Source organism: Bombina bombina, chromosome 2, assembly GCF_027579735.1.
Source record: "Bombina bombina isolate aBomBom1 chromosome 2, aBomBom1.pri, whole genome shotgun sequence".
Taxonomy (NCBI): domain Eukaryota; kingdom Metazoa; phylum Chordata; class Amphibia; order Anura; family Bombinatoridae; genus Bombina; species Bombina bombina.
In genome coordinates, this window is record NC_069500.1 from 876,533,033 (window position 1) to 876,677,211 (window position 144,179).

Consider the following 144,179-nt stretch of genomic DNA (forward strand, 5'->3'; position numbering starts at 1 on the left):
CTGGACTCCTGACAGACCCTTGCATCTTTCATCCAGTGCTGCACTGATGATTCTGGATTCTGAGTCAAGGGGAAAGCAAAATAATTGTTAAAGGATCTGTGGGAAAAGGTAGTTGAACTGTATAAAACAGGAAAGGGATATAAAAAGATATCCAAGGTATTGAGAATGCAAATCAGCAGTGTTCAAACTCTAATAAAGAAGTGGAAAATGAGGGGTTCTGTTTAAACCAAACCACAGTCAGGTAGACCAACTAAAATTTCAGCCACAACTGCCAGGAAAATTGTTTGGGATGCAAAGACAAACCCACAAATAACTTCAGGTGAAATACAGAACATGTGGTGTGGCTGTTTCAAGAAGCTCAATAAGGAGGCACTTGAAGAAAGATGGGCTGCATGGTCGAGTCACCAGAAGAAAGCCATTATTACACAAATGCCACAAAGTATCCCGCTTACAATACATCAAACAGCACAGAGACAAGCCTCAAACCTTCTGGCACAAATTCATTTGGAGAGATGAGACCAAAATGTAGCTCTTTGGCCACAACCATAAACACAACATTTGGAGAGGAGTCAACAAGGCCAATGATAAAAGGTACACCATTCCTACTGTGAAACACAGAGGTGGATCGCTGATGTTTTGGGGATGTGTGAGCTACAAACGCACAGGAAATTTGGTCAGAATTGATGGCAAGATGAATGCAGTATGTTATCAAACAGAATGCCTCATTTTCCACTTCTTGATTAGAATTTTAACACTGCTGTTTGCATTCTCAATTACAAGCAAATAGATCACAGGTTAGGATGGTTACCTTTAATAGCCATTCAAACCCCTTTGTGTCAACTTGTGTGCATGTTATCAGTCTAAAATCACCAGGGTATGAAAACTTTTGATCAGGGTCATTTGGGTAGTTTCTGTTTTCATTATGATTTAAAAAGAGTAAACACAGTTGATTGATAATAAATGGCTTCAGCCAAACAATAACCATGATTGAAAGAAACATTTTTGTATTATCATTTATATTCTCTGAAAAATGGCCAAGAAATCATAAATTCTGCCAGGGTATGTAAACTTATGAGCACAACTGTATACAGGTATTAAAAATGAATAAATACATTAATAAACAAATAAATAATAATCTGAGGTGAATTTCCTAAAATATGTGAGATGCTTTACAAATATAAAGGCTGATGTTTGCTGTTGTTGGCCATAATACTTGTGACTTTAAGAGGGTAAGTATAAATTACTCTCTTTATATATCCTTGTCATTATGATATGTGGCATTGCTAGTAGAAATACAGCCTTGTAATATATTGATAAATGAAAAAAAATTCACGTTGACAGTTTATTAAAAATAGCATGACTCCTGAGATATAGAGCATGGCATACTGACAGCTGCCTGATTGCTATATATGTTAACACCAATAATGTCTGCTCATAGGCATTCCAAGAATTATATCCACACATTCAGTTATACTATAGTATTTTAAATAGTTCTAAGATAGCTAGGCTTTTTAATAACCAAGTTGCTTTTACAGAATAGCCAACTTGGAAAGTACTCTCCAAGTTGGCTATTATAACCAAGTTTGCTTAACGGACCACTAAACACAAATTGTAAACTACATAATTTTGAACCTTCATATCTGAGAATAATTTTGCAGCTTAATTTTTTCAAAATAATTTATTGTTTTATATTTATTCATTTCACTGTGTAGTGTGTGTATGTGGTGTGCGTGCATATAATTGTGTGTGTGGTGTGCGTGCATATGAGTGTGTGTGTAGTGTGCGTGCATATGAGTGTGTGGTGTGCATATGAGTGTGTGTATGTGGTGTATGTGTAGTGTGTTTTGTGTGCATGCATATGAGTGTGTATGTGGTGTGCAGGGCCGTCTTTAATACTGACTGGGCCCTGGGCAAACATTTCCTTGCCCCCCCCCCCCCCGCCGATGCAATTTCGCTCTCCACCCCAACACCCCAAAAAACAACTAAATCGATTTTTTTTTAATGATTAGCCCAGCAGGGGATCATCCACTGTTGGGCTAATCATTTAAAAAAAAATATGAAATAAATTGCAATATGTGAAACTGGACCTAAGCAGTACTAATAACTAAATAAATATATAAATTCCTTCACTGTGGATTAATTTAAAAAATTTACTAATTAATTAATTAAATGTTGGTTTTTAATTTATTTATATTTCTTTCAAAGTACATAAATATTTAATGCAATGCACGGCATTGCATAGTAAAAATCAGTGTCGGACCTAATGTCTACAGGGCCCCGGTGCAAGAATTTATTTTGGGCCCCCCTAAAAGCTTCTCACCAGTTTTAGGATATTCACTACATATTTATTGTTTAGACAGCCGCTGTACAGCAAAATTACCACTTTCATGAATACCAAGGGAATGCCTAACATACCAAACTCCCCTAACCCATATACACACACACTCTCCAGAGCATACACATATACATGTACACACAAACACACACTACAGAGCACACACATATACATGTACACACACACTCTCCAGAGCATACACATATACATGTACACACAAACACACACTACAGAGCACACACATATACATGTACACACACACTCTCCAGAGCATACACATATACATGTATACACAAACACACACTACAGAGCACACACATATACATGTACACACGCACTCTCCAGAGCATACACATATACATGTACACACAAACACACACTACAGAGCACACACATATACATGTACACACACACTCTCCAGAGCATACACATATACATGTACACACAAACACACACTACAGAGCACACACATATACATGTACACACACACTCTCCAGAGCATATACATGTACACACACACACACTCTCCAGAGCATACACATATACATGTACACACAAACACACACTACAGAGCACACACATATACATGTACACACACACTCTCCAGAGCATATACATGTACACACACACACTCTCCAGAGCATACACATATACACACACACACTCTCCAGAGCACACACATATACATGTACACACACACTCTCCAGAGCATATACATGTACACACACACACTCTCCAGAGCATACACATATACATGTACACACACACTCTCCAGAGCATATACATGTACACACACACACTCTCCAGAGCATACACATATACACACACACACTCTCCAGAGCACACACATATACATGTACACACACACTCTCCAGAGCATATACATGTACACACACACACTCTCCAGAGCATACACATATACATGTACACACAAACACACACTACAGAGCACACACATATACATGTACACACACACTCTCCAGAGCATATACATGTACACACACACACTCTCCAGAGCATACACATATACACACACACACTCTCCAGAGCACACACATATACTTGTACACACACACTCTCCAGAGCATATACATGTACACACACACACTCTCCAGAGCATACACATATACATGTACACACAAACACACACTACAGAGCACACACATATACATGTACACACACACTCTCCAGAGCATATACATGTACACACACACACTCTCCAGAGCATACACATATACACACACACACTCTCCAGAGCACACACATATACATGTACACACACACTCTCCAGAGCATATACATGTACACACACACACTCTCCAGAGCATACACATATACATGTACACACAAACACACACTACAGAGCACACACATATACATGTACACACACACTCTCCAGAGCATATACATGTACACACACACACTCTCCAGAGCATACACATATACACACACACACTCTCCAGAGCATACACATATACACACACACACTCTCCAGAGCATACACATATACATGTACACACAAACACACACTACAGAGCACACACAAATTTATGTACACATTCTATATAATCCAATATTAAAAATACAATGTATGTGTGCCTCAAGACGGAAGAGAGCAGTGTCTGCAGCTGCACAGATGTTCAAATCCTCACGTGCCTGCTACTCCAGCTTTCTGCTGCATGCGCCTTCAGTCAGCCCTACCCTGAATAATCCCCACCACCAGAGCAGTGACCTGGTAACAGTGGTAACCCCAGTAGGACATTTTCTTATACAGTATGATTGGTTGGATGCCGAGTTAGGGCTTAGCATTCAGTGCTGCACAGTGCACAGCTAAAACAGCACATGGCACTAGCTTGGCATGTCACATGATCCCAGCACGGTCTGGCACAGTTTCTCACAAATAAATATAAGCAGAGAACTTTTGACTGTGACAGTATTAGAACTGACATCAGCAGACTGGCATGTACCAAAAAAAAAAAAAAATTTTTTTTTTTACTCTTGGGCCCCACAACAAAGACTGGGCCCAGGGCAGCTGCCCCTTTTGCCCTGTGTTAAAGACGGTCCTGGTGGTGTGCGTGCATATGAGTGTGTGTATGTGGTGTATGTGTGGTGTGCATGCATATGAATGTGTGTATGTGTGGTGTGCATGCATATGAATGTGTGTATGTGTGGTGTGCATGCATATGAATGTGTGTATGTGGTGTATGTGTGGTGTGCATGCATATGAATGTGTGTATGTGTGGTGTGCATGCATATGAATGTGTGTATGTGGTGTATGTGTGGTGTGCATGCATATGAATGTGTGTATGTGTGGTGTGCATGCATATGAATGTGTGTATGTGTGGTGTGCATGCATATGAATGTGTGTATGTGGTGTATGTGTGGTGTGCATGCATATGAATGTGTGTATGTGTGGTGTGCATGCATATGAATGTGTGTATGTGTGGTGTGCATGCATATGAATGTGTGTATGTGGTGTATGTGTGGTGTGCATGCATATGAATGTGTGTATGTGTGGTGTGCATGCATATGAATGTGTGTATGTGTGGTGTGCATGCATATGAATGTGTGTATGTGGTGTATGTGGGGTGTACAATGTGCATGCATATGAATGTGTGTATGTGTGGTGTGGGTATATGTAGTTTGTGTGCATTGTTGTGTATCTGTGGTGTGTGTACATATAATTGTGTAAGTATATATGTAGTGTGCCCTCATATGAGTGTGTTTGTGTGTATAGAAGGGCCACTTTGCCTTAAAATGCCCGGGCCTATTTTTGGTACCAGTCTGGCCCTGCTTCCCTGTCTCCCGGATTAAAAGAATCCATGCTAACCAATCACAACCAGTATTCAGATATAACACAATCTCTGTTTGCACATGTGCAGTTGAGAGAGACTGAAAAAGTCTGCCCTTATCTCTACCCTTAAGGTAGTTTAGCACAGATTCAACTTAGTTACTTTTGCAAAGAATGCTTCTCCTATCATGATTGTTAATGCAAAACTGTTAATCCACCTTTTACAAACATCTGACTACTGAGAATCTATGTGGGTTGGGTGAAGTAAACAAAAGCTTACATAAATTGCCTAAAAGTACTAACCGAAAACTCCCTGGGAGAAAGTGAATCAAGCACAATTTTTAGATGTATTTTACAGCAAAAGGCAGCAAAATAAATAATTAATGTATATTACAATAAAGTTTCGCTTTCAATAATGAAACATTTTACACATTGTTGAAATGTCAAGTTTAATGGTCCTTTAACTTGGTTGATAGTCAGTACATATTTCCACCTCTATGAATAAACTCTTATATGTGTCTTTAGATTCCTTATGACTTGGAATTCACCATAGAATATGTTTCTTAATGTAGATTTTAATATGTTTTGAATATACCCAACATAAAATAAAAATAACAAGTGTTTTTTATTTTAAAATGCAAAAGCAGATCTCACACTTTTTCATAAAATATGTAATCAATTAAATAACTTATAAGAATAACTCTACTGTACTAAACATTTCTCACTATCAGCATTTTTAAGGACTTACCATGCTCATCTTCTGTTTACTTTGTTTTTTGTAGGCTGTATCATTTGACAGCCATCAGCAAATTACCAACTCATATATGTATACACTGTGAACTATTACACATGCTCAGTAGGATCTGGTGCCTCAGACAGTTTGCATATAAAAAGAATGAGAACAAATTGACAATGGAAGTCAATTGGAAAGTTGTGTAAAATTGAAAGTTTTATCTGAAACAAAAGTTTAATTTTAACTTCAGTGTCCCTTTAAAGGGACACTCAGGTTTTATTAAATTTTCATGATTCAGATACAGCATGTAATTTTAAACAACTTTCCAATTTATTTCCATTAAAAAAATGTGCACAGTCTTTTATATTTATACTTTTTTTGAGTCACCAGCTCCTACTGAGCATGTGCAAGAACTCAGACTATACGTATATGCATTTGTGATTGGCTGATTGCTATCACATGGTACAGGGGGAGTGGAAATATACATAACTTTAAAATGTGTTAGAAAAGATTCTACTACTCATTTGAAATTCAGAGTAAATGCTATTGTATTGTCCTGTTATCTTGCATTTGTTGATTATGCAAATCTGCTGTGTTTACTGGTCCTTTAAGTTTAGATTCTGATATAGATGCCTGCATGACTTTGTCATTGCATATAACCTATTTCTTTATCAATAAATATTGCATTTTTTAACTTTTCACAAGATTTTCTAATTTGAGGCAGGTTTTGTCTGTTTTAACTGCCCACTGGCTTTGCAAACCTTCAATTATTTAATACAGAAGCTGACCTGTTTTTCTTTCTGTGGGAACCTACAAAGCGATGACCAAAATCATATCTCGCACGGGCCCATGCATTTCACCTTTATACATGTAATATCTCTTAACCATTGGTCAACTAGTGTAAGGCAAGATAGTCTAGAGCGTACATAAGGGTTAAGGATCCTGGAGACGCTGTGTGTGTATGTTAGCAACATTGTTGCATTTAAGGGGGGAGGAGTGCACTTACCCTTATAAAGCTGGGGCAGAAAATCCAATTCTTCTTTGCTCCTGTGAACGACTGAAGCTTCCTCTCCCTCCCTTCCCTTATTCTGATGTACAGGGGCTGCAATCGTTATCCCTCATTGTGGATCTCCTTTAGTGTGTTCGGGGCATGAGGACGATTAATCCATGCACCTCTGTAAGGCCTGGAACAGTAATTTTGGACTCCCCAGGACACAACATGCTGTGTATCTAGTTATTCCTTGGTTCTACTGGTGTGGAGTGGCTATCTAGATATGCAAACTAGCCTAGGCGTTTGGTCCGGGCCCTGGTGGCTGGCTGTGTGGTTGAGTGACAGTTATTGCAGTAAGGGTGATGTTCCCAGGCTTGTAGCTGGGGGGTGCTGTTACTAGGTTGCAGTGGACCGATTACCTCCCTATTGGCATACTCTTGGGTAGATTTAACAAGCAGCAGATGCTGCTAGCTACCATCGTACTTTCCGTCTTGCCCGAAATGTAAGTTAAGAAGCAGTGGTCTTAAGACCGCTACTCCTTAACTCGTCCACCACCTCTGAGGCGGCAGACAGCAATCAGCCCGATCGGATATGATCGGGTTGACTTGATTGACACCCCCTGCTAGCGGCCGATTTGGCTGCGAATCTGCAGGGGCAGCATTACACAAGCATTTCATGAGAAATGCTTGTGCAATGATAAATGCAGACAGTGTATGCTGTCAGCAGTTATCGATGTGCGGTGGACATGATCTCTACAGGGGATCATGTCCACTTGCACTATGATAAATCAGCCCCTAAGTGTTGAGCTGAGCTCCGTTTGCCAGCTGCTTGGGCCTATGACCATCTACTTTGCAGGGGTTCTTTTTTCCGATTGCCGCCACCTGATTATAATTTTGTTATTTGTTACAGCCAGTTTCCTTGTTTGACAATAAATGCTCCCCTCGGTTCATTCACCCAGCTATGACTCTGTGTATTATTTATTGTTATGCTAGTTATGATTAGTTAGGATGAGTTCAAACAGCATCTCAGAATCTCAGGATAATAGGTCATTTAAACCCGTATGGTTTGCTGTGTAGCCACCAATAAGCAAGTGCTATCCAGGGTACTGACCAAAAATGGGCCAGCTCCTAAGCTTTACATTCCAGCTTTCAAATAAAGATAGCAAGAGAACAAAGAAAACTTAATCATAGGAGTAAATTAGAAAGTTGCCTAAAATTGCATGCTCTATCTGGATCATGAAAGAAAAAAAAAATGGGTTTAGTATCCCTTTAATAATTGCTTATTAATATCGCCACCTCTCCAACTTATTTTACATTTTATGAAACATTTCAAATTCCCTCCAATACATTTTATGAAATGTTTGGGTATAGGTTAATCCCTAATTCTTTCTATGGAAAGGATATGTTCATGTATTTGGTCTCTTAGAGGTCTTTCTGATTCACCCATAGCTACACAGCTACATTCTATGAGATATACTATGTGTCTATCCATGCATCTTATAGTATCATACATCCTATAGTATCCATGCATCTTATAGTATCATGCATCCTATAGTATCCATGCATCTTATAGCATCATGCATCCTATAGTATCCATGCATCTTATAGTATCATGCATCCTATAGTATCCATGCATCTTATTGTATCATGCATCCTATAGTATCCATGCATCTTATTGTATCATGCATCCTATAGTATCCATGCATCTTATAGTATCATGCATCCTATAGTATCCATGCATCTTATAGTATCATGCATCCTATAGTATCTATGCATCTTATAGTATCATGCATCCTATAGTATCCATGCATCTTATAGTATCATGCATCCTATAGTATTCATGCATTTTATAGTATCATGCATCTTATAGTATCTTTAATTTTATAGCTTTTACCAGTCATACTTTATATGAACTCTTTTCTTTTTTTTTAACGTTTAGAAGCTTTGCATGTGAGGCACGGGTAGAAGCAGTTTATCTTATTACCTAATTGGTCTATTTTTTATACACTATATGGGGAAAATCAGGGAGTAATCCCCAAATTGTTTCATCGCTTTTTAATATCGGCCAATGTTTTTTCATTATTTTGTCAATTAGATATTTATTTTCACTATCGAGTTACAAATGGTACATATAATTTGTTGTTTAATTCTACACTTTTCTTTCTCTTATGTAATATTTCAGATCTTTCTTTTTCTCTATTTTTCTCCATCATATCCTCTTTCTATAAATTTGTCTTTTAGAATTTGGGATTTTTTAGTCATAATCATTTATATTTCTGCAATTTCTCATGATCCTTAAAAATTTACTCTGTGGTATATTTTCTTTCCATCTGTCATAGTGACAGCTTGACTGGTCGATATAATTATTGGTGTCTACTGCCTTAACAAAAGTTTTGTTTTTATTTTATTCTCTTCAATTGAGATTTCTAGGTTTAGAAAATTAATATTGGATTTTTTTATTTCGCTAGTAAACTTCAAGTTCTTATAGTTGTAATTAAATGTGCTTAATTACAAACATATATAATTGCTAAATTATCAAAATATCAACCATATATCTTCTGCTGGTGATCAGGTTTCCCCCATAGTTAATAGTATGCAAAAAATATTGTTCCCATAAACCCATGAGCAAGTTTGCATAGCTTGGGGCAAACCTGGTTCCCATAGCTGTCCCACACAACTGATTGTAGAACTGATTTTGGAAAGAAAGGTATTTATGGGTTAAAATTAAATCAATGTTACTCAATATACATTCTATCTGTTCTTGTTGCATTTCTTCATCTTCCTCTAGGAAATACTTTACCGCCCCTAAGCCATCCTTATGTTTAATACATTAAAATAAATATAAATTATATACAATTTATAATTTATGTATATATATATATATATATATATATATATATATATATATATGTAAAATAGTATAAAAGTTCTAATTTAAATTCCCCTGCATAACATATAAACATAGGTTTGTGAGAAATAATACCTTTTAAAAATAAAATGAATTGATGTGAACAAGAAAGTATTGTGATAGAATATATCAGGTTAGAAAAACGGTTTTCATGTAAACAACACATATGACTTTATTTTTATACTGCTATAAATTGAATTCATTTTGAACCATACACATTTTTTATGTCATATAATATTTTACATAAAAGTTTTTTTTAACTTAAATTGTAAAGTCTTCAAGGACACTGAATATTAACACTAATATTAACATTACAAGTATATGTTGGTGAAATAACTGCATTTAAAATGGTACCTAAGACTCTATAAATCTTAGTGTCTGTTTGCTATACTCTTTAGCGAAAGGCTAATATTGCATTTAATAATCCCTTATGAATTATTATACCCACTATATAATATTAACACACAATCACTAGGTAAATTAAACTACCTGCAAGAATATCACTCGCAGAGTCTAATTTCAGCAGTACAAAACTTTTATCACAATGAGGCTACATAAACAGTTACAATATGCAGATTAAATATAAATTACACATATGCAAATCACTTATAAATACTCAGCAGTGAACTATATATCAATAATACACTAATACATTTGCCAATTCTATATGAAAGTATGGTGTGCTGTAAGTATGTGTCAGCAAGAGGTCCTTACTTGATGTTAACTGGTCATCCCCAAGATACAGTGGGGAAAAAAAGTATTTAGTCAGCCACCAATTGTGCAAGTTTTCCCACTTAAGAAGATGAGAGAGGCCTGTAATTTTCATCATAGGTATACCTCAACTATGAGAGACAAAATGTGGAAACAAATCCAGACAATCACATTGTCTGATTTGGAAAGAATTTATTTTCAAATTATGGTGGAAAATAAGTATTTGGTCAATATCAAAAGTTCATCTCAATAATTTGTTATATATCCTTTGTTGGCAATGACAGAGGTCAAACGTTTTCTCCAACATTGGTGTGTCCGGTCCACGGCGTCATCCATAACTTGTGGGAATATTCTCTTCCCCAACAGGAAATGGCAAAGAGCACAGCAAAAGCTGTCCATATAGTACTTCCCAGGCTCCGCCCCCCAGTCATTCTCTTTGCCGCTCTGAACAAGTAGCATCTCCACGGAGATGGTGAAGAGTATGTGGTGTTTAGTTGTAGTTTTTTATTCTTCTATCAAGAGTTTGTTATTTTAAAATAGTGCTGGTATGTACTATTTACTCTGAAACAGAAAGAGATGAAGAGTTCTGTTTAAAAGAGGAGTATGATTTTAGCAGCAGTAACTAAAATCAATTGCTGTTCCCACACAGGACTGTTGAGCTGAGAGAACTTCAGTTGGGGGGAACAGTTTGCAGACTTTTCTGCTCAAGGTATGACTAGCCATTTTTCTAACAAGACTGTGTAATGCTGGAAGGCTGTCATTTTTCCCTCATGGGGATCGGTAAGCCATTTTCTTAGACTCAAACAGAATAAAGGGCTTATTATGGGCTATAAACTGGTAGACACTTTTAGGGGCTAAATCGATTGCTTTATTTAAGTATTATATGCAGTTTGAAGTGAATTTCACACTTTTTTAATATTGGGGAACTTTTTTAGCTCCAGGCACTTGTTAAGACACCTTCCCAGTCAGGAAGGGCCTTTCTCTGTAGTTGGCAGAGCCTCATTTTCGCGCCATTATTGCGCAGTTACTTTTGAGTACAGTACATGCAGCTGCATGTGTGAGGGTCTGGTATCCACTGAAAACGTTCCTAGAAGGCTTCAATTGGTATCGTATACCCCCCTGGGATTGGTGAAGTCGCAACAAAGGCTGGGACTGTAGGGGGGTTAAAATTGCAAACGGCTCCGGTTTCCACATTTTAAGGGTTAACAGCTTGAAAATTGGGGTGCAATACTTTGAATGCATTAAGACACTGTGGTGAAAATGTGGTAAAGATTGGATAATTCCTTCATAGTTTTTCACATATTCAGTAATAAAGTGTGCCCTGTTTAACATTTAAAGAGACAGTAACGGTTTTGTTTTAAAACGTTTTTTTGTGCTTTATTAACCAGTTTAAGCCTGTTTAACATGTCTGTACCTTCAGATAGATCATGTTCTGTATGTATGGAAGCCAATGTGGTTCCCCCTTCAAATATGTGTGATAATTGTGCCATAGCGTCCAAACAAAGTAAGGACAGTACTGTCACAAATAGTAAGGTTGCCCAGGATGATTCCTCAGATGAAGGAAGTAGACATAGTTCTACATCATCTCCTTCTGTGTCTATACCAGTTATGCCCGCGCAGGCGACCCCTAGTACTTCTAGCGCGCCAATTGCTTGTTACTATGCAACAATTAACGGCAGTAATGGATAACTCCATAGCTAATATTTTATCCAAAATGCCAGCATTTCAGAGAAAGCGCGATTGCTCTGTTTTAAACACTGTAGAGCAGGAGGGCGCTGATGATAATTTTTCTGTCATACCCTCACACCAATCTGAAGTGGCAGTGAGGGAGGGTTTGTCAGATGGGGAAATTTCTGATACAGGAAGAATTTCTCAGCAGGCAGAACCTGATGTTGTGACATTTAAATTTGAATTAGAGCATCTCCGCGCATTACTTAAGGAGGTGCTATCTACTCTGGATGATTGTGACAATCTGGTCATCCCAGAAAAATTGTGCAAGATGGACAAGTTCCTTGAGGTCCCGGTGCACCCTGATGCTTTTCCGATACCTAAACGGGTGGCGGACATAGTGAATAAGGAGTGGGAGAAGCCAGGCATACCTTTTGTCCCTCCCCCTATATTTAAGAAATTGTTCCCTATGGTCGACCCCAGGAAGGACTTATGACAAACAGTCCCTAAGGTCGAGGGGGCGGTTTCTACACTAGCCAAGCGCACGACCATTCCTATTGAGGACAATTGTGCTTTCAAAGATCCTATGGATAAAAAATTGGAGAGTTTGCTTAAAAAGATTTTTGTACAGCAAGGTTACCTCTTTTAACCTATTTCGTGCATTATTCCTGTCACTACAGCGGCGTGGTTCTGGTTCGAAGAACTGGAAAAGTCGCTCAGTAGGGAGACTCCGTATGAGGAAGTCATGGACAGAATTCACGCACTTAAGTTAGCTAATTCCTTTATTTTAGACGCCAATTTGCAGTTAGTGAGGTTAGCGGCGAAAAATTCAGGGTTTGAAATTGTGGCGCGCAGATCGCTCTGGCTAAAGTCTTGGTCGGCGGATGTATCTTCCAAGACAAAAATGCTTAATATCCCTCTCAAAGGTAAGACCCTTTTTGGGCCAGAATTGAAACAGATTATTTCTGACATCACTGGGGGAAAGGGCCATGCCCTCCCACAAGATAGACCTTTCAAGGCTAAGAATAAGTCCAATTTTCGTTCCTTTCGCAATTTCAGGAACGGACCGGCTTCCAACTCTGCAGCCTCTAGACAAGAGGGTAACGCTTCCCAGACTAAACCAGCTTGGAAACCAATGCAAGGCTGGAACAAGGGTAAACAGGCCAAGAAGCCTGCTGCTGCTACCAAAACAGCATGAAGGGGTAGCCCCCAATCCGGGATCGGATCTAGTAGGGGGCAGACTCTCTCTCTTTGCTCAGGCTTGGGCAAGAGATGTTCAGGATCCCTGGGCACTAGAAATAGTTTCTCAGGGTTATCTTCTAGAATTCAAGGAACTACCCCCAAGGGGAAGGTTCCACATGTTTCACTTATCTTCAAACCAAATAAAGAGACAGGCATTCTTACATTGTGTAGAAGACCTGTTAAAGATGGGAGTGATACACCCAGTTCCAACTGTGGAACAAGGTCAGGAGTTTTACTCAAATCTGTTTGTAGTTCCCAAAAAAGAGGGAACTTTCAGACCAATTCTGGATTTAAAAATTCTAAATAAATTTCTCAGAGTTCCATCGTTCAAAATGGAAACCATTCGAACAATTTTACCTACAATCCAGGAGGGTCAATTTATGACTACCGTGGATTTAAAGGATGCGTATCTACATATTCCTATCCACAAAGATCATCATCAGTTCCTAAGGTTCGCCTTTCTGGACAAGCATTACCAGTTCGCGGCTCTCCCATTTGGGCTAGCCACTGCTCCAAGGATTTTCACAAAGGTGCTCGGGTCCCTTCTAGCGGTTCTAAGACCAAGGGGTATTGCAGTGGCACCTTATCTGGATGACATTCTAATCCAAGCGTCGTCTCTTTCCAAAGCAAAGGCTCATACAGACATTGTTCTAGCCTTTCTCAGATCTCACCTGTGGAAGGTGAACGTAGAAAAGAGTTCCCTGTCTCCGTCGACAAGAGTTCCCTTTTTGGGAACAATAATAGATTCTTTAGAAATGAAGATCTTCCTGACAGAAGTCAGAAAGTCAAAGCTTCTAAACGCTTGTCAAGTTCTTCACTCTATTCTGCAGCCTTCCATAGCTCAGTGCATGGAAGTAGTAGGGTTGATGGTTGCATCAATGGACATAGTTCCTTTTGCTTGAATTCATCTAAGACCATTACAACTGTGCATGCTCAAGCAGTGGAATGGGGACTATACAGACTTGTCTCCAATGATTCAAGTAGACCAGATGACCAGAGACTCACTCCGTTGGTGGTTGACCCAGGATCACCTGTCCCGGGGAATGAGTTTCCGCAGACCAGAGTGGGTCATTGTCACGACCGACGCCAGTCTATTAGGCTGGGGCGCGGTCTGGGATTCCCTGAAAGCTCAGGGTCTATGGTCTCGGGAAGAGTCTCTTCTCCCGATAAACATCCTGGAACTGAGAGCGATATTCAATGCTCTCCGGGCTTGGCCTCAACTAGCGAAGGCTGGATTCATAAGATTCCATTCAGACAACATGACGACTGTAGCTTACATCAACCATCAGGGGGGAACAAGGAGTTCCTTGGCGATGAGAGAGGTGTCCAAAATCATCAAATGGGCGGAGGATCACTCCTGCCACCTATCTGCAATCCACATCCCAGGAGTAGACAACTGGGAGGCGGATTATCTGAGTCGTCAGACTTTCCATCCGGGGGAGTGGGAACTTCACCCGGAGGTGTTTGCCCAGTTGACTCAACTATGGGGCATTCCAGACATGGATCTGATGGCGTCTCGTTAGAACTTCAAGGTTCCTTGCTACGGGTCCAGATCCAGGGATCCCAAGGCGACTCTAGTGGATGCATTAGTGGCGCCTTGGTCGTTCAACCTAGCTTATGCGTTTCCACCGTTCCCTCTCCTTCCCAGGCTTGTAGCCAGGATCAAACAGGAGAAGGCCTCGGTGATTCTGATAGCTCCTGCGTGGCCGCGCAGGACTTGGTATGCAGACCTGGTGAATATGTCATCGGCTCCACCATGGAAGCTACCTTTGAGACAGGATCTTCTAGTACAAGGTCCATTCGAACATCCAAATCTAGTTTCTCTGCAGCTGAATGCTTGGAAATTGAATGCTTGATTTTATCCAAGCGTGGGTTTTCAGATTCAGTGATAGATACTCTGGTCCAAGCCAGAAAACCTGTGACTAGAAAGATTTACCATAAAATATGGAAAAGATATATCTGTTGGTGTGAATCCAAGGGATTCTCCTGGAGTAAGATTAAAATTCCTAGGATCCTCTCCTTTCTCCAAGAAGGTTTGGATAAGGGATTGTCAGCGAGTTCTCTAAAAGGACAGATTTCTGCTTTATCTGTCTTGTTACACAAATGACTGGCAGCTGTGCCAGATGTACAAGCTTTTGTACAGGCCTTGGTTAGAATCAAGCCTGTTTACAGACCCTTGACTCCTCCCTGGAGTCTAAATTTAGTTCTTTCAGTTCTTCAAGGGGTTCCGTTTGAACCCTTACATTCCTTAGATATCAAGTTACTATCTTGGAAAGTTTTGTTTTTGGTTGCTATTTCTTCTGCTAGAAGAGTTTCTGAATTATCTGCTTTGCAGTGTGACCCACCCTATCTGGTGTTCCATTCAGATAAGGTTGTTTTGCGAACCAAGCCTGGTTTTCTTCCAAAAGTTGTTTCCAACAAGAACATTAACCAGGAAATAGTTGTTCCTTCTTTGTATCCGAATCCAGTTTCAAAGAAGGAACGTTTGTTACACAATTTAGATGTAGTCCGTGCTTTAAAGTTCTGTTTAGAAGCAACAAAGGATTTCAGACAAACTTCTTCTTTGTTTGTCGTTTATTCTGGTAAGAGGAGAGGTCAAAAAGCTACTGCTACCTCTCTTTCTTTCTGGCTGAAAAGCATCATCCAATTGGCTTACGAGACTGCCGGACGGCAGCCTCCTGAACGAATCACAGCTCACTCTACTAGGGCTGTGGCTTCCACATGGGCCTTCAAGAATGAGGCTTCTGTTGATCAGATATGTAAGGCAGCGACTTGGTCTTCTCTGCACACTTTTGCCAAATTCTACTAATTTGATACTTTTGCTTCTTCGGAGGCTATTTTTGGGAGAAAGGTTTTGCAAGCCGTGGTGCCTTCTGTTTAGGTAACCTGATTTGCTCCCTCCCTTCATCCGTGTCCTAAAGCTTTGGTATTGGTTCCCACAAGTTATGGATGACGCCGTGGACTGGACACACCAATGTTGGAGAAAACAGAATTTATGCTTACCTGATAAATTACTTTCTCCAACGGTGAGTCCGGTCCAAGGCCCACCCTGGTTTTTTAATCAGGTTTGAAAATTTTCTTTCTCTATACACTACAGTAACCACGGCACCCTATAGTTTCTCCTTTTTTTCTCCTAACCGTCAGTCGAATGACTGGGGGGGGCGGAGCCTGGGAGGGACTATATGGACAGCTTTTGCTGTGCTCTTTGCCATTTCCTGTTGGGGAAGAGAATATTCCCACAAGTTATGGATGAAGCCGTGGACCGGACACACTGTTGGAGAAAGTAATTTATCAGGTAAGCATAAATTCTGTTTTCTGTAAGTCTTCACAAGGTTGTCACACACTGTTGCTGGTATGTTGGCCCATTCCTGCATGCAGATCTCCTCTAGAGCAGTGATGTTTTGGGGCTGTCGCTGGGTAACACAGACTTTCAACTCCCTCCAAAGGTTTTCTATGGGGTTGAGATCTGGAGACTGGCTAGGCCACTCCAGGACCTTGAAATGCTTCTTACGAAGCTACTCCTTGTTGCCCGGGCAGTGTGTTTGGGATCATTGTCATGCTGAAAGACCCAGCCACGTTTCATCTTCAATGCCCTTGCTGATGGAAGGAGGTTTGCACTCAAAATCTCACGATAGATGACCCCATTCATTCTTTCATATACACGGATCAGTCGTCCTGTTCCCTTTGGAGAGAAACAGCTCCAAAGCATGATGTTGCCACCCCCATGCTTCACAGTAGTTATGGTGTTCTCTGTCTTCCAAACACGACAAGTTGTGTTTCTACCAAACAGTTCTATTTTGGTTTCATCTGACTATATGACATTCTCCCAATCCGCTTCTGGATCATCCAAATACTCTCTAGCATACTTCAGACGGGCCCGGACATGTACTGGCTTAAGCAGGGGGACACGTCTGGCACTGCAGGATCTGAGTCCCTGGCAGCGTAGTATGTTACTAATGGTAGCCTTTGTTACGTTGGTCCCAGCTCTCTGCAGGTCATTCACTAGGTCCCCCTGTGTGGTTCTGGGATGTTTGCTCACTGTTCTGGTGATCATTTTGACCCCACGGGGTGAGATCTTGCGTGGAGCCCCAGATCGAGGGAGATTATCAGTAGTCTTGTATGTCTTCCATTTTCTAATTATTGCTCCCACAGTTGATTTCTTCACACCAAGTTGCTTGCCTATTGCAGATTCAGTCTTCCCAGCCTGGTGCAGGTCTACAATTTTGTTTCTGGTGTCCTTCGACAGCTCTTTTGTCTTCACCATAGTGGAGTTTGGAGTGTGACTGTTTGAGGTTGTGGACAGGTGTCTTTTATACGGCTAAAAAGTTCAAACAGGTGCCATTAATACAGGTAATGAGTGGAGGACAGAGGAGCCTCTTAAAGAAGAAGATACAGGTCTGTTAGAGCCAGAAATCTTGCTTGTTTGTAGGTGACCAAATACTTATTTTCCACCATAATTTGCAAATAAATTCTTTCCAAATCAGACCATGTGATTGTCTGGATCTGTTTCCACATTTTGTCTCTCATAGTTGAGGTATACCTATGATGAAAATTACAGGCTTCTCTCATCTTCTTAAGTGGGAGAACTTGCACAATTGGTGGCTGACTAAATACTTTTTTCCCCACTGTAAGAAAGAGAGAGAGCCCCAGTATTCCTGGTTCTTTTATTGTTAGTCTTTTTCATCCCTCCCACAATGATGATGTCACTCATAAGCAAGCCCCCTTTAATGTCCAGGCATTTCTTTAACCCTTTGGCTGCTAAGCTAATTCCCACCTAGGTGCTAAGCTGGATTTGAGCATTTTACTTTTGTTACATTTTTAAAAAAAAATTATTATTCACTTTTATACTTTTTTTTCAAACTCCCAAGACTTATACCGTTGGAAAGTTTAGTCTTGGGGGTCTATAGCTGCTTAGATGCCTGAGATACATTTTTCTAAGCAGCATGCCCCCATTTCCCTATACTGTCCATTGTTAATTTTAAATAAAGTTGCTCAGTGACGTCATCACGTCATTGCGCGTGACGTCACCGTGCAAATCGTGAAGCCTCTCACTATTCTGGCCAGATCGCCGGGGTAGGAGTAGGTGGGAGCCCCCAGATGCCTTCAAGGTGGGTGAGTGCTAGCAACGACACTTAGCACTCAAAAGAGAGCCATCCTTAGCACTCAAAGGGTTAAGAAACAGCATATAAAGACTGAAGATTATGCATTGTAGATTAGGACTTGACAAAAGCCTGCGAGATGAAATGCATTGCTCTAATTTTGGCTACTCTAGGCTTCTGTAGTTTGACTGGCACAGAGTGCCACAACTAAACTTAAAGGGACAGTTAAGTCCAAAATAAACTTTCATGACTCAAATAGGGCATGTAATTTTAAACAATTTTCCAATTTACTTTTATCACCAATTTTGCTTTGTTCTTTTGGTATTCTTAGTTGAAAGCTAAACTTAGGAGGATCATATGCTAATTTCTTAAACCTTGAAGGCTGCCTCTTCTGTGAATGTATTTTGACAGTTTTTCACCACTAGAGGTTGTTAGTTCATGTGTTTCATATAAATAACATTGAGCTCATGCATATGAAGTTACCTAAGAGTAAGCACTGATTGGCTAAACTGCAAGTCTGTCAAAAGAACTGAAATAAGGGGGCAGTTTGCAGAGGCTTAGATACAAGGTAATCACAGAGGTAAAAAGTGTATTAATATAACTGTTCGTTATGCAAAACTGGGGAATGAGTAATAAAGGGATTATCTATCTTTTTAAACAACAGCAATTCTGGTGTTGACTGTCCCTTTAAACCCAGAAGGAGCGGATAGCCAACATGTTCCGGAGTATCCTTTACATCACGGCAGTGAAATGAGTATGGGGGCAAAAATACGGTGTAATTAAAAAGTGGCACCTTATTTTTAACAAACCATTGACAAGACCACTTTTTCCTTTTAGTCTGCCAGTAAAGGACCAAGCCCACATTTGGAAAACAGGCAGTTTCACATTGGAAAATGAATTCCTACATGGATTTTTCAATATAATTGCGATAATATTTTATGGATGCTTTTTATGGATGATTCATATGCGAGTTTTCATAAAAATAAACATTTATGATTAATACCTTTTCAATTACACTTAAACTAAACTGTTGGAAGACAGCATTGTAGTTGTATTTGGCATTTTGTCTACAAAATAAGCCATTTTGTCTAAGTATACAGATTTTTTTGAGTATTAAAGGGTACTTCTAAGTAATGTATTCCATTATTGCTAGCAGCTCTCACCAACTGGCCAACCCCCATGCTCTCCAGCATATCCAGCAGCTCTCACCAACTGGCCAACCCCCATGCTCTCCAGCATATCCAGCAGCTCTCACCAATTGTCCAGATTGTACATTGTTATTGTTATCTGTATTGATTTTTCAATGGTCATTAGATTGTGGATCTGTTTATTTCTTATTTTACTTTAAAATGATGTTGATGATGTATTTTGTATCCCCAATACAAACAGGATTACTTTAGAAACCATCCTGGAGTAATTTTATGAGCATTAAACTTTTTTAGAAGTAATTTGCCCATCATCACAAAGTTTTAAAGTTATCAACTAAAGTAAAGTAAAGTAATTTTTTGGTGGTGAATGATTAGCAGATTACTTTAATGTTTACTTCACAAGCATGAACAGTCAGTGAATGACTCTAGAGTCATCTCATTTAAATATTTCGGCCTGTGGGCAAACTTTAGGATGGCTTCTGATGACTAATCTGGAGTCATGGATTACTTCATTTTGACCAGGATCATTACAAAATGCTGTCACAATTTTTAGGATGGATGGCATGCATTATTATTTGTTCATTATTGTTATGTTTTAATTTTGCTTTTGGTGGTCTTAATAATTTGATTTGAATTTGATTTGAATTTGATGTGTCCATTTTATTTTAAATATTTTGTGGTCAAAAGGTTTGGAATTACTGAAGTCATTGCTGTCAGTGCATTGTATGGGTGATTTTCCTGATATCTGGTTGTATCTGATCTGAACTTTTTCCATTACGGAAATGGTGTTATTGTTTGGATTGTAAGCACTCAGAATATGAAAAACACAGATCTGGAGCAAAAGAAACATTGATAAACCATATCAGAAGGATTAGAATTGCCCCCTATGTGTTTAACGCATACCTACATGGATATGCTTTTCAACAAAGGATACCAAGAGAAATTTTGATCACAAAAGTACATTGAAAAGTCAATTAAACTTACTCAATCTGAACTATGAAAGTTTATTTTTTTACTTTAATTTCCCTTTAATGACTGTTGAGCACTACCCTTGCTTGCAGGGATCCCCTTAGCATTTGAGGGGCCCGGGGCAAGACAAATTTGCGTAGCCCCACAGTCCAGCGCTCTTATTCCCCTCCCCCTGTATGCACTGCCCCTTGAATGATCCACCCCTGTCTCAACATTCAGTGTTACCCTTTTAAAGAAAAACAGTATATATTACACCTCCTCATAACATAAACACTTCTTCATAAACTAAATACAGGATATACATTGCACCTTCTCATACCCTCACCCATGAAAGTGTGGGCGCTCTCAAATGCATGGGGCTCTAGGCATGTGCCCCTCTTGCGCAGCCCAAATGGCAGGTGTGATTGCTTGTACCCTTCTGGCACAATGTTTGTTGTGTTGCACTCCACCCTGCTCAATTGCTTTATTATGTAGGATTCAACAAATTAGAGTGATTGTGAATAACTTCTCTGGAGAGTGCTGCCACTTTTTGGTGCCCTTTCAAAAGTTCTGGTGTCAAAGGGACAGCATGGTACAAAAACAGGACAATCATGTTAAAAACTGTGCGTCTGGTCACCATAATTTACAGTCAGCTAGATTACGAGTTTTGCGGTACAGCTATACCACTGAAAATTGGCCATTGTGCATGGAATGGTTGTGAACGCATATTACGAGTCGGGCAGTATAGCTATACCGCAAGCATTTTAACCTGTAGCGCAAAGTCCATTCCGCACTCAAAAAATGACGTTTGAGTGCAGGATTTTCATAGCGCCTGTATTACAGGTTGTGCGCTCCGGCTAAAAAGCTTGCGTTACATCCTATACCGACACTATCCATACCTCCACCTGAGAGCAGTAGCTATGGATTTTGTGTAACAAAAATGTTTCACAAAAAAAAAATAACTAAAATGTTACAAAGTACAGTTACACCCATAAACTACCTATTAACCCGTAAAGCACCGCCCACCTGCATCGCAAACACTATATTAAATTTATTAACCACTAATCTGCCACCCACCCACATCGTGGCTTTTAAATACATCTATTAACCCCTAATCTGCCGCTACCCGACATCGCCAACACTAATAAAAGTTATTAACCTCTATTCCGCCGCCCCCGATATCGCCAACACCTAAATAATCCTATTGACCCCTAAACCGCTGCCCCCCACATCGCTAACACTATAATAAAGTATTAACCCCTAAACCTCCTGCCTCCCACTTCGTAACTACTAAACTAAACCTATTAACCCCTAAACAGCCTGCTCCCCACTTCGCAAAACACTAAATTAAACTATTAACCTAACACCCCCCTAATTTAAGATTAAAATTACAATAAAACTATCTTTAAAAAAATAAACTTTTTTTTTTTTTTTAAAGTTTAAACTATATAAATTAATCTAACATAACTATTCTAATAAAATAAAAAAAATACCAATTAAAAACCTAAATTAAAAATTTAAAAAAGCCTAACACTACAAAAAAAAATCTAACATTACAAAAAATAAAAAACTCTAAGATTACAGAAAATAATAAACAAAATTATCAAAAATAAAAACAATTACACCTAATCTAATAGCCCTATAAAAATAAAAAAGCCCCCCCAAAATAAAAACATCCCCTAACCTACAATGAACTACCAATTGCCCTTAAATGACCTTTTGTAAGGCACCTTTTTTTACCTTAAAAAATTACTAAGCCCCCCAAAAAGTAAACCCCCCTACCCAACCAACCCCCCAAAATAAGAAAACCTAACTCTAAAAAATCCTATGATGAGAGCTTCTTAAATCCTATTGACTGTTCAAATCAGTCAATATTATTATCAGGTATTTGTAGAGCGCCAACAGATTCCGCAGCACTGTAATATATAGGATGAGAGCTACTGAAATCCTATTGGCTGATTTGAACAACCAATAGGATTTCAGAAGCCCTCATCCTATTAGCTGATTTGAACAGCCAATAGAATTTAAGAAGCACTAATCTTATTGGCTGATTTGTTTTTGAGGAATCAAATCAGCCAATAGGAATGCAAGGTTTGTTTGAAACGGGTATCTTGCATTGAAAGTCAGTGTACGGCAGTGATTGTATGAAGTGGACGCTCTGCTCAGGATGTCATCGCCCTCCAGGATAGCTCAGCGCTGCCGGGATGAAGATAGAAGACGTCCCCGAGTTGGATGAAGGTGTTGCCGCCTGGATGAAGACTTCTCGCCGCCTGGATGAAGATGGATGTCCGGACTTCAGCAACTGTGAGTAGATTTTATGGGGTTAGTGTTAGTTTTTTTAAAAAAAAAATGTGGGTGTTTTTTTTTTTTTTAGATTAGGGATGGGCACTTAAAATGCCCTTAAAGTAAAAGAGCTGAATGCCCTTTTAAGGGCAATGCCCATACAAATGTCTCTTATGGGGCAATGGGTAGCTTAGGATTTTTTAGAGTTAGGTTTTTTTATTTTGGGGGATTTGGTGGGGGGTACTTTTAGGGGGGGGGGACTCAGTTATTTTTTAAGGTAAAAGAGCTGTTTAACTTAGGGCAATGCCCTACAAAAGACCCTTTTATTTATTTATTTATTTATTTATAAAATATTTTACCAGGAAGGATACATTGATATTTCTCTCATTTTCAAGTATGTCCTGGGTCCACAAGACATTGCATTGATACAATAGGGTACAATAAAATACAAGAACAATAATAATACACAATATATGCAAACATTTTTTTAACATAGAACAGGTAGGAAATATTTAATCAACCATGACAGGTGAATTCTGTTTTGAGACATGTAGAGAGGGATCTCTTAAAGGATAATAGGCTTGGGGAAGGTTTGAAAGTGTGCGGGAGGTCATTCCATAACTGTGGTGCTCTGTAGGAAAAGGAGGATCGAGCTGATTTGGGTATAACAGGAACTAAAAGGATGCTTGAAAGATACTAGATCCTAGTATCATTTCTTATATTTTGGAAGCTATAAGATTCCTATTGGATCATAACAATTTTTTATCCAACAAAGAGGAACTGTGATGGGGGCGAAATTTGCCCCATCGTATATACAAATCTTTACCTAGCAGACTATGAAAATGTAGCATTGCTTGGTTAGAGCAATTTATTTAGAAAAAAGATAACATTTTATACACGCTGCATAGATGATATGCTCCTGATCTGAGATGGCTTTGCTGAATCTTTGGAGAACTTTCTAGAACAGTTCTATAACAGGGCTATTGGTAGTTTATTTTAGGTAAGGGGGAGCTTTTATTTTGGGGGGGATTTTTATTTTTATAGGGCTCTTAGATTATGTGTAATTGTTTTTATTTTTGATCATTTAATTTATTATTTTCTGTAATCTTTAAGTTTTTTATTTTTCGTAATTTAGTGTTTATTACTTTTGTAATGTTAGATTTTTTAATTTTTTTTCGTAGTGTTAGTTTTTTTACAATTTAATTTCATTTGAATTGGTATTTTTTTTAAATTTTATTAGAATAGTTATGTTAGGTTAATTTATAGTTGAAACTTATTTTTTTTTTAAATTTTACAGGTAACAGTTTGTTTTTTTAAAGATAGTTATATTGTAATTTTAATTTAAAGTTAGGGGGTGTTAGGTTTAGGGGTTAATAGTTTAATTTAGTGTTTTGTAATTTGGGGGGGCAGGCTTTATGGGTTAATAGGTTTAGTTTAGATGTTATGATGTGGGGGGCTGGAGGTTTAGGGGTTAATACTTTATTATAGTGTTGGCGATGTGGGGGGCTCGCGGTTTAGGGTTTATTTAGGTGTCGGCGATATCGGAATAGGGGTTAATAACTTTTATTAGTGTCGGCGATGTTGGGGAGCGGTGGATTAGGGGTTAATAACTTTTATTAGTGTCGGCGATGTTGGGGGCGGCGGATTAGGGGTGTTTAGACTAGGGGTTTATGTTAGGGTGTTAGGTTTTAACGTAATTTTCGTTTCCCCATAGACATCAATGGGGTTGCGTTACGGCGATCTCCATTCCGCGATCGCAGGTGTTAGTTTTTTCCAACACTTTCTCCCCATTCATGTCTATGGGGGAAAACATGCACAAGCACATCAAGTCAGTCCTTGGCTTTTGTGTGGTATGGAGCTTAACACACTATAACGCACAGCACAAGGAGGCTTTTCAGTAACTCGTAATGGCAGCGTTATGGAGAGTGCAATAACGCACATTTTTGGCGTTATTTTCTCACCCTGTTTAGCGCAAAACTCGTAATCAAGGTGAGTGTTTGCAAAGATTTAGTGGCAATGGGCTACTGTAAAATTTTAGTGTGAGAAGAATTCTCACTCTAATGCGTAATATTCTATGCAAAGGCTTTAATATTTATAAAATATAATATTGCATTATGGTTAAAAAAAAGAAGCTTTTTTCCCCCATTAATGTTATTCCCTGTAAACTCTTTTAACATTAATTAGAGTGTAGGGGGGTTATTTGCTTCCCAGCAGCTAGAGATTAAACCTCTAGTAGCTACAGGATTATGTTTAATTAATTTCAAAGCTATTTTGTTTACTTTGTTTTTGTTCAGAACGGCTTTAAAAAAAATATTATTGCAGAAATTGGGGAAATGATGTATAATGGAATTATTTTAACAAGGAATTTTATAATTAAGATTACTTTGCTTTAGTATTTTAACAAAATGAATAGCTATAATACTGTTGTCCATCATGCACAAAATAGACGATTAACATTTTTGGCCTTTTGCACATCTGCATTTGACACCAGTGCTCAGATAACGTCAAGGTTAGAAAGGTCAACCTAAAGGTCACTCAGTTTCTGCTTTCTTTATTTGATAAGCCACTGACTTTTCATTGACAGTAGGTTATTTGAAAAAGAGTAAATGTTGGAGTCCTTACCCAATATATTTATATGACCCTTTCAAGTTGCGCAGTGAGAACAATTACCCTATTGATTTTTAATATCCTTTTTGCAACAACATCTGAAAACACAACCAATTATTTTGTTCTGGAATTCAAACTTACTGAGTAACATTTAGATTAAATAAACAACCATAAATAAAATTGTTTGCACTTTTATTTACTTATAAATATCCAGAGTAAATAGTGGAAAATTATTTTATTATTTAATACTTTATTATTTGTGTGTATCAGATCACAGAGGAGCTATGAAAGATGAGAAAATTATATATTTTTGTGACTATACAGTTGAAATTTGTCAGGGCTTTCCATTAAAAATTAGATTTTTCAGATGACGATATCTGTGGCCTGGAATGACATATCTGGCTGAAATTGTGCAGTTATATCCATAGGAATCACAACAAATTTAGAAGTAATTCGATTGTTTTCTTGTTTTTTTTTTAAATATATTTGAGATTGAAAAACAGGGGTTTGAGTTAAAAATCCCATAGATTTAACAATGGGTGAATATAGGCAAACCAGTTGCACAGATCTGTTTGAAACAATATTTTGATACATGTTTTTTAGAGCTAACTACCTTAGGTGAAAATGTATATGATTATTAATTCTTGTGATATTTGTAAAAAAAAATCCTGTAAGATTTGTAAAACACCATAACCTGTTTGGGGTGCAGTGGGTTCTTTTTCTTTGTAGCTCACAAACTGCGCTGCATTAAAAACCAGAGAGGAAGCTGAAAGCTTTTTTGCTGACTTGCAGATTTCACAGGGATGCAGCAGCACGGTCCACCTACCTGGCTGTGAAAGTCCTAAACTATACTATACAGCACTGTCATTGAATTGTGGGGGGTATCACTGCAGTTTTAAGAAAACTTCAGTTTTGATCTATCTGACCTTTCAAGAACATTTTACTTTGTAAGCTGATGCTCCTGTGGTCTTTCCACGAACACACTGACCCCCCCCCCCACACACACACACGCACTTAGCAAATAATGGACTCTCCCAGTCATGTTATAACTCAGTTTGCTAGCTGACATATGACTGCATGGCTGTCTTCAGTCTGCACTGAAAAATAAATTCAGAGTGGAGGGAACAGACAGGAGTTCCTACCTGTCGTAATAAAAAAGGATGATCTTTGTGGACTAATTCTGAAGCAATCTATGACTCCAGACTAGTCATCATAAGCCATTCTGAAGTATGCCCACAGGCCAAAATATTTAAATGATATGACTCTAGAGTCATTCATTGGCTTGCCTGTACTTGTGAAGTAATCACTAAGGTAATCTGCTAATCATTCTGAAGTCATCAACCAGATTTTTTTTACCTTAGATTATGACTTTACAAGCCTGATGATGTGCAAAAGTAGTTTAATGATCATTAAAGGACTCCATGGTGGTCTCTAAAGTAATCCTGTTTGCCTTGGGTGTGTACAGTAGCTGCCATCTAGGTAAATAGCAGCAGAGGAACATGTCACAGAACCATGTAAGAATCACAGATGGATGGATCTGCAAGTTAAAGAGGTGTTGTTTTTCTGTCTTGACCTCAGCTGTAGTTTGTGGATAACTAGATGTATTCAACTCTTCCTTGCAGCCTTTTTTTTATTGCTTTCATATCTGCACAAGCAGCCATGTAATCTGGAGAAGTGCACAGACCTGAAGGCAGATAAAGAATACTGACAGGAGAGGGGTTAACCTCTTTGTTGACACTGCTAGACCAGGCATAGGAGACAAAGAGAGATGTTAACCCCTTGACAGATAAGGAATCAAGACACTGTGTTCTTGCAGACAAGGAGTCAATGTGTAACAAAGATTACTGAACAATACGTACAAATACTCGCATGAAAATATCAGTTCTATGATTCTAAAAATATCCTAGGATATGCCTTGTCAAATCCACTTCTCAAAAAACACAGAAACACAAATACTTTATAATATATGCTGTTTATGCAAAACAATTCATATATTCAAGTTTTTCTTCTGTAATTCATATATTATAAGCTTGTTAAATTGTGTGAGATATGACAACTATTGTAAATATGCTCCTTTCAATAACATTACTAGAATGTTCTAATTGTAGTCAACAGAGCCTATCAAGTGTAATGCCTGTGTGTGTGTATAGTGTATGTGTGTGTTTGTATAGTGATTGTATGTAGTGTGTTTGCATAATGTATATAGTGAACATGTAGTCTTTGTGTTAATGTTTTAGTGTATTGGTGTGTGTTTTGTGTAGTGTGTGTTTGTATGAGTATGTGTGTTTTTGTAGTGTGTTTGTTTTTGTATGCATATGTATATATATATATATATATATATATATATATATATTCATATATAAAAACAGCAGAGAGGGTGTGTGTGTGTCTGGGAGAGTGTGTGTGTGTTGAAGGACAGAGAGAGAGAGATTGTGTGTGTGTGGGTTGAGGGAAAAGAGAAAAGGAAGGTGAGTGTGTGTATTGAGGGAACAAAGAAAGAGTGGTGTTTGTGTGGGGGTTTGAGTGGACAGAGAGATGTGTGTTGAGGAGCAGAAACAAAGGAGTGCGTGCAGGTTGAACAATGGGATGGAGGAGACATAGTAGGGATATTATGAAGAGGTGAGGTTTGGGGTAACAATAAAGGGTTTGTGGGAAGAGAACATGGATCTAGCATGTGGTGAGAGAGTGTGAGGAAGAAGAGGAGTTAGGGTTTGTGTGTGTGTACTCATGTGGAAATGTAAGCCTGTGTGTACCAATATGTGTGTATACATGCCCATGTACGTGTGTGTGGGTGTCTGTCATTGCCTGTTTATGTGTCTATCCATACCTTAGCTTGCTGCCATCTGAAGATTTTTTGTATTCATGTTTTTACACATAGGGCTAGATTACGAAAGGAAGCTCTAATTATCGCTCTTGCATGCACGCTAACTGCGACCAACTTTGGATTTTTGAGTGTGTCGGATACCACACGTATTACAACTTGAAAGTAAAAAAAAAGTCTCCCATAGACTTCAATGGAGCGTGAATAGTAGGAAAAAAAAATAACAAGTTGTGCAAATCCCTATCATGTTTAAGTGCTAACCTGACATGAAATATTAATATGTCACATTTCAATTTTCTTCAAATAGCAGAATATGTTCTATTTATTCATATACATATTTCTATACACACACACCCACCCACATACACACATATATATATATATATATATATATATGGTAGTTTTTGGTAAAATATATATCTATACCTATATATATATAGGTATAAATGTATACAGATATATATATATATATATATATATATATATATATATATATATATAAAATATATACTTACATATTCCTCTATGTGAAGAACATTGAAATGTGAAATATTTACATTATATGCATAGTTAAAAACTTTATTAAATAGGTATATTGCATAAATATGATTTTTCATGTTTTCAGGCACATTATTGAAATATTACATATAAAATAGATATATACTATGGATTATTTAGAATATTTTACAGTAAGTTTAATACTTTTTTATATACTTTATATGTAATATTTAATTTTTCAATTTAAGATCTTAACACGATGAGCAAAATGCATATTTTATATTCCTATGTTTCCACATTTTATTGCATTTTTATTGTATTTGTATCCACATTTTATTGCATTTTTATTGTATTTGTATGCCTAATTCCATTGTTGAATTAGTAAATTTGTAATTAAACTTAATTTTAATTTATCACCTTCTCCTTAACACCTTGCCCACTTTAAGGCTCTTTGAACACAACACACTCATTACTACCCCTCTCCAGGCTAGCTAGTCAGCCTTCGTTCAAAGCTATAGGTGTGCCCAGTCTTTGGCCCAATATGCACAACAACACGTACACATATTCCTATGTTCCTCACATGGAAAATAATATATTTTTATTATTAAACATATATTTCTATATATATCTTATACTGTTCATATAAAATACATATTGATACCTATACATCTATAGGAATAGATATACAGGTATAGATATATACACATATATATATATAGAAATATATATTTAAAAATAAAAGAGACATTATCTTGTGAGTGAAGAACATTGGAATGTTAAATATGCACAGTAAATATACAGTTAAACACATAAATACATATGTACACGCATATATATATATATATATATATATATATATATATATATATATACACATTTTGTACACAGTTGTATGCAAAAGTTTAGCCCCCCCTGACAATTTCCATGATTTTCATTTATAAATAATTGGGTGTTTGGATCAGCAATTTCATTTTGATCTATCAAATAACTGAAGGACACAGTAATATTTCAGTAGTGAAATGAGGTTTATTGGATTAACAGAAAATATGCAATAAATTTGGGCACCCTTGTCATTTTGTTGATTTGAATACCTGTAACTACCTAGCACTGATTAATTGGAACACACAATTGTTTTGGTGAGCCCATTAAGCCTTGAACTTCATAGACAGGTGCATCCAATCATGAGAAAATGTATTTAAGGTGGTCAATTGCAAGTTGTTGTTCTCTTTGACTCTCCTCTGAAGAGTGGCAACATGGGGGCCTCAAAACAACTCTCAAATGACCTGAAAACAAAGATTGTTCAACATTATGGTTTAGGGGAAGGCTACAAAAAGCTATTGCAGAGATTTAAGCTTTCAGTGTCCACTGTGAGGAACATAGTGAGGAAATGGAAGATCACAGGCACAGTTCTTGTTAAGGCCAGAAGTAGCAGGCCAAGTAAAATATCAGAAAGGCAAAGGATGGTGAGAATGGTCAAAATCAGCCCACAGATCACCTCCAAAGACCTACAACATTATTTTGCTGCAGATGGTGTCACTGTGCATCGTTCAACAATTAAGCGCACTTTGCACAAGGAGAAGCTGTATGGGAGAGTGATACGGAAGAAGTCTTTTCTGCACACACACCACAAACAGAGTCACTTGAGGTATGCAAATGCATATTTGGACAAGCCAGCTTCATTTTGGAAGAAGGTGCTGTGGACTGATGAAACAAAGATTGAGTTATTTGGTCATAACAAGGGGCGTTATGCATGGCGGCAAAAGAACACAGCGTTCCAAGACAAATGCTTGCTACCCACAGTAACATTTGGTGGATGTTCCATCATGTTGTGGGGCCATGTGGCCAGTGCCGGTACTGGGAATCTTGTTAAAGTTGAGGGTCGCATGGATTCCACTCAATATTAGCAGATACTTGAGAATAATGTTGAGGAATCAGTCACAGTTGAAGTTACGCCGGGGCTGGATATTTCAACAAGACAACAACCTAAAACACTGGAATGGAAATCCCAGTCCTCAGACCTGAATCTAATTAAAAATCTGTGGGGTGATTTGAAGCGGGCTGTCCATGTTCAGCAACCATCAAACCTAACTGAACTGGAGATGTTTTGCAAGGATGAATGGCCCAAAATACCTTCATCCAGAATCCAGTCACTCATTACAGGCTATAGGAAGCGTCTAGAGGCTGTTATCTCTGCTAAAGGAAGCTCTACTAAATATTGCTGTGATATTTCTTTTGGGGTGCCTACATTTATGCACCTGTCTAAATTCGTTTTGATGCATATTGCACATCTTCTGTTAATCCAATAAATCTAATTTCACTACTGAAATATTACTGTGCCCTTCAGTTATTTGATTCAAACACCCAATTATTTATAAATGAAAATCATGGAAATTGTCAGGGGTGCCTAAACTTTTGCATACAACTGTACATATACATATTTTTTTTATTAACACCTAAGACCTCATATGTTTGAGTCCTTATACCTTTTTTATGCAATTTATTTTAATACTTTTTATCAGAGAGTGTTATTATGAGTGTAACTGTACTTTTAAATGTATTTTTGATTTTTTTGTGACAATTTTTATTTGAGCGTAACAGTTAACCAGAGGACTGATGTCATGCTTGAGTGAACACATTTACTTTCAACTTGCAATATGTGCTACTTCCGACGCATGCAAACACAATCGATAAACCTGATATTGTTTGCATGCAATTGTTAGCGCTCCACTCATAATCTAGCCCATAGTGTTTTATTCTTAATTTAATTGCGTATTAAAAATGTATAACTACATTATAAAATTTACTATATGGAAGCTAGCAATTGAAGTTCAAAAAGTGGGTTAGTAAGCTTTTCTTTTCTAAGTTTAGTAGAAGTTTGAGACACTTTTCAACCCCTTTACACATAAGTAAATATGTGGCTAACTGTGGAGGCCAGTAATGTAGTCCCTACCACAGTTATTGTTTCTTTCTCATTCCCCAGGCCCCTCCTTCTGCACATCCCACTTTGCTGCTCGGACTAGAGTGTCCCATCTCCTGTCTTTAAATTGGGAAGTGGATGCTAGGTATGACACACTATAAGTCAGCCCCAGAGGTAGGTTGTCATCTTCCTCATAGAAGTAACTGGAATGTACATCTTTTTCTGTCTCATCTGCTCTATATTTGCTGGGGGATGCATTTAGATAGCTGTAGGTATTGCTAAATAGGTCAGGAGAACCTTACCTTGAAAGCCTTGCTAATGTGGACATCGTATGACTGAAATTAACAAAGTACTAAGGAGCACCAATCAGAACACTTCGACCTCAGTAGGTAAAACTTAGTGTTTCTTGCCAGCACAAGGATAAAAACTCAGTCATATAGACCATAACATTTTAGTTACAGAGTACCATAATGGGAAGGAAGGAACAGATCTGGCATATGCGTTTCGGCATAGGCCGTAGTCATAGCATAGGGATCTATGTTCCTTACCTATATTTAAAAGACAAAAAGACTTTCTATTGGTCACACCTGGTGAAACACCTTCTCTCCTACTGGACATAGAGATTTACATTTCTTCTATCACTCACTACACTTAATGGCCAATCAGTATTCCTAGCATTTATCTAATACACAAAGTTGATTATTCAATTATTTTACATAAATATTAGTAAACTTTGCTGAAGATTTGCTCAACTATGGAATCTGCTGAGATTATAATTTGTGTGCTGTTTGCGCTGCCAATCGCCGGAAACTTCCGGTCTCCAATTATTAATATAAAGAATAATGGGAAATCAAAATTTCATGATTGAGTGGGTACATTTTTCAAAACATTAGACAGAATTATTCTCGTATAGCTTCCAATTGGAGACTGAGAGTTTAAATCTGGATTTGAGACTCAGTGGGACTCAGGCGTGAGTTTCCATGTAGGAAAGTTGAAATAATTACTTGTAACAAAAATATTGTTTCTCTATATAGAGTTCTTCAAAAAAATATACAATGTATTATGATAAGCAGGGAAATATTAATCAATGGTAATGGATGGATGTATTATGACTAAAATACAATTCAAAGATACAACAAAGGTTTTTTTTGGTTAAGTACACCACAAAAAAAGGACTGTTTTATCTTAGCACATATATTGTGGGAGTGCTACCGAAGTGACCAAAACAATTACAAGACAACAGAAAGTATCGGTGCACATCCAACCACTTAAGTCCATTTTTTCATGGCATATTTGTATATGCTTCTGTCAGTCAAATATACTTACATATCTTCTAATAAGATTGGGATCAACAGCTCACAATAATATTGGCTTATATTTGAGCGGCAAAAACAAATATACTTCTATCTACTAAATATACTTACATAGTTCAAATAAGATTGGGATTAACATCTCGCAATAATATTGACTTATATTTTTATTTTTATGCTGCAAAAAATTTTGCTTGTTAAAAATGCCTTTAAATTTAAATAAAAACTTCTGTCTGCTAAATATACTTACATAGTTCAAATAAGATTGGTATAAACAGCTCACAATAATATTGACTTATATTTATGCTGCAAAAAATTGCCTGTTTAAATTTAAATAAAATAGTGATCTTAGTCACACAATATGATCATATTCTGCTAAGCCAGTCACCACTTACAAGGTGTCCCCATTTTAGACTGGTGCTAACTAACCAGTTTCCACATATAGACCATAACATTTTAGTTACAGAGTACCATAGTGGGAAGGAAGGAACAGATCTGGCATATGCGTTTCGGCATAGGCCGTAGTCATAGCATAGGGATCTATGTTCCTTACCTATATTTAAAAGACAAAAAGACTTTCTATTGGTCACACCTGGTGAAACACCTTCTCTCCTATTGGACATAGAGATTTACATTTCTTCTATCACTCACTACACTTAATGGCCAATCAGTATTCCTAGCATTTATCTAATGCACACAGTTGATTATTCAATTATTTTACATAAATATTAGTAAAATTTGCTGAAGATTTGCTCAACTATGGAATCTGCTGAGATTAAAATTTGTCTGCTGTTTGCGCTGCCAATTGCCGGAAACTTCCGGTCTCCAATTATTAATATAAAGAATAATGGGAAATCAAAATTTCATGATTGAGTGGGTACATTTTACAAAACATTAGACAGAATTATTCTCGTATAGCTTCCAATTGGAGACTCAGAGTTTAAATCTGGATTTGAGACTCAGTGGGACTCAGGCGTGAGTTTCCATGTAGGAAAGTTGAAATAATTACTTGTAACAAAAATATTGTTTCTCTATATAGAGTTCTTCAAAAAAATATACAATGTAATATGATAAGCAGGGAAATATTAATCAATGGTAATGGATGGATGTATTATGACTAAAATACAATTAACCCTAAAAGTATTCTTCTTATGTTGATATTGTAAACCACAATAAATAAGGTCTATTTAATGGGAAGGAAATTTAGCTGTTAATGCCAGTAATTGATTAGGTCATTCTTCGAATTAAGCCCCCAAGGTGTTCTTGTTTTGAGTCTATGTATCCAATAGACTTCACATAGGGCCAAATTCTTATCCATGTTTAGTTCCCTACCCTTGTTACATACATCCTCTATAATGGTTCAGATCAGTGTATTAGGGCTTTTATTATGTATTATTTTAAAATGTTGAATTAATGGAGTATTTAGTTTGCTGTGCATAATATTTGTGACATGTTCCCTGATTCTTTGATGGACCTCTCTGGTAGTTAAACCCACGTATTGGAGGTTACATTGGGTGCAGGTTAGAAGGTATATTGCATATGTCACTCTACAGTTGTGACAGGCCTTGTGTTCAAATATTTCCCTGTTACTGTGCTATTGAAGGAATTTCCTATTTGAAGATGTTCGCAAGCTTTGCATGTTTGGTTACTGCAGTGGAAAGTGCCTATATGTCGTAACCAAGAGATGTTTGTTCATTCTAGAGTTTTCAATCTGGTTGGTGCTACTCTATTCCCAATGGATACCCCTTTCTTAAAAGAAAATCTACATCCTTTTTTATGTTGAAATTTTTTTTATTGAACATCTTTTGCTATACAACAATGTTTATACAACATCTTAAGCAGACACTACATCCTTTTTTAACTGTTTCAACCAGCCTATCGTCTGCTTGTAATAATGTTAGATTTTTTCTGATAATTCCACATATTTGGTGGTATTGGTTGTTGTATGTAGTGACAAAAGTGATCCTATCATCTGTTTTAGTCTGATAGTGTGTTTTTTCTTTGAGTAAATCTGACCTGTTGATGTTTTGGACTTCATTGAGTGATGTACTGAGTGTTCTGTTAGGATATCCCCTTTCTTTTAATTTATTTGTTAATGTTTTTGCATGGTTATTGAAAGTGCTGTCTGTTGAGCAATTTCGCTTTAATCTGATGTATTGTCCTTTTACCACTGAACTGAAAACCCTTTTTGGGTGGCTACTAGCCTAATGAAGGAGGGAGTTTCCAGTGATAGGTTTAATATATACTTCCAATTGTATCCCTTCTTCTATTGTGCCTTTCATGCTCACATCAAGATAGTGTGTAATCCGTTCATTACATTCAAAAGTGAATCTAATGCATACATTATTCAAATTTAATGTGTTTACAAATTTGGTAGCACTAGTTTTGTTGCCTTTCCATATTATTAGAAGGTCATTGATGAACCTTCTATAATACATAATACTCTCTCTGAAAGGTGATCCACATCCATAGATGTGGGACAGCTCCCCCCAACCCTTGAACAGTTTGGCATAGGAGGGGGCAAACTTAGCCCCCATAGCTGTCCCACACCTCTGGATGTAGAACTCCCCCTCAAAGGAGAAATAATTGTGGATGAGTAAAAATCAGGTCACTTCCAAAATGTACAATCTGAAAGGGTCATCAAAATCAGTTTTTCTCCTCAAAAAGAAAACTATTGCCTCCAATCCCTTATTGTAAGGGATGGAGGAATATAGTGCTTGCACATCAATAGTTAATATGTAAATATAGAAATGGGCCCAGCACTCACCATCCAATTAAGGGTGCACGCTACAGGGGTTTCTGCACTAACCCCCAAAAGTAGACAATTTTGAAGAAAAGAGCAGCAGCACCACACTTTATAAACTTTTAACTGCTTTTAATGATGAAACATACAGGAAAGCAACGACGTTTCGGTCATCAACTGACCTTAATCATGTTGTATACAGAAGTAGCTAAACACACTGCTTAAATAGCTATATGGGGAGGGGTCACAGATACCTGTGTGGGTGTACACCCATATAGTTAACACTTTCATGTATCAAACATAATATTGTTCTCAAACTCCCTCTAGTGGATAGAGATACTTCATTATAAACTTCTATAGTGACCTATAAGACAAAACATAAATATGTATATATTATAAAAACATCAATTTACAATAATTAAACATTGCAAAAAGAAAATATTGCAGCATCAATAAATGTACATAATTACCACATTTATACCAATATATCCAGATAGCATATCAATACAGTATATTCACAATGTTACTTGCCAGTCTATTTCCTTATTCATTCCTAGAGGGGCAAGAGCTTGTAATGTATAAATCCAGAATGTCTCTCTGCTTTTAAGTACGGATTGTCTATCCCCACCTCTCCTAGGTCTCTTGATCTGTTCTATGACCTGGAACCTTAGTTGGGAGATGGTATGCCCTGCCTGCAAGAAATGGTTAGAGACTGGAGCGTCCCTATTCCCACATCTTATATTGGATTTGTGTTCTACAATTCTGTCCCTTACCCTACGTGTGGACTCACCTATATAAATCTTTGAGCATGGACAGTTAATTAAATAAATCACATACTCTGAGTTACATGTAAAGTAACCAGGGATTTTAAATTTCTTGCCGGTCAGGGGATGCAAGAAACAGTTACCTCTAATTACATTATTGCAATTGCAACACCCTAAGCATGGGAAGCAGCCTAATTTTGGTGTAGATATATATGTTTGTGTCTGTTTCTTACCTGGGCCTAAATCTGCTCTTACTAATTTGTCCCTTAGGTTTTGACCCCTTCTATAGGCTGGCATAGGTGGTAATTCAAAATCTTTAATTTGAGGGTCCAGGTCATAGAACAGATCAAGAGACCTAGGAGAGGTGGGGATAGACAATCGGTACTTAAAAGCAGAGAGACATTCTGGATTTATACATTACAAGCTCTTGCCCCTCTAGGAATGAATAAGGAAATAGACTGGCAAGTAACATTGTGAATATACTGTATTGATATGCTATCTGGATATATTGGTATAAATGTGGTAATTATGTACATTTATTGATGCTGCAATATTTTCTTTTTGCAATGTTTAATTATTGTAAATTGATGTTTTTATAATATATACATATTTATGTTTTGTCTTATAGGTCACTATAGAAGTTTATAATGAAGTATCTCTATCCACTAGAGGGAGTTTGAGAACAATATTATGTTTGATACATGAAAGTGTTAACTATATGGGTGTACACCCACACAGGTATCTGTGACCCCTCCCCATATAGCTATTTAAGCAGTGTGTTTAGCTACTTCTGTATACAACATGATTAAGGTCAGTTGATGACCGAAACGTCGTTGCTTTCCTGTATGTTTCATCATTAAAAGCAGTTAAAAGTTTATAAAGTGTGGTGCTGCTGCTCTTTTCTTCAAAAACATCAATAGTTAACCAACCATATCCCTCCCTCCAATTTAGATTATCTACTTCTCTCAAAAGTTGTTTTGTGTCTTTTAGGTGGCTGGATAGGTCCTCCACCAATGGTTGCTAAATTCCATCCAACCATTGGGACAAATGTTCAGTAAGTGAGCCTATCCTGCTCACTAATGGTCCCCCTGTGATACAATCTAAGCCTTTGTCTACTTTTGGGAGGTGATTAAAAATTGGAATGGTTGGATTGTCTACATTTAGAAAATCTCTTGTATCACGGTCAAAAAAACCTTCCTCGTAGCCATCATCTATTAACAGTGAGATTTCCCTTTTGAATTTGTTGGTTGGATCGAATTGTAATTTAGTATATTGTTCTGGATCACTTAATTGTCTCATTGCCTCCTGGATAAAATCTGCTCTGTTCTATAAGACAATAGAGCTTATCCGCTGCTCATATTATCAGATCTTTATTATTACTTCATTTTTTAATTGCTGATTTTTGTTTGTAAGTGAGATTGGTTTTGTTATTAGACTGGTATGCTAACTGGCTGAGATCATTTTTAACTCTCTGTTGGATTTTTTCTAATAGGGGCCCTCTACTCAGAATGGGATAAAATAGCGAGGGGTTTTTAAATTTGGGAATTTTTTGGGTAGTACATTCTTCATTTGGTAACCTGCTTTCCTCATGAAGGGACTCAAGCATTTCTACATCACATTCTTCATCAAAGGTTAGATGTTCATCTATCCCTTGTGGCCTCTGTGATCTGTGCCCTTCAACCTGGTTCAAACCTAAAGTGTCATCTTTGAAATGTTTCCTTAGAGTTAGGTTTCTAATTAGCCTATTCACATCTACTTATGTGTCGAATAAATTAAAGTCCTCAGCAGGGACCAAATTTAGGCCCAATTCTAAAATCTCCCTTTCAGGAACTGTTGGCTCATAGGTTGATAAATTTACTATTGTGTTTCTTTGTATTTGCTCTGAGAGCGGCCTCTCCTGGAGGGGTATCTCTCTTCTATTTGTGTTTGTGAACCTCTCCCCCCACCTTTCTGGTCTTTCTAGGGGCTTTGAAAAAACTTGGGCCAGATCTACTTGATCAGATTCCTTTAGTATGCCCTGTATAGCTCCTCTGTTAGGTTCCTCTATTTAGTATTTCAAAAGTCTATCCTCTCTTGATGTTGTTTGTATTTGTCTAAAGGGTGCATGTCCTGTTTTGGGTCTAACAACCTGTTATTCTCTCTCTTCTGTGTGTGTGTTTGGGTTTGACCTATCCTCTTCACCCGAAGAAAAACCATCACCAGAGGATCCTAGGGATTCAGCCTCACTCTCTGTAAAAGTGACTCTTTTCAATGGGGTATATGAATCTCCCCCTGACCAATTGTTTCAATTATTAGTATTGTTCCTGCCTCTGGCTCTACCTCTATAGAAACCTCTGCCTGTGTCCCTTCTGAAATTACTGCATTGCTTTCTGTTTCAGATATAGACTTTGTTGAGCTCATAATCAGATTGTTCTCTGAGATATTTCTAAAGCTTTATTTCCTTGAGCAATTTTTTGGCTTCTGCCACAGTTTCCTTCAATATTTGATCAACATTAACAAAGTGTATATCTTGACTTCTATTCCCTAGTGCATCTTGTAATTTGTCTATCTGTTTAGAAACCTCCTTAAGCATTTTGGTTTTATAATCAATAAGAAGCAACATAAGTTTAAGTGAACAGTCTGTCAAAGTTTTGTTCCATATTTTGATAATTTCGGCATCTTCTGTATTAAACTTAAGGAACTTGTTTAATCTTAGTCCTCTAGGAACCATTCCCAACTTGTAATACGTGTCCAAAGTCCAAATATCCCATTTGATCTTATTCTCCTTACTTAATTGTAATTCCAGCTCATCAAATAATCTTGGTAATGTGAATTTGAAAATGTCAGTTGTGAACACAAGATCAAATTCTTCTAGACTACCCACTCTTTGTTCAGTAGGTTGTAGTGAATAAAAGGTACTCATCTTGTTTGCTGTGTAAGTAAGTATTCGTAATTAGGGACTAGTTAGTCAAACTAACTGACAAACCTAAAGTGCCTTTGGGATTGATGGCGTGAGGTCACCCGAATAACAAATGAAAAACAACAGTCTAATCCCGGCACCTGGAGGTAAGTCTTGACTCCATACAATAAGGATTTTGATATTTCAACTCTATTGGTTTTAATTTATTGGAGTAAAAAGGGAAGGAAACGTCAGCCTGTTATTTCTAAAGACTGATTCTGATGATATTCTAAATCATCCTTAGGATACGAAGTCTGTGGGCGGTCTTGCCACATAGGTGCATAGAAGGAAAAATCACAAATGTTGTTACAGTGTGTGAACGTGGCAGTGCAGTGGCTTCAGTTCCGAGTGTTAGGAGATCGGTCCTAAGGAGACTTCCTGGGTAACAGCTCTGCTGCGGGCTTATCGTCTCTTCTGCTCCCTAGTTCACTTCTTCAGGATAGCGTTTTCTCCCTCCGTCGACTCTCTGTCTCCCGCCTACTGAGGTCGAAGTGTTCTGACTTTGTTAATTTCAATAGCACTGGGGATAGAGAGAGCACAAGAGGACAGACCCAGGGACGCCATTATCGAAGGGAAATGGAGAGGATAAGCAGAAAGTGATGCCAGGTCGCAGGGGTTGACGTAAGCAGTGGGAGACGGAGAGTTGACGGAGGGAGAAAACGCTATTCTGAAGCAGTGAACTAGAGAGCAGCAGAGACAATAAGCCCGCAGCAGAGCTGTTACCCAGGAAGTCTCCTTAGGACCAATCTCCTAACACTCGGAACTGAGGTGAGCCACTGCACTGCCACGTTCACACACAGCAACAGCATCTGTAACTTTTCTTTCTATGCACCTATGTGGCAAGACCACCCACGGACTTCTTATCCTATGGATGATTTAGAATATCACCAGAATTAGTCTTTAGACATAACAGGCTGAAGTTTCCTTCCCTATTTGCTCTGATAAATTTAAACAAGTAGAGTTGAAATATCCAAATCCTTATTGTATGGAGTCAATACTTAACTACGGGTGTCATGAGTAGACTGTTGTTTTACATCGTATGACTGCCAGATAAAATAGACTCTCAACAGTTTTCACCGCTGGCATGTAAGTCAATAGGTAGCACAGCTTCCTTGTGGAACCAACTCTTTATGTAAAAACTAAACATTTATGGTTCACATAAAGCAGCATGCAATTAAGATACTTTTCTGTTCACTTGTATTATAAAATTTACTTTGCTTTCTTATCATGTGTTGAAAAGCATACATAGCTAGGCTGAAGAGCAGCAATGCACTACTGGGGGTTTTGATTTTTTTTATCTCTTCATATGTTGTATTGCTTTTTCAATAGACATGAAGATGTTTGATCCTAATGTATCGTAGCTAAACATATGTGCGCTCACATGGCAGATCTTTAACACTAACTGAATGATTAATACTTTTGCAGGGGTTCAACTTGTAGGCTGTCAATCCAATTGATCCAGTTGGGAATTGTGGTGTGTGGGTCTTTTTTTCTATTAGGAGCTTATTTTCCCCTTCATGTTCTTTCTCCTACTGGGAGATTATTTATCTTAACTTTACTCTATGGAAAACTATACTTTATGGAAAAAAATGTATAATCTAAAAAAATCACACCTAAAGTTAAAAAGTTATATAAATAACTTCAAAGATATATCTGAATTAGCCGGGAAGACAACATCTAGAAAACACTACTGAATCCTCAGAAGATAGGGATATAGCAACACAAATTTCCATGCAAATTTTACCCAAAATGAAAGAAATTGAGTCTCACCTGGACTGTGTCTTAAATTAAATCAGGCAAATCTCAGAATGATTGAATATAGTAGAACAAAGTACTTCAGATCTTGAGGATCATATAAGTCAGGCTGAACATAAAAAAATGTGGATCTAACAAAGCAAAATACTTAGAAAGCAAAATGTTAGAAAACATTCACCTAGATTGTGAGCTTTGAGCGCCATAACCCCCTATAGCGCTGCCATTACAAGTTTAAAAAAACCCAGCTTGTGCGGGCGATATGGCTGCGTTGAGCTCCATACCGCACACAAAAGCAGCAGTGTTTTGACGTGCTCGTGCTCGCTTTCCCCATAGACATCAATGGGGAGAGCCGGCAAAAACATAAATTCTAACACCTGCGATCGCGGAAACAAAAGCTCCGTAACGCAGCCCCATTGATGTCTATGGGGAAAAAGAAAATACAGTTTAAACCTAACACCCTAACATAAACCCTACATTTCGACACCCCTAATCTGCCGCCCATGACATCGCCGACGCCTGCCTACAGTTATTAACCCCTAATCTGCCTCTCCTGATATCTCCGCCACTATACTTAAGTTATTAACTCCTATTCCGCCGCATCCCAACATCGCTGCAACTATATTAAAGTTATTAACCCCTATTCCGCCACTCCCGATATCGCTGCCACCTAAATAAAGCTATTAATCCCTAAACTCTGGCCTCCCACATCACTACCTCTAAATAAACCAATTAACTTTAGCAACTGTAAGTGGAACGCCGGGGGTTAGTGTTAGGTTCTTTTAAGGGTTTTTTGGGTGGTTTTTTTTTTAGATTAGGGTTTGGGCAATGTAAAAGAGCTAAATGCCCTTCTAAGGGCAATGCCCATACAAATGCCCTTTTCAGGGCAATGGTTAGCTTAGGTTATTTTAGAGTTTTTTTATTTGGGGGGGTTGGTTGTATTTTTTATACAGGTAAAAGAGCTGATATCTTTGGGACAATAACCCACAAAAGGCCCTTTTAAGGGCCATTGGTAGTTAATTGTAGGCTAGGGTTTTTTTTATTTTGGGGGGACTTTTTTATTTTGATAGGGCTATTAGATTAGGTGTATTTTTTTTATTTTTGATAATTTGTTTATTTTTTGTAATTTAGTGTTTGTTTTTTTTGTAGTTTAGTTATTTTTTTGTAATTAGATACTTTTTGTAATTTTTAGAGTAGTGTTAGGATTTTTTAATGTGTAGATTAGTTTTATTTAATTGGTAGGTAGTTTAATTTTAGTTTAATAATTATAATAGTTTAATTGTTAGTTTAAAATTATTTTTTTAAATTTGACAGGTAAGTTTTAATTTAATTTGAGATAGGGAAATTGAAATTTTAATATAAAGTTAGGGGGTCGATAGGTTTAGGGGTTAATAGTTTATTTTAGTATATTCCGTTGTGTGGGCTTTCGGTTTAGGGGTTAAAGGTTTATTTTAGTTGATTTCGTTGTGGGGAGCTTTCGGTTTAGGGGTTAATAGTTTATTTTAGTTTATGTTGTTGTGGGGGGCTTGCGGTTTAGGGGTTAATAGGTTTATTATAGCGGCGGTGTTGGCGGACGGCAGATTAGGGGTTAATAATATTTCATTATTGTTTGCGATGTTTGAGGGTGCGGTTTTGGGTGTTATTAGGTAGTTTATGGGTGTTAAGTGTACTTTTTAACACTTTAGTTATGAGTTTTATGCTACAGCTTTGTAGCGTAAAACTTATAACTGCTGACTTTAGATGGCGTTATGGATCTTGTCATTTTAGGCTGTAGCGCTCACTTTTTAGGCTCACTGCAAAACTCGTAATACCGGCGCTATGAGAATCCCATGAAAAAAATTTTTTAGGAGTGCGGTACTGACGTTGCGTTACAGGCTAAAAGGTGTGCGTTACAGCTATACTGACAAGACGTTTAATGGCTGCAGTGCTGTTTTAACGCTGAAAATGCCATATTTTCAGCATTGCGAGCCACAACGCGAAACTCATAATCTAGGTGATTGAGAGTTGTTCAAGGAGAAATAATTTAAGGCTTAATAGACTGCCGGAAACGGTAAAGATTGATTTTGCACAAACATTTTTACCACAGATGTATCATTTTAAGTAAAAAGAGCTGATAGAATAGACCATGAGAGGTCTCAAGATTTGAGAAATTCCAAACCAAGGCCAGTAATTATAAAGTATTTAAATTTCCAGGAAAAAACAAAGAGTTTAAGAGTCTATACACAGAAGAGGTCCTTAATTTATGAAGGTATAAACTTTTATGTTTTTCATGATTTTTCAGTAGAAGTCTCTAAAAGAAGAAGACAGTTTTCTGAAATCTGTTCCAAGTGAGCAAAAAAGGCTTTACTGTACCCAGCCAAATTGTAAATAAGACTAGGGGAGAATTATATTATTTTAGATACAGCAGAAAAAGCAAATTATTTCTTGAAGGAAGAGGAAGGAGAGAGTTTTTAGGGGAAATCCATATTATAGTTCTATTTAGACATGTGCGTTTCGTTCCGAATTTAAATTCGGACGAATTTGTCAAATTCGGAGATTCAGATCAATTCGAATTTCCGAATTACCATAGCACCGAATCTAACGAATAAATATGAATTAGTTCGGATTTATTCGTAACATTCGGATGGCCATGGACTAATCACAATTACACTAGTATTGCACTGTATATTAGGTTATATCACTCTGCTATGGGTTACACCTAATATTACAGTACATAATACAAGTCTAATACACAGCACATCCCACCTAACACATACCGAACTTCCGAATTTACGAATCGAATCCGAACCGAATACATCCGAATACATCCAAATTTATTCGAATCCGAATGAATCCGAATGAATCCGAACGAATCCGAAACGAATGCATTCGAATGTATCTGAATTCGAATCGATCCGAAAACGAAATTAGAAAATATCCGAATCGATCCGAAACTAATTTTTTCGCCTTGCACAAGTCTAGGAGGAGGAAGGGGAATAAAATAAAGGGATAGACAGAATTTATGACTTATCTTGATTTTGAATCTGCTTTATTTAATACATGAAAAATAGATTGAAGTTTTTATCTTGGAATGTTAGGAGCATTTTTTCACCTATAAAGTATAAAGTAATTTTAAAAAAATCAAATGCTCACATAATAGGTCTACAAGAGACACATTGAACTAGCAAGGAACATGGGAAATTAAAAAGTATACTAAGTGAAGGAAATGTTTTATTCTTCTGATGTTAAACACAAAAGAGGTGTTGCTATTTTATTTTACAAGGATTTAGATTTTAATATTTCTAAGCTATTTAAATGATAAAGAGGGAAAAATTTTAAAAGTGCGGATTATAATTCATATTTTTTTACACTATTGCTAATTCATATGCACCAAATACTCCAGATAAACGTTTTGGATATCACTGTTGAAACTTCTGAGTAGTTTAGAAACTATCTTAATTTTGATGGGCAATTTTACTTTATCCATTGCTAGATAGAAAAAGTTATAAAGCAGGCAATAGACGATTAAAAGTTACCAAATCACAGTTAAAGTTTGAGGTTTCATTTTTTTTCTTTAATCTTTAAATCCTTTAATGTGGTTGATATCTGGAGAGATAAGCACCCAGCTGAATTAGACTTCACTTCTAATTCCAAAACTTACCACCTATGTAGGATAGTTCTATTTCTTATCACTAAAGACCTAGTTTAGAAAGTTTAAGAGACTATTTTATTATCATTAGTAGTCAAACTCAAATATAAACAAAGCAGATTTTTCTTTCCTAAGTTCCTTAAAAATTCAATTATTCAAGGTGAGATGATTATGTAATTAACAACATGATTCACAAGGATGCTATACAACTTTTCGGAGAAACTGCAAACACAGTTCTAAAGGCGGATATACAATCTTATGTGATTGATCTCCAGAAAAGGAAAAAGAGAAATATAAATGATTAGTGCAGAAATCAGTAGAACATTTAAAAATAAAATAAACAGTGTAACAGGCATACCTTGGATGAATATAATAGTATTAGGAAGGAGTATAATATTATTAATGCAGCAAGCAGAACTTACATTAGCTAAAAAAACTGTCCAGTTTAACAGACATGGAAATAGACCAGGTATACTGTTTGCTAACTTAATTAAGGAACCTAAGGGTAGGAATAAAATGTATGTCATTAAGGCTAATGGGAAATCATACAAGGACAATTTTGGAAGCATTTATTCAATATTATTGAAAACTTTATACTTCTGACCTCTCACCTACGCTGGATGTTGACAACAATCCCTTTTGGGAAAATATTATCTTAACTAAGTTAATCGAGAAAGAACTTGATGATTTAAACCAACCCATAAAGGAGAAAGAGATTAAAAACAGGGTTAAACTGATTAAAGTAGATAAATCTCAAGGCCCTGATGATTTAATATGGGGACTTTTATAAGATTATGATAATAGATATACTTGAGACTTTATACTCCCTATTTAGTTATTATGTTTTAGAAGAGTCCAAACGTTTAAAATGGCAAACATCTTGAATATTCCAAAATCTAATAAAGATCCTTTAAACAAATAATCGTCTGATCTTATTATTGAATTTAGATTACAACATTTTAACAAAGATCTTGGCTGAAAGATTAAAAACATTTAATTTCAGAATTGATTCATAAAGACCAGTTGATTCCTGTAGAACTTCATCTTAAAATGTTAGGAAAGTTTTGCAAGAAATAGATAATTTTTGGTATAAAAAAGAGAGTAAGAAGAGCACTCAACATGAGACTTTTCCCCTGTTCCTAGATGCTGAAAAAGCTTTTGATAGGACTGAGTGTAATTTTTTTATTTGCAACATTAAAGTGCTATATTTTTTCATGTAATTTTTTTAGCATAATAACAAAATTATATACTGAATCAAAAACATGTATTTCCTCTCCTTTTTAATTTATCCTTAGAATAACATTCCTGGGATTAACATGGGAAAGGAATCTATTAAAACATTATTATATGCAGATGACGTTTGGATATTTGTAAAACGTAATAGATAAAATATTGTCAATAATTCATATTGGGCTATAAATTAAACATTAATAAATCAAAAGTTCTGATATGAGACTTCCGGCTGGAGGCGGGGCAGACAGGTAGCTGCAGGTAGTTGCTGCTGTGGCTCCGACTCTCGATGAGAGACACCATTACACCGCCAGCCTATGCTGTTTCCCTTGGCTGAATATGGCCCGGGTATTAGGATCATAGATCCTGCATTGGAAGTCCGACTATTCAGCCTATTTGTGCATGTTGGCTGATGCACGTCATTTCTTCAGTGGCTCAGATATCCAGCTACTTTGGCCGCCATTGCAGATACGCGGCTACCTGGCAGGTTTCAGAGCTGTTTCAGAACTGGTATATTTGAATACAGGGATACCCCTACAGTAGAGCAGTGACTGTTACCTATGTTACCTATGTTACCTATGGGCGAAGCTAACTGTTATAACAGTCTACCTATTCACCTGGTGTTGTCCGGATAAAGCATTGTGTGGTTGTGCTGGGTGTTAGGTTGGATCTTGGAAAAACGCTGTTAGTCGCTCAAAGCACTCACTTTATGGAAGCTCTCTCTCAGGTGTGTCTGGTTGCATCTGTGGCTGATAAGTGAAGTCGCCTCCTTTTTTCTGGCCTGATTGGATGGGGTCCTGTCAGCGCTCTGTGGAGCTTCAGCGGAAGATAGATGCATAGCGTGCTGGAGTCGAAGTTCTGCTGAAGTTCTGCCGGCAATGTATAGATCCGTTGGTTTGTGGAGGTAAACCGTGTATACTCTTCTACAGCAAAGCTTCATTACAGCTGGGCCTCCTGATTTGGTTTGCTTTCCGCTCAATTCTTGGCCCGTCTGGTTGGGCAAAAAGAGCGCTCTAGCCCTACTGCACGAATACAGCATACCTACCTATGAAGTTATCGTGGGTCTCCGTGATAGAAGGTACAAAAGGTATGTGAGGCATGAGGGATCGGGAATGGAGTGTTGCTGAATGGTAGTAGAAGCACCTGGAGAGATACCTGTAGTTCGGAGCTTTGGGTATAATTGTGTCCTGCGGGGTTTATTGACTATCAGCTTAGAACTCCTTCGTGGATTAAGTGAGAATGGCCCTGATTTGCGTAGGGTTGAGTGGAGTATAAACGCTGACGGTGCAGTCGAATTTCATCTGTTCTCATACTGTATGTGGTCTTTGTCCAGCATAAGCGTTTACTCCATAGATGCATAAGAGGGCTGGAAACTTTCTGCTTACAAGTTATTTCTAACAGGCATAGCACGTATAAACGGTAAAATGGTAAAAACTGCGACAGATCAGTGTGTGACCTTACCATAACTTTTTTATTTCCTCTTGCTATTGTTTGCAGCAGAAATATCGACTTTTGTAATTTCTGTTTCTACCAGATTTCTGGGAACTCTGCCAGCAACTGGGATACAAAGTATAAATGTGCAAAGATTTATACAACTTGTTTCTTTAAGGTTGTTTAAGCCAAAACCAATGTGTATGCTTATGGTGCTATTTGAGAAAGTTTACACTTTAGGTTTCTGCTGGAATGTTCATTGTAGACATTTGTATTCTCTTAAGTGCAAAAGTATAAATCTTAATTGCTCCATTCTATATATAATTGTTTTAGAATATAGTTATATATTATTCTAACGTGGGGTTTCTTTTTGATATCTTCAAGTTTATATGATAACTTTTTTTCCCTTCTAGATAGCTGAGGAACATCAAAGTTTATTTGTGCGCTGTTTTCTGTATACTTTAAGTGTACTATACAAATGGAGCTATTATTAATTGCCAAGTTTTTGTTGAGAGGTGATATCCATGATATATATTTATTCCCCTTAACTACTGGATCCTAGTTTTCAAACTTTTGATTTTTTCTAAAGTTAAATTATTGTTTTCACTAATAATTGTTACATGCACACTATAGGATTTATTGTTTATATCACTGTTTGAGTTTTAGAGTATCAGTAAAAAGAAGAATATCTGTTTAGACTCTGTACTAGAGATCTACACTATAGGTCCAATAATATAATATTAATAATTACTGGTCGTAATTGTGTTTTAATTTTCAGAGTGGTATCAGAATATAGAGGTTTCTTTCACTGTACACTTCACTACAGTACTCACGATACTACACAATAGATTTTTGTAATTTCCGGTCCATGGACAGATATATGCTCAATAAGAGCTCCTCGCCCAATATGCCCCCTAAGCAAAGGGAAAAAAGGGAACAGTAGGAACCCTGATTCCAGTATTGATATATCTCAAGATAAAGGGTCAATTAATCCCATGAGTAACAATATGGCCGAATTCGCAGCCGAAGAAGCAAAAATTCTGACCCCCCCAATTTGATCTGATTAAATTTGAGATTAGAAAGGAGATCTCCAATCTCACCACAGAGGTCAGACAGTTCTCCACAAGATTAGATGAGGTTGAAAACAGGGTTTCCGACTTGGAAGATAGATATAATGTACAAGACCCGGTCACAGTAGCACATAGCAAAGTTATTGCGACATTACAAGCAAAAATTGAAGATCTTGAGGATCGCTCAAGAAGAAATAATCTAAGAGTTATTGGTATCCCTGAGTCATCAGAATTCCAAGATCTGATGACTTTTGTTACTATTACTCTACCTCAGGCATTACAAATCCCAGCCTCAACTATCCCTTTTCAAATAGAGAGGGTACATACCGTAAAGAGAATAACGAGAATAGTAAGCCAAGACCTGTGATATTTAAATTTATTAACTTCCAAGATAAATTACTATACATTAAACATTACAGGAAATGTAACCCCTTTTTACTGGGCACACATAGGCTATTAATCTTCCAAGAGAAATGTCATCTTTTTATGGAAAGTTATTGAATGCTAACTATAACATTAAACTGATTTATCCAGCCAAGTTAGTAGTATTGAGAGAGGGTATTTCCCACACCCTTAATAATACTACCAAAGCTGAAGCATTTTGCAGAGAAGCAGGCGTACCCTAGGCCAATACTGGTTGTCAAATTGCATTATTACGATTCAGAGTGTTTAAGAAATGGAGATTATCTTGGTTTTATGTTTTTTTTTCCCCTCTCTCTCTCTTTCGCCCTCTCTCTACCCCTTCTCTCTCTCTGTCCCTGGTCTGGTGCCCCTACCATTAGATACTCACTTATGGTATGTTCCTGGCTTGTTCTACTTCCTCCTAATTGGGTTTGATGGAACCTAAGTTTAACCTAATTTCCTGGAACGTTGGCGGGATAACCTCCCCAATCAAGAGAAAATCTATAATAAAATATCTGGGGAAGTTTAAACCTGATATAGTTTTACTTCAGGAACTGCATCTTAAACTCCCAGAAATTCTTAAACTTAAAACCAAGTGGGTTGGGGAGGTTATCGCCGCCCCATTTGACTGTAGGAAAAGAGAGGTAGCTATACTCTTGAACAAGAATCTAGAATACCAAATTGTAGATGCAGAAGCTGACCCTGATGGTCGTTTTTTAATTATGGAATTAAATATCAATAAGATCAAATACATATTCTGCAATATTTATGGTCCTAATCAAGTTGACCGTGACTTTTGGTCTAATTTAACAGTGAAACTGCATAGATACATAAGACAGAATCTAATAATTGCTGGAGATTTTAATTTACTAGCTGATCCAACTCTGGATAGCCTTAAAAAAAATCCATAAACTCTAGAGACAGGAAAGTATGGATCCTGCAAACATTTTGTTCGCACTTGGGTCTTATTGACATATGACTAGTCCAGAACCCGGATGTTCGTGCATATACATGTATGTCTCAAGTTCATCAATCGCTATCCAGAATTGATTACTTTTTTATTTCAGAGGTTTTACTTAAGTGGAGTTGGGTGGCTAAAATTGAGGACATTATAATTTCGGATCATGCGGCCATATCGTTAAATTGTAATTCTGATATGAGAAGTTCAGGTAATAATCACATTTATTTCCCTAAATACTTAAGTAACAACATTAGCTTCCAATGTTGGTTGCGGCAAAAGTGGACAGAATTCTATAATTATAATGTAAACTATCTTGGGAAAATAGAAGTGTTTTGGGAGGCGGCTAAAGCTGTTTTACGTGGTGAGATCAAATCCTATATGTCACATCGGAAAAAAAAAATGTAGTCACATTGGTAGGCAGTTAGCTAATCAAGTCAAAAATGCTTATAGTGCCTATATAAATAACCCTATAAAATGCTGCTGGGATACATATGTAAGAGCGAAAGCAGCCCGAGATATCCATCTTAAACAGAACAGTGTTCAAGAAGAACTTAGACTAAAGGCACTAAACAGTGGATATACTGCAAGATCCGCTAAGTTCCTAGCTAGAATCTCTAAATCCAGCTCTAGGAATGCTATCTCTGCTATTAAAAAGGACCAGAACAGATTTACTAACTACTCAGACATTGAAAGAGTATTTTTTTACTTTTTTAATGAGCTTTATAAAGCAGAACCTTGCAGTACTTAAAAAAAAAAAAGATTTTTGGTATAAGATCAAAGTACCTAAATTATTGCCAGAAGCTCTGAGAATTATGAATGCTCCGATTCTAGAAGAGGAGATTTTACTGGCTATTAAGAAGGCCAAGTTAAATAAAGCTGCTCGGCCGGATGCGTTTCCCATAGAATTCTACAGAATTTTACAATCTCAAATTACTCCCATTCTGGATAAGCTATTTAATGTTTATTTTTCTGGAAACACTATATGTTCACCATATTTTGCTGCAGCAAATATTTCCCTAATCTTAGAAAAGGGCAAAGACCCTGAGTTACCGAGTTCATACAGGCCCATTTCAGTTCTTTATACCGATAATAAGCTTTTAGCTACCATCACCTATATTGGTGATTTAATACATGGAAATCAGTCAGTGCGGAATCCGGTAAGGAACATGAGGAAAGTTTTAGTGCTTATAGAATCTCTTTGGAATAAGCATAGGGCTCTTAGATCTCTTGAAACTTCGGATAAGGCTATTTTAACGGTTGATGCCGATAAGGCCTTTGACCGAATTAGCTGGGACCATCTGTTTGTTTCCTTAGATCAATTTGGACTGTCAGATCATTTTAATAATTACATCCGATTAATTTATAGCGCTCCTACATCAACGATTATTATTAACAACTGGATCTCACAACGGTTCATTTTACACAGAGGGACTAGGCAGGGTTGTCCGCTTTCTCCCCTGCTATTTAATATTTGTCTAGAACCTTTGGCCATATTACTTCGCCAGGAATTGGAAGGTATTCCATTGGCTGGCGACAAATTGGTCCTGCTATTATATTCAGATGACCTGCTATTATTTCTGTCTAATCTTAGGAATACTCTTCCAATATTACAGAATATCATTCAACAGTTTGGAGCAATCTCTGGCTATAAAGTTAACATATTGAAGACAGAACTTCTATGGCTGTATAAAAACCCCACATTCAAAATCAACCATCCTTTTTCCGAAATATCTCAAATTACTTACTTAGGCCTTAGACTATCCAAAAATCCTGACGAATGGTATAAATTAAATTATGTGTATTGTCTGGAGCAGTGTATAAAAAAGTTAGAGGAGTGGACCTCTCTGCCTATCTCATTATCAGCCCGTGTTGCTATGATTAAAACAATTCTCTTTCCTAAATTATTATACATTTTTCAAAATATCCTGATTCTTATACATAAGAGGGATACTCTTAAGTATAATAAAGCTTGTGCTAGATTTCTATGGAAGGGAGCCAAACCACGGATTGCCTGCCGTAGACTTATGAACTCTAAATTAGCAGCCGGTCTAGCACTCCCTAATATCCAAGCATATAATTTAGTTACCTCCGCAAGATTCACGTTGGATTGGATAACCGAGAAAGATCAAATTACCACATTTACATGGGAATCGAAATTGGCGGCACCCTTTCAATTGAAGGCGTTACTTTACTGTCCATTGACTTCTATTCCCTCGAATATATTTTATTTAACTATGTTTAAAAATGTTATAGTAGCATGGCAGAAATTGTGTGTCGAGCTGGAATGTTCCCCGTATATTTCTCACTATCTACCCATTTGTGGTAATCCTAACTTCAGCCCTGGGATTTTAAACAGGGTTTTTAAAGATTGGGAGTTAAAAGGGCTAATATTCTGGGAATAGATGGCCATCCAAAATCTTCGCAGAATTGGCCAGTAAATTTGATCTTACATCACATGAATTTTACGCCTACCTTCAAGTAAGACACTTCCTTCAAGAGCTTCTTCAAAAACACGGCACAAATTGGTCACTGGGTGAATTGCAGAATAGAATATCTAGTTATTCAACCGGAATTTATTCAGTCTCCCCATTGTACCTCTTATTAGTTCAAAAAACATCAAGTTTACAAGTTAATGATATGGTCTAAAAGGTTCCTGGATATTAATGAAAGGATCATTATTGAGAGTTTTAAAATAATTCAACAAACGTGGGTACCAACATCATGGAGGGAATCTCAGATTAAAATTAGTCTTCAGAGTTATCTTACTCTTATCCTTATCCAAGTGGTTTAAATCCAGGGTTTCTTGCTCCAGATGTAAGGCAGTAAAAGTAGACTTATTTAATTGTTTCTGGGAATGCCCCAAAATTGTTCAGTGTTGGCAAAAAATTATATATTGGATGAAAGTAGTATTACAATTAGAGTATCAATTTAAAACTATCGAGATTTTCTTCCTGGTTAAATTTCAAGGTGTACCCAAAAATTATAAACTCATAGACACAATTATATTAATCGGTCGTAATCTTATTCTTAAACTGTGGAAATCATGTTCAGCACCTAAAATTTCTCACTTCAAAAATGCACTGATATCACAATATACGGTAGAACAATTTAATTTACCATATCCTTATGAGGAACATTTAGCCTCTTTTTTTAGGAAATGGGACATTTTTTATTTCTCTCTTTACCAATATTATGCCAAAAAAAATTGATTAAACCATTTTTTAATTCGGTATTTGTCCAAACAAATATATATGCTGGCCACTTTCCTAAATTTTGGATGGAGGAGGGCGAGTGAGAGGGGGGGTGGGGCAGGGGGGGGGTTGAGAGAGAGGATGAGGCAGGTTGTTGCCCTTTTTTTTTTTTTTTCTATGTTAGGTTTAGTTATGATATTTTATGTCTGTTCTGTGTTGGTTCAATATGGTCTTAATATATATATAAAAAATAAACTCAACAAGGTGTGTATACATAGGATATATAAAATGTTATATAGATCATATGGCAATTTTTAACCAGGGGCCTGGAAGATTGATATTATGTCAATTGTACATATCTAGGTTTAATTTAGAGGTATATATTGTACTGTAAACGCTTGTTGTTCTAGAATATCTTTATCCTGGCCCTGCGTGGCAATGTGTGTATAATATTTATTATTCACTTCTTGTAAATAAAAATAACGATTTAAAAAAAAACCAAAAAAAACCATCAAAAGTTCTATGACTGAAGAAAGATAAAGAAACCAAGGCATGTATTTTAAAAGAAGTTGATGAATTAACATATTTAGGAACTAAGTTAATGTCTAATCCTAATAACTGGAATAAATTAAACTATACAAAAATTCTTGATAAAAAAGAGCATCAAATAAAGAGTTGGATAGATCTTCCTATTTCAATTGCCGGAAGAGTGGCCTTATTTAGAATGACAAAACTTCCACAAGTGTTATATCCAATGCAACCTTTTTACTTGTTACTGACTTCTAAATATATCTAAAGAATAGATCAGATATTAGGAAGATTCCTTTGGAAAGGGAAAAACAAAACAAGAATTGCCTTGCATAAACTTTATGTACTATTGTATAAGAGTGGGTTTGGATTGCCTAATATTAAGTTATACAATTGGGCATCCCTTTTAAAAGTGGCTTTTGATTGGCTTATAGAGTATAACATGACAAAAGAGAGAGAATTTGAAACAACTAGGCCTTTTTCAACAGCATATGTTTTACATGTTTCAGATAAAGAGTTCAATAGTGGGAATAGTGTTTTCTATAAAGATGTAAGAATTTCCTGGAAACAAAGTCATGCCATTAAATGATATAATATAATATATATTTGCCACTAAAAAGAATTCCACAATTTCATTTTGAAAAGTTTATATTGTCATCTCAAGAATATGTTTTTTTTTTTTCCGATAAGTCTCTAACTCTGTTAAATCCTTCCAACATTTACATGGATTCCCTGATACCAATGGTTATAGCTACATCTAAAATATTATACCAATGGTTTAATATATAAAAAACCTACAATTTGAGATTTTTTTCAGTTAAGCAAATTCATTAATGAAAATATAAAAAATAAATTTTCCTTCTTTGCAATCTATAAAACACTGTCAAACTTAGACCTATTTAAGCAAGTAGAGCTGAATGCTATAAATTGGTCAACCCTAATGGAAAAGGAGATCACAAATGAGATAATATCCAAAAGTATTACATCAGTTAATAAGGTTACTTTAAATATATACTTGCGAGAAACTCAAATTAGACTAATAAACAAAGATTATTTAATTACTGGCAGAGTAATACAATAGAAGAAAGATATTGAGGATATTTCTTTTAAATTTTCATTAACAAGTCAATGAGTCAGTGAATCCCCAAAGGTATTTACATTTTGGACTTATTTTGTGAGTAAAGTTTGTAACTATAAATTTAAACTGTATTTTGAGGATTTTTTATTTTTTCCACAAAAACATTTTAACCTGATGGTTAAGCACGGAAAATTATTTTAAAATTTTGGATTGATGAAAGATGTCCTACTATTGCCCTCTTGAGGAAAAGCATAAAAAAACAAATTGTTGTTGAATATTATGATATGTTGATTGACAAAGAAGTGAGATTAAATACATTTAAGAAACTATGGACACTATAATTGTTGAAACATTTAAACAGTTTATATTAAAAAAATTAAATTTTTAAGAAATTTGAATATGGAACCACTGGTATTGTAATTAAATTTATATTGTTGACTGCAATTGTAGGCTCCTCCCCTTCAAAATACCCAATTGTATGTAATTGTATTTGTATTGTTGTTTCAAAAAATGAAAAAATAAAAAATATATACCTGAAATAGAACCTTTAATTCTGGATTTTGGCATACATAATTGCTTGAGAAAAGTAGTGGGGACTTTATTTTTAAATTGTATTCTTTCCCTCACTCTAAAAATTAACTGCAAGTAGCAACATGAAGATTGTGGGTAATTAGGCTGTAGTTCTTGTTATTGGGTATATGAAAGTAAATGGGAACCCCTCAATACTTCTGCAATTATATAAAGACCTTTATTTGCCCATATCTAAGCTAACTCTCTGTTAGCAGGGGTAATCAAAGCAATCAATTGAGTAGCTCAAGAGCCCTTCCTGAGGAAAGAGAACTTTTTAGTTATAAAATTCCAAAATTCTGTTTGAGATTGTTGTAAAATTTTTCCAATTAGTTGCTCTATCTGGGCCGGAAGACAATAGAAGTTGATGAATTTGGTGCAAACCACTCATATCACTTTCCAGAGTGATCCAAGATATTGTCTTATGCCATAAGGCTGTTTGTGCTAGTCCGGCAGAATAATAATAAGAGCAAAGATCAAGCAGCCCCAATTCACCAGCCTGTACAAAATGTAACAAGCACTACAAGAAGTACAATAAATAAAAATAACAAATTTTATTGTATCCATTAAAACAAAGCATACAAAACATAGCACAGTATCAAAACCAGCAGTAGTCTGATGTGTTTCACTGATACCATGCCATGTTTTGTATGCTTTGGTTTAATGGATACAATAACATTTGTTGTTTTTACTTATTGCACACCTTATAGTGCTTGTTACTTTGTGTACAGGTTGTTGGAGAAGCGGTTGGATCAGCTGTGGTAATCGGCACTCCGGGTCTCAAGGATTTGGATTTTGGAAACTTTCTCACTGTGGAGCTGGTAGAAGCTTTGAGCCTTGGTGCATGTATTGGACACCCAATCCACTAACTGATTTAGGGGTGATCATAATTTTTCTTTTATTGATTCTTGGTTTGTCCCTACCCTAAATAAAGAAAACATATCAGATTGCATCTTCCAAAGATCTCTCATAGGAATATGAATAGGCAAATAACTAAATAAGTGTAAAACCTTTAAGTAAGATAATCATTTTGCTAATTGTAATTCTACTATACAGGGAGATTTTAAAAGTGCTCCATTTATTAGTTTTTTATGCAATTTAGTAAACAATGGAAGGTGGTTAGATTGATATAATTTATTTATATTATCCGTGATAGCTATGTCCAAATAATTAAGTTCTTTACCAGCTCATTTGAATTCAAAATGAAATGCAAGTAATTTTCTGGTATTATCAGCCTTTTGAAATGCTTCCTTAATACAAAAGGCCTCTAAAGCATGAAACATATATATATGTCTAAGAAAGAAACAGAGAAGGCATTCTGTTAATAATACCAATAGTTAATCAAATCAATAATTCTTTTTATATGGTCCGGTGCTTCCCTGTTTTTTTTTTATTTTATTTTTTTTTATTTTGAAAAAGCTTTATTTAAGATAAAGCAGACAGTATAAACATGTTACTGTGATCATACAAATGAAAAGTTCAGCGTGATTGAGACCACCCAAAAGAGGGTCCCATTACAAACTTGTCTGCAAAAATTCAACATATAATAATAAAATAACGGAAACAACATAAGTTAAACAGAATGCAATATTGTCTTCTCAGGAAGACGTAAAAATATCATCTGTAGAAGAGTTGAAATGTTTCACTCGATCTAAAGTGGTTAAGAATGCGCAGAGGATTTTAAGGAAGGAGAGGTGTGGTCATCCCAAAGGAAACAAATGGATTGATAGTCATTCAGGCGTTTACTGTGTTTGTAGTGGTATTTTCCCAGCTGTAGGGAGTGGGAAGTTATTTCTCTCCAAGTGTTAATTGATGGGAGGTGTGATGATTTCCAATTTTTTGGGATATGTCTTTTTGCTGAGTTTACCATAATGGTCAGCAATGTGAGTCTCAATTTACACTTTATTTTAGTGAATTTATTGAAAAGGAAAAACCAAATATTTAGGTCTAAGGTAATTGAGAGTGCCTTTTCTATTTCGGCTTTGATCATTAGCCAGTAGGATTGAGCTATGGGGCAAGTCCACCAAATATGAGAGGGGGTACCTTCTATGTTGCAGCCTCTCCAACAGGTTGGGGAGTTTGTGGGAAAAATTATATGTAGACGGGAAGGAGTGTAATACCATTGGCAAAAGAATTTAACATTCATCTCTAGTGTGTATATAGAAGAAGAGGATTTGGTCATGGAGGAAAAGATATGTTGCCATGTTTTTAGAGTCTGGTGTGCACCTATCTCTTTTTCCCATTTATCTGCGTAAGAAGGGAGTGAGGTGGTAAAAGGTTGTATGAGAATTTGATATGAGGTTGAGAGGAGACCCTTATTTAAGGTTTCTCTGATGCGGATGTTCTTAAAATTAGTTAAGTTGTGCGTGAGTTGGGTTGTATGTAGGTTTCTCATGAGGAAATCTGATATCTGGGTGTAGCAAAACCAATTTTCATATGTAGAGCCTAAATGAGGGATAATCTCGATTTGGGGTTTGGGTTTGCCGTTGTCTATGAGGACATGGCAAGGGATAGATTTGATAATATGAGGTTGCGGTATTGTTTGCTCTGGCTGTTGGAAGGGGAAATCTAAGTTTTCTGAGATGGGGGTCAGGGAGGAGGGTATTGTGGATATGTAGCTATGTTTTTTAATTAATTTATCCCATAAGTGAAAAGTTTCTGCAATAATTGACGAAAGATGAGTGGGTAGGTTCCTCGATTTCGGGGATAGCCAGCACTTGCTCCCAAGATGGTTTGTGCTGGACAGTTGGTGTTCTAAAAGAACCCATTTTTTTGTGTGATGAGTGTCTGCTCCAGGTGATGATTCTGGTGAGAAAACTGGCCAATCTGTACTGCTGCAGGTCTGGAATTCCCAGGCCTCCTAGATCTTTCGGGTGATAAAGTGTTGCAGTTGCGATTCGGGGTCGTTTATGCTGCCAGATATATTTTGTGATCAGTTTTTGTATATTATGCATTAGTGACAATGGTAAAGGGATGGGGAGAGTCTGGAAGTATCTTTGGAAGAAGGATCATTTTGACAGTATTGATCCTGCCTACCCATGACAAGGGTTTGTTGCTCCAAGAGCTTAGGAGATCTTGTGTCGCTGTGGTTATGGCTTTAAAATTTGCATCTATTAATGTGGTCTTGTAAGGAGATATACGTATTCCTAAATATTTGATAGATAGTTGCTGCGTGCGAAAAGGAACTAGTGTTTGTATTATTTTCAGTTCGTCCATCAGAATTCCGATAGGAAGAAGCTCTGATTTGGAAATAATTATTTTGAAATCAGAGAAGGAACCATAGGTATGGAGGGTGTGGATGAGGGGGGAATCGAGGAGACTGGTTGTGTAAGTGTTAAGAAAATGTCATCCGTGTATAGAGAAGTTTTATATTCATAGTGGTCAAATTTGAATCCTTGGATAGTGGGATTATTCCGTATATGGGAGGCCAAGACCTCCATGGCAAGGATAAATAGTATTGCAGAGAGGGGGGACCCCTGTCTTGTACCGTTAGATATCCGAAATGGGGAAGATAGTGTATCGTTTAGTTTGACTTTGGCAATTTTTTGATTGTATAGTGATTTTTTTTTTCCCTATGAAGGTCTGGTCAAAACCAAATTTAGTAAGTGACGTCCGTAAAAATTGCCAATTTAGCCTATCAAAGGCTTTCTCTGCCATAGAAATGAACGCAGAGGGGATTTTGTGGTTGTGGACGAATTCCATAAGGTGCAATATTTTGGTAGTGTTATTCTTTGTTTCCCTATAGGGAGTAAAGCCTGCTTGATTTAAATGAAGTAAAGATGATAGTATAGTGTTAATGCGGGTAGCGAGTATTTTTGTGTACAGTTTAATATCTGTGTTGAGAAGAGATATTGGGGGAAAATTTGCCAGTATGGTAGGTGGTTTCCCTGGCTTGGGGATAACTACTACATGTGCCTCTAGCATGGATTGGGGGAATGGACTGTTGTGAGACACTTCATTAAATAGGCGTGTGAGGTGCGGTGTAAGTGCTGATGAGAATGTGTAGTAGTACTAGCCTGACTTTTCCCATTATTTAAAGATTTAATGGCTGCAAGCATTTTGTGATTTGAAATAGATTTGTTAAGGTCTTTTAGCTGGTCAGATGATAGTGTGGGTAATTGTGCACTGGAAACGTATTCAGTGATGGACAAGGGCGTCGATTGTGTTGGTGTGTAATAGTCGTGAAAAGATTGAAGGATATCCTTAGTAGTTTTAAAGGTGATTGAGGAGTTAGGTTGATGGATTTCATATTTATGTGTGACTTTAATCTTTTCTTTTTCAGTGCCCTGGCCAGTAATTTGCCTGATCTGTTATTTTCGTAGTAGAACATACTCTTTGTTTTGATGCGTAGTGCTTGATATTCAATTTGTAAAAAACTATCTAGTGTGAGTCTAGCCATATGCAGATCATTTTTTATAAGGGGGTCAGTTGGGGATAATTTATGGGCATGGTCTAGTCTAGCAAATGAGTCTGTCAAGTTCTTGTAGGATTGTCTTTGTGCTTTTAAATGTTGGGCTTTGAGCTTTATCAGTTCCCCATGAAGCACACATTTGTGTGCCTCCCATAAGGTGTATTTGCTGTTGACAGATTGCTGGTTAAGAGTGAAGTATTCTGCAATGGTTTTGCTAAGTTGTGTAACTGTGTCAGAGTTGTTGAGAAGGGTTTCATCAAGTCTCCATTGATATGGTGTTAGGGGTGTGTTATGCCAGGATAGTTAAAGTTTTACAGTGGAGTGGTCCGACCTAAATGTGGGAGAAATATCACACCTATTAACTAGGGCTAGTGCTGCTTGTTTCAAAAGAATGTAATCAAGATGACTGTAGGATTTGTTGGGATGAGAAAAAAAGGTGCAATTGCGTGTGTCTTGGTGAATGAAACGCCAAGTGTCGTAGAAGGTCTCTCATACCTTTCCATAGAGTTTTGTAATTTTTTTTATATTTTGATTTGGGATTTGAGCTATCCTTAGAAGGGTGTAAGGAAATATTGAAATATCCTGCTATAAAGGTAGGTCCTTTAGTGATATCTGTAATTTTGTTAAGGGTGTTTTTAAAGAATGCGGTTTGATTGGTGTTCGAGGCGTATATATTTATAAGTGTGATGGGTCTGCCGTAAAGTAAATACAAGTTCAGGATAAAAGACCTCCTAAAGAGGTGTGCTCGGGAAAAATGGAGATGATCAAATGAACATCGCAGTCCGTATAGAAGGCAGCTCTTCCGATATGAGGTGAGATGATGGAGATATCTGTAGCAGGAAAAAGAAGGTGCCAATAGGGTGATATCGCTACAAGCCAAACTGAAAGCAAGATAGTTGAGAGTAATACTCACAATCGAAGCGGCACTGAATCGTGCCTGAGCAAGGAGACCGGGACCTCAGCGTCGCCCGGAAGACCAACACAGGCAGTGACCAATCCTCAGTCAGGAACGCACTTGTCGCAACCAATCAGGGTCCCAATCAGGGTCCTATTTAAGCAGCAGGTATTTTAGAACATGTATTATAGCCTGATGAAACGGCTCTGTGTAGCCGAGAAACGCGTTGCTTGATTTTAAAACATTTTAATAAACTTGTTTTATATTTACCCTGCTGGAGTTTGATCTCCCCTTTATCCAATCTTTATTTGTACTAATATCGAGGAACCGGAGTGTATCCCGGTGCTTTGCCATCTGTTTTCCCCAGCGGAGTGTGCAGAGCCTTGGAAGTGCTGAGAGGAAGGTGTGTCACCACACTGGGACCCTGATTGGTTGCGGCAAGTGTGTTCCTGACTGAGGATTGGTCACTGCCTGTGTTGGTCTTCCGGGCGACGCTGAGGTCCCGGTCACCTTGCTCAGGCACGATTCAGTGCCGCTTCGTTTGTGAGTATTACTCTCAACTATCTTGCTTTCAGTTTGGCTTGTAGCGATATCACCCTATTGGCTGCCGTAAAGTAAGCCTACCAGGGCCAAATATCTGCCTTCGGAGTCTTTAGCAGATTGTATAAGCGTGAAAGGGATTGATTTATTGATAAGGATGCTAACTCCACCTCTTTTAGAACTGTTTGAACTATGTTCGAACCATTTAAAAACTGACTGACTTTTGTGCAGACTATTCCCATTGGATCTGTTTTTAATGCTGTTGCTTTTCAATATTATATTATTTATCTGGGTTCTTACTGTGTATGGGTGTACTTCTTTTGTTGTTGTTTTTTATAGAAAAGACCTGAAAAACCACCTTGACCTGGAGCTTTAGATAGTTTTAATTTTTTAATCACTCCCAAAACTAATTAATGGCAATTGTAGAATTTAACGGTTCTAAGGCTCTCAATGACTGAGAGCTTGCATTCTGTTACAAAATCTTTAATATTTTTGTTTAGTTTTCCCCCACTCTGTCCTAGATGGTAAAGCATATGATAGAAATTTGCAAAGGTATCTTCTATTTATTTTGAATCATTAGAAGGTTTCCCATTCTGTCTCTGAATTTGAGGGATAGATGTGGTCCTTATATATCTCTTATTTTTCTTGCTAACATGCAATCTGGCTTATTTGCATATAGAAAATAAGTAGCTACCAATGATTTCATATTAATAGTGGATTTTTAGTTGTGTGTAGTTGACATCAATTGTTTGATATGCTCCTTCAGCGAGTCTATCTTTAAAGATAGATGGGTTAAAGATCCAAGCCCTGACCCTTGAATGGTTAAAAATCCCTTTCAAAGAGTTTCTACTATGGCATAATTAGATCAGATGCTAGAAGAAGATTGTATAATAGGAAATAATATTTCACTAAGGAGTATATAATCTATCCTAGAGTGAGTTTTATGAACTGAGGAATAGAATGTGTAATCTCTCTCTTCGATGAAGGGCCCTCCAACCATCAATTAAGTTAAGATCCTGTAAAAAGTATCCCAAAAGTAGCTGAGGGAAGGAGAGAGAAAAAAGAAAGGAACCCCCCCCCAAAAAAAAAAAACAAAGCAACTCCAAAATCCTAAAAAAGGGTTTTTAATCTAAGTTCTTATGTGTTTTGTACTTGTTAATAAATATTATTTAACCAGAGCTTCACTTTTTTGTCTATACTTGTGTTAAATTAATTGCATCACTCGCAAGAGAAAAGGCAAACGGAAGGGAGCTGTCCTGATTCAAAAGTTTGAGCACTGTGTTAATAACTGTTACATTTTAGATACTTCAGTTGGTAATCCATATTGGGTACCATAAAAGCGATATTACAAGTTGGTCTGCAAAAACACCTCTAGCGAGATGCTTTTTGTGCAGCTTGGGATCCGCTCGTATTAAAAAAATATATATGTTTTTTTCACTAGCGGTAGCCTGAGAAGGGCAAACATCGATAGCGTAGTTTTAGCGTGCACGTGCATGTGTTCCCTGATAGAAGTCAAGGGAGAAAAAAAATTGGAAAAAAAACCTTACACCCTACTCGCGAAAACGAAAAGAAATTTGAAAAAACCTAACACTTTACCATAAGCCCTAGCCTAATAACCCCTAATCCGCCACCCCCCCACATCCCCAACCCTAAAAAAAAGTATTAACCCCTAAACTGCCATCCCCATAATGCAAATTATCTAAATTATTATTATTATTATTATCAGGTATTTGTAGAGCGCCAACAGATTTCGCAGCGCTGGAAATAAACTTTAAACCCCTAGACCAACATCCCCCACATCACTAACTAACTTTCAGCTCTTTTTCTGCCCCCAAAGAATTGGCACTCACCAATGATGATGGGCAGTGTTCCATCTTCATCTTGGACATGTAAGAGTCATAACAAGAAAAAAAATTTGTGGACCTGCATCTAAACTTCTTTTGCTGTTTCTGTACACTTAACTGTCATTCCCTCTTATAAAATTTTAAGGGGTATTCTTTAAAATAAAGAAATAATTACTTATGTAGATACAGAGCCCCTGTTCTTTAATTACCAAGCAGAATTGCCCATTCAGTTGTTGTAGGGGTAACTAAGGATTTATAGATCACTCAAATCTAGATCACTAACCCAATGTGCTTATCTAAAAAGAATGGGCTTCCATTAGGTAACTTTATCAATGTTTTCTAAAGAGGGGATAAATACATTCTTATGTGTACAACCTCAGTTAGAATCCAGCACATGTAATCTAAAACTGAATATTTATGACTGTTTATCTTCTTGAAAAACAAACTGTTAAGGTTAATACCCTGTTTTTCAGTCAAGTATTGATTTAAACTTTCAAGAAGTTATTTAAATGATAAAATAATCAAAGGTGAGTCAACCGAAAAAATTAGAAAACTCCTCTAGAACAAACTTGAAAAATGCATAAAAACAATTACTAGACAACAAAAAGAAAAATCACAAGATTGTAACTGAATAGCTTCAACTATGTTGTCTTATTAAATAAAAATTCATTTTAGATAAATCAGGGCTCTATTTTTTTATCATTCCCCTCTCCCCTCCTCCTTTTTTTTTGATTTTTTTTCTCTCCTTTCTTTTAACCCTTTTCCCCTCCCTCCTTTTTCTTCCCTTTTTCCTTTCAGCTTAGTATAACCAACAAATCATCTTTTACATGGAGATTCAGATGTTTGCACACTATGCCCACTATGCTGAGCATCAGTGTCTCTGCAACGATCAGTGTATTTGCTGGTAGGTGACAGCTTAGCATTTTTGTCTCTACCCACTTGGGTCCAGGCTCTGTTAAAGTTTTTCCTTGAAGATTGCTCTGGTAATGGAATTTCTATATCCTCTGCAAGTAGAATTGTACATTTGTCTGCTAATGTGGAACACGAATAAGACCCTTTTTTGTGTGTGAAGGTGAGCTTGAATGGGAAATTACAGGGATAATTTACTTGGGGTTTAATCAGAGCTGATACAACTGATGGGAGAAGGACCCACTAAAGTCTCAATTTTGTGGCCTTCATAATTAATATGAGGTAACTGTCTGGCAGCTTGCAAAATGTTTCTTGGATGTGAAAATAATTACATTTTACAATGACATCTCTGGAGGCATTTGTAATTGGTGGTTTATTCAAAGCCCAATGAGCTCTATCTATCAAAAGGAGGTGATCTTCTTGGTTAGGTATAAAGTTGTTTCCAAAAAGAGTGCAATACTGTAGGTAAGTTAGTAAAGATTTCCAGAAGAATACGGATTCTAACATTGGATCTTCTTGATCTGTTTTCAAGATCCTCCAAGTGAGTTTACAATTGTTAAACACAAGTGTGCTGGTAATTTATTGTTTTATGTATTAAAGGTATTTCTTCTGTTAAATTGTCAACTTAATACTCCAGATCAGCCGTTAGGCTACCAATATCCATAATATCCTGATTAAGTTCTTAAACAGCAGATTTCAGTTCCTCCTGAAAAAAACATTTTTAATTGTTGATGCAAGGTATCCTGGGAAGATCCCTCTATTTGTTCATTTAAGAAGTGTGTAGTAATTTCTGCTTTATTTTGCTCTTAAAGAGATAGTTGCTCTGAACATGAATATTTATTTTTTGCTTATGACTTTAATATGCAGTCTTTAGCAGTTTGTGTGCGGCTCTTCGTAGTAACTATTATACAATCTTGATAATAAAGCGAATAGTGTTAGATCTCAGACAGAAATATAAAGGAACTAACTTTTCAATCAGAGTTTAACTTTTAGTTCCCAAGTAAGTAGAGTCAACACAACAGTTGCATCAGCTTTTGGATTTGATCCATCATTTTAGCAGTTTAATAAAGGAATTACAACATCTGATTGCTATTTAAGCCAAATAGAGGGATAAGCCAATAGCACTTTGATATATAAAAAACATAGAGGGTTACCCTCTCCAGACAATCCAGCAGCAGTGTACCTCAGCTCATGTTTTAAAATAAAACTGTATACTATCATCCAAATAATGTGGGGTTTTGAACAGAAAAAAAATGCAAACCTATTTATAGGCTAGGACCAACAATATACTTCCTGCGGGTCTCTCTTAACTCAAAGTGGAGATTTAGTACAACACCCAAGTGTAGAGACAGGGAGAGGATACATTAATCTATGAAATGTATTTAGACTTTAGCTAAATAAAGCAACTGCTACTGTAAATGTTTTAGCATTTTTGCAGCTTGCTTACAGAAAATATTCATCTGTTATAGATATTTTTATGTCACTAAAAAAACATTCTTCCAAATAGTGAAAAATATAAGAGCTTGAATGTTCCTCAACATTAATCTCCTATTATGGTTCAGAGGGTTCTCTATAAGCACAGATTAATCAAAAGCCTTGTTTCAAAGTATAGAGTTTTTAATGAGCAGAACAATCCGTTTTGTTAAACTGCCATAAACGGTTAATTATAACTCTCAGTGACTCCTTGATTGTTGCTTACAATGTCCTTCACCAAATTAAATGACCCTTGTTCCAACCGAAAACGTTCTGGGTCTCGACACACCATGGGGGGGTGGGGGGGCTGTGAGAATGCCTCAATTGCACAGCCAGCAGGTCTATCTGTTCTCCTATGTGAATTGGTGCTCTGTGACACACGTCCAGAACCAAGCTCTAGATCCTACCCTCCAGGACTCAGAGTCAAACCGTAAACCCTTTTATCAGGCAAAGATATTATTTAAATGGAGCCAGTGTGAGACGCATCTTAACCGCTCAAGCTCTGGCTCCTCCCCGTTTTTAGAACATTTTAGATATCATGTGTATGTTTTTTTTGCCTTCATGCTGTAATATTATTAATCTCTCCTGTTGCCTCACCTTGATCACTCTCCATATTACTTTATCTTTTACTCTTCTCTCTCTTTCTCTAAACTTTTCACTCCACTCCCACTCTCTCATTTGCTTCTGCTTTGCTCTCTCAACTCCGCTTACTCACTGTCCCTTTATCTATCCTTTAGCTATCCCTCTTACTTTAGGCTGAGGGTCTGGTGTAATGATCTACCAAGTTTTGTCAGTACCCTCAAACAATTTTTGAAAGGAATTTTGAGCTTGGGATCAAATTTGAGCTTGCAAGCTTTTTGTCTTGTTCTGCATATTTCTGAATAGGAACCACCTACATAACTATAATGCTCAAAAGATTTTGAATTAATTCTCTCCATGCCAATGAGTTTTTTGGTCGCCAGTCCCTCTAAATTTCCCTTTCTCATTTTTCCTCTTACTGCCCCTTTTTTCGTCCCGTCCTTTTATAACTTCTTTCGCCATTTATACCTAGAGAAATAAATTAAAAAGTAAAATTCAAGTAATAAAAAATGTATGTCCCTGTGTGCTTTATAAAATATTTATTTTCTCAAAACAATCACTCTTTGCTTCTCTACCCAATCTCTCATTAAATTGCAACTATACAGCTAATATTCATGTTATTACCTTTAACATACAAGTACAACCAGAGCACATCCACAATTCAAGAACTTTATTAACAATAAAATATTTGCTTTCATTTCAATCAGTTGGGATTTTATTGTTTATACAGTTCTACACTTGAATTGTGGATGCCCTCTTGTTGTGTTTTGTTTGTCAAAGAGCTGCTCCAGTCAAGATTAAAACAGAAGTTTTATATGATGTTTAATCTCCCTTTCTTGGCGAACAAATGAAGTTCTTTCACTATTGGGACATATCTGAACTAACAAAATTATTGTAGATTTTATTTGATATATTTGTGTATCTATTTGTTAATTATTTCTAAACAAGAAGTACTATCTTTTTAGTGTTTAAAGATTTCATTACCTTTAATATAGTGAAAATAAATATCATTTTTTAAACAAAAATAAATAAAAATAATTAAAAATAAAAAAAAACATTCCAACCTAAAAAATGTTGTGTTTGTAACTATGCCAGTTCTTTTTCCAAAACTGAATAGGCATACGTATTCAAATGGGTTGGAATAGCTTAGAAAAGTAAACTAGGCAACATAATTAACCCATGAAGCTATACAATATTGTCATATGACAATTCTAAACGTTTGGAATGGGAGTCATTTTATGAAAAGGGAATTCATTTAAAAATAAAATGCTCTAAATGATTATACCTATCTATTAAAACAATTTGAAATGGGCAGAAAAATAAATCTTTATTTATTTTTGTTGATGTATTCCCTGCATTTATTAATACACTGTTATATCTATTTCATTCCTAAAAATGATGATAATATGTTAATAGTTTGATTTGATTTCTTTCTTTCACACTCCTTATTACTTTTACAATATATCATATAAAGTAAATTGCATCTCTTGCCAAAGTGCTACATTATTAATGCAAATTGTTTTAACATTCTTTTCCCTTATTAAAAAATGAGTTAAAGTCTGCGGTAAAATGTTCTCTTCAAGTTGCAGTTGCTTAAAAGGACACTGTTATCATACTCAACAAAATAATTATCTTCTTAAAATTACACTAAAGATTTATATATATTTTTCTGCCTTTTACAAGTAGTGTGTGGCTTATAGATAGTCTAAATCTATAACAGCATTCATAGCTACAATTTAAAAAAAGAATAGCATACCTTTAAAATCCCCTTCAGTAAAGTTTCATACCAGCACTCAAACTGGAATTTTTTTGTATACAGTGTGCACTTTCCTTCGATGCCTGAAGTAAATAGGACATGCATGCACACTCACATTCAAAAATAGTGTATTATTATTATCAGTTATTTGTAGATCGCCAACAGATTCTGCAGTGAAAAAAACATGGATCTAATATGCAAGGCAACAATCATGTGAGACAAAGGGATAGAGGGCACTGCCAAGAGTTTCACTGTTGTAAATCAGGTCTCATGAAGGTGATCTACAAAGCAGCTAGGCAAGTAAGCTTTCATGCTAAGGGGATTCAAAGAAAGTAGATGAACTAAGATAAGAAAATGTTAGTGTATATTATATGCATCCCTGAACAGTAGAGTCTTTAAGGTGAGCTTGAAAGATTGAAAACTAGGGGAGAGTCTTGTGGAGTGAGGAGAGAGTTCCACAGAATAGGGACCAGTCTGGAGAAGTCTTGTAGACAGGAATGTGAGGAGATAACAAGAGAGGAGGAGAGAAGGAGATCATGAGCAGAGCGAAAGGGACAGGAGGGAGAGTATCTGGAGGCTAGGTTGGAGATATACTGTAGGGAGGATCAGTGTTATTGAGCTTTAAAACATAGAGTCAGGATTTTATGTTTTATTCTGGAGCTGAGAGGAAGCCAGGGAATGGACCGGCAGAGAGGTGCAGTAGATGAGGAGCAGTGTGTAAGATCAGCCTGGCAGAGGCATTTATTATGGACTGTAAGTGGATCATGCAGTCAAGAAATACATGCACTATAGAAAGCTAATTATGCTAACTGTATCATTCTTATTAGCTATACTGCTTCCTTCCTTCCTCTTTGGTGTTTCCACAGCAATGCTATCTAACCACAAACACCCATTTATTGTTATTATTATTAGTATTGTTATCATTATTTTTTTGTAGAGCACCAACAGATATGAAGTGCTATAAACATAGTTATACTATGCAAAGGTTGCATTGATAAGAAGCAAATGGGTAAGGAGCCCTGTCAAACATTGTTAAAAGTTATAGATCACCTTACATGAAGGTGAACTTCAGGACAGCTAGGCTTGTAGGCTTACATGCTAAGGGTCTTAAAGAGGAAGACAAAAGAAGGAGAGAAACTGAGCAAACAAAAGGTTAGTTTTTAAGGAGTGTTTGAAACTTTGAAAACTAGGGGATAATCTTACAGAGTGAGGTAGAGTTCCACAATATTGGGACAATTCTGGAGAAGTTCTGTATATAGGAATGTGAAGAGGTAACAAGAGGGCAGGAAATATAGTGGTTATGAGCAGAGTTAAGGGGATTGGAGGAAGAGTATCTGGAGACAAAGTCAGAAATATGGGGGGGGGTTACCACTTGAGTCCATAAGTGGCACATTAGCAATACAACAGCCCAGCAGGCTGAAGAGCCCAGCTCAACTCCAAGCATGATAGTATGTGCATGTAGATCCACTTCTCTGCTTTTGCTCAAACAATTGCAAGATTAAAGGGCTTGTCAATAATCCTGGTAAAATCAGTCTGAGATGATATAAGTCCTCCACCTATAAGGGGCAGATGGCTTAAGGAGCAGCACTCTTAAAACTAGTGCTTCTCAAATGGACATTAAAACATTTGACATTGTTAAACAGAATTTCTCATTATGCATTGTAAAATAAACTTTGCAATACACATTCATATTTTTTGCCTTTTTTTCCTTAAAAATAACCAAATATTAACTTGCAATCTGGAATTTGAGATGTAGCTGTTTATTTGGTGTACACAGGCCAAACAAAAGGAAACATTATCTATAGTGTCTTAAAAAGGTTTGTTAATTCTTACTGGGGCAAGGTAATATCATTAGGTTATGCCACTTGGCAGTACAGTAATATTGCTGTTACAAAATGCTGAGTAACTAAAATACTTACTTATACTTATATGAATGTCTAAAGGGGTTATTTGATAACTGAAACTGTAGCAAAATGAACTTGTTCCAGTGAATCATTTTTCCTGTGGACTGTTGTTTTGCTGTTAATCCTATTATATAAAAGGCCAAGGGTGTTTGTCCGAAGCTGTCATGCGCAGTAGAGACAGCACGAGGACAAACACACCTGGCCTTTGCGATCCCTACCTGATCTGCGGCAGAGGTTGGCGTGGCCAGGTGTGATCGGGGGCGTGGCCAGACTTAAAGAGACGTGGCCAGGCGTGAAGGGCCGTGAAGGGGGTGTGGCCGGGCGTGAAGGGGGCCTGGCTGGACGTGCTTGCTCGCAAGATAAAGGGGAGAGAGAGAGGGGGGAGAGATAAAAAGAGAGGGGAGAGAGAGAGGGGGGAGAGAGAGAGAGGGAGGGGGGAGAGAGAGAGAAGGGGGAAAGAGAGAGAAGGGGGGGAGAGAGAGAGAAGGGGGGAGAGAGAGAGAAGGGGGAGAGAGAGAGAAGGGGGAGAGAGGAGGGGGGAGAGAGGGGGGAGAGAGGAGGGGGAGAGATAGTGGGGAGAGAGGGGGGTGAGAGAGGGAGGGGGCGAGAGAGAGAGAAGGGGGAGAAAGAGAGAAGGGGGAGAGAGGAGGGGGGGAGAGAGGAGGGGGAGAGAGGAGGGGGGAGAGAGGAGGGGGGAGAGAGGGGGGAGAGAGGGGGGGGGGGAGAGAGGGGGGGGGAGAGAGAGAGAGGAGGAGAGAGAGAGAGGGGGGGGAGAGAGAGAGAGGGGGGAGAGAGAGAGAGAGAGAGGAGAGAGAGAGGGGGGAGAGAGAGAGAGCAAAAAAGAGGGGGGGAGAGAGAGGGGGGGAGAGAGAGAGGGGGAGAGAGAGAGGGGGGGAGAGAGAGAGAGCAAAAGAGAGGGGTGAGAGAGAGAGCGCAAAAGAGAGGGGGGAGAGAGAGCACGCAAAAGAGGGGGGAGAGAGCACAAAAGAGAGGGGGGAGAGAGAGCGCAAAAGAGAGGGGGCGAGAGAGAGCGCAAAAGAAAGGGGGGGAGAGAGAGCGCAAAAGAAAGGGGGGAGAGAGAGAGCAAAAGAAAGGGGGAGAGAGAGAGCGCAAAAGATAGGGGGGAGAGAGAGCACGCAAAAGAGGGGGGAGAGAGCACAAAAGAGAGGGGGAGAGAGAGCGCAAAAGAGAGGGGGCGAGAGAGAGCGCAAAAGAAAGGGGGGAGAGAGAGCGCAAAAGAAAGGGGGGATAGAGAGAGAGCAAAAGAAAGGGGGAGAGAGAGAGCACAAAAGAGAGGGGGAGAGAGCCTCAGCTGGCAAAAGTTACAAAAAAGTCCATAGTCCTGGTGGCCGCATTGATTGTGCGGGGAAATTTCTTGCCAGCTCCGAGTACAAGCAAAGGAAATTCACCATGTGGGTGCATGTGATTAGAGGTCAGTGTTTTAACAAACTATTGAGCAGAAAAGCAGCCTGTAGTTTGGACCTAGTAGCCATAGTTAATGAGATCTCAGAAGATATGTTTGGTGAATTGGGCCTACTGAATTGCGACACAGTCCGTATATCACTTAAAGGTGACGCAGCATTACCACTCCCCGTAGAATTCCATTCCTACTCATGCCTCAAGTGGAGAAGGAGCTTCTGCGTATGAGGAATATGGGGGTTATTGAAGAGGTTGTTGAAGCAACTGACTGGTGTGCCCCCATTGTGCCTGTTGCAAAGAAAAATGGGAAGGTACGCATCTGCGTAGACTTGAAAAGGCTGAATGAGGCAGTGAAGAGAGAGAGAGATATGTACTGCCGACACTTGAAGACATAGCTCCGAAATTGGCTGGGGCAAAGTTCTTCTCTACACTGGATGCTTCCAGTGGCTTCTGGCAGATACCTCTAGATCCAAAGTGCCGCAGACTGACTACCCTCATTACACCGGTAGGTCGGTTTTGCTTCTGCAGACTCCCCTTAGGGATATCCTCTGCTCCTGAAATCTTTCAAAGAGACCACATGGGCACGGCAGTCGTCATGGACGACATCTTGGTGTATGGATCTACATTGGGGGAACATGATCAGCGATTGAGCTGTGTGCTGCAGAATATTATAGAGTCCGGGCCGAAGTTAAATAAGGAGAAATGCCATTTTAGGAAAGCTGAGTTATTTTACTTTGGGCATATCATCAATGGGGGTGGCATCAAGCCAGACCCCGATAAAATACGTGCTATTGAACAGATAAAAAGTCCTTCTGATGTACATGAGCTGAGACAAATATTGGGCCTTGTAAATTATGTGGGCAGGTTCCTTCCAGATTTATCCACAATACTACACCCTATCACAGAGCTAAAGAAAGATGTTGCCTGGGTCTGGGGACCTTCACAGGAAGAATCTTTTATGCAGGTCAAGTCCCTGCTGGGGTTTGCCCCAGTGTTGGGGTTCTACGACCCTTCCAAAAAGACTGTGGTTAGTGCTGATGCAAGCAGTTATGGGTTAGGGGCCGCCCTCCTGTAGTTGAATGAAAACAAACTACATCCCATCGCCTACTGTTCCCGTACACTGACGGCTGCTGAGTCGAAATACACCCAAATTGAGAAAGAGTGTCTGGCTGCAGTTTGGGCCTGTGAGCACTTTCAGCGTTACCTAGTGGGTTTAGAGAAATTTGGTCTGGAGACTGACCATAAACCGCTAGTCCCTCTAATCAACTCCTATGATATTGACAAAACACACCTAAGATGCCAGAGACTTCTAATGAGGCTGCTCAGGTTCAACGTTCAGGCAGTGCATGTGCCGGGGAAACAACTGGTTGTGGCAGATACACTTTCCAGGCTCCCGCTGGCTGCTGCTGAAGAATCTTCAACGGAATCAGATGTGAAGGTGTATGTAGATTCAGTTCTCGCCTCCAAATCCATTTCTTCAGGGAAGCTAGAACAAATAAGGAAGAGACATATTTAGATACAGGCCTTCAAGAAGTTATAAAGTACATAAAAGAAGATTGGCCCGAGAGTCGGGCAGCTGGATGTCTTTAAGTTCTTACCAGTCAGAAAGGTCGCAGCTCACGGAGCTGGATGGGTTGGTGCTGTTCCAGGCCTGCATTGTTATTCCTGTTAGCATGTGGCAGGAGAGGTTAGCAGGATTCACGATGGCCACTTGGGCATTACAAAGTGCAGAGAAAGGCCAGCTACGGCAGTATGGTGGCCTGGGATCAGTTCCGACATTGCAAGTCATGTGTCAAAATGTGCCTTTGCCGGGAACGCCGGCCTACTCAGAGAAGGGAGCCCTTGCTTTCTACTCCGCTGCCTGCAGGCCTGTGGCAGAAAATAGCTGCTGATTTGTGCGAACTGCACGAGAAAAAGTACCTAGTCGTGATTGACTTCTATTCCAGGTATTTGGAGATTGCACCCTTGAATGAAAGCACAAGTCAAGCTGTTATCACTCGTCTCAAGAGCTTGTTCGCCCGGTGGGGCATACCAATGGAGTTGGTGAGTGATAACGGAATGCAGTTTGCTTCCACAGAGTTCAGTTCTTTCAGCAGAGAATATGATTTTCTACATTCCACGTCAAGTTCACATTACCCGCAGGCCAATGGAATGGCTGAAAGGGCAGTTCAAACAACAAAGTTAATTTTGAAGCAATCTGAGCCGTACCTGGCACTCTTGTCCTATAGGGCAACTCCCATTCAAGCTACGGGTTTTAGCCCAGCACCGCTGATGATAGGACGTCAGATTCACACCACTTTACCATCTGTGGGTGTCTTTCAGCCGACTAGCTCTATTCCTCTGGACGAGGTCCTTAGGAGGGATGAAGAGGCAAAAAGTGGCTATCATTTCTTCTATGACAGGAGACACTCTGTGAGGCCCTTGCAGGAGCTGAATGCGGGGCAAAGTGTCAGAATTAAACTGGATGATGAGAAGAAATGGATGCCGCCTGCTACGGTAATCGGACACTCTCCAGAACCAAGGTCTTATGTAGTCCTTGCTGATGGAGGGACAGTCACACGTTGAAATCGAAAACATATTCAGCCTGTACCTGAGAGTTTAGAACTGGATGCCTCAGTACCACCGCTGGTGGGATCCCCTGTTTTAAGAGGGGTGCCTTCCCCTCCGCAAGATCACAATGGGGATATGTCTTTGCCTCCAGCAGACTCTCAATCACCTTCTTCTGTATCTGAGGACAGTTCAATTAGAGTTACATCAAGTGGAAGAGTAGTGAAACTTCTGGCCTGATATCGGGATTAGCACTAGTTAAAAGAAGACCTATAAAGGAAAAACAGAGGCGCCACATCGAGTAGTAAAGTCTAGTAAATCCAGCAATAGGAGGATCCAGAGCCTGTAGTAGTAGCAATTCACCAGATGCAGCGGCACAACCGGAGTGCCGTTCAGTGCAACACGAGACCTACACAGTCGCCCGTATGACTCAGAGAGGCGTCAGGATACGTCCGACGTGAAGGCAGGTGACCGGATAGGCCAATCGGGTGAGCCAGATGAGGGATGCGGTCAGAGTGACAAGCCCGCAAGCTCAATAAAAATGGAAGTACAGGAGCACGGATAGTGTAAAAAGTGTAAACTTTATTTGTTATACAGAGGGTAGCAATAGCGACGCGTTTCTCAGCAAAAATAAAAGCTGTTTCATCAGGCTAGATGCACTATCCAGACACTTGCTCCTTTTTATAGCGTTAGTTGACAAATCAGATATCAGGTCAGTTGCAACACCTTCAATGATGTCATATGACAATCACATGGAGAGGAGTGCTAAAAAGGCAACCAACCGTCAGTGATACAGAGAACTAACAACCAGTAATTGATATACAAAAATTGAAATAAAACACACAAATATATATATAAATGTGTAGATGATATGAAAAAATACATAAATAGCTAATAGAATACATTATTTAAAATCAATAAAATCGTTGCTATACAGGGTATTGTAGGATACCTATCCAACTATAATGGGCCAAAATAAACATACATGTAAGTGTATCTAGATATATATCATATCTAGATACACTTACATGTATGTTTATTTTGGCCCATTATAGTTGGATAGGTATCCTACAATACCCTGTATAGCAACAATTTTATTGATTTTAAATAATGTATTCTATTAGCTATTTATGCATTTTTTTATATCATCTACACATTTATATATATATATATTTGTGTGTTTTATTTAAATTTTTGTATATCAATTACTGGTCGTTAGTTCTCCTTATCACTGACGGTTGGTTGCCTTTTTAGCACTCCTCTCCATGTGATTGTCATATGACATCATTGAAGGTGTTACAACTGACCTGATATCTGATTGGTCAACTAACGCTATAACAAGGAGCAAGTGTCTGGATAGTGCATCTAGCCTGATGAAACAGCTTTTATTGTTGCTGAGAAACGCGTTGCTATTGCTACCCTCTGTGTAACAAATAAAGTTTAAACATTTACACTATCCGTGCTCCTGTACTTCCATTTTTATTGAGCTTGCGGGCTCATCACTCTGACCACATCCCTCATCTGGCTCACCCGATTGGCCTATCCGGTCACCTGCCTTCATGTCGGACGTATCCTGACGCCTCTCTGAGTCATACGGGCGACTGTGTAGGTCCCATGTTGCACTGGACGGCACTCCGGTTGTGCCGCTACATCTGGTGAGTTGATACTACTAGAGGCTCTGGATCCTCCTATTGCTGGATTTACTAGACTTTACTACTCAGTGTGGCACCTCTGTTTTTCCTTTACAGGTCTTCTTTGAATTATCCACCTATGAAGAGTGTGGCCTACCACTGACTTACCTATCCATCTGTTTGCAGCCACAAGCGCACCTCCTGTTGGGATCTCTGCAATCTCTCCTTGTTAGCACTAGTTAGAGCAGTGACCGGAAGTATGGGCAGAATAATCCCATGGTCACTGTGGACTAGGGTAGTCTACCCCGATGTTCAAGTCAGGATGTAATTCATGTTGTTTATATAGATATTCTCTTTAACTTGTTATTTGTTATACACTATACAAAACTGTTGTTGTATGCTTCTTGTATACCTTGTTATTTGATTTATTCAAATGAAAAAAAAATGTATGCCTTGTCCTTTGAAAAGGGGGAAGATGTGATGAGAGTGGGAAGTGACATCACCGGATGGGGGCGTGGCTTAGGTCCATTATTGTCTATGGCGCAGTTGCTAAGTGAGATGTATTGTACCAGGTGTATACTTCCGTGCTCTGCAAAAAAATAGCGTTGTACCTTCTATACTGTGCCCTGCATCTCATGACAGTCGTTAAAGTGAATGTAAAGTTAACCCTACTACCTCACAGACTTTTAAAAATGAGGCCGAGTTGAATTCATAAAAATTTTTATATTTATTTATTTTCTGAAATTTTTACCTTTTTACCGCTCCGCCAATAAGTGCAGCTCTCCCGCCTGCCATATTGTCTGATTGATTGACAGATAATGATTCTTAAAACAACTAATCCTTGTTTCCCCCTGGGCCATGATGTTTATGCAAAGGGACTGGCTTCAGATAACAACTGCAAAAACAATGCATTTGTTTTACCAACTTTATGATAGTGGCTAGCCTTGTTGTCTGTGAACTAATGCCCAGAATAGCTCATCTAAGGCAAATGGTGGGTGGAATTTGGCTATTGCAAAATAATTGCAGCAAAAAATGTTGACTTGACTAAAATGCTATTTTACAGCAACACAAACAAAATGTCTTGTAATTGCAATGTCACTTTAAATATAGGCGATTACAATATTTCACCATGATAAATACTACTGGATATGAAAAAGAAGAAACCTTGTACTGAGCTAGAAAATAGTATAGTACTTGAAAATATGAACCCAACAATAGAGGTGTAGATTGTATGTTTATTTGAACAAGGTCCTGATTAGTTTGTATTAGTTTGATTAATCTGTTTTGTTCCATCTGTTTTTACCATCAATCAGTGTCATTATCCTATCTTCAAAAACACCATGAAGCTAGTGTCTTGCTAAAAAAATTTGCCACAAAATCGCAGCTGGAAAATGTCAAGATTCAATTAAATTTGTACCCGATACTCATCATAGCAGTGAGTGGTTTCTGTCTAATAAACGGCCCATTGCATAAAACCACATTACAAAAATGATTTAAAATTATTACTAAATATTGAATAAAAAAGCAAAAAAAGTTGAGATTAAAATAAAAAAGACCAACTCATCATCTTTGATATACTGAGTCACAGTTTTGGTGAATGGTCTGGATAGCCCTGGAACACTCACCATCATACTATTGTTGGCATCTGTGAGATTACTGATACAAATATTGTTCTACATAGTGAGGCTACTGTAACTTAACAAAACAGACGTGAATATTTAACAATTACACATATTTACAGATCATGTTTACTATGTGAAATATCTCAACTGTTTATATTAATGCAGGGAATTTACCCTGGCGATTGATTAGAAATGATAGGTGAAATGAGCCTCAATGAATTTTGAACATTATTTTGCCTTAATGATCATCAAGCCCCCTCTGTAGCATGATGAGAGTCTTTGAATCTAGCCCATTGTGTACGCCTGTTCATATACCCAGCACTGAGGAATTTGGTGGTGTTTTACAAAGGAATGATAATAATAATTATAAATGTGATAGGTTTAATGCCCTACTTTTTTACACAGTAAGGTGGTCTTTGACTTTTATTTATTAGGAGACATGTTTTGTGAATTACACTATACAGGATTATTTAAGTGGATGGTGAAGTCAAACTTAAATTTTCAAAATTTGGATAGAACATGCTGTTTTAAACAACTTTCCAATTTAGCATAGTAACATAGTGACATAGTAGATGAGGTTCAAAGAAGACAGAAGTCCGTCAAGTTCAACCTATGCAGATTTACAGTAAAAGCTCCAATTGAGCTTAACTTAATTCCATTAAAATGGTGACCAATTTAACACAAGCAATCATATAGCCAAAAATGTTTCTTAGTCATTTTTAAATGTATCTAAAGTATTGGCATTCACTACCTCCGTAAGCAATGAGTTCCACAATTTGATTGCTCTTACAGCCTTAATTTGTGACCTCTTGTCACAAATAATTTCCTTGGAATAAACAGAGCTTCTGTCAACTCTGTATATGGGCCTTGAATATATTTATATAAAGTAATCATATCACTTCTCAAACACCTGTTTTCTAGCGAAAAGAGACCCATGTTTGGCTAATGGCTCCTTATATTTTAAATTCTTCATTCCCCTTAATAATTTTGTGCTCCTTCTTTGAACTTTTTCTAATATCTTTTTTTGAAATTGGTCCCCAGAACTGCACTCCATACTCAAGGTGAGGTCTTATCAGGGATTTATATAGTGACAGAATTATGCTTTCCTCCCATCAATGCCTCTTTTAATACATGCTAGTTTCTTATTAGCCTTAGTCACTGCCCTGTATTGTGCACCCATTTTTAGCTCATTATCTATAAGTACTCCCAAATCAATTTCCTCCTCTGTTCTGTTAAATAATAGGTTGCCTGCTTATTTTTAGTTCCAAAATGCAGAACTTTACATTTTCTAGTATTAAATCTCATTTTCATTTTACCAGTTTGTTCTTCCAATTGTATTAAATCCTCTTGCGAAGCAATATCCTCCTGCACTGACGTAATGACCTTACACAACTTTGTATCATCCTCAAAAATAGAGATGTTGCTATTTAATACTTGCTCCAAGTCATTAATAAAAATATAAAAAAGAACAAGGCCCAGTACTGATCCCTGGGGGACTCCACTGATTACCTTAGTCTAATCTGAGTATGATCCATTTACTACTACTCGTTGCTCCTTATCTTTTATCCAGTTATTTATCTATGAGATAACATTTTCCACCATTCTCCGACCCTTAATTGTGTACAATAATCTCTCATGTAGCACTGTATCAAATGCCTTTGTAAAATCCAAGTATATCTTTATTTATATCTATATATAAATGTATCTATATTTTTACTTATTCCCTCATAAAATTGAATTGGATTAGTTTGGCAATTTATTTCTATTATCAAATGTTCTTAATTTTCTTGTTATCCCTTATTAAACAGAATATTTTGGTAGGCTCAGGAGCAGCAATACACCCCTAGGGACTAGCTGGCGATTGGTGGTTGCACATATATGCCTCTTGTCATAGTCTCACCATATTTGTTTAGCTATCTCCCAGTAGTAGTTGGAAAGTTGAGGTATGAGAGTGCTAATGACGGCTCTGAGCTGTCGCAGAGTTTCCCACTCCGGTGCTAACAACTGCTTAGAGCCGTTGCTAGCACTCTCCTACCTTGAGGGAGATCTGGGGGCTCCCACCTGCTCCTACCCCGGCGATCGGGCCTGCATAGTGACAGGCATCTTGGGGGCTTCATGTTATGTGTGGTGACATCACACGCATAACGTGATGACTTCACCGCGCAACTTTATTTATACTTAACAATGTTAAGTATAAGAGCAGGGGGCATGCTGGTTAGAAGCCTGTATCTCAGGCATTTAAGCAGCTACAGACCCCAAGAACCACCGTTGGAAAGGTAATCGCCTAACCTTCCCAGTGTAAGTCTTGGGGATCTGAAAAAAAAAAGAAAGTTAAAAACATTTTTTTTAATAACAAAAAAAACCTTAAAAAAGCTTAGCACCCAGGTGGGAAAGTGCTTAGCACTCAAAGGGTTTTAAATAGTATTTTAATTTTGACTTTACTATCTCTTTAAATCTCAAACAGTATTCAAGTGACTTTCTAAATAATGACATTGAATGCGTCTTCATATTTTTATTTTCAGAATAACTCACTATAACCTGAATTGTTTAATAAACATGTAAAACTATACTGCAGGTTATCTAAGCTTACATAATTTCTTCTGCACACTGCTACAAGATTGATTTACATAAATAAACTGGTCAAAAGCAAAATAATTCCATCAAAAGCACATTGAACAATGGTTTTAAAGTATGACTTTTTTATTTTTTTAACAGAATAACACTAGAAATATAAGACACACATTTGTTATTCATCAACACATTCGTTTTCCATATGGGTAAAGAAAACCATTGTGCATAGTAATACTAAAGAATTATAATTCTCTGAAAAGCATTGCTGAACAGTTATTATTGCAAATCAAAGAGCATCAAATGAGAAAATGCCTTCCAATAATATCACTGCTTATTTTCTTTTAGAAAGAAGGCATCAATTTTCTCCTGCTCTTTTACTATGGAAAAGTAACAGCATAAGCAAATAAGACTTAGATCATTCTAAAACTTCAAGCAAAATATTGAAAAGGTCATAAAAATACCAAAGATGTTGTTAACCTTTAAAGTTATATCATTATGTGGTCTGAAGGATATATATACTCTTTTAACTTTAGAATTCCAAGATTCAGTTTTTTTAGATTGATTGAAAATAGTTAAAGCTGTTTAAATAAATAAAAGTGTATGGGTCAATCTGTTAAAATTATCACTGTTCAGAAAATGCATAATTCAAAATCAAGACATAACAACAGACAAATATAGATTATACTCATTTGAGTTATTACTTTTCATATATATGTGTTGTTGATATGGTTATGCATTTTAAACCAGTCATATAATAGAAATTACAGTTATTATGTTCTGTATTTATATGCACACACACTGACAAGGGGGATTGACGGCTGTGTGTGCCAGCAGGGGGCGGCGTTACACAAGTAGACACTCATGCAATGTTAAATGCGGGCAGCTTATTGCTGCCATCTAGCTGCGATGCCGAGCATACAGGTTTGGAATTGTCCGCTCTTGTCTGCCCGGTGCTTCTGAAATGGAGTCCATAGGAATAAGGCTGGGTTTATCTTAAGAAGTTAACTAGAGAACATCTAAAAACATTAATCAACAGTGAAAAGGAAATAATGCAGGATAATCCTCTATAGTCTAGAGTGTTTTGGAATTTCAGCCGTTATTCCTAGTCTACCTAGTAACATAGTAAGCCTGATGAGCCTGAAAAAAGACAGAAGTCCATTGAATTCAACCTATACAAATCCTACCTGATTTTCAATAAAGAAGGTCAATGTCCTTTTTAAAAATTGGTCCTTAGAGCTGCACTCCATACTCAAGGTGAGGTCTTGCCAGGTATTTATATAGAGACAGTCCTTTTTACCTTTTTAAAAAGTAGCACCATATCAGCTTTACATCAGTACTGGGGTACTATGCCCGAGGATAACAAATCTTGAAACTTTAAAGGGACGGTCTACTCCAGAATTTTAATGTTTAAACAGGTATACAATCTATTTATTACCCATTCCCTAGTTTAGCATAGCCAACATGGTTATATTAATACACTTTTTACCTGGGTGATTACCTTGTATCTAAGCCTCTGCAGACTGCCCCCTTATTTCAGCTCTTTTGACATACTTGCATTTTAGCCAATCTGTGCTGACTCATAAATAACTTCATATGAGTGAGTACAATGTTGTCTATATGGCACACATGAACTAGCGCTGTATAGCTGTGAAAAACTGTAAAAATGCACTGAGATAAAGGCGGCCTTCAAGGGCTTAGAAATTAGCATATGAGCCTACCTAGGTTTAGCTTTCAACAAATAATACCAAGAGAAAATATCACATTTGTTGTTTAAAATTGCATTTCCTATCTGAATCATGAAAGTTTAACTTTGACTAGACTGTCCCTTTAAGAGAAGAGGTTTGGCAATGGCAGTGTTAAGTTCCCTTAGAACCCTTCAGTGCATTCCATCTGGACATGGCACATTATTTATCTTGATATTTTCCATTTTTCCTGATATCATGTAGAGATAACCTAGTTATTTTTATGGACTTGTATATTGTAATTTGTTTCAATGTCTCCTCCATTAGTTCCTCTCTTGTGTATACTGAAGAAAAGAAATTGTTTAGCTACTTAGCCTTTCCCTTGTCATTGTTAATTATCCAACCCTTCACATTTAATGTACTCATATTTTCCTTCTTAGATTTTTTTGCAATTTATATACTTAAAAAACCTTTTAGAGTTTGTCTTAGAATCCTTTGCAATGAATCAATTTCATTTTCATTTGTGGCTAATCTGATTGCTCTTTTTCAGGCTTTGTTACCATTCCTTATACATCAGAAATGACAAGTCCGTACTTTCCTCTTTTTTTTTTCTCTTACCACATTTGTATTTTGCACATTGGCTTGTTTTAATTTGTTTTAATTGTATAACTATGTGGCATTTTTTGATAACTGCTCCAGGTCTCTCAGATTGGAAGGCTTCCCTTTCCCAACTGCTGTTTTGAGATCGCTCCACAGGTGCTCTATGGGATTGAGATCTGGAATCATTGCTGGACAGTTCAGTACTCTCCAGCGCTTTGTCTTAAACCATTTCTGGCTGATTTTTGACATGTGCTTTGGGTCATTGTCCTGCTGTAAGACCCATGGCCTCGGACGGAGACCCAACTTTCTGACACTGGGCCCTACATTGCACCACAGAATTCTTTGGTAGTCCTCAGATTTCATAATGCCATGCACACAGTGAAGAGTGCCTGAATCAGCAAAGCAACCCCAAAACATCAGTGAACCTCCACCATGTTTGACTGTATTATTTTCTTTAAAAGACTAATTTCTTTTTCTGAAAACAGTAGAATGATGGGCTTTACCAAAAAGCTGTAATTTTGTTTTGTCTGTCCACAGCACATTCTCCCAAAAGGATTTTGGCTTCCTCAGGTAAGTTGTGGCAAACTCCAATCTGGCTTTTTTATGTTTCTGTGTCAACAGTGGGGTCCTCCTGGATCTCCTACAATAGCGTCCCTTTTCATTTTCAGGTGGCGACATATAGTGCAAGCTTACACATTTTTACCCTGTGCCTGAAGGTCAGCTTGAATTTGTCTGGAAGTTCATTGAGGTTCTTCATCCACCATTTGAACAATCCTTTGTTCCAATCTTTGATCAATTTTTGTCTTTCGTCCACATCCAGGGAGATTAGCTACAGTGCCATGGGCTGTAAACTTCTTGACAATGTTGCGTACAGTGGACTCAGGAACTTTAAGATCTTTGGAGATGGACTTGTAACCTTGAGATTGTCCATGCTTTTCTACAATTTTCTTAAATCCTCAGACAATTCGTTGCTACTTTTTCTCCAAATTGTCACAATTTTTACTGGTTGCCGGTGTGATTTCTATATTGTCAGCACCTGTTAATTGATACAGGTGAGTTTAATTACAAATTACAGGAGCATCACAACTTTGGAATGCAATTATTTCTTACAATTTTGAGAAGGTGCCAATAATTTTGTCTAGTGCATTTTTGGAGTTTTGCGTGGAATGTGTCAGATTTGTATTTTTTTTTCTCCACTTTGTGTCATACCAATACAAACAAAAGAAATAAACATGAGAATGCCTAAACATTTGTAATTGCAAAATTTTCTGTTCGAAGTGGTGCATTATCTGACAGAAATGCAAGGGTGCCAATATTTTTGGCCATGATTGTATATATATATATATATATATATATATATATATATATATATATATATATATACAGGGAGTGCAGAATTATTAGGCAAGTTGTATTTTTGAGGATTAATTTTATTATTGAACAACAACCATGTTCTCAATGAACCCAAAAAACTCATTAATATCAAAGCTGAATATTTTTGGAAGTAGTTTTTAGTTTGTTTTTAGTTTTAGCTATTTTAGGGGGATATCTGTGTGTGCAGGTGACTATTACTGTGCATAATTATTAGGCAACTTAACAAAAAACAAATATATACTCATTTCAATTATTTATTTTTACCAGTGAAACCAATATAACATCTCAACATTCACAAATATACATTTCTGACATTCAAAAACAAAACAAAAACAAATCAGTGACCAATATAGCCACCTTTCTTTGCAAGGACACTCAAAAGCCTGCCATCCATGGATTCTGTCAGTGTTTTGATCTGTTCACCATCAACATTGCGTGCAGCAGCAACCACAGCCTCCCAGACACTGTTCAGAGAGGTGTACTGTTTTCCCTCCTTGTAAATCTCACATTTGATGATGGACCACAGGTTCTCAATGGGGTTCAGATCAGGTGAACAAGGAGGCCATGTCATTAGATTTTCTTCTTTTATACCCTTTCTTGCCAGCCACGCTGTGGAGTACTTGGACGCGTGTGATGGAGCATTGTCCTGCATGAAAATCATGTTTTTCTTGAAGGATGCAGACTTCTTCCTGTACCACTGCTTGAAGAAAGTGTCTTCCAGAAACTGGCAGTAGGACTGGGAGTTGAGCTTGACTCCATCCTCAACCCGAAAAGGCCCCACAAGCTCATCTTTGATGATACCAGCCCAAACCAGTACTCCACCTCCACCTTGCTGGTGTCTGAGTCGTACTGGAGCTCTCTGCCCTTTACCAATCCAGCCACGGGCCCATCCATCTAGCCCATCAAGACTCACTCTCATTTCATCAGTCCATAAAACCTTAGAAAAATCAGTCTTGAGATATTTCTTGGCCCAGTCTTGACATTTCAGCTTGTGGGTCTTGTTCAGTGGTGGTCGTCTTTCAGCCTTTCTTACCTTGGCCATGTCTCTGAGTATTGCACACCTTGTGCTTTTGGGCACTCCAGTGATGTTGCAGCTCTGAAATATGGCCAAACTGGTGGCAAGTGGTATCTTGGCAGCTGCACGCTTGACTTTTCTCAGTTCATGGGCAGTTATTTTGCGCCTTGGTTTTTCCACACGCTTCTTGCAACCCTGTTGACTATTTTGAATGAAACGCTTGATTGTTCGATGATCACGCTTCAGAAGCTTTGCAATTTTAAGAGTGCTGCATCCCTCTGCAAGATATCTCACTATTTTTGACTTTTCTGAGCCTGTCAAGTCCTTCTTTTGACCCATTTTGCCAAAGGAAAGGAAGTTGCCTAATAATTATGCACACCTGATATAGGGTGTTGATGTCATTAGACCACACCCCTTCTCATTACAGAGATGCACATCACCTAATATGCTTAATTGGTAGTAGGCTTTCGAGCCTATACAGCTTGGAGTAAGACAACATGCATAAAGAGGATGATGTGGTCAAAATACTCATTTGCCTAATAATTCTGCACTCCCTGTATATTTTAATATATATAACAATGAATGAATCTAGTTACTGCAACATTATCTCAAAATAATAATAAACAGCAATTTGGGTCATTGTAAATATTACTTCTTAGGACATTATTTACATTTTTGGTGTCTACGCTAACATGATCATATTACTTTTTGTGGTAAATTTTATTTTAAAGGGACATGTTACCCTTTTTCTGCTTTAAAGACTATCAAATGAGTGTTAATCTGGCATTTACAGATATAGTCTCTTTCTTTTCCTCCTCATTTCAAGGAAATTTATTCCAAAATCTCTAAAGATACTGATGAAGTCTTAAATGATTATTGAAAAATTTTTTGCAAGATCACAGCAAGCAAGTGGTAACTCAGCAAAGATTATGCTGATTGGCTGTTTTTTTTACCATGCAGAATAAAATAGGAAGGGTTGCTGAAAAATAGGGGCTCGCGGATCAATTACTCTGGCGGGTGGATAAAGAATAGATATACTGTACATCATTAAATTGTGTGTCTTTCTCACAATTTTTTGAGGGATAAAGGGGAAATTATGGTGAGTAATGTCTTCTTTTTATGAATTATTATTATTAGTTTATGTAGAAGATTACAATAGTGATTTTAATATTTGAATGGTAGAATAAAATGTTTCCCTTTACATTGCTACTGACATTTGTTTCTGTAGAATGAAGGTTAAATGGACTGTAAACATTGTATATTTCTTTAAATAATTGTGAAGTATGTATGCTATTTTATTACTTAATATCAGGCTTACCTTTCAAAAAATGTTTTAGGGGGCGGAGCTAACCTCCGCAGTGGACGGTCGCATCTTCACAGAACTCCCGGCTGTGGTTATGCTTTAGGCAATTTATTTCACTTTTTTCACAACTAATTCACTTAGAGGTGAGTCTGGATACCAGACTATAGCTGGGAGCGTACATACAACTCTTGTTTATTTGACCCGACACTCTGGCAAGCCTAATTATACAGGGTCTGTGTTACCGAGCAATCCAAAATGGCGGCGACTACGTTGGAGAAGGATATTCTGAGACTTCTAGATCTGCATTTCTCACGATTATAGCGTACATTAGCGGCAGTGTTTGAAAAGGTTCCTTCGGCTAGCAGAGGTCTGGGGAGCATGGAGAAGTTGTGTGGCCCTTCTGAGGACAGCCTGCGTAGTGATACTGAGTTACCCCTCTCTGAGATAAAATGTGACGGAGCAGCCCTGTCGCAAGATAGAGAAGATTTGTCTGAGCGGCGTACCCATTCGCCAAGCAGCTGCCCCTTTGAATATTGCTATGACCCAGTATGAGCTGCACTCTGTCCATGCGTTGAAATTGGGCTGGCTGTGGGAAAAGCCGCTCCTTGGACCTTATCAACGAAGTGGAAATTCCTTGTTCTCACCTACTTTGTCTACCTCCCGGGAGCTTTGCAGTAATGCAATTTTTTTATGGGGTGACGATCCTCTTACCTCTCAGTGTCAAGGTGCTGAGAAGTTGGGACTTGATGAGAGGGATCAGCGTGAGCTTCCTCAGAGTGCCGCTTATGGAGTAGAGGTGAGAAGGAGACTTGGTTGTTTTTCTGATCCGGAGGGCTCTTCTTCTATGTTAAACATAAAAATAGGAGTCGGCTGATGCTTTGGAGTTGTAAGAGTGGGGTTCAGTGCTTGCCACAATATCTCTTGCACACCACTGTGTTTTTTTTTTTTTTTAACTTTCAACAAACTAAGGTTTCCCTGATTGGTGTTCTTCGTCTACAGCTCTTGTTTTCACTCTTTTGTCCTAAGATATCCTGGCCTTAACATGCAGACCTGAGGATCACACTGCTTCTAAACCTGCATTCATGTAATGGGATGCTGTTTTTTTAAATTATCCTGATCCTTTCTTTCACACATGTCCAATGCCATTCCCATTGTTTGGACAGTAATGGTGGGATAACGACATATATGAGACTTTTGGAGTGTCAACTTATGCATATTTTGGATACTCGCCATATACTGACCTGTTATTCCTTTATATGATGGTTAGTAAGCTGGAATTTAGAGGACTATGTACAGTTGTGCAGGTGGCATGTCTTATTGGTCCTATCTAAGTGAATGAGAATATAATGCGATTTGGGTTAATGTGCTTTGGCATTGTCTATAACGCCTTATATTGTTTTTTCTTCCTAATGTATTTTGTTCCCTTTTTTTTAATTTTTTTATTATCCCTGCTGCTTTGTTCTTGATATTAAAGTGTACTGTTTACACACTTATTTATGTTTAATTACATCCTGTTTATGCAAATTAAGCTGCATAACTTTGATATGCTTATTATTGTAAGCTGGCTTTTGTACATTACATGTTCATATGGCATTTGTGCTCACCCTGCACATTTAACCTGTTATTTAAGGATAGGCTCATTTTAATAGTTCCTTATGCATAACTATAATATTATCCCTTATATTAGTATATGTATGAATGCCGCTCCAGAATTTTAACTTACAGGATTGCTACAGCTATATATCATGGACAAATATATTGTTCCCCTTCATGTTTACGAGTTTACGGATAATAATGATATCTTAATTCATCTATTTCTCATTAAGCCTCAATATGGATAAATGATGCATGTCTGTGTATTCTAAGCAGCTAAATACCACCTATGCCTTGTATCCTTTAACTGTGGACACTTACTCATTTACTTTTTTTTATTATTTACAGGGTCTGTTTGTTATTGGGTGTAGGGCCCACGCCCAGACAATTAGACTCAGTATTAACACAGTACATATTGTAGTTGGTTGTTATGGAGGTGGAGACTACTTTGATTTGAAATACATTTTTCATTCCCTAGTTGTTTTTTGAGGTTTTTCTTTGCCTCATGTTCACTATCCTTCTGATAAATAGTTTTATTCTCCATTTAATAATAGTAATAATGTAGAGGCACAGATGTTTTTATCACCAGCAGTGATTGACTAGTCAAAGGTTGAAAACGGTATATCCTTCCTAACCCCTTATATACCTTTAGATATGTTACCTGTACTGGGCTGTATTCTTTCCTTAATGTTATTTGTAACTCCAGTTGAATTCTTACTATGCTATATGATTCATCTCTGCCCCCCCTTTTCCCCTTTCCCCCCTTTTTTCCCTTCTCCCCCTCCCCCTCGCCTTTCCCCATATATCCACTCCCTCCCCCTCTTCCTTTTTCTCTCCTCCCTCCCTTTGTATACCCTAAGTATTTCTGGTGTTTTCCGGAATATACTTTTGCGATTTCCCTAGCTACATACCGCACTGTTTTCCCCTATGTTTCCTCAGTTACTGGAAGCATTGTAAAAATATTTACTCATATATTTGCATAATGGTATATAATATGCTCAATATGTTTGTTAACAATCATATCTACATGTACCCCAATCTTTTTTTTCCACATTTTGTTGTACTTTGGAGTGTTTTTATATACTGCTGCATGTACTATTCATTGTGCAATATACACTGCTTAGTTTGAAATAATCTTGTACTCATAGGATATGTGTTTGCTGTTGTGCATTTTTCCATATTTCACGTTACCCAATGAGTCCAATTGATATGTAGGTTTCTTTGTATACCATATGCTCATAGAGGATACATAGTTTATGTTGTATGTTCAGTCTGTATTATTTGAAAAACTCAATAAAAAAATATTATAAAAATTTTTTAAAAATTTTAGCTTCAATTTTAGGCAGCCAAAAGTCCTATCAGGTATTCTTCATTGCCCTCCTTTCCGGCAATGTGTACTTTTTTTTTAAAAAAACCTTGGCACAGGCTTGATGTCTAATCACAGCCTGTTTGATTGAGCTATTCATCTCAATGTCTCAATGTCTTGTTAGATAGAGCTGTTGGCTGTTTATCCATTGTGGGAGTGTACTAAACTGATATATAAATACAGAGAGAGCTGCATAATTATTGTCTGTGGTGTGGGTTACATTTACCATGTTGCAGCAGAACAGGTAGATCTTTCCCTATTGTCATTGAGTTTCCATCAGAGCTGCAGACTAGGGCTACTACTGATGTTAGTTGTGAAGTGCACCTCAAGTCTGCTTCAATGTGTGGAAATGAACTCCGTGCCTCCCTGTCCTGTGGTTCCTGTACTGAACTGGATGCCTGGACTGTCGTCCTGCCCTCCTACCCACTTGTACTGCTGCTCCAACTTGGGAAAATTCATTCTATATCACCATGTGCCATGGCGCTATGGTGCCCTTGATGCCCAGAATGACCATTTGGCCTCATGCATGATTGTGCTGCTGCTCCAGCCTGTGATGTCCTCTTTGCCAACATGACCCACAGCTCCTATGCTGTCTTTCCTGCCTGCCAGCTCATTTGTACTAATGCTGCTGCTCTAACTTGTGACTATTAAAAATAACACTGATGCTGTGCCATGTCCACTACCCTTGTTGTGACTTTGTTTATGCAGAGTTGAGCAGCTCATCTGGTTCGTCTGCATGTTCTCCTGCTCCTCTACAGCTCTAGGCACCTGTCTGCCCATTTGTGTTGTTGACCAACTGCTCCAATGATGCTCTGAAGATGTTCCCCATAGGAAATAATTGGAAATTAGTTTTGTTAGCAAATGAATAATGTTAGCAAAATTTAGAGGAACTGAACCACTAGGTGATGTTGGGTAATTCAACCTACCAGGTGCATGTGCACGCTCATCGTGCATGTGCAGAGCCATGACTTTAACTGCTGTAGAGTTTCTTGTGTTGTATGTCAGGAAAAGGACGCACCAATAAGAATATAGAATTTCACATTTATATATACTTAATATGATTTATTAAAGGGACAGTAAGTTCAAAAATAATATTCATGATTCTGATAGAATATGCAATTTCCAAATTACTTTTATTATCAAATTTCCTTTTTTCTCTTTGTATTCTTTATGTTAAAATGCTTTTTATTTTGGTGCTTAGTAAGAAATACAATACAGAAAAAACATCATATACATTCTATCTCCGTAGTGGTGAGTTACAGTTTGAGTGTTACAATGCCATTTGCAAGACTATCTGCAGACTAAAATGCTGCATGCCTTTGTGAGTCTTATTTAGAATAGATGCAGGTCGTCCTGTGGACAGTCCATCAATGTCCAATGTCACGATCAGACATACAGTGGACATGCAGGCCCAAGATGCAGTAACATTAAATTCTCCCCTGCTAGAGAAGGACGCCCTTCCCGTTGCAATATATATATATGAATATTTTACTGAGACTTTTCAATTTTATAAGAAAAATAAACAAGCAAACAACTCCAACTTTGAAAAAAAAAAGAAAAAAAAAAATTGAGTCTAAGGAGTCTAACTATTATCTAGGCATCTTTCAGCTGGTGTAATGTAATTATCGTAGCCCACGAGCAGTGAGAAATAATCAGAGGAGAAAACACAATGTTCCCATAGTCAATTTAGTTCAAGTCTGAAAATCAACTTTTGGAGAGCTGTACATAATCCAATAAAACCATGTCCTATGGAATTGGTTGGTGTCTCCCTGAATCCAAGCTACTCTCTCTGACATATTATATGTATATTTAATCTTATCTAAGCCCACCCTCCAGTGCCTTGCTATGCATATTCTGGTAACTGAGTCTGTGGATAAGATCTTAATGAATTTTTTAATTGCGTTATTGAATTGGTGAAGTGGTTAAGTCATAAGTGCCTGGGTAATGATGAGAGTCACAGGTTCATCAAGTACCTTACTTAGTATCTTATTTAATTGGTTCCAGGTGTCCCTTATCCCCCCCACAGTCCCACCACATGTGCTTATATGAACCCTGTTCTCCACATCTTCTATAACAGAGTTTGGATTTAGTGAAAGAGAAGTGTGATGTTCTCACAGGCGTCAAGTTCCGCCTAAACAATGTTTTTATAGAGTTTTCTCTAAGGTCTGCACCTTAATAATAAGTTAATATTTGGTCCCATTCATTTTTGGATAGAGAGAACCCTACATCCTCCTCCCATTTTATGATTATAGAAGATTTGGTGGTGTATTTGGTGTATTAGGTAAAGTTTGGAGATAACATGTTTTTCTCTAGATGGGTTCCTACAGATCCTTTCCAGGGATTTGCTAGGCGTGTCCCTTTGAGTGATGTCAAATTTATTGAGCGCAGAGGAAATTTGTAAATAGATCAACCAATGGAGCTTTTGCAGGGATATTTTTTCCTGTTACTGATTATAAGAATGTATGCAGTTTTTATCAATGAAATCTGCAACTCTCTATAGGCCCTTGTTAGACCATTTTCCAATCTGTCTATGTGTTTCTTTTGGCAGTAGAAATCTTATTGGTCTAATCCCTGACTTTAACAGGAGCATCTCTGGTGATTTAGTGATCATTTTCCAATTTGCTATTGTGTCAGATATGGTGGTTAGTCTGAAAGAATCCAGCTCATGGTCCCCCTGTGGGTTCCATAGGAAGTCATCTGAGTGCTCGGTCCCACATAGGTCATTCTCTATTGTTGTCCAAATAATATTTAGCGATTTCTTATGTAAAAGTGTATTCTGGCTGTTCTAGCTGCTTGGTAATAGTCCAGTAGGTTCGGTAAGCCTATGCCCCCTATCTGTCTGTGTCTGGCTAAAATGCAAAAAGGACAAAACGTCAGTCTGTAGTTTTTATAGTTCCTGGAAGGGTATTTTAATGGGGAGGGCTCTAAAGAGGTACAAGACTCTGGGGAGTATATTCATTTTAATGGCTGAAAGACGGCCATACCAGGAGAAAGAGCCCCTCCTCCACATACCCAAATCTTTTCTAATAGCCTTGTATAGCGGGATATAGTTTAACTGGTATAATTTGTCATGTGAGTCTGAGATTTTAACACCCAGGTAGGTAAGGGATTGTTTGACCCATTTTATATCGAAATTGATCTCTATTAGTTTTTTGGTATGCAGAGGGAGTGCAACAGAGACCACCTCGCACATATCTATATTGATTTTGTATCCTGAGATTTCAGAGAAGTCATGTAGAGTTTGATAAAGAGCTCCTGTGTATTACCTGGCTGTCTGACGTCCCTCCTGGTTCCTGATCCCTGGCTTGTACCTGACTCTGCTGTTCTCCTTGTTCCTGATTCCGGCTCGTCTGACTACTCGCTTTGTACCCTGACTTGGCTTGTTTGACTACCAGCTCTGGTTTTGATTCCTGGCTTGTTATTTGACTTGTGACCTTTTAATTATTTTTTGCTATTAATAAAGGTGTGATTATTTTTGCACTTCTCGTCTCAGTCTGATTCCTGGCACCTTGACATACAGGAAGCCAAGGGTTCTATGCACAAGGCAAACAGGAGGGGGCGACAGAGGGCACCCCTGTTTTGTACCACCCTTTATATCAATGGCTTTGGATTGGAATCCTGCTGCACTAACTGTGGCTGTTGGGATGGAGTAGATACCTTTAATTGCCTAAAAGAATGGACCCCAAAATCCCATGGCAGACAGTACTTTCATCAGTCTATCCTGTCGAACACCTTTTCTGCATCCAGAGAGAGGAGCAGAGAAGGCGTTCCCTTCACCTTCAGGTATTCTGTCTAATCAATTGTTCTATGTATATCATCAGGGGCTTCCCTATCTTGAATGAAACCCACGTGATCTTGGTGTTTTAAATGGGGAAGAATTGATTTAAGTCTATTGGCCAAGATCTTTGTTAGGATTTTAATGTCCTGGTTGATCAGCGAAATTGGCCTATAGCTCTGGCACATTGTCAGTTTTTTCCCCACTTTGGGGATAACCACGATTTTGGCTCTAAGAATATCTGTTGGGACCTCAGCTCCCTCCATCACATCATTACAAAATGTTCTTAAATGTGGTACTAATGTTGTTTTGAATAAGTTCTAATATTCACTGGGCAGGCCATCCGGCCCTGCCGCTTTGCCTGGCTTAAGGTCCTTGATTACCTGGAGAATTTCTTGTGTCGAGATCTCAGCATTCAATGTTACCCTATCTGTGGGACTGATAGTGCTAAGGTTGGCTTTTTGAAGAAATTGTGACAGAAGCAGCTGTGTACGCGGTGTTATCTTAACTTTTTTCCCATCATATAGAGTTTCGTAGTACTCTGCAAAAGTGTTAGAGATATCCCAAGGGTTTGATCTATAAGTGCCCTTTTGTGTTTGCAAATTTAGAATAGAGTAATTTTTAGTCCTATTCCTTAAATTGTTAGCTAAGTATCTGTCGGGTTTGTTAGAGTACAAAAAGTAATTGGACTTAAATATTTGGATAGATTGTAGTGCCGAATCATTTAGTATTTTTGTTAGTATATTTATTTTTGTTTCTAGTGTCCTAAAAGTGGTGGTGGAAAGCGTTTTCTTATGTTGGTCTTCTAGTGTCTGTATTTCTTTGTGGAGTTGGTCTATAACTTTATTAGTCTCCCTGGTAACTCTAGATTTCTCTTTTATAAGGATCCCCCTAATATATGGCTTGTGTGCTGCCCATAGACTAATGGGGTTAGTTGTAGTATCGTCATTCAATTGCCAGTATTCTCTCATCATATCTAATAGTTTAGTATAAAATTGCTTATTGTGTAAAATGTTTGGGTCAAATGCCACAATCTTTGTCTATGGAAATTGATAATTCCTGTTAGTTCCAGTTGGACTACTGAGTGATCTGACCTGATGTGTGTATACGTGACCGGGAGATGTTAGGGACTAGAATCTGTCTTACTAGGATGTAGTCCAGTCTGGAATAGGTTCTATGGGTGTGTGAATAATAAGTGTGGTCTGATGTTGTCCCATATAATGTTTCCCAAGTGTCGATTAAATTATGTTCCAGTAGTGAGTCTCTAATTGATTTTGAAATTGAGTTTTGTCTATTCTGTTTATTTGAGATTTTGGTTTTTCCTAGACTGGAATGGGGTGTCAAAGTGATATTGAAATCCCCTCCCAATATAATTCTGGATTGCGACCACTGTGTGAGGTGAGGGGAGATCTGATGAAAGAAACAATGCTGACCCCCATTTGGCGCATAGACATTACATAATGTAACTCTAGTGTTCTGAATAAGTCCTCTAACTATGAGAAATCTACCGTCCGGGTCTTTGATAACCTCTTCCATTTCAAATTGGAGGGAGGAGTGTACAAGGATCGACACTCCGCTTTTCTTTTGATCAGTCACGGAATGGTAGTTAATAGGGAAATGTTTGTGCCAAAATTTAGGAATCAGGTCTTGTGTGAAGTGGGTCTCCTGAAGAAATATTATTTTAGCTTTTAACTGCATATAGTGGGTGAGTGCTAGTTTGCGCTTGATGTTCGTATTGAGCCCTCTCACATTATGTGAGATTACTATTAGGTCAGAAGTCATAGGTAGTGGTTGTGGTGTTATAGGTTAACCCAGTTGTTCCATAACGATTTGTGAGGGTTAGTTTTGTCCCCCTACAGCTCTCCACTCATGAACCAGCATGTGTCCAGATAACCCCGTCAAATAAATGACCACCTATAAACAAATCAATAAAAAAACAAATACAAATACAAAAACACAGGTATAATACCTGAACATTAGATCTGAATCTAAAGTATTTTACAACCATAAAAGATAAAACATTTGTGCAGTGTAACCGCTGAAAATATATTAGGTATAGCAAAGGTAAACCCCCTTCCCCTATTTTGTGTCCCCCCCCCCTTTTTTTAATTTTTTTTTAATTTTTTTTATTTTTTAAAGGCAGTATAGGAAAGTGAGTTCTATGAATGTCCCCCCAATGTCCCATAGTTCAACCAAGACTGGTGTTGCAGTATAGTTGAAAAAGTCCTCAACAAGTCATTCTTTGTAATAATAAAGCCCAGTCATTTTGAAAGCAAAGCTGTAGGGAGGAAAAATATGTTAAGTATACTCATCTGTCCCAGAAGCTGCAGTGTGTCCAGATTAGGAAGCCATAGTGCTGGAAGTCCATCACCTGTTCTAAGCTCTTCATTTTGGTTTCTTCCTGTTAACTCTAGACCATTTGGGCCTTTTATAGGTTTCTTCTCGTTTGAGGTCATTTTCATCTGTAGGGTCTTGGTCTGTCGATGGCAAATCCGGGACTTCAAAGTTGAGGTAGTTACAGATTTTGGGGAAGTCCTGTCTGTTCTTGATCGTTAACATCTTGCCGTCATGATGAATATGTAAAGAGAAAGGGAAAATTGACCTGATTTTCTGTGACAGCAAAGTGAGAGGCCTAAGGGCATTCCGTCTCTGTAAGGTTCTTATGCACAGGTCTTGATAAATCTGCACTACTGTGCCCTGAAACTTAACAGTCGGGTTCTTTCTCCCCCCTTGAAGAACTGCTTCTTTTTCTGGGAAGCGTAGCAGTTTGGCTATAACATCCCGTGGTGGATAATCTCCCTTTGGTCTTGGCTTAAGGGCCCAATGTGCTCTCTCTATTTGGAAGGCGTCATCTGCAGTTTGGGCCGTGATGGCCTGAAATAATTGTCTCAGGTAGTTTTGTAGGTCAGATGGTGCTATAGACTCCGGGATTCCCTTAAGTCTGATATTACTCCTCCTTGTGTGTTTTTCCAAGTCCTCTACTTTGTCCTGGATGCTTTCTAATTCTTGTTGATGAAGTTGAGCTTGTTGAGATATACTATCCATATTTTCTTCTAGAGAGTTTTCATTGTCTTCCAATGTGGAGACCCTCATGCCAAAGTATTGAATATCTTGCTTAATTTCTGCAAGGCTATTTGTGACTGTAGACTGTATTAAATCTAATTTTGCCCACATTTTTTCAAAATTTGCATTGATATCTTGTTTGGATACAAGATCTTTTATAGCTGCTTTAGTAACAGGTGTTAGGGCATCTGGGTAGCCTCCCGCAGTTTGATCTAAGTCTGTATCCCTGTCTAGTTCTCCTTCCTGTGTGTCAATAGTTTTTTCCCCTTTTAAACACTTAAAGAAAATGTAGGCAGCGGCAGGTTTATTTGCTGGACCATATTTCCTCACCTGTCTTGAGGCTATCCTCAAGCTGCAGATTTTACTGTGCACAGTAGTAATTTATAGTGGGTGATCAAGACAGAGGAGATATGGAGGCACCACAGAATGGGACTGCTTTAATAAGCTTATGTGGCCCGCTGAAGTGCAGTTTAAGTCAAATGTTCAAAACCGGTGATAAATAGACAATTTTATTGTACTCTCTAATAAGCAACAGTAATAAAGCTCTGTGCTGTAGATCTAGGTAGTTTATATCCTTGCTTATCTGTTACATGGTGCAGTGTCTGAGTTTAGCTTCCTGGCCTTCTTCTACACAGGCATGGCTGAAATTGTGAGGGGTTAATGGCAAAGTGATGTCTGTAAATACGCCATCAGACAGGGAACAAGATATATCCAGGGTCTGGGGTGCTGTCCTGTACGTGGTTTAGAGTTATGAGGGTAGTTGATGAAGGGTAAGTAGCTAGCACTTATATACCTCAGAGCACTCACGGGATATAGCTGTCTCTACTGCAGTCCAGGTCATAGCACACCATGCGGTTTGGCAAGATGGTGGTTCCTCCTCCACCCGCCGTTATCCCCAGACCTCCGTGTTTAGTGTGTCGGCCCCTTGCGATCAAACGGTCTGCTTCTATTTGAGCCCTGTTGGCTAGGGCATGTTCCGGTATCTGGGAAAGCTATTAAGAGCTCATAAGTAGAGGTCTTCACCTTCTTTGTTGTTTACACTGCACGGAGCAACACTTCTACACAGCCTCCTCTATTGCTGTTCAGGCTCCGCCCCCTCTTTGAATTCTTTAAAGGGACAGTCTAATAAAAAATTAAATTTCATGATTCAGATAGGGCATGGGATTTTAAACAACTTTGCCATTTACTTTTATCATCAAACTTGCTTTGTTTTTGTTGAAAGCTAAACCTAGATAGGCTCATATGCTAATTTCTAAGCATTTGAAGGCTGCTTCTTATCTTATCATTTAGACAGTTTTTTTTTACAGCTGGACAATGCTAGTTCATGTGTCATATTTATACCATTGGGCTCACCACTGTGGATTAACCTAGGAGTCAGCACTGATTGGCTAAAATGCATGTCTGTCAAAAGAACTGAAACAAGGGTGCAGTCTGCTGAGGCTTAGATACAAGGTAATCACAAAGGTAAAAAGTTTATTAATATAACCATGTTGGTTATGCAAAACTGGAGAATGGATAATAAAGGATTATCTATCTTTTTGAACAATAACAATTCTGGAGTAAACTATTCCTTTAAGGTTCAGGAGCTGCAGGTAGCTGGTTACTAGTTGCTGCAGACATGTCTCTTGTGATTAGCTCACCAGATGTTAAGTTTCTTATCCTGAGCCTACCTATTTATGCTTTTCAACAAAGGATGCCAAAAGAACAAATACAATTTGATGTAGACTGTGAGCTCTCCGGAGCAGGGCCTTCTTCCTACTGTACTAGATTTGTTTAGTTTTATGTTTTGTACTTTTAGCCAAAATTTTGTCATTGTATACCCCTATCATTGTACCCAGCGCTACAGAATTTGGCGGCGCTATACAAATAAATGATAATAATCATAACAGAAGTTCATTTGAAAGTTGTTTAAAATTGCATGCTCTATCTAAACAGAAAAAGTTTAATTTTGACTGAACTGTCCCTTTATTGGTTAGACAATTTTGCATCATATAATGTTAAATTGGGTATTACTACTAAAGATCTTACAAACAAATCATAAACTTTATATTTTAACCTCTTAAGGACATATGACGGAATTTTTCTGTCATAAAACAATTGAGCAAACTGAAAGCTATGTCCTTAAAGGGTTAATACAATCAAAATACCCTTCTTATATTTTCATGTTCTCATAAAATAAATCTTTGTCTTGATTTTGTTGCCAGAATGTATTAGGATATTATTGCTATAAAATCAATATGTAGCAGATACTTATGTGCTGAAGACACCTTTATTCAAATGTCTTATATGATTTACTTATGGCCATTGCATTTGTTTACTTATTTATTTATGAGACATGTCTATATTTTAAATACTGTATATAAAGTCCTTAGAAACGTCAAACTATATATTCATTATCTGTGTATATTCCCTTACTCAACTAAAACATAAACTTATCATTTCCCCCCCACTGTTTTACAGCTTTATTTATTAATCTACATATCTTATGTTTAGTATTAACCACTTAGCTGCCAAAAAAGAGCTCAAACACATTTGAATATGATGTACTGCAGCATTATGTGTCAGCCAAAGGGTTAACAACACATGTATCACCATAAAAAACCCCATTCATTTTACAGTACACTATTTCTAAAAGGTAATGTTAATAATTAATTAAATTTTATATATACTATGTTTTTATGCCTGAATTGATTTAACTTAAGGGCTGTTTATTTTTATATTAGTTATTAGCAAATAGTAACTTAGCAAGTTATTTGCCCAGTTGCCTTTTAAAATTATATTCATACTCTATGATCTCTTTTTACCTGCTGTAAATAGCATTATGATCTGTTTATTTTTTATTTATTTTTTTAGAAATATGTTAAAAACATAGTGAGCTGCAACTATGTGCACTATTAATCCATATACTGTTGTTGATTGAAAGTGTGTACCTTTAATCACTAGATAAATATGATTTCACAGTATGCTGATTAAAATGCTGTTATTGTTTTGAATGTGACTGTTACTTTATCAAGGATAAAATGTGCACAATATAGTTAGCATTGTCCCTGTGTTTTATTAATCACATACTGGAATTTGTTTTACTATATACTGTTATTGAATCATTTATTTCAATCTGCCTTCAGTCTTTTATTTACTTCTGATCTTTACTGCATAGTTTTAGCAATGTTACCTCTACTTAAAATAGCAATTAACTGCAATGCAGGTGTTAGCTATTGACAGGCTTTCTGATGTCATAACAGCTTTTCGATGCTGATTGGTTGGCCATAGCTTTAAAAAGCTGTTTATGGCCAGGCAGCACTTTTGATTTTAAAAGGGTGTGTTGTTGGTGGGGTGTTTATAAATTATATTATTTAATAAGAATTTAGTGTTGGAAATCTTGAAGCTAAAGTAACATTCTTTTGGTCTGGAGCAACTCTGTAGTTTTTTTTTTCTTTCTTTTCTTAAAAGGTTTTTATTTTTACATGCTCCTAAAACTAAGGATTTCAGTGATATTTGACTCCCTGACTTGTTAAATGAAGTGGAGCTGTATGTTATATAGTATTAATTTACTACAGTTCCTGATGGAATTATTTCTATTTAACTCTAACACAATAGTTTACTTGTATGTTTTGGGAGGCATTTAATTTTTAACCTGTAGCAATGAGCTAAAAAAACCAAACATTACAAGATAAAGAATAGCTGTTTTTTTTTTTTGCATGAAATAAGTCAAGTTGTTTACATTTTAGTTTTGTATAATTAATTCTGACAGGAACTCCCATAGCAATATGTGTACAGTGGGATAGGTAGTTACAAACCTGACAAGAAAATGTTGCATTTTTAAAAGGACATTTTATTTTTGTATGTGTCTTTAATTTAAATAAAATGCAACATTTTAAATGAAACAAAAGCAAATTGACGTTAATGTTCATTTTAAAGCTTCTCAGATACTTTTTTTTTTTTTTTTTTTTTTTTTCTATTATAAGATTTCACTTAAAGGGACAGTCTAGTCAAAATTAACCTTTCATTATTCAGATGTAATTTTAATCAACTTTCCAATTTACTTTTATTATCAAATTTGCTTTGTTTTCTTGTTGTTCTTAGTTGAAACTAAACCTAGGTAGGCTCATATGCTAATTTCTAAGCCCTTGAGGGCTGCCTCTTATCACATGTTTTTTTAAATTGCTTTTAACAAGAGACTGTGGGCCATATAGATAAAACTGTGTTCAGGCACAGGGAGTTATTTAGAGTTTGCACAACACAATTCTAAATGCAGCTCAATAGATTTTATATAGTCAGTCGTGATCAGGGGGCTGTCAGAAGATGCTTAGATACAAGATAATCACAGAGGTAAAAAGTGTATTAATATAACAGCGTTGGTTATGCAAAACTGGGGAATGGGCAATAAAGGGATTATCTGTCTTTTTAAAACAACAATTCTATTGTAGACTGTCCCTTTAACTTCAACTCTCCTTTAGTGTTTGATACATTTTGCCTGTTTCTATGCATTTTTAGACACTAAGATTTTTTTTTTTTAAATCTGTTTATGTAACCGTGAAACCTTTTTTATCTTGAGCTACTCTTAAAGCTTTACATATTTAACTGCTAATCAGATTCATATCAACTGAGTGCTGCAATCCTGATAGTTTCAATGAGCAAGATTTAAGATGAAAGGGACAGTAGACCCCTTGTGATTATTTTTTTCCCTACAATCTTTAAATATATTAACATAGTCTGAACTACATTAGAACCTTGTTTTTGAGTGGTCAAACAACTAGCTTCCATTATTTGGAGAGGACGTGACTTAACATTGTCATTATGTTAACAAAATATCTATTTTGCTTCAGCCTAAAAAGTTAGGGAGAGCTATGTGTCATTGTTAAGCCTGCCTTGTGCACTTTGTTTTCTGGACTAAAAATCTTTAATCCTCAGAGTTAAATTACAGGAAAAGGGGGGCAAATAAATATAAAGGTTTCTGAAAGTTTTTTTATATGCCATGCATAACTAAATATTTTAGATTAGTCTTTGATTGTTCACTGTCCCTTTTTAAAATGGCAGTTCTTTTATGTAGTTTTAAGGCAAGTAAAACCAATTGACACTAATTCAAAATGCAAGGTCTTTTATAACTGGATTAGTTTTAGGATATATGTAAAACTCGGGAATAGGGATAATTTAGTCTTTGGAACAAACTTCTCACAAGTAAGTTTAAGGAAACGTTGGGTTAAAGAAAAAGGGGGGGGATGAATGGGATTAGTACAATGAATTACACACTACAATTGTTCTTTTGGACGTGTTTGCTAATGTTGTTGCGTTAAATGGTTTTGCATTTTTAAGCTTAGTTTGACTTTATTTAAATGGACATTGTACTCTAAGAATGTACACCCCCTTAATGTGTTTCCCAATTAACTATTTTACCTGCTGGAGTTTAAAGGGACAGTCTAGTCCAAAAACTTTCCTGATTCAGATTGGAAAATTGTTTAAAATTACATTTTCTATTTACTTTTATCCCCAATTTTGCTTTGTTCTCTTGGTATTCTTAGTTTAAAGCTAAACCTAGGAGTTTCATATGCTAATTTCCAAGTCCTTGAAGGCCGCCTCTTCTCTCAGGGCATTTTGACAGTTTTTCACCACTAGAGGGTGTTAGTTCACGTTTATCATATAGATAAAACTGTGCTCACGCACGTGGAGTTCCAGTGAGCAAGCTCTGATTGGCTAAAATGGATGTCTGTCAAACAAAATTGAAATAAGGGGGCAGTTTGCAGAGGCTTAGATACAAGGTAATTAAAGAGGTAAAAGTATTTATATAACTGTGTTGGTTATGCAAAACTAGGGAATGGGTAATAAAGGGATTATCTATCTTTTCAAACAATAAAAATTCTGGTGTAGACTGTCCCTTTAATTGTTTGCAAACAGCTTTTAACCTTTTAATGCCGTTATGCCGTTCCATTCCGTCATAATTACACTGGGCTTTAGAGCCGTTATGACGGAATAGAACGGCATAACGGTTTTCAGCTCCTGTGCTCCCTCCGATATTTTGTTTGTTATGGATCCGGTTGGGGAATGTGCCTAGCACCTCTGGCACTCCCCCAGGATCTAATCAGCATGGAGGGGGTGTATCGATTGTCCCCTGTAACACTGTAGCAGCCAATGAGTGGAATCATTGGCTGTTACAAGTGTATCCGCTTCCTCTCTGCTCTCAGTGCGATCTGAGAGAGAGAGGAAGACAGTTTAGTGTTTGTAGTGCTAGAGAGGGGAAAAAATATAAAAAAATATAAATACAATATATATATTTTTTTTTTTTGCTGCTGCTGATCACAGAGCTGCTACTGTGATCAGCCTAATATAACTTGGTTATCCAGTTAGGGATTTGATCAGTGTTGATCAAAAGCGTTGGGGGTTTATTTGTGGGGGATATATTTATATATTTATTTATTTTTTTTTGCTGCTGATCACTGAGCTACTGCTTTGATCAGCCTAATATCACAGTGATCAGCCTGTCAGGGCTTTGATCAGTGCCCAAAAGTTTATTTGTGGGGATCTTTAGTTATTATTAACCCCTTCCCTGCTGTTCCCAATCACTACCCTTCCCAGTTCCTTTTTTTTTAGTTTATTAAAAAGAAAAATATATATATAAAGAAAAAATCATAATTTAAAAAAAAAAAAAAAATCTGAGGGAATACGGTGGGTGGGAATAGGGTGGGTGGTAATTGGGAGGTGGTAATTGGGGTGGTTTAGTTGTATTTTGGGGAAGGTGAAGTGGGAATTGGTGGTGGTGAAGTGGGAATTTGTACTGAAAAAAAAATCCCTTATGGAATGCTATTCAGCAGAAGAGGCTTATGCCATTCTTGCCGCAGATTCAGGGAGTGAAACCCTCTCTGCTCTGTCTGACAGCGCAACCCTTACGGCATCAGATATAGAGCCCCTGAGTGATACATCTGATGCTGGTGCTCCCTGCCCGCCACCTAAAAGGAGGCGTCGCACAAATGACCAAAATTGGATACCCCCAAACTTCACTGCCCCAGAAATGCCAGAATTTACTGAGACTCCTGGCATCACAAGTGATGTTCCAGTATGTGAGCCAATCAACTATATGTCCCTGATTCTGACAGATACCATGTTTGAGCATATAGTTGCTCAAACAAATTTATATGCCAGCCAGTATCTGTCCAAAAATCCCCAATCTCTGTATGTCAGAAAAAATAGCTGGCACCCCACTGACATACCAGAGATTAAAAAGTTTTGGGCCCTGACATTAATAATGGGGATTGTGAAGAAACCCAGCATTCGTTCATACTGGAGCCAGAACCCCATCCTGGCTACCCCTCTTTTTCCAGGGGTTATGAAGAGGGACAGATATGAACTATTGCTGCAGTTTCTCCATTTTAATGATACCACGTGCCCCCCAAAAATGACCCCCTGCATGACAGGTTATATAAACTAAGGCCCCTGATAATCCACCTGTCCCAAAAATGTAAAAAAGTTTACATACCTGAGCAGGACATTTGCATTGATGAGTCCCTCATGAAATTTAAGGGGAGATTGCTTTTCAAGCAATATATACCATCCAAGAGGTCCCGCTATGGGGTAAAATTTTATAAGCTCTGTTAATGCAGTACTGGGTATACTTGGGCATTTCGCATCTACCAGGGAAAGGATAGCCACTTGGATCCACCTGGCTGCACAGATTCCGTTGGCACAAGTGGGAAAATTGTGTGGGATCTCCTACTACCCCTGCTAAATAAAGGGTACCATTTGTGGCTCGATAATTTTTACACCAGCACAGAGCTATTAAAATTTTTATTTTATTTTGAAACTGTGGCCTGTGGCACAACAAGAAAAAATCGCAAAGGTTTCCCCCAGAAACTGACATATGGAAAAAAAAGTAGGGGCACAACGTCAGCTTTATGCCACAATGAGCTACTGGCCCTTTGGTACACTGATAAAAAAAGATGTGTACATGCTCTCCACAATGCACGATGAAGCTACAGTGCCAGTGTCTGTGAAGGGAAGATCTGAACAGATCCTAAAGCCAAAGTGCATTGTGGAGTACAACAAAAACATGGGGGGTAGATTTAGCTGACCGGTGCCTGCAACCATATCTAATCCAAAGAAAAACTAGAACTTGGTACAAAAAAAGTAGCCTTTTATGTTATGCAGATCGCAGTATATAATGCATATGTGTTGTACAAAAAAACAGGCACAGGGAAAACTTATACTTTTTTGGAATTTGTGTTAAATGTAACATCTGATATTTTGTTTAACCAGACCCCTAATCCTCCCACTGTTCAATCTAAAAATGTCGAGCGACTCTGTGGCAGGCATTTTACCACTAGGATCCCCCCACTGCCTGCAAATTAACACCCCAGAAAAGATGCAGAGTCTGCTATAAAAAAGGAGGGAGGAGGGATTCTAGTTACCATTGCCCTGACTGCCCCTCTCAACCTGGCCTCTGTATCACTGATTGCTTTCAAATATATCACACAGAGTTAAACTTTTAATTTGAAAGCAATCTGTATGTGTTCCTAATTTATTTTATTATTCTGTATTCCTAACTTCATAAATCCCCTGACCTTGTCCTGTCCCTTTATATGTTAAGCCGATCCACTCTAAGGCCATTATAAGTTATACAAAACAACTAAAATACTCCTTTTAGAATATCCCGAGTTATCCACTTTTGCAAATGGTATGTCATGAGGGGGGTAATTTTCATTCCTGGGCTGCCATACTGTCTCAAAGGCAACAGAGGTCCAGAAAATCAATGTGCCAAATTTCTATGCAGACCCTATATTGGGCCCTGTAACTTCCTAAAACCACATAAAACCTGTGCATAGGGGGTATTGTTGCACTCATGGGAGATCACTGAACACAGATATGGGTGTATTATAGCAGTAAAAAATATGATGTTGATCTAAATAGAAAAAAGGCAGTGTCTGTGTGAAAAAAAGCAAATAAAAAAATATGACCACTAAATTTGACCAGGTTTTGTGACTAAGTGGCTACAAAAAAAGACGAAACAGTCTTTTTTCAATACCCTGGGTTGTCTACTTTTGCAAATGGTATGCCATGGTGGGGTAATTTTCATTCCTGCGCTGCCATACTGTCTCAAAGGCAACAAAGGTCCATAAAATCAATGTGCCCAATTTCCATGCAAATTGGCAGACCCTATATTGGGCGCTGTAACTTCCTGAAACCACATAAAACCTACATAGGGGGTATTGTACTCATGGGACATCGCTGAACACAAAGATGGGTGTATTATAGCAGTAAAACATAAAAGGATGATATAAACAGCAAAAAGGCAGTGTTTTTGTGATAAACTAAAACTAAAATATTAACATTACATTTGGCCCGATGTTGTGACTAAGCGGCTACAAACAAAGACTAAACATAGTCCTTTTTCAATACCCTGGGTTGTCTACTTTTATAAATGGTATGCCACGATGGGGTAATTTTCATTCCTGGGCTGCTATAATGTCTCAAAGAGGACAAAGGCCCATAAAATGAATGTGCCAATTTTCCATGTAAATGGGCAGATCCCATATTTGGCCCTGTAACTTCTGTAAACCCCATAAAACCTGTACATGGGGGGGTACTGTTTTACTCTTAGGACATTGACAAACACAAATATGTGTGTTTTATAGCAGCAAAACATAAAAGGTTGATGACAGAGACAGCCAAAGGGCAGTGTTTGTGCAAAAAACGCAGACAAAAAAAATGAGCACTACATTTGGCCAGATGTTATTCCTAAGGGGCTTCACAAAAAGATGTGACATGGCACTTTTGGAATACCCTAGGTTGTCTACTTTTGTAAATTGTATGCCATGATGGGGTTATTTTCATTCCTGGGCTTCTATAATGTCTCAAAGAGGACATAGGCCCAGAAGGTGAATGTGCCAAATTTTCATGTAAATGGGCAGACCCATATTTGACAATGTAACTTCTGTAAACCACATAAAACCTTTACATGGGGGGTACTTTTGTACTTGTGGGACATTGACAAACACTTATATGTGTGTTTTATAGCAGTAAAACATAAAAAAGGTAAATTGTCTTCTTTTGAAAATGGTATGCCATGATGGGGTAATTTTCATTCCTGGGCTGCTATAATTTCTCAAAGAGGACATAGGCACAGACAATTAAGGTGCCAAATTTCCATGCATAAAAACTGAAATGGGCAGACCCCATAAAACCTGTACATGGGGGGTACTATTTTACTCGTAGGACCTTGACAAACACTAATATGTGTGTTTTTATAGCAGCAAAACATAAAAGGTTGATGACAGAGACAGCCAAAGTGCAGTGTTTGTGCAAAAAACGCATACAAAAAAAATGACCACTATATTTGGCCAGGTGTTGTGACTAAGGGGCTTCATAAAAAGTTGTGACATGGCCCTTTTGGAATACCCTTGGTTGTCTACTTTTGTAAATTGTATGCCATGATGGGGTTATTTTCATTCCTGGGCTTCTATAATGTCTCAAAGAGGACATAGGCCCAGAAGGTGAATGTGCCAAATTTTCATGTAAATGGGCAGACCCATATTTGACAATGTAACTTCTGTAAACCACATAAAACCTTTACATGGGGGGTACTTTTGTACTTGTGGGACATTGACAAACACTTATATGTGTGTTTTATAGCAGTAAAACATAAAAAAGGTAAATTGTCTTCTTTTGAAAATGGTATGCCATGATGGGGTAATTTTCATTCCTGGGCTGCTATAATTTCTCAAAGAGGACATAGGCACAGACAATTAAGGTGCCAAATTTCCATGCATAAAAACTGAAATGGGCAGACCCCATAAAACCTGTACATGGGGGGTACTGTTTTACTCGTAGGACCTTGACAAACACTAATATGTGTGTTTTTATAGCAGCAAAACATAAAAGGTTGATGACAGAGACAGCCAAAGTGCAGTGTTTGTGCAAAAAACGCATACAAAAAAAATGACCACTATATTTGGCCAGGTGTTGTGACTAAGGGGCTTCATAAAAAGTTGTGACATGGCCCTTTTGGAATACCCTTGGTTGTCTACTTTTGTAAATTGTATGCCATGATGGGGTTATTTTCATTCCTGGGCTTCTATAATGTCTCAAAGAGGACATAGGCCCAGAAGGTGAATGTGCCAAATTTTCATGTAAATGGGCAGACCCATATTTGACAATGTAACTTCTGTAAACCACATAAAACCTTTACATGGGGGGTACTTTTGTACTTGTGGGACATTGACAAACACTAATATGTGTGTTTTTATAGCAGTAAAACATAAAAGCTTGATGACAGAAACAGCTAAAGTGCAGTGTTTGTGCAAAAAAACGCATTAAAAATAAATGAGCACTACATTTGGCCAGATGTTATGCCTAAGGGGCTTCACAAAAAGATGTGACATGGCCCATTTGGAATACCCTTGGGTGTCTTCTTTTGAAAATTGTATGCCATGATGGGGTAATTTTCATTCCTGGGCTGCTATGTCTCAAAGAGGACATAGGCACAGAAAATTAAGGTGCCAAATTTCCATGCATAAAGACTGAAATGGGCAGACCCATATTTGGCCCTGTAACTCCTGTAAACCCCGTAAAACCTGTACATGGGGGGGGGGACTGTTGTCTAATATGTGTGTTTTATAGCAGTAAAACATAAAAGGTTGATGACAGAAACAGCCAAAGTGCAGTGTTAGTGTAAAAAACGCATACAACAAAAATGACCACTACATTTGGCCAGTTGTTGTGACTAAGGGGCTTCACAAAGACGTGACATGGACCTTTTAGAATACCCTAGGGTGTCTACTTTTGTAAATGGTATGCCATGATGGGGTCATTTTCATTCCTGAGCTGCTATAATGTATGAAAGGCAACTTAAGCCCAGAAAATGAATGTGCCAGATTTCTATGTAAATGGGTAGGCCGTATGTTGGGCCTTGTAAATTCCAGAAATCTCAGAAAACCTGTACATGGGGGGTATCGTTATACTCATGGGACATAGCTAAACACAAGTATGGGTGTTTTATTGCAGTAACATATATCAGGATGATGATATTCAAAATAAAATCATTTGGAAAGCTTCAAATTTCTTAATTTCTCACACTTACTTTTGATTTTTTTAATATAAAATTATAGTTGAGAAATCTTTTATGCCAAAAGAAAGCCCTATCTGTCCTCTAAAAAACAATATATAATTAGTGTGGGTGCACTTAATGTGAAAAAGGTAAATTATGGTTGAAAATACATATAGCTGAAATTCAAGGTTTCGTTTACGTTCAGAACTTGAACAATTGCCTATGTCATGAAAGGGTTAAAGGAACATGAAACCCAAAATGTTTCTTTCAGGATTTTGCTAAACATATAATGCTAAACAAATTTCCAGTTTGCTTCTATTATCAAATGTTTCATTCTCTTGGCATCGTTAGTTGAAGGAGCAGCAATGCACTACTGTTTTTTAACTGAACACATGAGTGAGCCAATAACCAGTGTAAATATATGAAGCCACCTATCGGCAGCTAGAACCTAGGTTCTTTGCTGCTCCTGAGCTTACCTAGATAAACCTTTCCGCAAAGGATAGCAAGAGAAGGAAGCAAATTAAATAGAAGATGTTTAAAATGGAATAATCTGTCTTAATCATGAATGACAAATTACTTTCCCTTTTAATTTTATTTGAAATAGCTGCTTTGACTTTTGTAGTATCCCCAACTACACTGAAAGTATCAGTAAACAAAGCTTTTATCTGTAGAAAAGCTATGTAATTAAGAGATTGCACTGATCTCCCAGTGGGGGGGTATGAGAAATAGCTGTGCGCTTATTCAACCACCCAGACATGATTAGCATTTCAATAACTAACAAGTTACAGTACTGCTTTTACTTGCAGGCTCAGACCATTGTATGGGCATGTACTAGTTGATGGTTTAAATGAGAGAAACCAGCTATTTCAAAAAGAGAAACATGAAGCAATTTCCAATATATTTAATACTCTACAGTAGGTATATCAAGTATTTTGGAACACATCAAGGAGATTTTTTTTATATAGTACAGTGTCCCTTTTAAGTATTATGGTCCAAACTACATAATGTTGGAACACTTTCCTTCTGAATTTCAAATAAAGTATACAATATGTTAAACTCATTGCAAATCTGTTACAGGGTGAATAAAACTCTAGCGGGTTCAAGCACTTGCATTTATTTAACCATTTAAGTAAAATCAGCAGTCCCCCTGACCCTAGTTCCCTAATCATTTACAAAAACAGATTAATCAGAAAAATAAAACAAATCTTGAGTATACCAGACTCGTCAATTACTGGAATAATATATCCCAGGAGTTTTATACATTTTTTATTTTCATCCCCATACTGCAAATTATTATTTGCGGTTTAGAACATGAATAGATATACATTTTATAGCCAGATACTTTTATTTATGTTTTTTTTTTTTTTCTCTTCCCCCCCCCCCCCTCTTTTGGCTTATTCCTTCTTACTAAAGACTTCTAACAGTTATATAAGATGAAATAAAATGGTTTAACATTTTTAAAGAAGGGTTCTCTAAATTTTCTTAAAACAAATCTGAAACTATTAACCCTTTCCTGCCATTAGGACATTCTATACCGTCCTAACCGTGATGGACTTTAGCGCTTGTAGGACGGCATAAAACGTACAAACTGTGTTCTGTTCCCTCTCCATTGCCTACTGCGTGCTGGATCTGGTTGGGGGATGTGCCTAGCACCTCAGGCTCTCCCCAGGATCCAATCGGCAAGCAGAAAGTGTATTGATCTGCCCCTGCCACAATGTAACAGCCAATGAGTGGGATCATTAAATCCACAATCTCAGTATGCCAGAAAATATACCTGGTACCCCACTGACATATACAGTATATAAGATTAAAAAGTGTTGGGCCCTTATTTTGCCAATTGGGTTTGTGAAGAAACTTAGCATATGTTCTTACGGGAACCAGAACCCCATCCTGGCTACCCCTCCTTTTTTTCCCGGCATTATGAAGAGGGATAGATATGAACAGTTACTGCGGTTTCTTCATTTTAATAATCTCCAGTGTCCCCCCAGAAATGACCCCTTGCATGACAGGTTATATAAAATAAGGCTCCTGATAGACCACCTGTCCCAAAAAAATTTAGAAATGTAAGTCTCTGGCCAGAACTTTTGAATTGATGAGTCCCTTATGAAATTTAAAGGGACAATCTAGTCAAAATTACACTATCATGATTCAGATAGGAAATGATATTTTAAACACGTTTCCAATTTTATCATTAAAGGATTACTTTCTGTTATAATTTTTTAAGCTAAACAACTAACATATTAAAGTTAATAAACATTAATTAAAACCTACTGACCTATATTTTCTCCAAAACGAAGTTTCATAACGTTCTAAAAGTTATCTTTTATTCGCCGATGATGTCACGTTATCCTGCCCACTATTTTCAGCACTGCATGTTCAAAATACTTAAACCAATAACTTTGTGTTTAAAGCGCCATTTTGAAACCTAGGTATTGTAAACGGATTGGTACAGAGCAAAGGATACCCACGGAGTGGGTTTGGAAAACAATTAAATTTGCAGACAAGATTTCTGATATACGGTAGAGATGTTAATGAAATGCTATTGATAAAAAGCGTATATGGGGTAGTTAGTTAGTAACAGGCATAGAAAATATTTACTTACAGTGGCCCTTTAAATTTGCTGTGTTTCCTTGGTGGTAATTTTGAAAAGCTAAATCTAGGTAGGATCAAACTGATTAATAAAACCTTTGAAAACCGCCTCCTTAGCTCGGAGCATTTTTTATTTTCAGTTAGACAGGACTAGTTCATGTGTGTCATAGATACCAATATGCTCAATCCTGTGGAGTTATTTAGGAGTCTGCACTGATTGGCTAAACTGCATGTCTGTCAAAAGCACTGAGATAAGGGGCAGTCTGCAGAGGCTTAGATACAAGGTAATCACAGTAAAAAGTGTATTAATATAAGTGTTGGTTTATGCAAAACTGAAGAATGGGTAATATAGGGATTATCTATCTTTTTAATAAAATTCTGGTGCAGGCTATCCCTTTTTAAGGGGAGAGAGCTTTTCAAGCAATATATCCCATCCAAGAGGTCCCGCTATGTTGTAAACTTTTATAAACTGTGGGAATGCAGTACAGCGTATACCTGGGCGTTTCACATCTACCAGGGTAAAAATAGCCAATTAGTTCTACCTGGCTACCCAGATTCAGTTGAAACAAATAAAAAAATTGTGTGAGATCTCCCTACTACCCCTGCTAAACAAAGGGTACCATTTATGGCTTGATAATTTTTACATCGGCACAGAGCTATTTAAATTTGTATTTTATTTTGAAACCCTGGCCTGTGGCACAATGCAAAAAAATCATACAGGTTTCCCCCAGAAGCTGACGTATAGAAAAAAAGAGGCAGAACGTCGGCTTTACGCCATGATGAGCTACTGGCCCTAAGGTGCACAGACAAAAAAAGATTTGTACATGCTCTCCACAATGAAGCTACAGTGCCATTGTCTGTAAAGGGAAAAAGTGCACAGATCCTAAAGCCAAGGTGAATTGTGAAGTACAACAAAAAGATGGGAGTAGATTTAGCTGACCGATGCCGGCAGTCATGTCTAATTCAAAGAGACCAGAACCCGCTACAAAAAAGTAGCATTTTACTGTATGCAGATCGCAGTGTATAATGCAAATATGCTCTACAAAAAAGCAGGCACAGGGAAACCTTATACTTATTTTTTTTTTTTTTTTTTTTTTTGAATTTTCATTAGTTACATCTGAGGAAGGACTGACTCTCTCTATACCGGGCTTCTGTATCACTGATTGCTTTAGAATATCACTTTTAATTGAAATCAAAGTGTTCCTAATGTTTTATTTTTATTCTGTATTCCTAACTTGATGAATCCCCTGACCTTGTCCTGCCCCTTTAAATGTTAAGCCAATCCACTCTAAGGCCATAAGTTAACTATACAAAAGAAATAGCAAAAGAAGTGTTGGTGTGAAAAACGCAAATATATCATATTTTGCCAGGTGTTGTACTACAAAAAAAGACTGGAATACCCATTTTTAAATACCCTGTGTTGTCTACTTTGCAAATGGCATGCCATGTGAAATAAATGAATGAACTAAGACTCTATTTCTTAGTGTCTGTTTGCTATACCTTTTTTAGCGATATGCTAATATTCCTCTTAATAATCCCTTTATGAATTATTATACCCACTATAAAATATTAACACACACCTTTAACTAGCTTAAACTACCTGCAAGGACATAACTCACAAGTCTTGCTTCAGCAATGCAACTTTTTATTACAATGAGGCTATATAAACATTAATACAATATACACTATATATATATATATATATATATATATATATATATATACACACTATGTAGCATCAATATCACACTATAAACAGCTATTCTATGTGAAAGTATATGGTGTGCTTGTAATGGAGGTCTCCGTATAAAGATACTCACGTGATGTTATCCGAGCAGAATCCCAAAGACAAGAGGAAGAACCACAGTATGTTGTGTTTTTTATTGTAAGTTTTTCATCACTCCCCCAATGATGATGTCACTCAAATGCAACCCCCCATCCTGTTGAGGAATAAAACCAAGCATTCTTGGGGGAGAGGGCATATGGTCATACAAAGGGTCTCTATATAGCTCTTTACTTAAACCAGCTGGTCATCCTTATGAGATAGGGCCTGGTAATGTGATATTTCTACATTCTAAAGTGACCCAGTATTTGAATGAGGAGATAACCCCTTCCTGCTTACACAGCTGCATTTCTATAGTAGTATGGCATATATTACCACATCGGAATTCTGACAGATTATGCCATTTTACATTCCTCCCCCTTTTGGCAATGCAGGTTACTGGTACCCTTAGATTCCAATGGGTGTTTTATATGACTGAATCTGTTAGAACATTCCTGACCCTACCTGTGTGTGGCTATATTAGTGTACTAAGGATGCCTAAATTTGCATACCATAATATAAGTGATATACATGTGCAATTAATTATTTTAAATAACACATACAAATTTGAATAGTTATACATAATACAGAAATAAATATGATTATAAATGGATGTATGAACAGATTTCCCAACGCAAAACCCCATGACTATTTTGAAAAGGAATATGCTAATTTCTGCCACCAGGTAGCACTTGACATCTCTGTAAAAGTATGTTCAATCCTTTGTAGTTCTTGTTCCTGATGGTAGAAATTTATATGAACACGTTCCCCAAACTTTTTAAGATGTTCCAGTAACACAGAATCTTTTTGCAATAAGGTTACCCATTTTTGCCAAGGTGCATAATCTACTAATGGTGTTTATGATTGGAGCCCCCAAGTTATATGTGAGTAACTGTGGGACAGTGAAGTTAAACTGTAGTGAACTTATCCTCATAGGGTACCCAGTGATACAATAAATCCCTGGTGTGATTTGTTCCTTTGAATTACACTTGTCAAGCCATACATGCACCTCATGTTTAGGCTTCAAAGAAACAAAACACACATTTCCTTGTCCTAATGGAAAAATCATATCTTTGGGATTAACTTTCTCCACAAAACCATTGAAATATGAGTGATTATGCCAACAGGAATAAAAAATTCTTGCCTGGTTGGGTAGACATTAAACTTAAAAAGGAAACCTTATGCAGCCAAACATGTCTACCTGTTCCATATGGGAACCATTTTATATAAAATTTGGGAACTCTAACTCATGGTGTAAAACATGATTCAGTGACAGGTGTTCCTTGTGAAAACAAATGATAAACATTTTGATAGGTACCACTAGTGGGCACAAGTGAAGTAGCCCTGCATATATTTTCCCTGCAACCTAACCAACTGTTTAACCATACTTCTTTGTGTTCTGATGCACAACTGTTAACAGACTGCTCCCACTCCATAGCCTGTGCTATTAATTTAAAGTCAGTTGATAATTCTGTTTGCATGGAAATACACACAAAATCCCAGGATACTTCCCTTAACCTACTAATTACTCTGTATGTTGAATGGCATGACCCTGAACTTGAATGACTGTCAGTGTCTCTACCAGGGTGTTTATCATTTGTGTATGAATCCCTTTTGCATTTAACATGCCCTGAGACTGTAAGGTTGTTGTTGTTAAGCTACATATGTCAATGGAGTTTACCATCTCTAATCCTGTTCCCACACCTCCCAAAACTGTATCCACAATATCTCCCCTAGTCTTCCTAGTACCTTCTGCCAATTTTAACTGCTTTTTACATAGTGGCAGTAATTCTGAAACAATTTTGGTAATGTGTGGAAACTAGCCAATCTATATTATTTTAATCTTCCATGTGATAAATTGAAATGTGGCATCCCTCAATACTGGAATTGGCTTGATTGTACTAATTTGAAATGGACCGCTAGAAACAAGCCTTTTCCCCCTCACACATTGGAGTATTGTCATAATGCTTCCTCTTTGGTGAAGTGATTTAAAGTAGAATATATCAAAGGTGCAAAAGTAGTTTCCCTTTTTTGATCTTTTATTAAAGGGACAGTCTACACCAGAATTTTTATTGTTTTAAAAGATAGATAATCCCTTTACTACCCATTCCCCAGTTTTGCATAACCAACACAGTTATAATAATATACTTTTAACCTCTGTGATTATCTTGTATCTAAGCCTCTGCAAACTGCCCCTTATTTCAGTTCTTTTGACAGACTTGCCGTCTAGCCAATCAGTGCCTGCTCCCAGATAACTTCACGAGCACAGTGTTTATATGAAATAGGTGAACTAACACCCTCTAGTGGTGAAAAACTGTTAAAATGCAATCTGAAAAGAGGTGGGCTTCAAGGTCTAAGAAATTAGCATATGAACCTCCTAGGTTAAGCTTTCAACTAAGAATACCAATAGAACAAAGCAAAATTGGTGATAAAAGTAAATTGGAAAATTGTTTAAAATTACATGCTCTATCTGAATCATGAAATTGTATTTTGGCCTAGACTGTCCCTTTGAGTATACTTCAGTCCCTCCACCAAAGTTGGAAGCTGTAACTCTCCAATGAATCCCTTCACCAATATTGTTGTTCAAATATAACATTGGTTATAGTATAGTTATCACTATTTATAGTGTGAATAGGATTAGCAAATGTTGTAGACACAGAAATACCTTCTCCCACCAGACCTACAGTCCATTTTCCCCAAGCCACCCACTTACATTCCCATTCCACTTTATTACCCTGATTGACCCTCCAAAAACCAGTTAAATTGTCTTGATGTATTTCAGCAAATAGTTCAATCCTCCCACCTGCATTAAAAGTCAATTTTCCCAAACAATCTTTAAGGTCTTGAACTCCAGAAGCTTGTCCATCCTCTGATGTTGCTAGAGCTCCATCTACAACTCCCTTGTGAGGTTGGTGATTGAAAGTTCATTACAGTCCCAAATTGGAAGTTTTTGCAATAACACCCACACAAAAAAAGAGGTTGGTGGCGATCATTCCTCTCAGGTTCCACATAATGAAATCTGTTAAAGATTAAGAGAATATCAGTTCTTAGCAGAAATATCTACAGCTTGGACAACTGTCCCTTTATACAATTTGCATTGGTCAACGCGGACCCATTTGTAACCAGGCTGCCTTCTGGTTTTCCCAGTTGTTGATCTTTCTATTTTAATCACAGTATTACCCAATTTGTCAAATTCTAGAAGTCCCTTCCCAATTTGCATCCCAGTGAGATTGTTTTGCGAAAATGTTTAATTATGATTAATCCCCCCTTCTCAAACAGAGGTGTTTTGAGGTGTAGATGAAAATTTACAATCTGTTGGGGCCATATTAGAGGCAGCAAAAAGTAGCAGTGAGTTCAACTGCTCCTGAATTTGGGAGACATATTGATCTCTAGACACAGATTCTCTCAAGGGGGTAGACCATTTTGGTTTATCTGTGTGGCCTAATGCCATATTTCTCCCTATCATGAGCTCATAGGGAGTACACTTGATAGCATTTGCGGGTGTAGCTCTAATAGCCATAAGAACTGCTGGAAGATGTGTGACCCAGATTTACCATACTGGGAAAGCATTTTGGTAATTTTTGTTTGTAATGTGCGATTCATGTGCTCAACTATACCAGAGGATTGTGGATGATATGGCACATGAAATCTTGTCTGTATTCCCAGTAGGGCACAGATTTTGCATTACCTAACCTGTAAAATGTGTACCCCTGTCTGATTCAATGAGTGTTGGAAAACCCCATCTTGATAAAACATGTTCCCACAGTGCTCTGGCAGTAGCCTGTGCAGTATCACAACAAAGCTGAATAGCCTCAACCCATTTTGAAAAAATATTTACAATTACTAGGGCATACCTGAGACACCCCTTTGATAGTGGAAGTGGGCCTATAAAATCAATTTGGATAGCTTTCCAAGGACCATCTGCTACTGGGTCTCTGACCTTTAGAACATGGATTTATTTGAGCACAAATTAAACACTCTTGTGCACATTTTTAACAGGTTTCTGCTAAATCTGGCCAATTAAATGTTTGCCTTAAATGGTACTCTAATGCACTTTGGCCAATATGCACAAGAAGAGAATGTGTTTGCTGTGTTATAGGACCCTAAAAATGACTTGGGACCACAAAAAACAATTTAGCATGTGGAGCAGTTGGATTGGAGTAACATATTAACCCATTACACATTGAATAACAAGTTTAGGATATTTAGCTTGTTCTGTTTGCAAATCAGGTACCTCTGGATCTATCATTGTAATCTGTGTGCCATTGTATATTTTTAGATGCAATATGCTCTCTCCATGCTTCCTGTGTCTCACTGTCATTCTCATCTGATTGCCATGGTTCCCCATCTAAAGCTGCCTGTTTGGCTAACATGTCCACATGTGCGTTCCCTTGTGAATGTTGATCTGTGAAATGTGTGTGTGCCTTAACTTTAACAATGGCTGACTGCAATGGGTGCTGTGTTCCCCAATCTACCAATTTGTTAAGGGCTTGTACTTGTGACAATGGTTTGCCTGCTGAGTCTACCATTCCCCTTAGATTCCAAATTGGTAAGTACTCTGTCAGTGATCTGGTCACATAGGCACTGTCACTGTATATACAAATGTCTTGTGTGTCAAACTTGTGGCAAGCCATAGAAATGGCTTCTAATTCTGCTCTCTGTGCTGAGAATGATCGGGGTAGCATACATTTTTAAGAGCTAATTGTTGAGATGGGACCCAAATAGCAAAACAAGTATTAAATTGACCATCCTGCCAAAATCTTGAACCAGCTACATAAATTTTTTTAATCTTGAGGTTTGTCCCTGAACAATTTATGAGGTGATTCCCCGTGTGTGAATGTCTGTGTGCAGTCATGGGGTTCCCCCTGAGTGTGCATTAGTTCAGGTAATGTGTGTATTTTGCATTGCGTTGTACAGTGATGTCACAATGTTGCAAATCTATTAACAACCTAGTCACTCTTTGTGATGAAACTCCAAAACAGTTTCATAGGGGTGTGTGTGGTGTTTGGAGGATGAGCTTCCCAAATCCCACTATATGCTCAGTAGCCTGAACTGACCAATGCACCCGTAACAAAGCCTTGATACATGAGTCTCATATCCTTTCTCTACTGGAGTAAGAAGTCTGATAAAAAAAGCCAACGGGCCTCCATTTTTCAGCCTTCTCTGGCAGTAGGACTGTGGAAATAGAAGTGTCAGATGTGTATGTTTGTTTGTAAAGCAAACAGGGCCTCCCTCTCCACTGTGGCAAGGGCAGGGGCTGATGCTAAAACTTCCTTTAACACTTTAAATGCTTCCTCATGTTCTGCACTCCAAGGAATTTTCTCAACATCCTCCCCTTTTTAAAAGATCATAGAGAGGTTTTGCTTTTTCAGCAAACCCTTCAATGAAATCATGAGAACAATTTACAAGGCATGTGCACCTGAAGTATGGCTGTAACTTGATCTCTAGTAGGGCATCTTGTATCCCTTTTTGGATTGATACTCCCAAAAATGTCACCTTTTGTCTCATTAATTGTACTTTTGAAGTGTTTAACTTGAGGCCAGATTAAGCAATCAAGCCAAACAGTTCATTCAGCCTCTCTAAATGTTCCTCTACTGTCTGTCTAACAAAATATCATCTACATACTGTGATACTTTCTGGGAATGAAAATGTTTTTAATACCTCTGCTAATGCTTGGTGAAAGTATGTTGGAGAGCTATGAAAGCCCTGAGGCAGTGAGTTAAAGCAACATTGCATGTTAGCAAAGCAAACATATATTGGCACTCTGAGGCTAATCTGACACTCCAAAAACCATTACTAATATCCAGAACAGAATACCGCCTACATGTGGCACTCAGTTTGGATACAACTTCAGGAGTAGAAGCAACTACATTTGTAACAGGTGGGGTAACTTTATTCACAATACGAAAATCGGCAGTTAACCTCCAAGTATTTGCTTTCTTTACTGGCCACAAAGGAGAATTATTAGAGGAACATTTTGTAATTATTCCTTGGCTTTCAAGTTGACTAATTTGCCTCACAGCTTCAATAGCTTCTGTTGGAAAACAATACTGTCTTTTTGTGGAGGTTGGTCAGGGCCTACACTATTGATTTTAATGCCTTTTTAATATACCACAATCATTATATTGAGCCCATGTACATATACAAACATACATATATATAATTTGATCATATTTAGCAAATTACTCATACTGTATCTTATCTGTAAACATCCTAAATTTATTATTTATTTATTAGTTTCGCTATCTAAATTATTAAAAGAAAATTACAAACTAACAATGATCTACTTTATTTATTTATTTATATATATATATATATATATATATATATATATATATATATATATATATATATATATATATATATATATATATATATATATATATATATATATATATACCAATGGTAATGTGTTCATGTGAGGTGAAGCATAGTTTAGCATAGAAACTGAACACGACAGACCCATATAGGCCTCTTCCTCATGTTTGGCAAATTCACTTTAGCTTCTGTAATACTTCTTCTCATAAGTCATTGACCATGGCACCTAGAAAATGGTAATGTTCTTTTCTTCCTTTTCTTTTTGCAAGGCTTTCCTTCTTGATGATGTCTGTAATCACCCATGTCACAGAGGCTTTTTCTCACTGTTGGGGTTGGCAGCAACAAATAAACTTCTGTAACCCTTATTTTCCCAATTAATAAAGCATAAAGTGGGAATGTTCTATTACTTTTCAGAAAGCTTTTCTCCTTAATGACTTCCGTAGTTTCACAGAGGCTCTTATTGATGCAGCAATTATATTGGAAACTTCTCTCACCTACTGTTGGTCTGGGCTTTTCTTCTAAGTCTTTTCCCAGCTAATATGCTTCCCTCTTGTGCAGATGGTGAGGACTTTGATTTGCAGGCAGCATCCTTTTGAAACACTCTCTTAGTTTTGGCTTTGCAAACATCTTTTTGGAGTAGCTTATTACTTGTTGCTGGCAGTAGACTTCTCTCTGGTCTGTGGTTTCTTGTTGTCACTACTGGCAGTACACTACTCTCTTATATGGAGCTGGTCTGTGCATTTCTTATTGTTGCTGCTGGCAGTACACTTCTCTCTGGTCTGGAGCTGGTCTCTGGGTTTCTTGTTGTCACCATTTTGAAGGCTGATGGATGAGCATCTACTATCATAGTAGAAAAGTTGTGAGAAATATTTTTATTAATCAGCAAAAGACTGAGGATTATATTTGAATGTGGTGTCAGTGTCTGTGGTCAATGTTAGGGTAGAAAACCCCTAAATTTATCTCCTGAGAATTTCCTAGTCATATTCACCTCATTCCTAATTTAGGATTGAACAGAACACCATTTGGTACTCTACAGAAACTGTATAAATCAAACGCATACATTCATGCATATATCCTGTAAATAGACACCAGTTAATAGCTACAATAGAGGCTATTAAATACCTGCACTAATATCCCTACATCTACATACTGTATCTTATTTTTCTACAGTCGGAATTATTGCATCTATAACACTGACTGATTTCCATTACATATGATTGCCATATATATTCAACAGTTACTGAGAAATACCAGGTAAATAGCTTAACATAATATTTAACAGGACTGTAGCAATGATGATTTAAAAGGATACCCCTCTTGAATTAAATAAGCAAGAAATAATTACCAATTTTAAAACTGTTTTTAATTTTATCTTAAGACCTAAAAATTGTAAAGATAAAATAATAATCTGCAAATTTAGACTATTAAATTATGGGGTATATCATTCTGCTTAGTTTCCTGTTAGTACCTATTGTGGTTTTACATGGAATAGTATGATGAACAATATAAAGCAATATAGGAGTATACTATGGTACCATATACATTTTGTAAAAATATACATTTACATATAGGAACAGTAGTTTAATAATCATAGATATGTGAGAGTTTTCAGTAAATGCTGGAACAAGGATTGACTCATTGTAAAGGTACTTGTTAGTAACCTTTAAATGGTTATGTTCTATTACAAACTAAATTATAGCAATCAGCTTTAGTTCTGTTATTTTAAGATGGAGATTCTCTGGATGCCATTGTGCCTCTGGTATCTGATGTCAGTCATGGCTTTACTTTCTGGTTTTTGTATCAGTCATTCCTTTTTGTGATACCTGTTTAAAAAAAAAAATATAAAATGTAAATCTACATATGATATATACATTAAAACTAACTTGGGGGTTGGTCTGTCCTGAATCTGTCTTACAGAATAAAATGGTGTTTGAATGGCCTAGGTTTTACAATACTCAATTCAGGTACAGACTATTTTGTTCTTAACGTTTAGCAAATAAGAGTGCCCAAATGGGAACACTATGTTTGAAGCAAGTGACCCTCTCCCCCCCTTGGGCACGATTGTTGCTTAAAACAATTGTCTTTAAAGAAATGGGGATAGCTAAATATATTTGGGACCAAATGGTATATTACTATCAGGAATGACACCAATATCAATGCACTCACCGTAGTTGAAGGCATACTTCCTATTTCTTTTATGTCCGTAGATGAGTGTTTGCGGTGCCTCTGCTGCTGTTTCATTCCATTTCCTGAGTGTTTTTCCTGTGGAGCCTGAAACATACTTTCTAGGGAAGATAGTTTAGTGAGAGTGATCTTATATTCTGCATTTAATTCTGGGTGACTATGTGATACATCCAAGCTCCAAGTGTATTTTTGTTTATCCAAAGAATGTGGAAAATGACCTTCACAGTGTGGATAGTGTGAGCACAGCATCAGTGTAAAACCATTGACTGTGTCCATTATGTTTACCCATTTGTTGCTCTGTAAATCATTTTTTAAAGCATTTTGCTCTGGAGGATTTGACATTTCTAGGCCGCCTTCTGGTGGATTTTTTTGAATTTTTGAAATTTGCAGAATTGTTGGTTGGGAATTTGGCTCCCAGAACAGTGGCTGATTTTGACATGTTAGCACTAAGAATATTTATAGATTCCAATGAATTACCCACAACCATGAGTGTTTTTGGGGATTGTGTGTCAAAGGTTTGAAAATTAGTCAGGCATGCTGTTAGATATCTCACACTTACATTTTCTAATTGTGAATTCTGACCACCAGTAGGAGGACACACAGATATTACAACAGCAGGGGATTTATTTATGTTTTTAAATTCTCCATTGCCATTATATACTGTATCCATAATAATCGAACAGTCCCCTGTGAGTTTGCTGTTAGCTTTACTTGTGGCAAGAGGTAAATCCATAGCTGAATTGGCTAGATGAAATGCATTCCCCACCACTCCTTACTGTATCATTGTCTGTTAAACATGCAAATGTGAAGGTGGAGGAATCATCATTTATTTTTAGCACAAATAACTGAAGTGCTTTGCTGCAGCACATTAAAGCACTTTGAATTTTCAGCAGAATTCCCCAAATTAATATTTTCCAATTCATTTTGTACCACAGAATATGCATTACATATTTGATCCTTTTCTTTTTCTATTTCAAATAATTTTTCTTTGCAAATCTCTAATTCTTTTTCTGCATTTAAGCAGTTTTTATCACTCTCCTGTTTTGGATTTGTTAATTTCACAATTGAGGGATGTTAGAGATTGCACTTGAATTTCTAATTTGTCAATCTTTTTCTTTTTTGTTTATTTTTTGAACTTTGCAGTTCATTTTTCAATGTTTCTATTTTGGCATTCATTGCCAAGCATGCTGCAAAGATACTTGCAACTGCTTTTCCTTTTGTCTTTTTGGACTTTTGTGAGATATTAATCTCTTTTTCAAATACATCCTGGACATATTTCCAGCGATTCTCTTTGTCATAAACCTCACAAGCATAATCATTACTTTTATGGCTTGTGATGTATGTAGCTACAAAGCTTTCCAAAGCAGATAATGTAGCCATCTTGAGTAAAAAAACTTAAAATAAAATTGATTCCCTTTTTCTTTGTTTGTATATCCTCCCCAGTAAGTTGGCCGGCCCTTACAGGTTCTTCTAATATACTTCTATGCTTTAAAATATTATTTGGGAAATTTTAATTTTCAGTGTAGACCCTCTCCCTTATGTTCACTAGTCGTAAAGGTTACTCTAATCAAACACTTTTTAATCAAAGAACTATATCGTGATTTTGTTAGCGTGGGGTAGGTTTTAAATCCTTTCCATCACCCAATATCCTATCCCCGTTAGGTTTTCTTCCTTGACAGAGATAGGCATTGTTCAAAATTATACTGAATTTCTCAGACAATTATTTATTAGAACAGTTTTTCAAAACAGCAAATCACATAATATACAATACTTTAGGCGTATATATTAATGCAATAGTAATTGTTTTATTTCAAGGTGACAATTTAGCTTATGTCCACAAGATTTTAACTATTTATTAACATAGCTTCCTGTGGCTCATTGGAAAAATTAACAATTCAATACTAATTAATCCAGAAGTATATACTTATAGTACATGACCATGCATGATATAACTATATAAATGCTGGCTTATTGTTTTAATTAGAGGGGCCACAATACAATATTTATATAGTATGGGACTAGATATTTCTATATCAAAGCAACATGTGCAGCTTACAAGTAAAATGACTAGAATTTTATTCCGCACAAATGTGACTATTGCATAAACATATATAAATGTATATTTAAACCCAAATAAATATTAAAATAAATATTATAACCAAATTTAATCTGTGAGGATTCTTTGAATATAAGTAATCATTCCAAAAAGAAATAACTTACTATTAGAACAATAAGCAGAATATGCTATGATTCTGTTATTGGTGATGACTGAAACAGCCCAACACATCTAAAAGCCTCATATGTATAAAACATACATGCCGGATCTTATACCTTAATGGACATGACAAGTTCTTGTCCCTTCGTGGTTGCCAATTATTGAAGATTCATTATTAATTTTGGAATATAATATTTATATTGATAATAACTATTATTTATGAAAGAATTTGCTTGTGAGAGACAGCTTAATATAACAACTTTTATTAGTCACAGCACCCAAAATCTTAGATCACACGATATAATATTTTATGCTTCTTTATATGGTACCATTTAATATGAGTTATATAAAACACATTGACAAAACGGCATACAATTTCTTACATCAAATGCAAACAGACATAAAAACAACCTTTATAGCTATAAAGTAAATAAGTGCATAATTTAATTACCTCTGGGCCCCAGTAAGAGCTTGTAGCCTCTTTCCTTTCCTTCTCTTCTACTCCTCTCTCCCTTCTCCCTATACCTTTATATACCTATGACAACAGGCCTCTTCAGCTAATACAACCCAAAAATGGATAATGGTGGATGCTTTGAGTTGGCTAAGAGTGTGATTGGTTCATAAGAGCTGAATGTATATGTTTCTAAAGTAATTTGTATCTCAGCATTTTACCTATCTCTGTATGCTATTTCTGATGGTTGGACAGCTGCTTACATGGCTTCTGACTTCTGGACTTTCACTAAACTATTTTAACTAAAGGAATTTATTGCTTCATTCCTGTACATGAACAGGTGTGTCCTTGGGAAGTTGTAGCAAGCTGATCACTAAGCATACATATACAAACACATACATATATATAATTTGATCATATTTAGCAAATTACTCATACTATAACATCTGTCAGGAATCCCTGAATATCCTTTGACATGTGTATTTTTTTTTTTGAAGACATCCCAAAGTATTGATCTAGGCCCATTTTGGTATATTTCATGCCACCATTTCCCCCGCCAAATGCGATCAAATAAAATAAATTGTTCACTTTTTCACAAATTTTTTCACAAACTTTAGGTTTCTCAATCTTAAGACCTATGGCACAAATGGTTTTAAATGCTTCTCTGGGATCCCCTTTGTTCAGAAATAGCAGACATATATGGCTTTGACGTTGCTTTTTGGTAATTAAAAAGCCGCTAAATGCCACTGCACACCACACGTGTATTATGGGCAGCAGTGAAGGGGTTAATTAGGGAGCATGTAGGGAGCTTGTAGGGTTAATTTTAGCTTTAGTGTAGTAAACAACCCCAAGTATTGATCTAGGTCCATTTTGGTATATTTCATGCCACCATTTCACCGCCAAATGCGATCAAATTAAAAACAACTTAAAATATTTCACAATTTTAGGTTTCTCACTGAAATTATTTACAAACAGCTTGTGCAATTATGGCACAAATTTTTGTAGTATGTCCCAAGAAGTGCCAACTGGACAGGCTGAGTGGTCACCCCACTGGTCATCAGTGGGACTATCAATCCACCCCGAGAGCTCCCCCATCCTCATCACTTGGGAGAGCTCCCCCATCCTCATCACTTGGGAGAGCTCCCCCATCCTCATCACTTGGGAGAGCTCCCCCATCCTCAGATGTAAATATAGCTGACAATGTCCCACAAGCACTAGCCGATGCAGCTGACAATGTCCCACAAGCACCAGCCGATGCAGCTGACAATGTCCCACAAGCACCTAGAAGCCCTGCTGCTCAAAAGCCTGTGGTTGCATTGTATTCTCCCCTGGGTGAGGAATACATTGCACTCCAAAGGAGGCTCATAACAAGCTCTGAGAGCAGACAAAGAGGCCAAGAGAGGTTCTTCAGGAGCCAAGAGAGGTTCCACAGGAGCCAAGAGAGGTTCCACAGACATAGCATAGAGCTGCAGAGGGACATGTCAGCATCATTAAGTGGAGGTTTTCAAAACAGTCACAGATGATGCAAATTTTGTCTGATATGCAGATGGACAATAGATGGCGAGAACAAAATCAACTCTTGGGTGTGTTGGTTGAGCACTTTACACACCAGCAGGACACTGCCTCCAGCCTATCATCTGTGGCCAGCACACCAACAGAAACATCAGAATCTTCTGAAACCAGGAGAACAAGGAAATCCACTATAGTCACCTCAGCTCCCTCATCCAAAAAGCCAAAAAAGAAAGAAATATTCTTATAGTTCACCATAAATCTTGTCCTCTGTTATTTACCATATAATTGTCATCCACATCCATGTGAGGTGTGTTTTAGTACAGTAATATTGTTAAAACATATAATAAGACTTGTGTGGAAATGGCAATAAAAGTCATATCATGTTTATGACATATTCATGTTCTATAAACCACATCACATAGTTGTGTATGAAGGGTACATATAGTAATATTCACTTATAAGATTTAAATCAAGGTTTCTCACATACAATATAAATTGACACATGGGTATATCTAAATAATAATGTATTTACAGAAGGTGTGAACATAAGGTATAAACATCCATTTTGATTCTTATTAATGATGGTCAATAAATCATAGTGACCTAAACATGAATTAAACAAATGAGAAATTTATAGTAATTAGGGTGGTTAAGGGAAGGGGGGTGGGATGTAGTAGTTTCACTTACATGCAGTGGAAATCCTCAGTATGTAATTCTGAAAGACATGATATATACACATGCAATGGTTGGTGAGGTACAGTCAAACATCATAATACATGTGAATGTTACGGTTTACTGTACTTATCAACAAGTAACTTACAGGTGAAGTATTCACGGATGACAAAGTCCCTCACTTCATTCTCCCTCAGTGTCCCCCTGTCCACATCCTCAGGTACAGGAACCAGCTGCTGATCTTGTTCTGGTTCCATGTCCCCCAATATACGTGTGTCCACAGCAATGTTATGTAGAATACAACATGCATTGACAATGGAACACACTTTGTTGGGGTTATACTGTAAAGCTCCGCCTGTCAAATCCAGACACCTGAATCTGGTTTTGAGTAGGCCAAAGCTCCTTTCTAATATTTTTCTGGTCCGTATTTGGGCCTCCTGGTACATGAGTTGTGGCTCTGTAAGGGGGTGTACCAAGGGGGTTAACAGCCATGGTCTGCAGCCGTGCCCTGCATCACCTGTCATGTAACATATGTATTCTGATTACTACAGGTTCATCATGTGTTTAAAAGGACATAACATGGATTTCATTTAAAAGATATATTTTACAAATACATTAAATTGGTGCATTGTAAGCAATCTACTTTTATGCAAGGATTAGTCTAGACAAAATTCTATTTTCATGATTCAGATAGAACATTCCATTTTAAGAAAATGTCCTTTTAAGTGAAAAACTATTTATAGTATACTGTCCCTTTAAAGGGACATGAAACACACATTTCTTCTTTCATGAGTTAAAAAGAACCTGCAATTTTATTCAACATTATAATTTACTTCCATTATGTAATTTACTCCATTCTCTTGATATCATATTAGATATGCTCATTAGCTGCTGATTGGTGGCTGCACATTGATGCCTCATATGATTGGCTCATCTATGGGCATTTTTATTTCTTAAACAAAGGATATCTAAAGAATAAATCAAATGAGATAATAGAAGTAAATTGTAATGTTGTTTAACATTGTATTCTCTATCTGAAACATGAGATAATTATTTTGTGTTTAGTGTCCCTTTAGTAGAAATATACAGACAGAATGAAGGTAGTGCATACTCACCAAGCAGCCAACCTCCCGAGAGTGTGCCAGATTAAAAAAGCTTGAATAAGGAGGTCTGGCGCAGGATGTAGGAATCATGTGCACTACCTGGAAAGCCTGCATACACATGTGTGAATTTCAGAGTGGTATCGCAGGCCATCTGGCAATTCAAGGAGTAAAACCCTTTCCTGTTAATATAGAGGTGGGGCCGCGATACACACATGTGTGCAATCAATTGCCCCCATGACATTGGGAATACCCCCCAGTCGATAGAAGCCTAGTTTAAGATTATTCCATTCCTGTGGGGTACAGGGGAAATGAATGTATCGGGTTATCTAGAGCAGACAAAACCTCCCCTAGAGTCCTGGAGAAGGTGGACTGTGCTAGGCCAGACACAAGGCCCTGTGTTGACTGGAATGAGCCGGATGCCAGGAGGTGTACAACACACAACAGCTTCTGCATACTAGTCAGAGCTCGTTTCCTATTCACTTGAGGGTCAATATCATCCTTCAAGACCTCATATAGGTCAATGAGGCTTGCAGAAGTCAAGCAATACTTTTCCCTGACCTCCCTTTCTGTCATCCCAAAAAGGGTGACCCTAACTCTGTGTATCCTTGGTGCCCTTGCTCTTCCCCTCTGCAGATATCGACGTCTTATAGGCCCTGCTGGCCTATGACCAGCTGCAGCAGGGGCAGCACCAGGAACAGGGACAACAGCGTGAGGAGCAGGGACGGCTACAGCACCATGACCAGGGACCTCAGCAGCAGCTATATCCTCCACAACAGGGGTTTGTAGGGCTTCCAGCACCCCTTGTGCCCTACGATGCTGTCTCTGTATGTATTGTAGATAATGCAGGGGAAACATGGTGGCTAATGAGGGTGTGCATTGCCAGGTGTTTTAAGGCTGCAGGTGAGAGGTTGTGCGGTTTGTGATTGGTTTGACACACTTGCAGGGGCAGGAATTAAGAATGATTGGAAGAGGTTTAACTGTTTGAGATTTGCTGCTGATATGTATGTGATTGCACATGCGTTTGTTAGGCCTTCAGGGAGTTACGTTGTTTTTTTTAGTTGGTGCAAGGGTTGCTGCGCCTGCAATTTGTGGCGAGATGAAAATGGAGTAGATTTTCTGAATTCTGCGCGCGTAAGTCCTTACGCTGTATATTGGATACCAAATTGCGCGTCTTTTCTATGTTAGTCTATGGGTAAAAAAACTACGTCCAACGGGTGAAATATATGCGTGTAACTTGTATGCTACGCCGTAGATATAATACTAAAATCTGGCGTCGCCGGCTTTTGCGGGCGACGCTGCATATCGGATCGGGCCTATGGTTTTACATAGAGCATGTACTGACAAAGTTATATATCAACATGGAATCAATATGTATAAAGATGTTAAATTATGTATACAGGAGGAATATAAGATAGTCAAAAAAGGAGAAAAGAAAGAAATGACTAAAGTGTGGGCATAGGCTTACATGTGTACCTATGCATAGAGCGTGTGCAATATACAATGTAATTGACTCTCTTAAAAATTATAATCTTTGAAATTATTTAATATGAGGAATTTTAAACTCCTTAAATCTGACTTTTAATAGTTTCCTTTGGTTTAACTTTAAAGTGTGTGTGTGTGTGTGTGTGTGTGTGTGTGTGTGTATGTGTGTATGTGTATCTATGCCATATTGTTTTTCATCCCAAGGTGGCAATTTGGCTACATCCACAAAATTTAACTATTTACACATCTTTTTATGACTCATTTAGGAATTAACAATTAAATTCTAATTAATCCAGAAATATATACTTATACTTCTTGACCATGCAAGATATAAATATATGAAATCTGGCTTATTATTTAGCTAAAAGGGGTTTACAATATACAATTTATAACTATGGGATTAGATATTTCTATATTGGATTAATAGGCAAAATTTACTAAATTCTAGCCTTCATATGTACTCTTGTAAATATTGCATAAATACACATATAGATAACCTAATTTAATAGGGACTCTTAAAAATACTGTTGGTTTCCAAATACATAATCATTTATTAGATCAGTTAAAAACATGAAATTACACAATCAAGACATTAGGCCTAAATGTTTCAAGAACAATACATTTTCTTATAAGACAAATACACACTTATACAAACATACATGACATAGGTACCTTTTGGGGTTCTCTTGTGGACAGTCTGTCAAGGAATTCTATTTCAGCTAGCTCTCGCCTTGTTCCCCTCTCACTTCTTCTCTCTCTCTCCTTTATCCTTACTGACTATACTGTATGTCTTCTATATATATAAAACAATGTCCCATCTGACAATATTAACTTGGATGTAATTGGCTCAATTTCCCCCCTCTAACCATTTTTGGAAAAACGAACGTCATTGGTCTTAGCTCTGTTTACATCTAAATAGGGGCTATTGTAGGGGGTAGATATCTATAAATCATGATAACCTGGTATCTACCACATTCAACACCACACCCCAAAAGCCACATGAAAGACTCCTATTTATATGTAAACATTTGGTGACTCTATTGAATGGGAGGGAGCCTGGGGAAATAATTCCCCTTGTTTACCATCCCCTGACTTTCTTTCTGGCTGTTGTTCCTGAAAACAGAGCATGGTAAACAAAAGGCCAATTTCTTTCCTTTGTCAGTTAATATTAGAATATCATATAAGCAGATATACACACACTCTCTCACACACACACACACACACACACATATATCTAAAACATAAGCAATTGCCCAAACTGCAACAGTCAGGCCTTTGTGGCCATGAAAACTTCAGCCAATGGCCACACATTATGTGTATTGCTTATGTCTTTTTCCCATGATCAGACCCTTACTAGACAACCTATGCATTACTACAAAGTATTCTGTACAGTATAATGCTATAACCCATGTTAATGTCTTCCGCGAGAGAGAGTTTTTAGTCATGTTTAGCAAAGATTAACACGACTAGCCAATAGCATTAATTATGCTATTTGATACTGGTTCTGGCATCTGGAAGCTTGGTATCCTCATGAAACGCCAGATCTGTACATCCAATATTCAATTTTGTAAGTCCTGAAACTGAAGTGATGCTTTCTTGGACAAACGTTTGTTATAAGGGCAAAGGCACGTATACCCTTTCATATTAAGGAAACAGTTTGTTGTTTTTTTTGCGACAGGAGCCTGCTAGATAAGTGATATGACGTTGCACTGTTGTGTTTATGAAAACAAGTCCCTTTTTCTTGGTATATGCACATGCAAGTAAAGGGTTTTGAAAAGGGTTTTGAATTCAGGGGAAATGTTGTAAACACAAGAACCTGTCTGGGTTTCTTCTAATACCATAGCCACCATGAAATGACTTGAGTCACTGGCTCTGTAACATGAATGTACCCCTTTTGATGATCCACTTGCATAGCTGCAGTATCCTTTCCTCAGGGATGTTGGTAGTGTCTTTGTGATAGGTTGTGACCGGATCTTGAATCTTCCATCTCTTCCTTTTGTCTCTGGGACGCTGTTTTCGATCTTGAAGTGATATCATCAGCAGAGAAGTCCCAGATCTACACAGCACATCAAAGCTATTGACAGTGGTGTTTGTATCCCAAATCTTGGAGAGGCAAATACAGTACTGCAATTCTCCTGAGAATTAAATTCTCTCGACATTTATCTCACACCTGATAGGTTTGAACACAAAACCATATAGGTTATAACTGACAAATCTAAATATTAGTTAGATTAAAATATTAACCAACATATAAACAAAATAGATTCCCTACACCTTCTACACTAAGTCTTAAAACAAAGTGTTACTCATTCTATGTCAATATGCCTAATACACATTAATCCAGATGTCTTCCTATCTTCCCTAAAATGGTCTAATACCTGTTATGTATATTTTATATTCTGGTATTATGATGGTTTTTAAGGTAATGAATATACTGGGTAAGACACATTTCTCTCAGAACCTCGATACCTTTATAGAGATGGGATTAAAACTGGAATCCCACTTTGTTTAAATAAATACATATAATTGATCATTATCATAATTAATTTATGTTTTCCCCTCAGGGCTTTAATATTAAAGAGAACTAAATTTAGGTAAAGTCTGGATTTTAACGAGAAAGAGATACCATCCTATATGCAGGTATTGAGCTTCTGTTAAATGGCATAGAATTAGAAGTACAACGCCAAAAGCATTTATTATATGAAAGCTCTTGTTATCAATAACTTGATGGTAAAATAACTATCATGTTATTAATAAATTAAGTTATGAATTGCATTATTTGTAATAATAACAATCGCAGTTAAACACTGAAGTTTTCTTTGTTGGAGCCTTCTGCTTTACTGAAATGGTGGGTGTTCCTGGATTTCTGCTCAACTGTTGGGAGTTTGAGGAAGCATTTACAGATATCCATTATTGGTTTTGAATTTGTCTTGGAAAAACAAACTTAATTACTTTTCTAATTAAACAACTATTTACATTCTGGAAGCATCTCTTAGACATCCATCTCAATCTTTTCTAATGGTGCTTTAAAGAAATCCAAAATAATTTGAGCACAGAATATTGTTAAAATAATTTAAGATTAATTTGCCTAGGGGTATTACAACTGGCAAATGTGCTTGAAGCATGTCACTTTGATCTCTGGTCTGTGTGAAAATTAAATAATGGCACTATGGATGGTCTGAGATATTTCCAAATCAAAGATAAAACGGGAAGAAATTTTTTTTTAAACTTGCTGGGAGACAAAGGATAAATGTGCCTCAGGATCACCAATAGGTAATTCTATTCTAAGCTAGGCCCAGCCTATTTGAATCATTTAACAATATCACAAACATGTGCCCAAACAGGACACTTTATTGAAATAAATCTCTTCCCCCCCCCTTGGGCACTGTTTAGAGTAAAAGGCTGTACTAGTCCCAAGAACAATGGTAATAAAATTTATACTCACCATTGTTGTAAAGATGCCACCTATATCTGTAAGAAAGATTCCTTCTTGCCACTGCCAGGTGTTGGTTTGCAGCTGAAAAACATTCTTTGTAGAAAATAGACTGTTGAGATCATGTAAACATTTTGCATTTGATTCTGGCTAACCATAGGATCTATCCAAACTCCAAGTGTACCTCTCTGTTTTTCCAAGAAATGAGGAAAAACAGGTTTACACTGTGGATCATGACCATGCTGTTTTTCTTTAAAACCATTAATTGTATCCATGATTTCCACCCATTTGTTGCTCTTTAAATCATTTTTAATATGTCAGGTCCCAGAAGATTTAACTCCAAAATTTGTTTTAGTTTTTAATACATCCTCCAAATATATTTTGAAGAGATCAATGTTCTCATTTTTAAGCATATTACTCCAGATATCATTGTGTAACTGTAGCACTTTTACAATATAATTTGTTAATTTAGATAAACATTTTTCACACTCCTTTTGAGCTGTGCAATTTTGGCCTGCATTTGCTATACACCTTGAATCAGATATTATTGTAATTGAGATTGGTGTGGAGTGATTGTTAGACACAGTATTTGAATTATTGCCTTCAGTAGAAGGGCATAGTATAGGTGTTTCTATACAAACGGGGATTTCACCTATGTTTACAGAATTTGCATTATAGTTATTCACTGTGTCTATATTGAAATCAAATTGTTTTATCAGTTTTGTTGGAATTTTCAAATGAAATTACATTCCTTGCCCTCCCCACTCTGTCAGTTATTCAATGAATATTGATATGTTTGGGTGGATGCATCTTTTTTTCAAAGTTTATTCTGGATAACTTTTTCGCAAATTATGTTATCCATTTTATTCTGTTTTAAATCAAATTTTCTTTACACATTTTTAGTTCTGTTTGTGTGCAGTAGCACAGTTTTCATCACTTTTTGTTTTAAACATTTTATTTCATCATTAAGTGATGCTAAGAAACTGACTACATTCCAATTTGTCTATTTTTCTTTGAGTTATTTTTTTCTTTAGAAATTTAAGGGCTTCATTTAAAACTTCTATTTTGGCATTCATTGCCAAGCATGCAGCAAACATACTTGCTACTGCTCTGCCCTTTAATTTTTTACTTTTCTTAGAGACCGTCCTCTTTTTCAAATAAATCCTGGACATTTTTCCAAGGATTCTCTTTTTCATAAACTTCAAGCCTAAGTATACACAGCCAGCAGAAGAGATTACACCCTCAGTGGGGGCATGATAGTTAAGTAATAAAATGACAATTTTCCATTGTTCTCTCTATGTATTGAGTTGGTGTTTCAGACAAATATAAGATAAAGAAGCAAGTCTGTGTACATAAAAGTGATAACATAATGAGATCTGATATTACCTGAAGCTCAACCCATTGTAATAGGCTGTGGTTTCAAAGCACAAAATCAGCTACTTCAGATACACCAATAAACCCGAAAATGCAATTTCTCAAATATTTTATACTCTGCAGTTGGTATAACAAGTCATTTAAAATACATTTATGGAAAAACTATTTTACAGTGTACTGTCCCTTTAACCTGGATAGGAAGGTGTTAATCTGAATTGAGACTTGAGATGAGATTTGATTGGTTCAGGTAGCCTTTTTAAGTGTTTGTGTTCAGTTGTTAGGACTATGTAGGTCCGAAACGTCGCTTTTTTGGTACTGAATAAAATAATTTTTTCACCTTTAAAGATTGCTGTGGTGCTGTTACACTAGATGTATGGAATATATATCTATTTCATCTCGAAATGGAACTAAAACATAAGCAATTACCCAAACTAACAACTATATGAAAGTACATTACAAAAAAACGTTGATAATGTGTTAAGAAACCAAAGTCCACATTTAGTCCAGAATTGAGCAAGTTTAAGTGCATTATCATTTTCATTTCAGAGGTTTTTCTTTCCATGGCGTTTATTTGAAGTTGCCTTTGAGAATCTCTTGATTTTAAGGTTTTGGATGGAGTGGTCAGGTTGGGTGAAATGGTGACTGACAGGGCTACAGCATTTTGTTTCACAGATATTTTTGAGTGTCTAGTTAAGTTAATCCAAAGGTGCAGTTTTAGGCTTGTTTCTCCAATATAACATCCCAATTCACATGCAGTGCAATGTATCATGTATACCACATTTGCAGATATACATGAATATGCTCTATAATGTTATAGGATTTACTTTTGTGATTTGCTCTGCTGCTTTAACAAATGTGTTGACATATTTTGCAGAGAGATTTATTGCAGCGCTTGGTTCCATTCTGAGTGTTCTTTTTATCAAGGGGTAGCTTCCTGTGGACCAGTTTCTGTTTTAGGTTAGGTGGTTGTCTGAGTGCCAGGATAGGGTTTTTTGAAAGATTTTTTTGAGTGTGGGATCCTCTAAGAGTAATGGCTGTAAATCTTTTATGATTTTTCGTATTCCTTCCACAGCAGGGTTATATTTGACTGCTAGTAGGATATGCGTTATGATTTTCTTCTCCCTGTATTGTAGCAAGTGTTCACATGGGGTATTGAGGGCAGAGTTAATTTGTTTATAACCCTTGTTTTGTAACCTTTTTCTCTAAATGATTGGGGCAATGTGATTAGGTGTTTGTCACAGTCCTTGGTGTCTGAGCAAATTCTGTGATATCTGGTAGCCTGACTGTAGATTATGGATTTTTAATGTGATTGGGGGTGAGAGCTGGAGCTGTGGAGGTAGCTGCATCTATCTGTTGGTTTCCTTTATACAAATGAGTGCCATTTGTGATGGATATTGTTGTATCCAGGAAGCTGACACAGTCTCTAGAAAAGTTAATTTTAAGCTTGATTGATGCATGAAATAGATTAAATGATTTATGAACATGTTCTAGGTTTTTTTTTTCTCCTTCTGTCCATGTGATGAAAATATAATCTATGTAGCGAAAGTATTTGAAGAGTGTGTGAGTGGCTAAGAATCTTTGTTCTAAGTCTGCCATGAAGAGGTTTGTATACTGTGGTGCCATTTTGGTGACCATGGCTGTTCCCATGGTTTGTTAAATAGATGGAGTTATTGAAGATGAAATAATTGTGGGTAAGTAGAAATTCTGTAAGTTTGCTGACTGTAGAAGCACTGTATGTCTGGTTAGAGCTATCTGAGGAAAGAGTTTTTAAGCAGGCATTAATGCCATCTTTATATGGAATATTGCTGTACAGGTATTCTACATCCATTGTCACGAGTATAGTATCCTCTTGCAATTCTGTTATCTGGCTGATTTTGTTAAGAAAATCAGTGGTGTCTTTTATAAAGGTAGTGGTGCTAATAACTAAGGGCTTAAGAATATTCTCCACTATGCCCGATATTTGCTCAGAGTGTCCATGCCAGTTATTATTGGTCTCCCTGGGTTCCCTGGTTTGTGGATTTTTGGGAGCATGTAGAATGTCCCTATGCTAGGGTTAGAGGGCACAATTTTTTCGAGTTTATATAGCGTGTGTTTAGGGATTGTTTTTATTCGTTTTCTAAATTGCAAAGTGAATTCCTGGTTGGGGTCTTTTTCCAGTTTGTTGTATTAAGTTTGATCCGATTGTCTATGTATTCATGATCACCACTGATCCTCCCTTGTCCGCAGGCTTAATTATATTTTCATTATTAAGTTTTTTTTCTAAATGTGAGAGGTACTACATTATTTTTTTCTGCTGTATGTTAAGCAGGGATGCTGTTCTGGTAGTTGGTGTAACTGAGGACAAATATTGCAATCAATGCTGTCTTATCCTGCACTGTATTTTAACAGGCATACACAACTTTATTCTCATATGGAGATGAGAAACTGACAATGCTCTGATATCACCATCATAAGACAATTAAAAACTAAATTCTAGATAGTGTCAGTATATAGCAGGGTTATAATACAATTTATTATTATTATTATTATTATTCTTTCAAACAAACTCCCAATTAAAATGTATATACGAAACAATTAAAATTAATATAACTTCCTAAATTCTTTAGAATTTATAAACACATTGAATTATATTTATAGAAACCAGATTATGAATCAAATGATACTTATGCTGTTATAATATTCTTTACAAATATCATAAAAATATACCTTTGCAATTTACCTTATTCACAATGAATCACATTAAAATATCACAATAAAATACCAGAATATGGACCGCTAACTTTAACAGTGCCTAGTTAAACAATATAACAAGATACTTTAACAGCCAATCTCTATGCCAATTTATCTGAGCTGAAATAAATCTTAGCTACAAATTCAATAAGGCAAATTCTAAAATATATAGTTGCTAATATAAATTACTTAGCCATAAATATGACTAGTTTTAAACTACACAGGACTATGAACACAAGCTTAAAATACAAAGTATGCTCTTTAAATTTACCAGCTGTTATCTAACTATATCCTTAGAATGCCTTTTGGTTTAAATATTATTACATAAATTTAAGTTTCTTATACTTTGCCAGATCGCTAGTTTGAGAATTCAGTTAATATCCAAATATGTCAATCGTCGTATGTTCTAGGGGAATTAAGCGCATTTGTAAGAGAATTAATCTTAATAGTCTCTTATCCACAAAGTGTCCCAACGTATTTGTCTTACAGAAAACTGTGTTCGCACACTGGTCTCTCTTATAAGAAAAAGTGGCAACAGCCACTTCCTTTACATTCAGATACAAGGTCTATGCATAACCTTAAATCCTATACAATATATCTATCTGATGTATACTTATATTTTAAGAGATGTATTTAAAGTTATCTTTCCCAGTTATATAAATATTTAGTGCACAACCATATATGATATGACTTGGGTCACACCATGCAGGCAATCCCGCATCAGCATCTATTAGCCCCATCTGGAAGATAGAAAAAAAAAATGTTATGTATTTTAAAATGGGATTATTACAATTGTTATTTAATCTATTACAAATCTGAATTGCATTTCCCATATCCATATATAGATATTTATACAGTCTGAGTATCAATTAAATCTTGGAGAATTATACAGTTCATATAGATGCATTTCTAACTTCTCTTTAAAATCAATATTTAAATTCTTATATGCTATCAGCACTCATAGGGTTAAACATGTTTCTCTGTTTTCTCCTGCTATTTTTCATTTAGACATCCGTCTGAGCTTTGTGTATTTGAAACTCAGTAGGGGACACTTAACACTTAGATAATAAGGGGTATCTCCTCTGAGTATGTTTGTATATACCACTTTTCTTCCAGATGGACTGTCTGTTCCTTACAAGGGAACTCTTTATACAGGCTTTCTTTGAAGTGATTGGTTTAAGATAACTGTCCCAATTCATCAAAGGAATTGTTTTCAAAAGGCCTGCAATGCGTCCTTGATAAATGAGGGGGCTGGTCTGTTAAGGTGACATCTTGAGTTTTGAGTCTATTTCTTTTGTTCTACAAGTCTGTAGTAGAGAGCAAAAGGGAGGGGTTGATATCACCCATTCCAGTGTTTTGTTCTCAATGCAGCTAAATCAATTCATAGTAGATATTAGCTAAATGAAATATTAGATTCTATGATACATTTGTAGTTTATTTAAGGTTATGAGGCGAGTGCCACAATAGGCTGAGGTTACACAGTTGTAGGCTAAGAGGTTAATCCAGTGACTTAACGAGTAATATGTTACATGTAGAACAGATGTAAAATATAGAAGTTTAAAATTTAATGCATGTCAAACAGATATACAATAAAAATAGAAATCATGGATCCATGTACAATAAATAATAAAATCAAAAGATAAGTCCTGACTTAGAGTCTAAAAGGTCACAGTCCTTGTGCTGTATATGAGAACACCAGTAAAAGTCAATGATGTGGTTCACTTGAATAATCCAAAAAAGGTCAAATCCAAACTGTCCGTGATTGAATGGAGTGATAAGTGAAAAAATTGAGAAAAAGGTAAATATATTGTCTTGAAAAAAAATTCAATAAAATACTCCAATAAAATATACTAGAAGTGATGCATCTTAAAAAATTAAAATTAAAATAGATGTGATAAACTGTGTAAAAAACTGTGTAAAAATGTGAAAAAAAATATGAAAAAAATATGAAAAAATGTATATGATCCTGTGAAAAAAATAATCCTATTGGAAAAAGATGTGGGAGTGGAGACTGTAGTGGAATCCTTAGTCCATGAAGGTCTGTGGGTTGTCTTCAGTAAAATAAAAAATACCTAAAAACCTGTGAAAAAAAGAGTAAAACAATACTACAATACAAGTATATAGAATGTAGCACATATAGGTAATACACTTACTGTGGTTATGTCGACGCGTTTCGGCCTCTAATTGGGCCTTTATCAAGACTGACTAACCAAGGTAAGTATGAAATATAAATGGTTTTCTGTCCAATCATTGAATTTCGATTTTGGCACCGTTTTTAGGCTCCACCCACCTCCGGTAAAGTGTTTTCTGGGTATGGGCAAATATCTAAGAGTACTTTTGAAATTCTGAGAATACTTTTAAAATGTTATATAATATTTTCTTATTTTCTTTCTATAGCTTAAAGGATGCATTTGCATTTTAGACCGCACTTGTATTTATTCTGAACAGCAATTTGACATACAGAATATAACTTCCGGTTTTTGGGTAAACATATGTCACTTCCTGGATGTATTTCTTTTGCAGTGTATGTAAACTGCAACGTGACCTAAGGAATGTAACTTCCGGTTTCAAAACAACGTCACTTCCTGGCTAAATTATTTCGATATTTGTGGAATCAGTGTTGACTGAATTGAGGGGCTTTTTTTATATATCTCTTGGTTCACTAGGGGACCTTCTGAGGGGAGCTAGAGGTCGATTGATAATAGCGCAGGGTCTCCACACCATATTTGTTAGTTTATTTAAGGTTACTTACAGACACCCTGACAATAGAATGATGCAATCAAAGCAAAATATTATCCAAAGAGTAATATGTAAAGTATTTTTAAATATTAAAAAAAAGTATAAACTTTACAAATAAGTCAATCCCTTATAATTATGGGCTAAAAACCGCATCCTGGGCTGTATTTAAAAGTGTAAGTAGATAGCAGAGACTGATTGGATCATGAAAGGAAATGTCCGAACTACATCAGTTTAATCTTTGTCTCCACACTGTCGTATGACTCATATTTTACTATGAGCAGAGTAGTGTTGTATACTCAGATACGTCTTGCATAACAACTTAAGCGCAGCATCTTTCACCTATAGGATCGATGTTATAAATGCAGTTACCTAACAGTGCTTTATTTAAAGATGTTGGTTTATAAACAAAATCATACAACTATTAATCACAAAAAACTGAACGTTTAAGAGTATCGGGAGCTACATCTACACGTATTTGTATAGCCAGCTTCACAACTACAACAATTTGAATGAGTAAGGTATAATTAATAATTATTATTTCTAACATAGTAAAAACTGATAAAGTATCCAAAGTACACAGTCTACAACTATTATTTTAACATTTATTCTCTGAGAAATAATTAAAAATGAAGGGCACAAGAACATGCTAATAGATATTGACTTATTACAACGTATTAAGACATAGTAGGACATTATTGCAATAAGCTCCTCGCATAAATAGGTCAATGAATCAGCATATTTGATAAGTGACCATGCTGGTGTTTGGAAAACTGGAAAACGTTTGACTACTAGTGACAAAACTCTTTTTCATATTGCATCTGTCAATAGTACAAAATGGAGCATAACTCAGACTACTTATATTCGTACTGCCTCTCATATTAGTTAAAACTGTCTATTACACTGTTACAGCAATCATACAGACAAGAGGAAAAACAATAAGCACACATAAGATTTACTATAAGGAAATGTCTTTTAGAAGCATAGAGTATATCCACGGATAAGATTTTACTCAGTTTTCTTTTAAGTTGTAGTCCAATTATTCACAGGATAGTTAGTTATGTCAAAAATATATTTAATAAAGGAGTCCGGCCATGAGGAAGTGATTAATGAAGTCTCATTTGCTTACCCAAATTAACCTCAATCCTATCGGCCACGATTCCCTTCCTTCATCTATTCCAACCCTATTAGCGTCTGGTGAGAAGGTGTCGGGTAAATCTTTTGTTGCAAATTTGCTCCATCACATATGTATGGAGGGAATGAAACAAATATACATAGCGTAATATTGTTAAGCAATGTACATTTATTTCAAAACTTCTTTTCAGGCTACTTACACAGTTTGACCTCAATCACATATGAAATAAGAAAATCAGCATAAAACATTTAATGCACCCTTCTGTAGTATATAAGTCCTGCTTCTAGCAGATCACAACAGTATGTAGACAGCCCAATTTCTTCCATAAAATCCAATACTAAAAAAACCTCAACTCCGTGTCTAAATGTAGTGAAGTGAATAAAATGGTGATAACTGGGATATTAAAAAAAAAAAAAAAAAAAAAAAAAAGTCCATAGGTCAATAACCTTATGCGTTTTTGAAGTTTAAGAACTACTACTTCATCAGAGGTAATAGGCAAAACCTCTTTTCACATCTTTTTAAAAGTTCCGATCTGTGTGCAGTTTTTTTTTCTGATGTGACGTATTTTGATCATGTTTCCCTGATAACAATAGGATCCCTGCTATAGTTAACCATTAATTGGCTTAGCCTTACCGGCCTTGATTTGTCATCATACTGACAGTTGTCATAGTTTCGATAATTTCTCCTTGCGATCTGTATTTCTTTTAATAACTTGATGTTATAAATATATACGTGCAAACACACTCTATACTGCGCTAGAGCTATGTCTAATCTTTGCCTTAGATGTATCTATCGTAAATGAGACTAGCAACTAAAGAACCTAATCTATTCATGATTTAGTTCTATGCTGCGATTTGCTATATCCCCCAAATATAGATTGCCTGTCTTTTTTTCCTTGTATCTTCACTATTGCTATAGGGAGGAACTCAAGTGTATACATCATATATGTAGGATCAGTACCATTAGTGGATAACATATCTCCTGTGCATTAAATGTTATATACAGCAAAAAGCCTTGTTTGCGACCCTAACTATATATGTGTTGTGTGCACATCTACAGATATACATATCTGTGTAATTTTGTATGTAGGCTTTCATATTCCCATATTGAATCATCTCCCTTTGTATTCAATACAGGAATTTTATATTATCAGTGAATCATGTATTTACTACTAAGAGTATTTGCAAGTGATATATAACTATTATAGAAGTGAAACCTTCAATATGGAAAGAACTACTTTAGCTTCAATTCTACCAGTTAATATTGAAAAATTGAGGGGAAAGTGAATTTAAAATTGAAATTAATAAGTAATAAATATTAATAAATATTAAGGCATATAGGTATATCAAATCTTCTAGGTTCATTTCTTCATTTAAACCCATAGGAATCATAGTTCTTAAATGGTGGATCCAATAGGTTTCTCTGTCTTAATTTTAGGAAGCGATCCCCACCTCTATTTGGTACTTGTACATGTTCCAAAATAGTACCTTTTTGAGTCCTGTAGAATCTTGGTTATGATACTTTTTTAAAACGTTTAGACAGGCTATGCCCTTCAAAGCCCACTTCAATGTTTTTTATGTGTGTGTTTTGTAAGGGCGTTTGGTAAGCCCAATATATTAAAGTTGGCATTTGCATTCTAATAGGTACACTACGTACGTGGACTTACAATTTGTTGGTCCATTAATCGTGCAAGTTTTGTTGGGAACAGTACTAGAACTCACTAATTTGGTTGTTTTTGTTCTATCTAATGCATTTGAAAACTCCTTTTGCTCTTATTTTCTAACCGTTTAGTCTTTCTTCTCTGCTGTTTTAACCTGTTTGGGGCTAGGATTTTTTTCCCCTAAAAATGACCAGAGGGGCTTTCCTATACTCTTACTTAGGTATTTATCTTGTTTCAGATTGGGCCAAAATATTCTATTTTTTTTTTTTATTATTTCAGGTGCTGCCTCATTGAATGTAGTAATCATTCCTAATTCATTTTTATTTTTGTTTTTATTTTTATTCTATTTATCTTTTTGGACAAATTTTCATAAATTCTTGTTTTTGAGGTTCAGTGGTATTTTCTTCTCATTTAACAATGTATCCCTTTCTATATTTCTTGATCTTATTAAAGATAGATTTACTATTTTTACAGGGTTTTTCTTTCTTGGCACAGTTCCGTCTTAATTTTTGGAACTGGTTGAATGGAATATTTTTAATCCAGGGTTGGTAGTGGCCACTGTTTTAGAATGGATTATAACCGGCTCTAGAACCCTTACCTCTCAGCCAAGTATAGGGGATTCCCTCTCGAACAATCCCAGAGAACAGAGAGAAATAAAAAGCAAAAGGTATACTGGCTGTGACGACAAAGGTTAACCAACCCTGCGTCTGTCACTTGTTTGGCACAGGGTTATCAGACTCCTTCTACTGTCACCAATATGTCACAATCTAGCCATGCCAGGCAAGCTTGTAATTTAATTCAGTGGGTGCAAGGGTCTCTCTAGTCTGTACTAGATGTAAAATAAATACTCAAAACTCCCTTTTAATGCCACCCACACTAAACTAAAAATATCTATCTGCCACCACTTAAGATTATATATGGGAAATCTTAAGGAAACCACAGATTTACACATTAACTCTCAGAATGTAATTTAGCCGAAAATAACCTAAAATATACAGTTCTAATACTCCAGTCTCTTTAAGTAATGTGGTTCAATTATTAGACTAAGGCCAAAGCTTAATAAATGATTTTATTATGCCAAAAATATTATGCACAATGCATTATTAATAAGTTGTTCCAAGTAAAATTACACACAGCAAACAGTTTTAAAATAAAAAAAGGAGAAAAAACAGATTTAATACTTTACTAGTCTCAAGTTCTGCACCAGGGAGATGGCATGAAGCAATGGGTACTTGCTTCATTTAGTGACGGCTTCTTTTGTAAGAATGACCATTTCAGTGTTAAAACACAAGTACAAGACCCTTTTACCTTTTTCAGGAGATCAGGTTGCTTGCTCAACCCTCTTTGAAGGGACTGAGAAGCTCCTTATCTTTAACAACCGTCAAACTCTTTGCCTGAAATTATAGAACACATCATAATTTCTGCTAGATACATCCATTTTCATATAAGCAAAGGCAATCTCTTAGTTGCATTGTGAGAATCAATTTGGTACCACATATGACAGGGTTGTCATATTTACCTTCATCTAATGTCATAAAATGTTTTAAACACATCTACCTTATACCCATGTCCCTTTATTGACCTTATCAGTTTCTGTGAAGTCACTGTTCTGTGTCTCTAAAACCGACACACTTACGGCCTTAATGCACCAATGCCTATATGATAACATTTATTCAAGTGGAACTGAAACGATTTATAATGGGGTTTGGTTTTATCACAAACAAACCAACACAGGACACTGTTCTTATTTAAAAAACAAATGTTTTTTTAGCTCACAGGCTAAAGAGAATTAACACAGTCACAAAAAATAGAAAGACGAGTCGGGGCCACAGGTTAAGAATTAAGACTTAACTTTTATTGCCACACATAATGATAAAAAAATAGCATTCAGAGTTAAAAACATAAAGAGCTAGGACAGCAGCGGTCTGACATGTTTCAGCTATCTGCCTTACTCATAGACCGTGCTGTCACTCGCTCACAGCCCTCTTAAATTTAGTAATTACACTGACGTAAGCATGCTGGGAGTTAATGCAGCCACAGTTAACTCTTTAAATCCTGGCGTACAATTGAAGAATAAGCAGGGCGACAAAGATATATTAAAATACCTATCTTGACAGATTGCTGATATAATACACAATAAACAGACTTTAACACTATTACTTATTGTCATGTTATAACAGGGTCAATTACAAATACTAGAGAGTATACTAAAAGGAGCAAATTATGTATACATTGTATTGCAATACAAAACCTAGAAAAAGCCATTTCTGTATTAGTTAATTAAGCTAGCAACATATCTTGCTATCTAAATCATTACTTTAAGATTTAACTTACAGAATATACATTATTAGTAAAGACTAACTATCTTATGCAACATATAATATACCATAAAAAACAAAGGTTTAATGTTACCAACTGTATATAAAGAATGTTAGATTTAGGGAAGGTGTAACTCCATACATTAGTATTAATAGTAAAGGGAATGAATAAAAGCCCAAATAATAGTGTTATGATCTTTCCAAAATTTAAATGAAACATCAGTTAAGGTAGAAGTGACAAGGGAAATAATTTTGGAAGCGATAAGTGTGTTTTTATACTTATAGATCTAAAGATCAGTAAATCTGCTATCTCCAGCAGTTAATCAGGTCAGTTTGAACATTTAGACCATCAGGCACCCTAGTCTTGAGCTTAAAGATCCAAAATGCTTCCCGTGTTCGAAGCATTTTGTCTCTAAAACCTCCTCTTCTGGGAACTCGCACCCATTCAATGATCTGCCACGCCAGACAATCAATCTTACTGTTGTGGCAGAACTTGATATGCCGTGCTACTTGCGAATCTGGGTCATCAGACTTCACATCATAGATGTGCTCCTTGATCCTATCTCTGGCCTCTCGTGTGGTGATGCCTACATACTGTTTGAGACATTCCTTACATGTAACAAGGTACACTACATGTGTGCTGCGACAGTTAGTACAAGCATCATTCACAAAAACCCTTTGGGTAATTGTGGATAGAAAAGTTTTGCCTGTCAATGCATATGTACAAGCTTTGCATCTTGTTGCACCACACCTGTAGTGCCCCTTACACTCTAGCCAGCTAGTAGATTTGCCTGTGTCTACCTTTATTTCACTTGGAGCTAGGATATTACCTATAGTTTTGTTCTTTCTTGGAATGCACTTACATCCCTTAAGCACTACATTATAGAGGTCCTCATCTCCTTTTAAGATTGGTAAACATTCTTGTTTTAAAGAGAATTAACCCCTTGGCAGTTAAATCATGAGGTATTCGTGACACCTCCCCCAATAAGACGCAAAAGTTCAACTACTAATCCAAATAGGTAAGGCTGCTAATAACAGTGCTGTAATTATGGGTGATTTTAACTACCCTGATATAAACTTGGCCAATGAAACTTGTAATTTAGATAAGGGGGATAGATTTTTAAATGTTCTCAGGGAGAACCTCTTGTCACAATTAATAGAGGAGCCAACTAGGAGTAAAGCTATATTGGATTTAGTGCTATCAAACAATAGATATATCAAACATAGATATAATATCAAACATAGAAGTC